Genomic DNA, 121896 nt, shown 5'->3' with positions numbered 1-121896 from the left:
GAAATGTAGTCCCATTTGACAGGTAAGAATAAGACTCTCACATAGTATAAAGTACCTGTGGTGATTTTAAAATATTGCTCCCAAATTCTTTGTCACGTCACCCATTGAGAGGCGGGGAGCTATGTCCCATTGCTTTGAATTTGCGTGACTTGCACCTGCTTGGATCAAGAGAGTATGGGAGAAGTGATACTCTATGATTTCCGAGGCTATGTCATAAATACCCCTGCAGTTTCCACAGGCGCTACATTCACCCTAGAGGAAGCCAGATGTCATATTGCAACTATTGTCTTTAAACTGCCAGCCGAAAAAGTCACGTGCAGGTGTCCGAGATGATGGCCCCAACTGCGCTCCCAGTCAACTACCAGCACTAACCACTAGAGGGAGGCATTTTGAGTATCCAGCCTAGCTGAGCCATCAGAAGAAAGACTGCAATAGTAGAAGAAACTCCCCGTGAAAACTATCCAACCTAAGCCTTTCCCAAATGTCTGATGCAGAAAATTTGAGCAAAATAAAAAGGTTGTTTTAAGCCACTAAGTTTTGTAGTAATAATGACTAGAATATCCAAGGGTCATGGAGATAAGGGACTTAATAATGGGACTCAGGCTAGAAACCAACTTTCCCTTCTCACTTAGGGTATTCCTGTGGCCCAGCATAATCTAATGAGAAGAGACTGGATCAAGACAGAGAATCATATTTACATAGTCATAGTTTATTCCTAACTTTGGCACTGTTGTTAAATTCTGTAGCATTCTTTGAGTACCACCAATTGCTCCTACATTGTGTCAGGGACTGTTAAACATAGGGTGACATTAAAAGAGGATACAATGGGTGGGGGAGAAGTTGTCAAATTCACCTCATTCCCATATTCCTGGAAAGATAAAATTGTAACTGCTGAAAAAATGACAGATGTTCACAAAGCATGGACAAACGTTTAGATAAGGAGTAATCCTTACATGATGTTTTAATCATGATACAGTATAACCATTCCCATTTTTTTTTTTTTATTAAGATAGGAAATGAAACCAAATAAAATCTGTGAAGCTGTCGGTCATCTTTGGGAAGGCCTCAAGGGAACAAGGGAGAGTCTTGAGCTCGGTATCCTTTCATCGTGGAAGCATTCATACCAGGGGAATTGACTAACGCTTTGCAGTGGGTTGAATGATGGCTTCCAATGAGATCTGTCCATGTCTTAGTCTTCAGAACCTGTGAATGTGACCTTACGAGGAAAAATGGATTTTACAGGTGTAATTAAGTTAGGAATATTGAGATGATATCATCCTGGATTATCCAGGGGGGTCCTAAATCAGATGGAAAATGTCCTCATAAACAATTTCAGAGAGAGTGAAACCTGCAGATACCTTGATTTCAGGCTTCTAGCCTCCAGAACTGTGAGATAATAAATACATTTCTGTTGGTTAAACCATCTCCAAAACTGGGGCAATGTTTTAGAGTAGCTCCAGGGATCTAATAAAGGCTCATTAAAAGAGAGTTGTAAGAGCCCTAGAAGAACAAGGCTGTCCTCTCAGGGTATCAACAGCGGCTATAGCACTACGGCCACATAAGTAGATGTGGGACAGTAGTCAGACTCATACCAGGAGTTTCTCAGCAAAAGTCAGACATTTCACAGGCTGTTTAATTCCAGAGACATTACTGATTCGGACATGCTGATCACATGCTGTTGTTGGTGAGTATGTGTCTGTCTCCTCAGCTGAATTGTGAATTTCTAAAGACCAAGGGCCTTCATTTCTTTCTTCAACAAAACTTAATTGAAAGACTGTGACGTTCTCCACTCTTTGCTAGGGCTGTGACAAGATGCTGAGTAACACACAGTTATTGCTTTCAAGACGCCAGCCGACCTTCGGTGATACACCACTTTGAGTTCAACTAATGTTTGATGGAGGAAATAAATACGGATAAAGCAGTTTGGAAGAATAGATAGCTTTGTACCGACAGATACCTGGGTTCAAGTTGTGTACACTTAGATAATTTCCTTAACTGAAAAATGGAAAAAAAAAAATATGTACCTTGTAGGGCTTCTAGGATGAGTAGCATATATACAAAATATAGGTCCTACATAAAATACATATTTCTCAATGCTTGTGATGTTGCTTATGAATGAGGAGCTAATGTTCCAGCAAAGCTTATCCCTTGCAACCTTGCATCAATATTTTAGTACATTTTCCATGTGTTTTTACTTCTTTCATTTTTCTCCAGCTTTCTAATGTAGGCAGGGCAGGGATGATTCTCACAGGGAACAAAAGAACAAGATACTGAATCCATAAAAGAAGAGGTGGCAGCAAACTGACGCAAGAACAGAAAATCAAACACCGCCTGTCCTCACTCATAGGCGGGTGTTGAACAATGAGAACACAGGGACACAGGGAGGGGAGCATCGCACACTGGGGTCTGCGGGGGGAACTAGGAGAAGGACGGCAGGGAGGTGGGGGTTGGGGAGGGATAACATGGGAGAAATGTCAAATACAGGTGATGGGGAGGAAGGCAGCAAACCACATTGCCATGTATGTACCTATGCAACAATGCTGCATGTTCTGCACATGGACCCCCAAACCTAAAACGCAATAAAATATATTTTTTAAAAAGAGTGGTAATGGAGCTAGAAACCCCCCCCGCCCCGATTTCCCATCTCACAGGGCCCTGTATGTCCCACCACAGCCATGCCGCTCACCCAACTGAGAAAGCCCCTCAAGGAAAAAGGGTGGTCTGCTCACAATTACGGTTTAAACATGGCTCATCTTCCTTAAGAGCAAATTTTACCCAAAGATTTGGGGAATGATATATCTTTAAAATACTGCAACAACACAGCTTCATTTTAAAGAAAGCAAAACCTGAATTATAATAATAAATACTTACCTGCATCGGTCTCTGTTCTAACCATTTAAAAATTCAGTATTTCATTTAACTCTTACAACTTTCCCAAGCAGATCTTATCAGTATCCTCATTCTACACATTAAGAAACCAAGAAATGAAAGCAGTTAAAAGCCCTGCACAAAGCTACAGTCAGTGGCAGAGCTGGGATTTGAGCCAAGGAGATCTGGCTCTAGAGGTTCCAATTTTTAACCACTTTGTTAGAAATATTTCGATAATTTATTACGAATATTTTATTTTATTTTTTTTTTTGAGACGGAGTTTTGCTCTTGTTACCCAGGCTGGAGTGCAATGGCGCGATCTCGGCTCACCGCAACCTCCGCCTCCTGGGCTCAGGCAATTCTCCTGCCTCAGCCTCCTAAGTACCTGGGATTACAGGCATGCGCCACCATGCCCAGCTAGTTTTTTGTATTTTTAGTAGAGACGGGGTTTCACCATGTTGACCAGGATGGTCTCGATCTCTCGACCTCGTGATCCACCTGCCTCGGCCTCCCAAAGTGCTGGGATTACAGGCTTGAGCCACTGCGCCCGGCCTATTACGAATATTTTAATGAACCTAGGGTACCAGGGTTACCGTTATTTTATTCTGTTGTCTATCATTGTGGGCGTAGGTAAGGGGAAGATGTTGAGGAGAATTTCAGAAGCACTGTGCTACACAGGCTGTTTACAGAAATGATTTTTAAGGATCAATGGTGTGTGTGTGTGTGTGTGTGTGTGTGTGTGTGTGTGTGTAGAGAGAATATGAGAGAGCAAGAGAGCAAGCATTTCACAGTGTGTGCAATTTTAGCTTAATTAGAATAGGAAGACTATTAACAAGTTATTTTTAAATGCACCAAAGATCAGGAGGTAAGTTAGAATTAAATTACACCGTGTGAGGCTGATTGGCAGCCCATGTAATGTGGGCAAGTTCACAATCTTGTCTTTATCAGCACAGTTTGCAGCGTAGGCCTGAAAGGCATGGCCCCAAACCCACAGAGTGTGGAGCTATAATTATTCAAGTAAAAAAAAAAAAAAGAAACTAATTGGAAATGTGATAAGCGATGGTTAGCTAGCCTATTTGAGGAGGAAAATGAACAAAATGAGCAGATGCCAACTCTTGTGGCTTCAGTGAAAAAGGATAGATACACTCGTTTAAATGAAAAGTTCCCTGTCACCTGAAGACAGAATTTGCCTTAGGACAGGACCATTAGCGTGTCATTCGCATAAAGAGCTTAAAATAAAAACAGCCACCACAAATAGGAACTCCTGGGCACAAATACAGGCTGCATTCAAAGGATGCTGACTGGTACAAGGGACTGAGTCCGTGCTGAGGGCACTTGGAGACTAATTGCCAGTTGGGAACGTTCCTGACCTTGCAGTAGCAAGAACTAAAATAACCCCAGCAAAACACAGCGTGGAAGAAGGGTGAGGGGTCAGAAGACCTTGGCTCCTGTTTTGGCTGAAGCTCTTGGGCTGGAGCCCAGAGTCCATGTGCATTTGAGGAACGACTATTCCTCCCTGGGCTCCCTCGTGGCTAACTCCCTCCTCTCCGGTGCTCACTGCATCTGCCTCCTCCTTATCCTGGACTGGTGAATCAGACCCTTGAGGTCTCCAGAGGCTCCACGTTGTTACCCCCTAACGCCAGCTTTATCTTGTGTTCCAGGTGGGAGTCTGAGCTCTGGAGTCCAACTGTTCCAGCTCAAATTCCCATGCCAACAATTGCGGCCCTCAGGAAGACCTTGCTCTCTGCCTCAGTTTCCTCCTCTGTAAGACAGGGGTAAGATACTTCACAGAATTGTTGAGGGCCTTCAAGCAGATAAAGAAGGTAAAAGAGAGAATAGTGCTTGGCCTTTACCAAGTGCTCAACCAATGTTAGCAATTAATAAGAATTTGCCCCCTTGGGTGGAGCTCCCTCATTTCAATCATTTGCATTCACACCTCCTGTAGTTGCCATGAATAAGTATCATCTACTTAATGTATTTTAAAAATCAATTCAAGTTTTTAATCTCGGCCATATTTCAAGCAACGTTATGTGTGAAAGCCCAGGCTTACTTACTGTGTTAATTTTTCTAATACATGTTAATGATCCACTCAAATAAAGGTGGATCTATTTTTATAAAGGTGGCACAATCTTAAATCATCTCAGATACAAGTACACATTTCACACATTAGGAAACACAGCCTACACACATTCACTCATCTGCCATTGTTCTCTGAGCAAGCGTCTAGACAACACTTATCATACGAATGCAGAGGAAGTCAGGCAATCCAAGCGGAAAAGTGTCCTTTCTGCCTCCACTGAGCAGAGACCCAGGGAGCGGTGGCAACAGTGAGCCAGCAGCAGGGCTTTTCTTCATGGGGTTGCCTTTTGGTCTTGCTTGGGCAGGTCGATCCCTCAGGAAACAGCAGGAAGTAAAGAACCAAGCATGTCAGGTTTTCCAAATTCCCGTTCCAAGACAACTTGGCCTTGCCTCTCCACTCTACCTGCTGAGACCTGAGCTCATTTGAGCTCTCTAACCATACGATTCCTCGTCTGTTAAATGGGCATAGTATGTACTTCACCAAGCTAGTGGTGGATCGGATCCAATGACATAGCGAGTACTCGGTGAGTGAGCGTTCTCAGAGTATCAGTGCTCATTCTCCTCTGATGTAAAGGTTCTCTAGGTTTTACCTAAAAACCTGCGTCTTTGCCTAAGCAGTCCTTGGCATACTAAACCAACTTAACATTGGCAAGCGTGTAGTGAAGGCTTCCCAAAAAGTTCAAGACCCATCTTCAAAAGCCTAGTGTGTCTTTTTACCACAATTGTATCTTGAATAGGATGAGGCTTGTAAAATCTCATTTCATACATGATGAAACCGAGGCATGGAGAGGTTAAGTAATTCTCGCAGATCACAAAGCCGCTCAATGGAGGAGCAAGTCACCTCTACAACTAGTCACGACTAAAATTGCTACTAGTAAAGACAAGACTGTAACTAAGGCCCAGAGGAGGACCACATCATCTAGCTCAGTGATTCTCCACTGAGAGGGACTTGGTCTTTCAGGGGACATTTGGCAAGATCTGGAGAAACTTCTGGTTGTCACAGCTGTGGGGTGGGTGCTACTGGCATCTAGTGGGTGGAGGCCGGGGATGCTCTCAACAGCCCACAGTCCACAGGACGGCTTCCCTCCTCCCAACACACAATCATCCAATGCAAAAATAAGTCAGCAGTGCTCAGGCTGAAATACCCTGGTGCAGGCATCATGACATTACCTATTTAGAGCCTAGCTGATAACTGAGAAAAGCCACAGAATCTCTCAGATTCCAAAACAGGCAGCATGAAGCTCAGGCAGAAAATCTCACGCACTTTGTCACGAGGAGTGACCTGGAGCCAATTTCCTAAGGCATATTCGTCTCACTATTCAGGTTAGTCGATTAAAAGCACCAAATGGATGTGGTATCTGGGAATATGACAAGAGTCAAGAAGAGAGCCAACAGCTTGCTGGCCTGAGAAATGGAGAAAACAGAAGCAGCATCGGCTGTGAAAATCCCTGCAAGAAACAAGCCACGTGGATAGAGGCAGTGCCTGAGGCTGTGGGGAGAGGTCTTCTGGGCATTCAGAGGGACATTATGCCATAATGTACGCATGGCGGGCAGGGCATGAGCAACAACCGCTTCATCTCAATTACTGAGCTTCTGTGACTCTTTTGTTTTGAGATGGAGTCTCACTCTGTCTCCCAGGCTGGAGTGCAGTGGTGCAATCTCTGCTGACTGCAACCTTCGGCTCCCAGGTTCAAGCAATTCCCCTGCCTCAGCCTCCCGAGTAGCCGGGACTACAGGTGTGTGCCACCATGCCCAGCGAATTTTTTTTTTTTTTTTTTTTTTAGTAGAGATGGGGTTTCACCATGTTAGACAGGATGGTCTCGATCTCTTGACCTCGTGATCTGCCCGCCTTGGCCTCCCAAAGTGCTGGGATTATAGGTATGAGCCAGCGTGCCCGGCCTTCTGTGTCTTTTTTTTTAAGGAGTGTGAAACTGTCGGTTGAGGAAGACAGAAAGTATGAAAAAGTTGGAGATGATTTATGTGGTGATGTTTTCTATTTAAGTTGCAAAATAACCCAATGAGGCAAATGGACTTCGCTACCAGGAATGGGAACAGGAGGCACGACGCTCACCTGAGTATTTTGCTTTATTCGCTCTAATAAACATTTTATTCATATAAAAGACAAACAATGCATAGAACGAAAATAAGTGCTTGAGAATTCTGATATAAAAAGAGTATACAGCATTCACATTCCTATTTTAATACATGAGTACAGCTGAAGTGTTCCATAAAAGAATAAAACTTTCTTTTTATGTATAGTAGTGAAAAAAGTCAGTATTTTTAGGAACTACAGAATGTTATTCCTTGGTCTTTTTTCTTGAATAAGAAAAAAAAACATAAATAAAACACGCCACAGTATCATCTGACACTACATTCCAGTTTATGCTGATGATAACCCAGAAGTGAGAATACTCTTGAATCCTGAATGTCTCATGAATGGGCCAGTATTCTAGAAACTCACCACTAGAGGTCAATGAGCAACAGCTATTGGGATGGTATCAGCATGCCCAACGGTGCAAGTGGAATTTCTAGGCACATCGATGCGACTGCAGCCACACTGGCTTTAACTCTCAGCCCACTCACACGGAGCAGGGTGCCCAGAGGTTCCGCCTAATTTCAAACTTTTGCATGTATCCTAAAATCTCAATAAAATGAGACCTTTCAACATCCAAACAGAGCTGATTTTCTCATTCCCGGTCCCTCTCTAATATTCCTATTTGTCTGAAAATAAGTAGCTTCAAAACAGTTTTAAAAAAAGAGATTACTTGCAGCATTGACACTTCTTTGTTGGTTAACAAGTTTCCTATGGAGTATTAAAGCTCACACTTGGTTCTGGTCCTTGCGGACACACATTTCCTAACTGCAAAATGGGACTTACGTGTCCCACATTCAAGTCCTCCGGCAATTTCTGCAAAGGTAGGGAAGGCTGGCGTGATGGAGAGAGAACGGGAACCATGAGAAAAGCTTCTTGGCGTGAAGGGCTCCTCTCTCCAATGCAGAGGGTAAAACTATTGCCATAGAAGCGAAAGAGACTTGGGCTAACTGGGACCCTTAGAGAAGTTCCCCTTTAGTCCAATAAAAGACCAACTTCAAATCTTACACCAGGCGAGGCAGTCAAAATCGTATCCAGCCAGAGAATAAATGCTAAGGGACCTTGGTTAGGTGCAGATTTACAAGGGACCTCGGTTAGGTGCAGATTTAATTCTTAGACTAGGGTCGGGGTAGGCACTGGGAAGAGCTAATGTTTACAGTGAGGAGTGAGGCAGTTTTGTAAGCATCTCCACACCTTCACCTTCTGTGAACGTGGACTGGAGAGAACTGAAAACCATCTGTCATCCTTACCCGGGGATCCAGATTTTTCTGCCAAATCTCCAAATATTTATGATACGGCTTCGCTTTTTGAAACGCTGAGCTGACCAAACAATACATATGTTGAGAGTGCCCAAGGTCTTAGTCCTGACAATGATAGTATTGTCCAGTTCAAAGCCTGTTCATTAGGCCAAACTGTGCTTGAACACTCAGGAGCCCAGAAAGATGGAACCCGCTGATTGGTGTTTCAATACAAAACTAGAGAATCAAGTCAAGTGTAATGAAAAAAGGAATGAAAAAGATGAAGCCTTGAGTGGGGATTTTCTCCTTTTTGGGAAAGGATAAAGGCTGGGAGCAGAGACTAGTAATGTTAAGTTTAGGAGGAAGATGAAAAAAAGACCTATTTTTCATTAGTAGATGGTGGGGCGACTGTATGGATGGAGAAATCTGTTCTGATTTTTCTGCAGCCCAGGAAGGTAAAAAGTGGGGCTCACAACCTTTAAGGTACTAAAAGATAGTGGAGTTTCTAAACTACATTGAGAGAGAGTTTCTAAAGGAGCCCCTCAGATGTGGTGCCTGGAGCTTAACTGAAAAGTCCAGGAGAAACAAAGGCACACAGGAACCCCAAACGGTGCCACTGTACTTAGTTCCATGGCCAGATGAGAACCCCTAGGCAGGGAATGATTATTTTGCAAACTCAAGTGCCATGTGGTCAAAGGTGGCTGTGAGACATGGAGCCACTGTCCTCGTGCAAAGTTCCCTGTTTTATAGAGAACCACTGCAGGTGTGATTGTCAAATGCTCATGCTGTCATGGGTCCCTTCCTTCTTTGCTTGGTTCTGGAGCTCTCCAATAAAACCAATTTCCTGGGAATATTTGATCTTTATCCTTGTCTCTTTCCAAGGTATGGCTATATATATATATAGATATAGAAATATATAGATAGATATATATATATAAAACATAGCTATTCATATTTATATACAGGCAATAATAAAGTGCAAATGTTATTGGCTATTGTAAAAATCAATCTCATTTCCTGAGGAAGTGCTAACACAGCTTATCCTATGACGACGTCAAAGGCATAGAATGCTCTATGTCACCCACTCCCTGCCGCTGTGGTTCGGCTTAGCCCCACAGCTCACAGGGAGGGGAGTGACCCCCTTGGTTTTCCAGGAAGCATCAGTTCAGGGGCAGCTTCCTGCTGCCTCTGTTCTTTGGTGAAAGGGGCAGCCCCTTTGGACTTGGTCCAGCCTGCCCCGGAAGAGCTATTTGGTAGTGTTTAGGGAGCCGTCTTCAGGAATCTTCTCCTCCGAGCAGCTCCTCCCCGAGAGCCTGTCCAGGTGCTCCAGCTCACTGAAGCGTTCCGCCACACACTGGGCTGTGAGGCGGGCCTCCGGGTCGTGGTCCCAGCACTCAGTCAACGTCTCACACACCATCTGGATGCCCTGTGGCGGGAAAGGGCACCATGAGTTGCTGGGCTCCGCGAGGGACAAGGTGGCCTGCTGACCCTGCTGCTATAGTGAGGGCAGGGTCCAAAAGTACCTGTGCATTTAACGTGTGCTGACGGAGCGCCGTCTGCTGGAGGCCAGCCAGTTCCACGTGGAAAGCGGGGGTTGTGCCGGTGGTGGCAGCCGTGATGGAAACCTGTCACACCTGTTGGCTCTGGTACTACCCGATCACAATAGGTCCTGACAGCACAGTGACCCTCTGCTGGGCGGGCTTCTGGGCTACACTAACACAACACCTGAAAATTCCCCATGTCGTAGCCCCTAATATCATTTTCACACCTTTCTATTTAGAGAAGTTTTAGGTTCACAGCAAAATTGCGTGGCAGGTGCAGAGTTTTCACAAAGGCCTTCCCCACACATCACAGCCTTCTCCACCTCGACATCACGCGTCTACGTGGTACATCTGCTATGACTGATGAACTGACACCGACACATCATTATCAATCAAACTCATAGTTTACATCAGGGCTCACTCTCGGTGTTGTATACTCCATGGATTTTGACAAATGTATAGTGACACGTATCTACCATTATAGTATCATACAGAATAGTTTATCTGACCCCGCCCCCAAGTCCCCTGCATTCCACTTATCTGTCCCGCCCTCCATTCCCCTAAACTCCTGGTAACCACTGACCGTCTACTGTCCCTGTAGTTTTTGCCTTTTCCAGAGTGTCATATAGCTGGGTCACACACACTGTTCTGTCAGAACAGGGCTGACTACCCCAGTCAGAGTTGTACGCAGGCCTCAGTGTGGTTTTATTTGGAAAGGCCACACATCTTGCGGAGTGATTCAGTAGCAGCGTCTACGAGCTCCCAAGGGATGACCTCCGGGATGCTCCATTCCTCTCCCACAACATGAGGTTGGACCCTCTGAAACAGCTGCCTTTGTGGGTCAGGTGTGCTTAACGCTATGCCATTTCATAGGGCTCACCCCAAGCCCCTCAAGGCCCCATCCAAGGAGCCCATCCAGGAGATCCTGTCCAGCAAGTGGCCACAGTTTTCTCTCACTGGCCTCATTTTTATTTTCCACTGCAAATATTTTTGCTATCATTTCCAATCCTTTTTGGAAATAAAGCAGGCGGGAGTTAAATAAATGCTGTGATAGGTGGAAACAGACTGTGCTCCCCCCAGTTACGAGATCAACATTGCCAATGGCGAGCCCTCACGCAGGTGGCTGGAGTGGGGTGGACAAATCATAAAACTACCTGGGAGAGCTGGCACTTTCTCTACTTGCCTTCTAATACCAACAACTCTCCAAACACACCTAGGAGCCTGTCTCTCCCTCCCCACCCCATGAGTTCATAATGTTAAATTAATTGCATAATTCACCTAATTGACAGCATTGACTGATGGCCCTGTTAAGAGTAGAGTGTTACTGTTGGTATACAAGTAACATTTTTTTTATTCTGGCACTGTACTTACAGGCAGTAAATTAAATTAAATATTAAGCATTAACTTGAAATCAATAGGGCAACAAACCTCATTATGAGAAAAAATGTATTATGCAAATTCTTTTCAGAATTTTATCATCATGAATAATGGCTTCATTACGAGGACTATACAGCAGAGGAGGCCACAGAGTTTGAAAGAAACGTTAACACTCCAGCACATTCTAATTTCAGAACGTCTGCAAAACATTCTTACAGTTTTAGAGTCGAAGAAGATTTGCCCAAACAGAGAAGCCCGTGACCCACCACAGCCTGGTTCACCCCCACCCCCTCCAAGGACTTTAGTAAGGTCTGTCTGCTGAAGTGGCTCTGGGCCAGGACTGGCAGAGACCAGGCTTCCTGCTCCATTTTTCTTCCCGATTGTGCCTGATTTGTTTCTGTTTCTTATCTGAATGTGCCTTGCCCTTAGGGAAACCTACAGCTTAGCCTCAGCCTTCATGGTTGAGGGATTTCATCCAAAAGAGGCAATAAGAGGTTTTAGTCAGTAGGAAGAACAGTTTTCTCAGCGAGCTGGGCCACACTGTTCTCTCTCATTCTCCACGAAGGGCTCTTTCCTGGGTGTGTCAGACACACGCCCACTTCCGTCTCGCTCACAAACCATCGTGTTCTTTTTTCTCTGACCACTGCCCTCATCCAAGTGCCCCCAAACAAACAATTTGGATCGGCCTCTTTCTAAGTCCAGAACGGCTGCCCTGCTATCGTCAGCCTTAGCTACCATTTCTAGACAAGAAAATACAAGAGGCCGTTAGGATGTTCCCAGCAGACAGGTTTCTCCTTCCTTCCCAAGCATTCTCCTCTCCTTTGCTTTCCTTAATTCCAGAGTGAGGAGTCGGTCTCTTCTTTCCCACGTGTGCTCTCTGAGGCCTCCAAAGTCTGGGAGCACAGGCTGCAGCCACCTGTCCGCAACCCTCTGCATGTCCCAGTCACTTCTCCGTCCAGCTGCCTGACAAACTCTGCCTGTTTTGCATCTGCTAAGTATTTCCTTATGGAGCTGAAGATTCCCAGAAGAAAACATTTGGAATCCAGAGGGAATGAAATGTAAACTCCTGACGTGAAGGCCCAGGAGTAAGCAAGTAGCAGAGGCTACGAACTAAATGTTTTAACCCAGAACCAAGGGGGCTTGGAGAAGGTGACAAATGCCCTCCAAATGCCTATTTGTGAGCTCTCAGAGTATATATCAGCTGGTTGGAACCTATAATAATGGGATCATCCACTTCATTGAAATTTTCTTTATAAACAAAATTTAACAGGATCATAGAACACAATGGGACCTGCCCTCAGATTTAAGCCCAATAGTCCAGAATTCTCTGTCACCTAAGAGACAACTTTGAATGAATCTTACTGATCTTTCTCGACAGTCACTCCTTACCTGGTGGTTGAGCCAGAAGCTGGGAATTTCTGGTCGCCCTCGATCTCTCAACACGTTGTCCTTCATGCTTTCGACACAGGGGTGCTCCCGCACCTTGGAACCAAATGGAGGCTCATAATCTTTTACTTCTGTGAAGAAAGCCAGCAAACACAGGGTCACTGAGAGTGGCGTGGGCAGCCAAGGACATGAGCATGGTGAGATGCCTAGCCAGGGAGCTTAAAGCGCAAAGTAACGAATACATCTGTGATAAGAGCAAATTTTAATAATAATGATTGAAATAAGAAGGAAGGAGTGGTTAGGGGGAAGAGCTAGAGAAGTATTCCACAAATGACTGTTGAGTACTTCAAGTGTGCTAGGTGTTATGCTAACAGCTGGGGACAGAGTGGACAACAAGATTGACAGGGTCACAGGCATTCTCTACCCAAAGGGTGAAACTGATTCTTGGGAAGTGGAAACATCTTACGTATTACAGTGGTTCGGGAGCCTCCAGAGGCCCAGAATATACAAAGAGATTTAAAATGGGGTATTAAGTTTCATGTAGGTATTGAGGCATAAAAAGAAATGAAACTCTGGCACATGCTATAACATGGATAAACCCTGAAGACATTATGCCAAGTGAAATAAGCCAGACATAAAAGGACAAATATTGTATGAATCTGCTTCTCTGCAGCACCTTGAACAGGTATATTCAGAGATAGCATAATGGTGATTATCCAGGGGCAACCGGGGAGGAAGGGGAAATGAGAAGGTATCCTTTAATGGGTAGAGAATTTCAGCTGGGCAAATGAAAATGCTACAGAAAAATGAATAACGGTGATGATTGCACAACACTGGGAATGTACTCAGTGCCAGTAAATTGAACACTTAAAGATGGTTAAGATGAATTTTATGTCTATTTTACTATAGGGAGAAATCATGGAGAGTAGTGATTAAAAAAAAATATCGTCTACAGGCCAGGTGCTGTGGCTCGTGTTTGTAATCCCAGCACTTTAGGATGCTGAAGGAGGATTGCTGGAGTCTAGGACTTTGAGACCAACCTGGACAACACAGTGAGATCCTGTATCTATAAAAAATAAAAAACAAGCAAAACAACAAAAAACTTGTCTACAAAGACTCCTTATTATATCACTGATTTTAAAAAAGAAAAAAATGCTGTTTTAGTGGGAAGACAGAGGGGACAGATTAACAATATCAACAAAATTTTTAAAAGATAATCTTCCTCTGATGGTATAGTCTATAAAGAAAAGGATGGAGGAGAAGGTAACCCTTCACCAAGGCTTCAGGTTTCAACTAAGGTCCATTTCTTTATAAAAACTTCCTTGAACGTCCTTAAGAGACAATCTTGGTTAGATGCTCTGGGCAGGGCCCTATTCTTGCATGTACCGTATTTTATTTAATGTATTCACCTGCTGATTTTTTTTCACCTAACTGGACTGTGAGCATTTGGATGCAAGTTGAGTCCCTTTCTCAGTCTTGTCTTCTTGGTGACAATTGCAAGGGTCTCCCATGCAACAGGCTGTCAACAAATGCTTTGTTGAGTGAGTGAATGAATGAATCTCAGATTCTCTCCAAAGTGGCAGTACATAAACTCTGGATGACTAAGACAACAAAACATCAATTTAAATGAGCAGACTAATATAGTTGTCAACAGAGCATAGGATAGTTAAAAAGACAGAAAACACCCCGGTACTAAAACCTATCTGGGCTGAGAGGAGAGAATGGTCTAGATTCAACACTTTTCTCCAAAGTAAGTAGCATTTTTAGCCTTTCACTTCAAAATAATCTTATTTAATGAGGAAAACTTTCAATAAATTTGCACTTCTAGGCTAAGAATTGAAGCAGCTTTCATGGCAAGATGACATTTTGAAAAGGGATGGCTTGTTTGTGTTCTTTGTTCTCTTTTATCCCCTTTTCCAGAACCCTACTTGCATAATTATCTTCCTCAGCCTCACCCAAATAGTAGAGCTGCAGGATATTTTCTCTTTTATCGTTTTAAATACAGGGGAATTTGGGATGAAGGCCTCCCATCACACTGAGACAAGCACACACCTCCCTCCTCTGTGTCACGCTTTTGCCTTCAAGTGTCCAAGCCCTTAATCCAGACGGCCCTTGGGTGAGATCGGAATTGTGATTTGCATAATATTTACACTCTTATTTTTTGCTTCTATTCCCCATCTTCTACCAGACTGTAAATGCCTAAGGCCCAAGGCAGTGGCTGAATTTTGTTTCTTTCAGTTATCTGCTCAGTGCCTGTAACTGTGCCTTACACGTAGTAAGAATTTAATAAATACGAGTTGGGTTGAATTCCAGCAAAAGAGAAATCGGATCTGGTTTCCAGTAAGTGTTTACTCTGACATACTTATTCTTTTCTATAAAATGAACAGACCGAACTGATCTATCTCCATGTTCCTCTCTAAATTTATCTTGTAATCCAGTCTAATCAAATATGATGCCCTCTTGATACCATACCTTGAGATGTGTGTAGTACAATATAATAGTAAAGGATAAATAAAACGTAAATTGTTCCTTAGATATGGTACAGTCCACAGATCTTCCATCTTCAATTGTTTTTGTTTCTGTAGCAATTTTAGTTGGTACCTGCCGAGGTCTCCTTTACCAAGCTAGGGCCAACAGCCTCCAGCTGCCACAGGTGTTGGCTCATCAGGGCTCACGCCTTCACCCTTTTCTGGGAGGTTGTCCTTGGCTGATGGGAGATGACTGTCCTGGAGATTCCTGGACATGACTGCCTTACTCTCACAGACGGCCTATGGCCAATGACAAACTGATGTTGAAGTTTAACAGACCAACTCTCTCGGCTCTTGGTGCAATTCACTCTCCAGAGCTTCCTGTGCAATCAGGCTGAGGTTAGACCTCTCTTGAACTACGAGTTTACTTAACTCCTTCCACGCCTCTTCCTGCTTCTCTTACTTGCTTCTCCTGAGAGCTTATCCTCAATAAATTATTGGACAAAAGTCTTTTGTGTCAGACTCGACTTCTAGAAAAGCTGGCCCAATATAACTTCCAAGGAAGTGCTTTCTCCTTTCTCCCCAAGGCTTTGTCTCAGTGAATCTGCACAATGTGACTGTGGCTGCAAAGTTACCCTGGGGAAGCCTTGATGTAGCCCCTTCTCGTGAAGGTGAAATTACCAAACCAGGAAGAACATTCTGAATCTCACACTGTATGACTGCTACTTTGATGAAACGCCTTTGCCTTTCCAGGAAGCTTTCATGCTTCTTCCTTTCTACCAAGCATTTCAGAGAGTTCTTTCTCCTCCGATCATCAACAACAATCCCTATACTCATGGTCAGAAGTGACAGGGGAGGACATGACTAACATCAGGGGAGGAAAATGCTGGGCTCAGAATAAACCCCAGCTGTCAATCTCATGGCTGACGGTCCTTGAGAACAAAGAAAAAGTCTTGACCTTGAGACTATAAACCCAGAGCCCATTCATTTCAAGTCCTAATCTTCCGAATCACATAAACTACAGAATTTATTTTAATTTTTGTATAAGCGCTCTGTGGATCAAAGCAAGTTTCCATGGGGAATGAGACGAGATGGCACTAGGCATATTTTTACTTAAAAGAAAAATTAATGAATGCTTTTTGAGAAAGGAAGACGAAGGTAATAATCCCTTCCCAGAGTAAAGAGACTTATAAATGGGTTACTTCCTAGTTTTCCTAAAATCTTGGGAAGTTGTAAGACTCCCTGATAGTCCCAAGGGATACAAGGCCTGCTTCCCATCTTAGACTTACGGGTAATTTCACAAGGAAGGGAGGTCATGGGTAGCCTGAAAGATGCTGGCAAAGGGACTGGCTCCTTGTGCCCCCTGAGAATTTATGGCTCTTCTGGCTCCTCCTAAGTTTAAAATAGACAAGTTTGGGGAAGCGGGATCATCATTGGACCGAAACGGCCATACTCCCATATTTTAATATTGGGGACCTGCAGTGTGTGCATGCTTTAAGCTGACCTTTCTTTAACTTCTGAAAAATGTCCTATTTATGTAATATAGATTTTCCAAAACAGCTAAACACATGATTGCTTTTCTTTTTCCTAACTATGAATCTGCAATTCTTCTTCACCCTTCTCTCTCATGTTGGACATCCTACTCCCACCCCCATTTTTTTCCTGATGCCCTGCGATGTGTATGGAGATGGTTTAATGTTCGGCAGTGTTTACACATGTGCCTCTCAGTTAACATCTTTGCTATTCAATTACAGTGACCAGGCAACGTTGCTTGTTTTTCCTTCTGTGGCCATGAAGGCAGTGCCATTCCCAGGGCTTCCATTAGGACTTGTAGGATGACCATGTAACATGGAGGCCATTCCCTCCTGGATGGCATTTCTCAATTGCTCCTCAGTTGTAAATATCCCTCAGAATGCCTCAGACATTTGCTTTGACTCAGCAGCAGCAGCAGAAGGTGGCTAGAGACACCTAGGTGAAACTCTGAACCCTGTGAGAGGAAGTTAGAAGGCAGAAAGCCTTCTGCCAGCCAGATGGATACCAATGGTCCTTCCTAGGATGAGACAAAACCCAGGCAGTCCTGGGGAACTGGGAAGAGCTGGCGACTGGCAACAAGTTGATGGCCTGAGACCTCTGACACTCCAACTTTTTGCCCAGGGTTTCAGGCAGCTGGAAACTGGGATGTTTAATCCACTTTGGCAAAATCACTGGGTCCAAACTTTGTACCTTATTTATTTTTCGTGATAATGCTTAAAATATTTTTATTTTGGAAAATGTATGCGATTAAATCTATGAAATTACTAAATAATTAGGTATAAAGAAATGCGACTCTCTTCCCAATTGCTAACCACTGTTTCTTTCATGAAAGTGGCTTAGGTTGAAGAGTGAGAATCAAAATCTTTCCCGTATTACTTATAAGCGAGCGCTTCTCAATCTATTTTTTTTTTTTTTTTTACAAGCCAAGGTGTTTCGCCATCCATTCACTGGGGATAAAGGCTTCGGTAAAATATAGTAGAAATGAATTACAAAAAAATGAATCCCACTTGAGTGTTGTCGCAACATCAAACTATTAAAGTTACTAAACACATCTTGCTTTCTGTCTTTATACTGCAAATTAGAAACAGAGAGTTTGAGGACCCAGCACCTTCCAAAGACCACACTTGGGGTAGCATTGCTCTCAATGCGTCATAAGGAACGTGAGATGCATTTTGACACAGGAAAAAGGACACAAGTTATCAAACATATTTTAAGGGTTTCAGATGAGTCAGACAAAGAATGTTGAAAAAGTCTTCAGAGACGTGACCCAACATCCTCGTTTTACAGTTGAGAAAACTGAGGCCCAAAGAGTACACTGGATTCCAGGAAGAGCATTTAGAATCGTACACTGTATTACTGTTACTCTGAAGAAATTTGCCTTTCCTTTTTAGGAAGCTTTCATGCTTGCTCATTTCTGCCAAGCATTTCAGAGATTTCTCCCCTAACCAGAGTACAGCTGGGGCAGTCCCTGGTAGGAATATGCTCTTCCCAAACATGACAAGTGTGTCCATTCCTGCCTTAATGGGGCCCTCCTCAGCATATAACCGTGAAAAGGGCACTTTATGGGATCTGTTGGAAGGTTATTAGTTGTCATTTCTAAACAAGCTATGCAAAAAAAAAAACAAAAAAAAAACAAACTACAAAGAGCAGCCCTCTCCTTAGCTGTTATTATTTACCCACATTAAGCCCAAACACTTGTCCTTTCTGGGTTTAGGGAAGTAGATGTGACTGGTGGTGAGGTAAGGATGAGAATCTCATTTTTACCACAGGCCTCAGATCAGGGCATAGGTGGCAACAGAATTAATCCAGTTCCTCTTTGCACAAGTGATGAAATGATACTCGACCTTGGGCCTCTTTTCCTGTGAAGAACTGCAGAGAAACTAAGTTCCGGAGTGCGTGGGCTGAGTCCAGAGAAAATGTTACACCTGGCTAACCTACAATAAGAAATACCTTTTTTAAAAAATTGGAATTGCTGCTAAGGAAAAGAGCAAAGGGCTGAGAGAGTAAGACTGAGTTTGGCACTTAAAAAGTGGTAGAGCTAACAATAGGCATCGTAGGTATTGTTGTGTTCGCCCTAACCCCTTCAAAACGTTGGTATGAGGACTTGGAAGAGAAATGTTGAGAGTTTGTGCCTCACTTCCTGTATCCACAAAATGAGAACAGTCACACGTGCCACCCGCCACCATTCAGTGTACCCTGCAGTGCCAGCTGCACCGCCACCTCCCAACCCCATTGCACTGGCTTTTCCAGTTAGGCTGGCACAACTCCAGGTGCAATAGGCGAGGAGGGCTGGGGAGCGAACCCTCCAGCAAAGACCGACGGGGGCTGGAAAGATAAACACCCAGCTACCTTTGAGTCAGGTGGCATGACACCGAGGTATGCGTTCTGCACGGCACGCAGGGTCACTCCAGTTGCCCATGGTGGTAACTCACTGGATAAGATATCCTTTACTGGCTTCCTTCCCTTTCCTGACTCATTTCCTCATTCTCTTACTGGCATTCCCTGCAATCTCTTCCCAAATAAACTACTGGCACTCAAATTCTTGTTCCAGGGTGGGAGGCACTCCACCCAAGACATATGCCTAGACAGCAGAATTAGTTCACCAAGCCAAGTCTTTGTCTCACCCTCAGACTGTTTCTGAGCAGGGCTGAACACTCAGGATCTCCCTGAGTGCCTCAAACGGCATCTTTTCTAAAAAACCTCTTTATTTCACTGCTTGAAAACGACTTTCTCTTCCTTCCACCTCGGTCCGGCCATCTCTCCCTGCAGTGTTTTCGTGATGGAAGCCACCCGCAACTGCCTGGCCCTCGCAGCTTCTTATAATTTGTCTCAAAGGGCTCTTGCGAGAAAACTCTGCCTGCCTCTTCCCGGTTCCGCAACACTCACAGTGCAGGTCTCTGGGACAGCAACGGTATCCCTCAGAAAGTCGGCATCTGGTGCACAGCTGTTGCTCTGACTGTAGTTTAACGTCACAGGGCAGCAAAGCTGTTGATGGTTTTCCCTCAAGTGGTACCCCCGAGTTTTCCTATCTGCTTTCCAAACCGTGCTCCCTTGAAATCCAGGAAAAGGAAGTGTTTCAATCCTGGTCGCTTTTCAGCCTTCTCTCCAATGCCTCCCAACTTTTTTTTCTCTTTTTCTTCCCCCCACCCCCTGCCCTTTCTTTTTGGTTCATTTGTCCTTTGTTTTTTCCATCTCACAAGGCTGCAGCAACTTGCCAACACGCTAAGGACCCCTTCTTGGAGTTGTGTTACTCCTCGTGAAATACTTGCTCAGCTGGCCGCTGTGTGTCAGCTTCTATTCAAAGGTCTAAATGACTAGGGATGTGGAAGTCACTGTGCTTGCAGGCCAGTGTGGCTGGGGATGACGTGAGTATTGTGCCTGCTGTGTTCGCCGAAGGGGGCCCTGAATGGACGGCCTTCACCCGCCTCCCACACAACACACAAACACTTGCATGAACACCAAACAGACCGAACGCCTGGGACAGAGATTTCTTTGTAAAAGAGAACCAGTCTCCAGTGCTTTCCATGCCGAGGAGCGATTTCATGAAGAAGGATTTTCTCCTTTTTCATAAAACAGTAACACACCAATCACCTCTTTCTGTCTTGTTCTTACTTCAAACGATCCTGAAAAGATTTATTTTCTTTTTTCTTTTGAATTCTTTCAGAGGATTAAAATGCCTGAAATGACAGACAACTTCTTTTGTTATCTATCCTCCAAGTCTATTTTTCTTTCTAAAATCATCCCATCCACCCCACCCACCTCCAACATTATATTACATATCTCTTGGTTCATTACCTGTCTCTAAATACTGGCTCTTCACTGGACTCCCTGTCCCTCAAGGAAAGATACTGCTTTTTAAACTGCTGTATCCCTGGCATTTTAAATAATGCCTGCGACACAACAGGTACTCAATAAATACTTTCTGAGTGAATGAATGAATAAATACATCTTTAGAGAAATCAAAATATTTTAAGGCATCAATACTGTGACATGCTACAGAAATTAACAACCTTTGGAGCCGTTAACAGGGATTCACCCAGAGAAGTGAGGCCATCACTGAATGTTCCTCAAATGTGTGATTGTCTCCTCAGCTACTGCTGGAAAGGCTTCATATCAACTGCCAGGACGCAGAGAGTAGCTCTGACTACCCTATCCATAACGAGCATAGGAATCATAGCTACTGTGTGTGTGTGTGTGTGTGTGTGTGTGTGTGTGTGTGTGTGTGTATTTTTTTTTTTTTTTTTTGAGATGGAGTCTTACTCTGTTGCCCACGCTGAAGTGCAGTAGCATGATCTCAGCTCACTGCAACCTCCATCTCCCAGGTTCAAGCAATTCTCTGCCTCAGCCTCCCGAGTAGCTGGGATTATAGGCACCCACCACCACTCCCGGTTAATTTTTGTATCTTTAGTAGAGATAAGGTTTCACCATCTTCGGTGGCTGGTCTTAAACTCCAGACCTCATGATCTGCCCGCCTTGGCCTCCCAAAGTGCTGGGAGTACAAGTGTGAGCCACTGCACCTGGCCACAGCTACTATTTTTTAAACACATTCTCCATTGATCATAGCTTACTATTTTTTAAACACATTCTCCAGAGCAGTATACTAGGAATGGTAAGGCCTGCAAGCTCCAGAGTCAGACAACATGACTTTGATTCCTGGCTCAACAACTTTCCCACTTCCTGAGGCCTCAGTTTGCTTATTGTAAAACGGGATTAAGGGGCCGGGCACGGTGGCTCACGCCTGTAATCCCAGCACTTTGGGAGGCCGAGGCGGGTGGACCACGAGGTCAAGAGATCGAGACCATCCTGGTCAACATGGTGAAACCCCGTCTCTACTAAAAATACAAAAAATTAGCTGGGCATGGTGGCGCGTGCCTGTAATCCCAGCTACTCAGGAGGCTGAGGCAGGAGAATTGCCTGAACCCAGGAGGCGGAGGTTGCGATGAGCCGAGATCGCGCCATTGCACTCCAGCCTGGGTAACAAGAGCGAAACTCCGTCTCAAAACAAACAAACAGACAAACAAAAAAACAAAAACGGGATTAATAACAGTCCATACCTCAAAGTGTTTTGGTAGATTAAATGAGTTAACGTCTGGAGCAAGTGTTCAAGAAGTGGTAGTTACTCCTGTATGGCTTCCTTCATCTGGACCGAATGTACTTTCAGTAAGAAGCCTTTCCGACCTCTCTCTTCACTTAACTGCAACACATCTCCTGAGCTCCCTGGTGGAATTTTGTGCTAACTGAAGCTGTACCACCTAAGTTTTGAAGAGCTCTACGATTATCTGTTTATCTTCACACAAGTGTGGCTTCTCCAGTGCAGTGCTGTTCTTTCTGCTTTCTCTCTGCTCCCTTGCTCAGAGGAGAGACTGGCTGATAAGAAGTAACTCAGAAGGATGCCCCAGTCTTCCTCTTCCTCCAAGAGCCGGCCTAGCTCTCACTCCCTGACCCCAACACTGCCCTCCCTGTAGCCAATCTGGGCGTTCAGTCCCTTGAGCTCGCTGCCTTCCCTTCCTAAGCATTTATCACAACTGAACCGCACTTGCCTGTTCAAAACAGTCTAGTTAAGTGTGCCAGTGCCAGTAAATACCGTGACCTGGAGGTGAGACCTACAGTACATTCGTGATGATGAACGGATGAACCCAGAATGAGAAGGGGGCGTGGAGGTGAGCTTGGAGCCTTCATCTCCACGTGAAGAGTCTGGGCTCAAACATAAGGAGTCGCTTAAAGGCAGGAGAGGTGGGATTTCACATTCTTCTGTGGAATCTTCTGTCCCTAACTCTTGGATCCTAGTTCATTCAGTTAGATCTTCTGCTGCTTAGAACGTTTTTCTTCAAGTAGTGAGTAGTCTAATGTTAATATCTAAGAAACTAAAACATAGTCACTTCTGCAACAGCTCATTAACAATTGGTAACAGAAAGGTCAATGTTCCATAGCTTAAAAAAGTCCTCAGTACAGGCCAGGCACGGTGGCTCACGCCTGTAATCTCAGCACTTTGGGAGGCCAAGGCGGGTGGATCACAAGGTCAAGAGATCAAGACCATCCTGGTCAACAAGGTGAAACCTCGTCTCTACTAAAAATACAAAAATTAGCTGGGCATGGTGGTGTGTGCCTGTAGTCCCAGCTACTCAGGAGGCTGAGGCAGAATTGCCTGAACCCAGGAGGCGGAGGCTGTGGTGAGCCGAGATCGCGCCATGCACTCCAGCCTGGGTAACAAGAGCAAAACTCCTTCTCAAAAAAAAAAAAAAAAAAAGTCCCTCAGTACAACCGGGGACTCTCTCAGTACAGGATGGGGTACTATATCCATATTAGCAGTGGCAGTCATCCTAAGAAATCCAAGCAGCCACATTTTCCCTCCTTCAGTGGGTGGATCACTACATTTGTCACGTAGATTAGCTGTTTTCACTGGAGACTTGGATTCCACCATCCTTCTGCACGCACTCGAGGTGCACCACACCTCTCACGTAGGCCTCTCTGTAGGTGCTTGGTCGCTGGCTCCATGGGTGAGATCATAAGCCTTCCATGTCACAGAAGTGGCCCCCATCCGTGATCCCATAAGCACACACAGACTCAGAGGCCACAGAGAGGACCCTGGAGATCTGGTTCCCTTTACTGTCCATCTACAATTCGTCATACAAAGGTAAGCATGTTGCACATTTCCTTTTTTGGAATGAGACTGCTGATTTAAAAAAAAAATGGTAATTATATATGTTGTACTGCGAACTGCAAAAATTCAAGCTTAGTAAAGACCTTTTACAGCCTTCCCTCTTCCTTATACCTTAAAATTAAAGTCTAACATCAAATAGAGGAATTCATTATTTATTTGATTTGTAAGGTAGGAAACATATCTCCATGTGTAAATTTTTTAAAAAGAAAGAAAGAAAGAAAAAACCCAAATGACTGTTTCCTGCAGACTACAAGCTTCTTGAGGTCAAGACCTGTCTTTCCATCTGTGTTTCTACAAAAGCTACAGTGGGGACGGCAGGAAGATACAGGCAGTTGGAGGGAATGTATCTGTCTTTAGGCTTCGTGCATTTTCTAAAGGACTTTTTAAATGTGAAAGGAAATCTCTGAAACTAAGATGAGGCTGAAAATCTTTGAGGTTTTTGAGACATACCAAAAATAAGCAAAGAGACAAACAAAAGCCACTAGTGCCTTTAAAAGCAGAAATCAAGGTGGGAGAAGGAGCCTACTACGTAAGTTCACACACTTAATCCAGTGAAGAGCTTCGTGTCAGGACGAGCATGAGGATGGGTAAATAACCCTGGTGTCTGCAGCCTGAGCGAAGATGGGAGAAACAGGACTGCAGGCTTCAGATCAAAGGAAATGAGAAGTGGGATGGCCTCTTTCTGGTTCCCTAGGGCTGTCTTTTCTTATCCTAAGGTTATGAAAGATTTTTTGAGACTAGCTGAACAAACCAGTTCCTTCCTTGGGAAAATTTGTTTATGCTGTATCTGTTTTTAGACCTCGTAAAAGTTGGTGAACTTCGTTCTTCCTCATTAGCTTAAATTCTTCCACACTCAGCAAATATGAACAGGAAAGGGTTTTTGTCAGTGATAACAATGAAAGCTGGGAGCTCACCTAGGGCCTTAATAAGCTGGCTGCACTGACAGAGGGAAAGACAGAGACACCATCTCTCGCTCATGTTTATAGAATAACAGGGTTGAAAGGATAGGAAACGATACTGAAATCCAGGTAAATTTATTCTGACAGTGACAACAGCATTGTCTCTGACACAACTCATACCCATCTAAAGATTCATTTTGGAACTGTCAAAGCTTTCAAGCAGAAAATTATTCTCAGTGGTTGAAACTTGGTTAAACAAATTTCACTGTGCAAGGAAAAACAAAGTTAACTTTTGGAAGCGTGCTGGGGAAGAAATCTCAGTTAGGAAACTAGAAAATATGTCAGCTAGACAGGAAGTGCCTTCCTCATGCCAGGGTCTCAGGAAAACATGTGAGGTTGAGCAGGGTGCAGGATGGGAGGGGGTGACCTGGACCCATGCTGGAGAATTGGCTACGCATATTCTGAACACGATGAAGAATCAGAGCCAGCAGTGGTACCAACTGAATCTGCCTTGGGCAAAATGTTGGGTAGTTTGCACCAGTGACTCAAGCTGTGGCAACTTAAGCAACAAAATAAATAATGACAATACTGGATACCCATATAATAAAACAAGTATCCAAAATCCCCTGCTGATATAAATACATAATTAGTAAACAAAGAACAGGGATGGTGACAGAGGAGACAGATCTTTCTTAAACTAGAATGCATATTAATAAATATAGAAGGAACAAGAAAAATAGAAAATCTTCATTAAGCAAACATTATAGTATTAATTGTTACAGGTAAGAATTAGTCAGACATCAACAAATTAGTGGGTAAATTATGAACAGGAAAATTCTAGTACCTTTACTAAACAGGTATAGTATCTTTAGAAACAGTTCAAAGGCATGTATTACTTACAAATGGACAAACAGTATTTTTTACAGAGGAGAAACCCAGCGGGTCCCACTTTAACCAAGGGACCACATTTAACATTAATAATCAGACACATACACATCTTGTTCCCCCAACATGTCACACTGAAGACAGGCACACTGTCATTTCTGGTATTTTAGCCCAAAATATGTAATCTCAATCTAATCATGAGAAAACATCAGTGAACCTAAAGTGAGAGACGGTCTAAATAACTGTTCTGAATTTTTCACATGTGTCAAGGTCATAAAAGGCAAAAATAGACAGGGCAACTGTCACCAGGTCAAGGAGACTTAAGGAGGCGTGCACGTTAGATCCGTGTGGGATCCCAGACTGGATCCTGTTTCAGAAAAGAACATTACTGAGGACTTGGAAGTACAAATAGGCATATGGATTAATTAAGAACACCGAACCCAGCTTTATCTGCTGTTTTTGATAGTCATACTATGGTTTAGGTTAGATATTAACACCAGACAAAGCTGAGTTAAGAGTATATGGAAACTCCACTATTTTTGCAACTATTCTCTAAGTCTAAAATTATCACAAAACAAAAAGTTAAAAATGAAATGGAGTTAGCTTGGCCTCATATATGGCAGCCAACCAGGACCAACTGGGTGCACAGATTACTCAGGTGAGACCTAAGACCCTGTCTCACCTGAGAAATAAAGGAGGACACGAATAGAAACATACAGTGGACAGGAGACATGAAAGGCAGTTCTAGTGCAATGAGAGCCTGCACTGGGCTGCTTTCATCGGACAAGCATGCCAGAATTCTATTGCTTTGCGTGTCATTCATCTGCCCTCCAAGGTACTGCGGAGAGAGTCAGAAAAGGGTATAGCAATGTAAGCCCCAACTGTTCTTGAAATCAGGGGACAATACTCCCTAGAACAATAGCCTCACCCTGACGCCCCAGATGTCTGTTGCCCATCCTATCTACAGACTCACGGTCAATAGTAGTAATAGCCTCTAACAATGAAAAGGACTCAGCATGCAACCTGCAGAGAAGACATAGCAGAGGGCATCTGGGAGGCTATGGCAGTGTGTTCAGGGAGAAATGATCCTAAAAGGAAAGATAAGTAGGTGGCTGAACTGGGGAGAAAAAGAGCAAGCCAGCTGGACGGCTTGGGCTTTGCAGGAGAAATCTAGGTCTCCCAATCAGGCCTGCAGGCTTGACGAGTGACAGGATGGCCTTCCTCAATAAACTCTTCACTAGAATTTTCAAAACCTAAACAAATATCTCAAACAACGATTTTTTTTTTTTTTTGCCCAACCAAAGAATGTCGTGTCCATAAAAGTAAATTTTTAATCAAATCCTTTTCCCAGACAGAATTCTGAAAAACCTTAAAACACAAAGAAAAAGAAATCAGATGCTTATCTGAATATTATCCATATGATCATTAGAGGTCATTCTTATACACATGTATTAGCATTCATCTCTTGCCAGATATTTAAATAATTGCGGAGAGATGTGTCAAGAGAAGAGAAATTATACAAAGCTTTATGAAAGGAGATACGAAGCTTTATGCTCCAACTATACCTTTATGCTCCAAATGTAGCTTTCAGCTTAAAAACCCAGGCTGTTTAGCCTAACCCCAAATAGTTCTGGAACAATTGTATAATACCAGATCTCAACTAGCTCTAATAACTGCTTTGTAACCCCTGGAATGATGCTTGAAGCAACACATGATCTTATTTTGAAGACAAGTTTACCACTACACAGTGATGCTGGTCCATACATACCTCCCACTGCATTGCAGCGAGATGTCATTTCCCAGAGCACCAGAGCCATGGAGTAGACATCGGTCTGCTTGAAGGACTCAACGTTCTCCAAATTCATCCTGGATTCTAGGACTTCTGGAGCCATGTATCTTGCAGTTCCCACCTACAGCAAAAGCAGACAGTGAGGCCCATCATTTAATTCCAGCTGCATTTTAATTTTCACAGTATAGCTGATGTTGGTCCCTGACACGTGCAGAGGATCTTTAAAAAAAAAATCACAGTGCTCTTTTAAATAGTGAGAAATGCACAGAAAGGTACAGATAGATGACTGTTTTTAAAAATAGATGTTCTCTCCCTGAAAACCCGCTAAAGACTATAAACAAAGCATGCCAAAATAAGGAAGTGCCAAACCCCAGACTGCCTTATCTAACCCCATGACTTATGTCATCATATTTTTCAATAACATCCTTACAGATAACCTGGGAGACAATATTTGTGGTATTTTAAATGTTTATTTTTGCTTTTCAAAATTAAATATTTTTTAATTCCTGAAGCCCCAAGACTTAGGGTAAAAATAATAATTGCTATCAGTTTTGATCACTTCAGGACTGAGTCTTAATCTTTGTTTATTCCACGGCACATTCCATTGTGCAAAGGATATAATATAATTGCATGATATCTCTACTAAATTAAATTGTATAAAAGTATTTCCACAGTAAAAGACCAAATCTGGATCACTTTATCATTTTGATGTGTGGGCTGTGTCGTTTTATTTTAACATTCAGGTCTGTGCTAATCTCTCTGACTGATAATATGCAAACATGAGATCCTTAAGAAAAAGGAAAAAAACGTGTTCCAGGGAATGGGTCACTTAAATATTTAGTATTGTAGTATGTATCGACTGACTAAACAACAATCAAGTCCTCCCTTCCCAAGGATCTAGGGAAGCCACGTGAGTTGATATCATGCCGAGGAATGCTTCTTATTGGCATGTATTAGAAAAAATTTTTCTTCTCAAGAGGTCAGGGCATGGCTCATTATCCTGGCACAGTAGTCTGTTCACGTTTTGACGCGTTTACCTCAACACTGTGTGCGCTGCCATGGACACAGGACTGACTGGGCAGTAACCGAACGCTTTAAAGAGGGTCCTCCCACCTGGCTCAAGAAGACAGTGTCGGCCGGGCGCAGGGGCTCACACCTGTAATCCCAGCGGCTCACGCCTGTAATCCCAGCACTTTGGGAGACCGAGGCGGGCGGATCACGAGGCCAAGAGATCAAGACTATCCTGGCCAGCATGGTGAAACCCCATCTCTACTAAAAATACAAAAATTAGCTGGGTGTGGTGGTGTGCGCCTGTAGTCCCAGCTACACGGGAGGCTGAGGCAGGAGAATTGCTTGAACCCGGGAGGCGGAGGTTGCAGTGAGCTGAGATTGTGCCACTGCACTCCAGCCTGGCGCCTGGATACAGAGCGAGACTCCGTCTCAAAAAAAAAAAAGACAGCACTGTTCTCCACGGACCCTGCTGTGTGAAAACGCTGGGCCCATCACTTATAAGGGGATGTTGTGGTGACTTCTCGTCACCTTCTGATAGTTTCTGAGCCAAAAACGTTTCCATTTTAATCTGTGAGAGTACTTCAGGAGCGCAAGTGCTCACTCAGTCAACAAGTACTTATTTTACTTTCACTGTTCAAGGCATTATGCTAGATATCTTGGGTGACCACGTGGATGTAGATTTGGACTTCAGGGAGCCTGCCTTCCATGATGCTATTCACACAGAGAAACCAACATACAGCTACAGCTAGTACAGCGTAGAAAGGACTGAGTATAGCCATACCAGAGGCAAAAAACAGAGGTAAAGTACTAACAGTGCTTGAAGCAAAGAGAAAACATTTGCTGGAAGAGAAATGAGGATGGATCCAGGAGGGAAAATGTGCTGAATTGGAAGGGATGTGAAGACGGGACGAGAAATGCTGTCCATCAGCAAAAATGCTCAGGCTGGAGAGAGAAGAGCAGGCTCAAGGCAGACTCCATACTTTGGCTAGATTCCTAGACCAGTGTCCAGAGTATAGGGCTGTTTGAGACAAGAGCCAGGAGACGGGGATCAAGAGGTAGGGTGAGGCCAGGTGCAAGGTACAGGAGGTTCAGCACTAGCTCTAACTTACCTGCCCGCTGTTAGCCAGGTCATCCACAGACAGAGCAGGGTCCAGTCGCAGGGAAAGCCCAAAGTCACAAAGGCAGCAGGTCAGGTCGTTCTTCACGAGGATATTGGAGCTCTTGAGGTCCCTGTGCACGATGGGCACCTTGGGCCTCCCGCACGGGGTGTGATCACTGTGGAGGTGAGCAATGCCCCGGGCGAGGGAGCTGCCCAGCTTGCTCAGGTCCTCCCAGCTGATGATATGCCGCGTCAGGTATTCCTGTAGGTTGCCCTTGGCGTGGAAGGCGGTGATCAGCCAGTACTGTTTCCCCAACTCCGTCTTCCGCTCCTCGGCCGTCAGGAACTGCAGGATGTTCTCATGCTTCAGGTTGACGTCTGAGAAGATGTCCTTCTCCGTCTTCCAGGAGGCATACTCCTCATAGGGAAAGATCTTGACTGCCACTGTCTCAAACTGCTCTGAAGTATTCTGCTTCAGCTTGGCCTTATAGACCTCAGCAAAGCGACCTTTCCCCACCAGCGTGTCCAGCTCAATGGGCAGCAGCTCCGTGTTGTGGTTGATGTTGTTGGCGCACGTGGAGCTGATGTCGGAGCGGTCATCTTCCAGGATGATGGCACAGTGCTCGCTGCTGAACTCCATGAGCTTCCGGGGCTTGGTGGTTTCCCAGGATGAACTCAGCTTCTGCTGCCGGTTCACGCGGTAGCAGTAGAAGATGATGATGACAGATACGGCGATTGCCAGTGGTGGCAGGAGGCTGACGCCTGTCACTTGAAATATGACTAGCAGCAAGTCAGGATTGCTGGTGTTATAGTCTGATGTGGAAACAAAACAAGGAGAGAAGGAGTTGGATGGAGTAGGTAAGTACCATCGGGAAGTGGGTTCATGCCCGCGCACCTACAGATTTTAATGTCTGCATAGTTTTTGTAGATACTATATTGTTAATTTTTATCTCAGAGATGTCAGTGCACACTCATTCCGTCTTCTCTGCCTCTGACCGTCTATTTGACATCTTCTACACTTCCTTCAAACTTCAGCTTATATGTCGCTCCTCAAGGGAGGCCTAGAAAAACTTGGAAAATTGTCTTATTTTATACATTTTCATAGCACCCTATACTTTTTCTAGGTAACCGTTCAGTACAACTTAAACTCAAATGAACTATGACTCCACCTCTTGGTTTCACATCTGTCTTTCCCTACTCTCGCCAACGCCCATGGATGCGGAACTCCACGCTGGCAGGAACCATGTCTTCTTCGCTACCATAAACTGCGCTCAGCACACAGTAGGTCTTCAATAGTGCCGAATAAAAAGACAAAGCATTCACTGAGCGTTATCTAAAACTCAAGGCATTGGGAATACGGAAAAAAAATGACATAGCTTCTGAATAAAAAGACAAAGCATTCACTGAGTGTTACCTAAACGCAGGGCATGGGAATCTGGAAAAACATGACACAGCTTCTGCCTTCGAAAAACTTTATCATACATCTGCATGTATGATAAAAACACAGGGAGTGCCACAGTTTCCACCATGGTCTTTGCTCGTTTTTAAGCTCCAACTTGTTCTGCTCTGATCAGCACTCAGGCGACCCTGAAACAACAGCTCTGGGCCTATGGGTGAAAAGGGGAGGAGTCCATGGAAAGGATCTCTTTGGACAGTGATGTTACGTCTACCCAACATTCCTCTTTTCAGTGTGTATGCAAATTATAGTCTCGTAAAATAATAGTAACAACGAAAACATTACCACAAAGGTAAGATGAGTTAAAAATGGAAATGCTGCAGTTTTATGACTTGGAATACTGATGCAGGCCCCCGTGGGATGACGAGGAGAGTCCTTAGCACCACATATCTAACTACAATAGCTTGTACATCAAACTTTGGTTCATGTGCTGGCCTTGTTGGCGCTGATGAAATAGTTTTCCCTCTTTGGAAGAAGGCCATGAACAGAAACAGACAGTGAGCAGGAGACAGCAAAAGGCAGCTCTAGTTCAATGAGAGCTTGTGCCGGGCTGCTCTCACTGGGCAAACACGCCAGAATTCTATTGCTTTATGTGTCATCCACCTGCCCTCCAAAGTACCCGTTAATGAGGAGGCCTCATGCTCAGATGCTAGAATCATTCATCAAATAGATCACTACTGAGTGTCTATGATGAGCATGGCACTGCCTCAAAGAGTACTCAGTAGAGGACTTAGGGCATATATACAAATGAGCAACATATGGCATCTGGGATAGGGCTAAATGTACGGTGCAATCTGTATACTAGAGGGATGTGGAAAAGCTTAGAGAAACGTGGAAGGCACAGTAGCAAAAAATGCCTTTGAGTTGGTCTCTGAAGAATGGAAGAAGTCAGTGATGAGTGGAAATAGTGCTATGTTAAGGAGAAAGAACGTATGATCTATCTGAGGAAGAGCAATTCTCCCATACTGGCCACTCTGCACCTGGGGAGTAGAAAGGAAAAAAAAAAAATGGGTGGGTGGTATGGAACTGAATTCCTTGTCAAAGAATGATGTTTTGATTATTCAATTGCCAGTTTTTACCTACTGTAGGTGTTTGAATAGAAAAAAACGAAAAACAAAAAAAGGTGATAAGAATATAGTCCAGGGGAAATGAGGCGTACTATATTCTCTCAAAGGGAACCCATTATCTAAATGGTATTGATAAAGGAGTTAAGAGGAAATTACTTGGGCAGATAATGAGGGCATGGGAATCCTCAGTAAGGCTTTTCTTTGTAATAAAAAGCAGCCCCAAATCATTTTCTAACAAACAGCAGCCTGTGAAGTCGAGCTGCAGACATAGGTAGGCAAGCTGGGAGCTTGCACTGGTGAATACCAGCAGGAACTAAGGACTAGACATGTTCAAGATGGCGACTCCATCTTCCCTTCTCTTTGTCAGCCATGTGTACGGTAAAGAGCAGATAAAACGGCACCGATCAACTGGAAGGCCCATTTGCATAATAAAATTAGAGTGGGGTGACCAGCCTTCCCCACATACTATGTAAACATCATACCTGATCGAACCAATCTGTGAGCCCTACAAATCACACACCACCTCCTCAAACCGGACCATAAAATCCAGCGCATTCACCACCAGCCCGTCCTTTCCACTTGCTAGAGACTCCTTTCTCTATAGAGTTGTTTCTCTTTCTCTTCTCTTCTGCCTGTTAAACCTACGCCCCTACATTCCTCATGTGTGTTCATGTCCTAAATTTTCCTGGCTCATGATGATGAAGCCCAGGTTATATACTCCAGACAACATAGCTCTTTCAGCATCTGATACTTTGATTTAACAAAACACAGTGAGAAATGATGCTAGTACACATCAATTTGTAAGGTTTAAGTCTAATATGATTACTTAAGTAGAAATGCCAACTTCCACTGAGTATATGTTCTAGATGAAAATCTTGGGTCTAATAACTAGAATAGTAAGCCCAAGATATCAGGATTCCAGCAAGAGAATTCCAAAAGAAAAAAAAAAAAAAATCATTTGTTTGGAAAGCCACATGAATGCATTTTAAAAATACAGGGAAAGCGAGAAAATTTGGTGATTGACCCTTAAAAACATAAATTCTTACTCTGGGAGGCTGGGACTGAGACTAAGAACAGGCAACAGTAGGGCAGGTACGGGGTAGGATAAAGCAATTGCAGAACGATTTGAATGCAAAAGACGCTCTTGTGGAGATGTATGGACTGCCCCTGTTGTCCAGCAAAGTATAAACTGGGAGAAGAAAATCAAGGGGGCAGACGAACTAATGTTCAAACAGCCAGTTGAGCAGGTGGCATTTCCACTTAGACTTACCACTTCCACAATGCTCCCTCCCTGAAACTCTGCCTCTATTATCTGAGGTATCCAATGAATGTGTTAGCTTGAAGTACCCACTTGTCTCCATTTCTGTGTCTGTAACTGCATGGAATGTCTTATAATCATAAATCCAGTTGATTATCTGATTGCTTCTCTCCCGACAAAGCAGGGTAGTGGCCATCTATTCTGATCACCAAGATATACCCAGCACCTGGGGCAGAATGGGGCAATTTATGGTATTCAACAAACATTTGTTTTAGGAGCTTAATGATGACTTATGTGAAATAATATTTCTTCAAGTTTTTATATTTTATAGCAGAGTTTGCCAAATGATGGCTCAAGAGCCCATGGCCTGCTTTTCTACAGTCCTATGACCTAAGAATAATTTTTCCCCCATTTTTAAAGAGTTGTTTAAAAAATAATAAAACTAAGAAGTTCATGCAACAGAGACCTTATCTGGCCCAGAAAGTCTAAACTATTCACTATCTGGCTCTTCAGAGAAAAACTTTGCTGACCCCTGTCCGAGAGGTGTCATTATTATAACCTCATTGGCAGAATCCGGAGACTTCACTTTGGCCAAATCTGAATATGTAATCAATTTTTTTTCACATATATGAAAATGAAATTTGAAAAAATTTAAATGTTAAGTACATAATGACTTAGATGTGTCCTTAATTCACTAAAACATCTAAATGAAATGTTGATTCGTCATGGACAATTTTATTTTATAATTCCTAACTATAAAAACAGTCTTGTTTGCTAATTTCAATTCCTTTTTAGCCTAAAGGAAGCATAAGAACAGAAATTCCCTTATGCGCAGCACCGACTGAAGAAGATTCTAGAAATCCCCAGTTCAATGTCAGAAACCAACGTTTTACTTTCTCCTAAAATTTCCTGTGATTTCTTTAGAAAACTTGCACTTAATAAATTGGGGGCGGGGGAGGAATTCTTGAATAACATCTATCAATCTTGAAACTTCAAAGAGGTGGTGAAAAACTCTAACAATAGCAACCAAGGCTGGAAGGAAGCTTCAGGGATGTGGCTTTATCTAAACAGGAGCCACCCACACCTTCTGGCTGTATTAACCCTTGGGCTGCTACTAGAAAAACCAACAGCCGTAGGTGTAGGTACAAGCCAGCATCTCTTTTACTGGGAGACCAACAGGAAATGTTTCTTTTCATCAGCCGCCAATTACAGAGAAACTCATAAACTGAACACTTACTAAGTTCCTGGCTGTGTGATAAGGATTTTATAGAATATTTAAATTTAATTGACAGGAAAACCCTATGAGGTAGAAACTGCTATTATTATAAACCCCATTTGACAGATAGGGAAGCTAAGTAATTTTCCAAGATGATAAATTTAGGCAACAGCAGAGCTGGTATTTAAAATGAGCACTGCCTGATTGGAGAGACTTCTGATCTCCAGCCCAGGCCTGACTTCTAAACTTCATATTGGTGAGAACCAACTAAGAATGACAATGACTTTAGGCTAGGTGTGATGGCTCACGCCTGTAATCCTAGCACTCTGGCAGAAGGATCACTTGAGCCCAGGAGTTTGAGACGGCCTGGGCATCATAGTGAGACTGTCTCTAGACAAACTAAAAAATAAAAATAAAAAAAATTAGGCAGGCACTGTGGTGCCTCCTGTAGTCCTAGCTATGAGGGAGGCTGAGGCAGGATTACTTAAGGTAGGAGTTCAAGGCTGCAGCATACTGTGACCCTGCCATTGCAGTACAGCCTGGGTAACAAACAGAGCAAGACCCAGTTTAAAAAAAAAAAAAAAAAAAGACTTTATATAGCCACCCAATTTGATAAAGTGTTTGTCTTTAGTGTAGCCTGGACCTAGTGATTTTATAACCATCCCCCAAGTGACATTGGTAATTCTTGTATAATGTGTCTAAAGGAGTAAATTTGGGGTTTAGAGATTATTTTCCTTTGTTCTGAACTAAGAACCACACTTTAGTAGTGTCTCTATAAATATGCATCTTTTCCCTGCCAGAAAACAAAGTTTCATGTGAAGGAGAACCTTAAAACCTTTATCTTTTCTCAGAACCTATTCTCAGGGCCTAGACCTTAGCAGGGCTCAAAACATAATTGTTGCACTATTGGGACCCTCCATACTCGATATAATTCTGAAGGGCATTAAAAACAAGGGTGGAATTTCTCCAAGGCCCATTAAAAAATGAGGGTACAATCGTAAACATTTTTAGCCTGGCCTCGATAGAGTTCAGTGGGTCTGTGAATTTGAATGGGCAAAAATTGCATCTTTTTTATTTTCTCTAACTTTTAATTGAAAATTATTATTTCCTAGTATTAGCTGGACCTATGATTTTGTTGCTGCAGATGTCTCAGCATGCAACTGACACTCATCACTTAGACATTTCAATTGTTTAGATCTGCTCTTGTTATTTAAAGCATTACTAAAGAAACACATATTACTGTAACACAAATTCATTTTTAAGATATGTGATCATTGTATTTCAGTGTAATTGGTTTTCTTTGAAATACTCTGTGCTCTATTTTATGCATTTAAAACACATCACTGTGAGAAGTCCATGGCACATACACACAAAAAGGAAAGTTCCCCTGGCAGAGTGAAGGCAGTTGGGCTCTAATCTCTTCTCCAGGACTTCCTAGAGCAGAGACTATGAAATTGATGGGTTTCTCTGGAAGGTGGTAACTAGAGCCAGTGGCAGATCTGCCCGGCTTGATTTGCTGTGCTGTACATGGACAACTCTGGATGCTGTCAGAGCTTCTGTGGAATGGGAAGGGAGCTCTGCAGCGGAGAATGAGGAGAAGCCCTCCTTCGAAATCTTCTAACAGCAAGAAAGATAACTCACAGACAATGTGCGCTGTTGGGTTAGGCACTGAGCAGTTTATTTTGTAAACATGATCCCACTTTATTTCTCCAACAACCCTATGTAGGAGGCAGATTCCCTTAACACCATTTCACAAAGGAGGATACTGAGTCTTGGTTGCATCTACGTTTTTGTCTGCTTGGTAAATACGTCTTCTTGCTCAGTAAAAGTTGTGCCTAGTAAGCACTCAATAAATGAATGCTGTCCTTTTAATGTTATAATTAACACAATGACTTGAGACGGGAAGTTCTTCCTTCCCCTCAGCTATCTCTCTTTAGCACAGTTTCCTTCTTTGAATCTCAGCCAGTTGCATCTACACTCTTGCTATAGGTGAACACGCTGGCATGTGAACATCCTTGTGGTTACAGCTTCACTGCCAACTTCACAAGTATCTCTCTTGGGATCTGATGCCCATTCGTGTACTAATACACCAGAGTATGTGAAAACTACCATCCATGTCCCTTTCTATTGCTTGGATAAATCAGTACCCCAGTAAATTTTGCCCTCAACTCCTTTATTGAGTGGAGGAATTGCCAGCCTACTTCAAATATTAAAGTAGGAGCCTATCTCCCGGATTCGGCTATGTTGATTTGTTTTTTATCAAGACACATTAACTGATCCACATAGGATTGTATTTACCAAGTTGGCCTTACTTGAATGTTTTTATTTTTTGATCCAAGTGACTTTTATTTAAAAGTGAATTTAGGGAGATTCAGTTCTAAGTTCCTTTTAGAAACTAATGGCGGCATAAATAAGGACTTAAAAGAGGCTGGGAGAATGTGTATGCGTGCACGCATGTGTGCATGTGTGTGCGCACAAGCATATTCAAGTGGTAAGACAAACTGTTTACTTTTCAATCACTCCACAGGAAAGTGTATCATAGGATTTCCCCTTGGGGTTTTCTGCCAGTTTGTTTTTTTTTTAATGGCATACTAACATTTATCTTTGGAAGACAGAAAAAAAAAAAAGAATTTGACATTTGTCTTTAAAAAAATATTTACGTATCAAGACTCTGACATTTGCAAATGGCTCCTTATCTACAACTAAGTCTGGCCTCTATCTGTGACCAGAGTGGTTGGATATTTTCAGAATTATTAAATGCATCTCTGGGTTCACTGTTAAGGAGACAGCTTGGTAGTGCAGAAAGAACCAAAGCTTTGAAGCCACTCAGATGATTTTTAAAAAGTAGGGGGCAGACATGGTGGCTCACACCTGTAATCCCAGTACTTTGTGAGGCTGAGGTGGGAGGATCACTTGAGCCCAGGAGTTTGAGACCAGCCTGGGCCATATAGTGAGACGCTGTGTGTATACAAATAAAAAAGCAGCTGGATGTGGTGGTATGGGCATGTAATCTGAGCTACTTAAGAGGCTGAGGCAGGAGGATCACTTGAGCCCAGGAGTTCAAGACCGCAGTGAGCTATGACGCCAGTCTATTTTAGCCTGGGCAACAGAATGAGACCCTGTCTCCAAAAGTTAGTTCTCTCTCCCTCTTTCCTTTCTCCTAAGAATATTTAAAATAATAAATATACTTAGCCCAAAAGCATGGGATAGCCTTCATAAATTATTATTCCAATTTCTCTCTTGTGAAAAAGAATTCATTCCAAAATAAAACACAGATATAGAAAAGTGCATAAAACAAGTGTCTGGCTTAGTGAATTATTGTAACACTCTTATAACCCCTGGTTGTCAGGTCAGAAAATATTTTTGCTAGCCACTACAGAAGTCTGTTCTGAGAAACATCAACTCTCTCTCTCTCTTTCTCTCTCTCTCTGTGTGTGTGTGTGTGTGTGTGTGTGTGTGTACACTCAGACATGGATACACTCAATATATACATCTAAATATATATACATTACAGTCCATATTTAAATTTCTTCAAAGTTACGGGTCTGATATTTGAATTCAGAATCCAGTCAAGGACAATACATTAAATTTGATTGAAAAACACAGATTTTTAAACTGTAGTGTGTGTGTGTGTGTGTGTGTGTGTGTGTGTGTGTGTATATACAGACATATAGATGTATATATGTGAGTGTATCTGTGTCTGAATGTCTGTACACACACACACATATACACACAGAAAGAGAGACAAAATTAATGTTTCTCAGAACAGACTTCTGGGGTGGCCAGTAAAAATATTTTCTGACCTGACCAGTGGTTACAAGAGTGTTGACCTTATAATAATTCACTAAGCCAGACACTTGTTTTATGCACTTTTTTATATCTGTGTTTTAAATCAATTTCTGAGAAATCAGAAAATAATTTTGCTGGCCACCCCAGAACTGTTCATGTTCCCCAACTCAATCAGAGATCCCTACTTTCCTCTAAAAAGTAGTCACTCTTCCTGACTTTTATAGTTATCATTTTCTTGAGGTTTTTTTTTTTTTTTTTTTTTTGAGATGGAGTTTCGCTCTCGTTGCTCAGGCTGGAGTGCAATGGCATGATCTTGGATCCCTGAAACCTCCGCCTCCTGGATTCAAACACTTCTCCTACCTCAGCCTCCAGAGTAACTGAGATTACAGGCATGAGACATAACGCCCGGCTAATTTTTTATTTTTAGTAGAGATGGGGCTTCTCTATTTTGGTCAGTCTGGTCTTGAACTCCTGACCTCAGGTGATCCGCCCGTCTCAGCTTCCCAAAGTGCTGGGATTACAGGTGCGCCCGGCCCTTGAGTGTTTTTAAAACTGTTTTTTTTTTTTTTTATCATCCAAGTATGCGTCTGTAGTCATCTTGCTACTAATATGACTGAATACAAATGGAAAACCCTGTTTTTTTGCAGAATTACTTTTCTTAAAAAACTTCCTACAATAAAAAAACACCGGTAGAATCTTTACAAAAATGTTGAATCTCAATTAATCAAACCATGAGACAAATCTAGAAAGTGCCTTTATAAAATAAATGGCCTGGCTTATTCAAATCAAAGTCCATGCCATGAAAACCAAAAAACACACTGTAGAGGCACAACAATCAAGTTTAATGTGTTGTCCTTGACTGGATTCTGAGTTTAAACAACAGACCCATAACTTTGAAGAAATTTGAATATGGACTGTAACGTATATTTAGATGTATATATGTGAGTATCTGTGTCTGAATGTCTGTATACACACACAGAGCGAGAGAGCGAGAGCGAGAGCGAGAGAGAGAGAGAGAGAGAGAGAGAGAGAAAGCTGAGCATTCACATATACGCTTCACATTGTAGAGTTCAAAGATGTCACCACCGTTTTCTGCATGTTAAAAATTTTGTTGGTGTGTTACAGAAAGAACAGCTTGGCACCCTGTTATTTTAAGTGTGCCCCCAGACCAGCAGCCAACAGCATCCCCTGGGAACTTACTGGAAATGCAGAGTGTTAGCTTTGTCCTCCACAAACTGAATCAGAATCTGCATTTAAAAGTTCTCTTGGTGATTCATTTACACATTCACGTTTCAGAGGTAAATTTTATTTTTGCTAAACAGTTTAGCAAAAATAAAGTTTCTTGGTACTCTGCCATAGAGATGCTTTCCTCCTACAAAAAATTTCTCAGTGGAATTGTTTGCAAAGTTCTTGTATAACTGTGTTCGGTACCAGCCAATGAGAAAATGGTCCATGAGAATTTGCTAGTCAATTAACTGGTGGAAGACTGTAGAATGAGATATGATTCTCCATCCATCATCCCAGTAAAAAGCACGCAATTTAGGCAAACAACAAAAAATCATTTTAATTAAACAACTGAAGGACAGCAAGCTCACTAGCAATGCAGGATGGAATTTAACTTCCAGCTATTGGTAGTATTGTTTCACATTCTGGATACACTTTCAGAGTATTTTCTCTTCAAATGATGGAAGAAGTCTTCTCTCCAATTTCCCACCTCTCCTATCCCAATGCACAGCCTTCTTTGTATTATTTCTTTTACCTCCCTCCCAGATGGAAAAGCCTTGCATGTATTCTAACCCAGTATGACAGTCTCTTCTAGAATACCCATGAGAGGTAGAGGTAAAATCTATACCTGAAAATGTTATGGTAGAAATACACCACTCCTTTGTTCTCATTCCATAATCAAATTCCAATATTTCTAGCTGCAGATATATTGAGATAAAATCTAAACATTGGGATATTTTTAAGTGATTTTTTTACATTAAGTCAAATGTAGCCTATGGGTACTGCTATATTGACCCTTCGACTGTTCTCTGAAGCCAAAGGCAACCAAATGCGTCCAGTTTCTATGGGATGAGAGCTCTTAAACTCCTGCTGGACATTAAATTCATATCCCCTAAATCATTTCATTTTCAGGTTGAACAGCCATGTTTTCTTCAGTTACTTTTCAAGAGATATATTTATGAGACTCTAAAGTCTGACATATTTATCAGACCCTAAAGTCAGCCTGTCCAGCGTACAGCACCCAATAAATGCCAGGACCCTTTTTCTAAGGGTAAAGTGATCTGGTCTCTGAAACCAAGCTTGCTATTTAAGAGTCTTCATCATGTGTTTTGCTAGACACAGATACAATACTTGGCATGTAATCTGTGTAGCAAAGATTACAGGAGACTCTCACCTTCTTTCCACTGAGTGAAGTTTAAGGCTCTTGATGGTTTGTTCTTTTGGTTTTGTTTTGATTCTTTCAGCCAGATCATCCTGATTTCAAAATGACCTTAACTCATCTCTAAGCCCTGGGGTCTTTATCACATGAGCAGATGCCCAGCCAGTGTTTTGATAAGTGCTCCTTTGCAAGTGATTGTTTGAACCTATGTGTCTGATTTTATGTCTACCTGTCCAGTTTTGGAAAACTGGTCATTTCAGGCAATTAAAACCCTGATTCAGCCTTTGCTCTGCTAGGCAACCCTTCCATTGTGCTCTCACCCTTCATGTTCCTCCTTAGGATATAGATTCCTACTACTTATCTTGCTCTGACTTTAAAAGGAGGGCAAGCAACATTAGGAGGGTACCTACAAGGTACCAGGCTTTGTCCGGGAAATGACGGCACATCTGTCCCTCCACAGACAGAGCTTCATACCTGATACATGTTCTTTGGAGCAAGATTTTGTTTTTCATTTCCCTTTCTGTGTTATTACAGTCTTCTGACTACTAAAAGCTGAGGTTTTGTTAGGATTCGCACACCTGCCCAGATTCTGTAATTCTTCTTCTGGCTGCCTGTCTGAATTATACCTTGTACTCTGTCTAGGGGTCCTCATGTTCTCAGGAAACCTGAAAGCAAGATACACTTTTTTTTTTTTTTTTTTTTTTTTTTTTTTTTTTTTTTGAGACGGAGTTTCGCTCTTGTTACCCAGGCTGGAGTGCAATGGCGCGATCTCGGCTCACTGCAACCTCCGCCTCCCGGGTTCAGGCAATTCTCCTGCCTCAGCCTCCTGAGTAGCTGGGATTACAGGCACGCGCCACCATGCCCAGCTAATTTTTTTGTATTTTTAGTAGAGACGGGGTTTCACCATGTTGACCAGGATGGTCTCGATCTCTTGACCTCGTGATCCACCCGCCTCGGCCTCCCAAAGTGCTGGGATTACAGGCTTGAGCCACCGCGCCCGGCAATACATTTCTTAAGTTATTTTAGGATCCTCTCCAACAGGGAGACCAGACCGCTTTGGAAAAGCACATTCATTATTCACAATACCTGTTAGGTCACTAAAATACATTCTCTCTCTCTCTCTCTCTCTCTCTCTCTCTCTCTCTCTCTCTCCAGCTTTCCATGTGAATCACAGGCTTCTGCAATTCCTTCCCACCTGAGTTTTTTCACCTCCTAGAACCACACATAGAGCCTTCCTGGTCCCTGCCTTGTCTCTGCCAAGGTGATGGCACCCAAACCTTGCCATCCAACCTTTTGGACACATTGAGGTTTAAAATGTGCTTTCCTTTAACGTATAATTAAATCAGTTGTAAACTCTCAGATGCCTATTCCCAATGAGGACCTTGACCTATTTCTAAAACAATTGTTTGTAAATTGTAGAAAACAAAATAATAGCCTCTCTTACAGAATCTTGTTATTCCTCCATGGATGGGCTAAAACAGGTGTTGGTTTTTCTTTTTCTCTAACCTTAGAATGCAGAATTTTGGCTCCTTCCTGTGGTGGCTGCCATTCTTTAATTGTTACTGTTCCTTTCCAGCTTACATGGGGAACATGATGAAAAATATAAAAAGATTTGGCAGAACAAACTGTCTTGAGTCCAGTGGTTTCCAGTGTTGACTGTATATTAAAATATCTTGAAGAATTAAAAAATAATTCCTGATACCAGGCCCCAGACCAATTAAGTCAGAAACTGCAGGAGTAAGACCCAGTTAATGAGGAGTTTTTAAAGCTCCTCAGGTGTTTCCAATGTGCGGCCAAAGCTGAGAATGACTACATCAGCCTGGTGGAAGAAATAGGTATTTTGAATAGGATGGGGCCTGGAAAATGGAAGACATGGAAAGAATTTTAATGACCGAATTTCAGCAGAATTGCTCTTGACAGTGGAACCAACCAAATCCTCTAATTAGACAACAAAAAGCATATATATGTATATTTTTATAAGTAGATAAGCAAATATACATTATTTCTTTAAAAGTTAACATGCATTTTTAAAAATAAGCATAATTTGTCACGGTAAAATGGGTATTTTACATAACAGGTAACATGCAGGAGCAATTTCGAATCAGAAAAGATGTTCCAAAGGCAAGTTCCCCAGATGTCCAAATGGTGGTGTATAAACCCTGTGGAGTTTATATGGGTGGAAAGAAAAGCCAGTTTCACCGTGGTTAGCTAACCTGAGCTTTTTTTTTCCCCCCGGTGGGACACTGAGACTTCGAAAGCAGCAAAAGGTCCCAGTGGACCCTTCTGGCCATTACTTGTACCATACAGTTTATAGAACACATGGAGGCCGTAGTGGGCGAGGCTGGGACTTCGGAGGAACCACCAGAACCTTGCTACAGCACCAGCAGCATGGGTCTGATTGCTTTCTGGGCCGCTCATATCCAGTAGATGGAATTTGAGACAGTCTGTGTGTCCATACTGGATTCCACTCTGCCATGATTCACATCACAATGAGGTTCTAGAGTACAAATATTCACAACCAGAAATCACATCTGGCTTCTGTGCATTTCTGTTTACTTTGCTACTAAGGAAAAAAAAAAATCTTGAAAAGTGAGTTGTTTCTGCCTTGTCACTTCAAATACATTCTAAGCTTCCTTCAACTGAGTCACAGTGTCCTTTAGCATGCAAAATCTTTATTATGTCCTTGGCCAGACACAGGGCCATATGGATGAATTCAAAGTGTGCTTTCTAACCACGGCTGGTTCACAACCAAAGGCTACTTCAGCTCTGAGTCATCACCTCAAATGACTGATTTCTCTTCCCCGGAATGAGACTAGCAACTTTAATCCATAATTTTCTTCCTCTTCTAACAACTCTTCTCTACCATATTTCCACACTTATTTTTTTGTCTGCATTTAGACCAGAAAGTAAATCTAGTTTGTTTCTTTTGAAACAAAAATGCACAACTGGAAAGCCAGCTATTTTGAAGTATGAGAGTACAGTTCCAAGGCAGCATACCTAAAATCCCCCAGAGCTACCAAAACACCATTTACGCGTTTCATCTCTTACACGCAAGAACTAAGCGTCTGCCCAAGAAGCCAGCTCCCTGATGTTGAAGCTGAACAAACACAAAATGAGATTTGGGAGAAAGAGGGCAACATCTCTAAGACTTCCCTTACTCAGAAAGCAACAGAAGTCAAGAAAATGCTCAAGGCCTGTGATCAATACACCGGGTGGGTTTGCCGGGTGGCGCAAAGCAACGACATTAAGGACACAATGGGTCCAGAGGGAACCAGCTGGCTGAGATGTTCTGTTAGCAAGTTAAACATAGACAGGAAACCGCGTGTCTGATACTGTAAAAAAAATCATTTGTCTTCCTGCCAGAGTTAGGCTTGCAAACCCAAAAGGCTGTTTTCACTTAAAAGAAATGCTATAACAATCAGAGAAGAAGGAATGAAACTTTGTGGCTACAAGAAGTCCTCTTCTCTGCCCTTCCCTCAACTTCTCAAGTTAGCGTGTATCACCACACCAACTGCTAAAGGATGCACAAAGCTTGAGAGTCACAACGTGTGCCACTCGGTGACAGCATACATCTTCTGGTCTGCTTCCCTATTTAACCACATAGATTGAACTTTGAGTCAGAAGTGGTTTCTCGAGTCCTGGTTTCAAAGCTAGCAAAATATAATAGATTTATTTACTTAGAGTCCTATCCCATTCCAAAAAAAAAAAAAAAAAAAAAAAAAAAAAAAAAAAAAACCACACAGTGAAAGAAGATAAAATCAAGATAGGTGCTAGAATTATGATAAATGTGAGAAAACAGGGTAAAAACTGGTAAGCAAGGTTGATATTAGTATACTAAATGTGTAGGTACATATTTGCTCGAAGCATGGTTCAGATTTGACTCTAAGCTTTGCTGCTAGTTAGCATTTGAGAGAGAAACACAAAAACCTTGAACATCTCTATCAAGGGTTGGCCTGAGACCTGTTTTTGTAAATGAAGTCGTACTGGAACACAGCCACGTCCAATCGCCTACACATTGTGGCTGCTACCACAGCAGAGCTGAGTAGCTGCAACAGACACTCTATCCCCTGCAAAGCTGAAAATATTTATTATCTTGCCCCTTATCAAAGAAGTCTGCTGACCCCTGCTCGGTATACTTCAAAGCATCCTTATGATAAGAAGCAAACAGGTCCTCATGAAGAAAACACCTTTCTAGAACAGAAAGCCAAAAGAAGTTTCTCCTGGCTTCCTCATAAAGATAATGATACAATGCAGTGAACCACATCCCCAGCATTCTTTACAGTAAACATATCACTTTGATTCACAGGACTCCTTATGATGGGTAGCACCTCAATATGACTCAGGTGGAGGAATTTTCAGGGAGTAGGAGAATATGTGATGTTGGTACAGAGCTCCTCACTCATCTGACTAAAGCCAAAGATAAGAAATTTGCATCTAGTGGAACAGTAATAACTATTTACAGTCAAAATTTACTAAGTGCTTGCTCTATGCCAGTTGCCATGCCAAGTTCTCTGCATAAATAAATACATTTATCCTCAAAATAATCCTGTTAAAGGGATTCATTATTTCTACTCCCATTTTTCAGAGGGGAAAACAGGTGAAGCAGTCCTCCCAAGAACAAAGAGCTTAGACATGGCTGAGCTGGGATCTGAACACACATGACCTCAGCAGGAAAGCCACGCTCTCAGTCCTGCCCTCAGTCGTCTTCCCAATAGATAAGCATCTTATTGGCCATCATCTATACACATCATTTCTCATACACATGGAAACAGCGTCAGCCTGAGGTTGTGTTTCTTGCCAAGAACATGCTAGGTGGGGGTCTGGGCTGCTGTTCAGCAAACAGAAAGGTAGCCTCTTATGTTAGGTGTGCAGCCTCCCATGGGTGTAAGACTGATAAAAAAAGCAAACATACCACCACCACGGGAATGTGGAAGGGTAAGGGTATTCCTTCAGGAAGAGACGGGATGAGCTGGTTCTTTTAGGATTCTCTTATGGACAAAAAAATGAGGAACCAACTATGGGATCTTGGAAAATTCCAGTTCCTCTCTGGAAACCCACTTTTTTGTCATTTAAATGAACAGTCTGGAAGAGACAATTCACGGGTTTCACTTCATCATAAAAATGTAATGATTCTATGAAACAAGACAGCACACCTGAAAGTGGTTAGCACAGGTGTGCGCATTCAGAGTAGGCTGCAATCCAAGGCAGCAATCATCACTATGGTTGTACTCTGAGTTCCCACATCCTAGGCCCCGGGCTTGCCGCCACCTTGCCTACATTTCAGTTGGAAAAGGGTAGGACACTGCTTTTGCAAACAAACGACTCAAAGTCCAGGGCTTAAGTCCAGTGCTATCTCTTTCCTATGTGGCCCCAGTGCCTTTCATTTTCTAGAATAAGCAGTTCAGGTCTAAGTTAGCAGGGAAAGCAGGATGGCCAAGATCCAGTCATTTGGGAGCTCAAGTGGTCTGGCAGCAATGCCTCCCTTCACCCTCCCTGGCTCACCGTCTCGCTTTCCATTTACCCAACTCCAGCAGATAATCTTAGCAAACAACCCAGGAATGCACTGCTTCAGGCCAACTCTTCATAGCACCACACTATTACTCTCCAGGGTTTTCCAGGGCTACCAAACATCTCCTCTGTCAATCTAATTCAAAACAATACCTTGTCAAATGCATCTTGAAAACATTCACAAATGTCTTCTTGCTTTGAGAAATAGCAGGGGACAGTCTCACAGATAAACTAATACAAATACAATAAACTGACATGAACATGATCATGGAAACAATAGAAATGCTTACTGAAAAGGTATCTGATTTTCTCTACATTAAGATCCATACCAGAACATTTGTGGAGTATATTTAAAAAATAAACTTTATTGCCAGGCACAACAGCTCACACTGGTAATCCCAGCACTTTGGGAGGCCAAAGTAGGTGGATCATCTGAGGTCAGGAATTTGAGACCAGCCTGGTCAACATGGTGAAACCCCATCTCTACTAAAAATACAAAAAATTAGCTGGGTGTGATAGCAGATGCCTGTAATCTCAGCTACTCGGGAGGCTGAGGCAGGAGATTCTCTTGAACCCAGGAGGTGGAGGTTGCGGTGAACCCAGATCGCAATACTCACTGCACTCCAGCCTGGGCAAGGCGAGACTCCCTTTCAAAAAATTTAAAAAACACAAATAAATAAAAATAAAAATAACCTTTATTGTCACTGCTGAAAAAGACCCATATGCCACTGGGGGCTTCTGTTATACAAGCTGACTGAGTAATGCTCATTTCCAAATGACCAGGTTTTAGATCAAATTTATTCCTCACGGGCCCATTAGCTCAGGGAGTTACTGGCATGAAGTCAACAAGACTTCCATTTCTGGTTCCATCCCGACCTGGTGAGTTCACAACAGTGCTTCTCACACTTCAATGTGCAAACAAATCACTGAGGGCCTTGTTACAGGCAGATGCTGATGCAATAGGCCCCAGAGGGCCTGACACTGTGCAGTTCTAATAAGCTCCCTGGTGATCCTGCTGCTGCTGGTCTAGACACTTTCAGTAGCAATGGTTTATACCATTCAGAAGAGGTATGTGCCTTGGCACAGAGCACTCTTTGATCAGGGAAGGAGTCAGAAAGGATGCACCTACTGCGTGCCAGCCACTGTGCTGGGCACTCCCGAGCATCACCTCCTTGAACCCCACAACAACAACCCACAGGTACCATTTATCAGCACTACTTGGCCAATAATGGCACAGTCATTCAAAGAGAAGGCCTTGTGGCCCAAAGCAAGCTTTCCATGGAAAAAATGAAGAGGGAATGAATCCCTTTGGCAAGTACAGAACTGCGATTACCCTAATCACTGATGTGAAAGGCACTTGTGAGTCGTTTCAGTTTTATTTAGCTGCTTCCTGCTGTGATTCTGAGTCAAAACAGGAACAACGCGCCTAATTTATAACATTATCCAACAATGTCAGGGATGTGGTTAGCTTTGATTAGAAATTCTAGACTCAGCATGCTCCCTTTGCCTCTGTGAAGGCACGTGGAGAGAAAAAGAAACTGGATGAAACAGGGACTAAAGCAGAGTGAGCCCCTCCAAAACCTTGTGGTGTGATATGTAGGTATCCAAATGCTCGACTTATGCACCAGAGTCAGCACTCAACTACAAAACCTCAGTGTTAGAACAGACCTAGGCTAAACAGGCCTGGTTTCCTGTATTCGGACCAGGACAAGTCCCCAACCCTCTATAAAAAGGCCAACTACTGCTAACAGCTAACAGACGGTGACATGCCAGGCAATGCTACAAGCACTTTACATGCATTAATCGACTCAATCCTCACAGCACCTCCCACCCGCTTTGTATTTCCATTTTACAGATGAAGAGACTGAAGCACGGAGATGTCAAGTCACTGACCCAACACAGCAGAGCTAATGAGCTGTAGAATAGGCCTTAAATCCAGGAGAACTGCCTCATTCTTGAGCATTACCACTAGACTGTTTCTGTCTTACCTAAACCAGCAGAAATGACCTCTTCGCTCGGTGTTCTGGAAATGAAGTGTCTTCCCTGCACTTGGAAACCGTTCATGAAATGAGTAAACCGAGTTGTTGTGTTTGATTCTTACAGGTTCAGCGAGAGCTCAATAACCACATCAAGTCTTTGCAAAGTGGGGATGTCATCCCAAGTAAGCAGGGTGGCTATTTGCTCAGGGTTCTTTCCTCTCTTACCTCCTGTGCTGGCTTCAGCTTGGTGCCCGTCATGTCTCGTCTGACTGACAGCTGTCACCAGGCCACCCATCATGACCAATCCCAACACCCTCTCTTCTAACAGGAATTTTATATGTTGGTTAGTACAGGAGTAGATTCTGATTTCCTTAGAATGCTACATGAAATGTTTTGGCATTCCAAAACTCTTGAGAGTCTGGGAAGGAAGCATGACTGTGAGAGAATAGTTGTGCAGGGCACACCCCAGCCCCATTCCAATTGCTTCTTGACTCCTGCCTGTCCTTGGTCACTGTAGGGAGGCAGGGGAACTGGCACTAGGTCCCATTGGGGGATTTCACGGTTAAGGCTAGGTACCCAATTCAAAGAAAAAAACAGCGAGGTTGCTTTAACTCTTTCATTCTAAAAACCATGCCCTCAGTCCTCTGAAGAATGGGCATCTATGAAAATGGTACCCAGTCTCTGATGTCAAGATATTACTATGCTCCTCTGCCTCTATAGACAACTAAGCCTAGTTTACAAAAAACAAAAATGAAAGGTTAAACGTCTGCACCATTTAGTGTAGGTGTTTGAATATGTCTAACATTTGAATTTTGTTCTCATGTTGCATATATTATCTGTTTAGAAATATAGAGAGAGATAAAGAGGAAGAAGAAAATAAAAGAGGGAGAAAGGAAAGAAAGAAGGAAAAAAGGAAAACCTTCACAGGTTTTAGCGCCTTACATATCCCAACGTAAATCCGAGCTTTGATACTCGCTAGCGGTCTGATCGTAGACAAAGTGTTAAACTTATCTAAGCCTGGTTTTCTCGTGCATAAACAGGGATGCTAACAGTGCCTACCCACATGGGGTGGCTATGAAATGAGGTCATGCTTGGAAAGGGCTGAGCTCCCTACACAGCAACGGTATGTTTTCTTGGAATATTAACTATCATTAATAGCAGCACTAGAAATAAAGGTCTATACTTAAAAAGAAAATCTGGCGGCCCAACCCTTTTCTCCTTACATATTAAGAAAAGGAAGACGTATGTAATTATCATCCCTTGTGCAGCTGCAGATCAGAAAACCAGCAGCAAGAAGAATGCTGTACCACTAAGAACACAGCCACAGTGCACTTCCTAGCTTTTGTGTTCACCACCTTGTTGGACTTAGAGTAGAGAAATAAACATCAAGAGTTTTCATTCCTGCCAGGTGTGGTGGCTCACGCCTGTAATCCCAGCACTTTGGGAGGCCGAGGCGGGTGGATCACCTGAGGTCAAGATTTGGAGACCAGCCTGACCAATATGGTGAAACCCCCTCTCTACTAAAAATACAAAAATTACCTGGGCATGGTGGCAGATGCCTATAATCCCAGTTACTCAGGAGGCTGAGGCAGGAGAATCGCTTGAACCCAGGAGGCAGAGATTGCAGTGAGCTGAGATTGTACCATTGCACTCCAGCCTGGGCGACAGGGCAAGACTCCAACTCAAAAAAGTTTTCATTCCTCAGTATAAAGAAGAGATGGTAACAATAAGAGGAGAAATGAACACAAAATGTGGCTCCTACTGTCTGCTGTTTTAGGTGGAAGAAATATCCCACCGCAGATAAGAGAGATACTTACACAGCAAACACCCCACCAGCCCACCTCCTAGAACATTTTAGAACACTCTGAAATCACCAAGACATTTGAGTCATCAGCTGTGAAAGGCTTCCTGAACTATACAGTGAGAAATCACCTTTATGTGTCTTATCTCACTTCATAAGAAAGTTTGAGAATAAATAGGAGGAAAAATACGATGGATGCCCATGATGATCACCCGACTTGAAACACTTTGAAAATGGAAGTCATTAGTATCTGAAAGGCTTATAGTAAAATAGAAAATGTATGAAATGTTTTTACAAAGAAATTCAATACTACAATATAGATCCAACTTGCAGGCCATTTATCAATTTTTGTCCTTTTGGATAAAATAAACTTGTCTACTGTAGACAAGCCAGTATACATAAGGAGAGAAAAGTTTCTTCAGTGCTAGTAAATGTGCCTGGGTATTCTAGTATTAAGAGATTAATTCCTTTGGCTCAGCCTAGGCTTTCTTTTCAAAGGTGAACTACCTGAAGAAAGCTGATGTAGTAAGTCAGAATATCAGGTATTACCATGTTTAGTATGATTTAATCATTTAGATTTCCCTCCTAACTCAAATCACATAAAGAAAATGAGGCCGGACACAGTGGCTTATGCCTGTAATCCCAGCACTTTGGGAGACCAAGGTGGGTGGATCACCTGAGGTCAGGAGTTTGAGACCAGCCTGACCAACATGGTGAAACCCCCTCTCTTCTAACAATAGAAAAATTAGCTGGGCATGGTGGCACATGCCTGTAATCCCAGCTACTCCGGAGGCTGAGGCAGGAGAATTGCTTAAACCTGGGAGGCAGAGGTTGCAGTGAGTCGAGACAGTGCCATGGCACTCCAGCCTGGTGACAGAGCAAGGCACCATCTCAAAATATATATATATAAATAAATAAAAGAAAGAAAGAAAGAAAATGAGAGAAATGGACCATTTGTAGGAAGGCGACATAGGAAGGAAGAGTGATCTGGAAAGTGTTACCCTGACAAGATGTACCTGCCTTCAGTTTACTGAGAAGTTGGCCTGTGGGAAGTGGGACAGGAAGAGGGAGAATGGCAGTAGGTGAAGAACACAGGAAGAGAATAAGCTGGATGTGCAGTGCTGCTGGGCACCAAACACGAAAACACCAGGACACATCCCTTCTCGGAGGTGGAACACACGTGGCAGCAGAGATACGGTGTCGAGCCAGCACGTGTGTTCCAAAAAGATTTTTAATTAAATCAGATCCATTGTTGACTGAAATAACCTTTCGCTTCCCTAAATTTACATTCCTAGAACCAAAAGAGTACTATTAATATTTATTTACACTATCACAATGGTAAAATTAAAAGATGTATCCATCCTCAGTGTTGGAGAAGGTACATGGAAATCCATAGGTTTACATCTTTTTTGGGAGGAGAGTAGTTTAGTAGTGCTTATTCAAATTTAAAGTGCACATATTTCTAAACCAGAGATTTCACTTCTAGCAATCTGTTTTGCAGAAACATTAGCACAAATGCATGAGATATTTTTACAAAGATATTCAATGTAGCATGAAGTGGAAAAACTGAAGATGCCAAAATAATCCATCAACAGGGTCATGATTAGATCCATCACGGAAGATAATATGAAATTCTAGACTAAAATTAAAAGAGATACAGTGTATTTATGTGTTGTATCTTGTTTAGAAGGAACTGTAAAAGTGGTTGGGTGTAAAAAGTGTTGCAACATAACATTTATAATATGATCAAACAGTTGGAGTGAAAGATGGATGAGTGGATGGGACAGATAAAAGGATGGACAGATGGATGAAAGGAGGGATGGAGAAAGGAAGAGAGGGAGTGCTTCGGAATGGGAGAATGAATGACAGAGACACGTGCGTGCATCCAGTCCATTGTCAATACAGGTGATCTGTTGCATTGGGAGTGAGGGGATGAGGGAAATGTACTTCCATCTTTAATTTTCACACACTGTTGGATTGTTTGAAATTTCTGATAAAGAACATATACTAATTTTGTAATTAAAAACCAACCACTGAATACTTCTCTTATTAAAAATTGAGGGAAGACTGTGTGCCTTCCTTTCAAGCTGAGTGAACGCTGAGATGAAGGCTAGTATCTAATCTACCCTTTTCCTGGCTCCAAGGGTAAACTCTGGCTTATTATTTCCTCTCTGTATTTCAATGTTTCTCTCAAATGGGATCAATGACAAGTACCCTACCTGGGACGATGTATAAGAAACGGCTTCGGTTATAAAGAAAGTCCTCCTCCAGGATTAAACAACCCCATCCAAATCTCTAGAATAACGGTCACCAAATTTTAGCCGCACAGAACTACTAAGAGGGCTTGTTAAAATACAGATAGTTGGGATTCACTGCCTGGGTTTCTGATTTAGCAGAGCCTGAGAATCTGCATTTATAACAGGTCCCCAGGTGATACTGATGCTGGCTGCTCAAGGGGCTGCACTTTGAGAACCACTGCCCTAGGTGAAAAAAACTATTTGTCAAAGACAAATAATAAGGTTTGCCCCAGTCAACTAGATTTGATGAGAACGAGAACAAACCCTGCTACTCCCTAAGCCCCTCTTCCCACCAGCGGAATGGGCTCGTAATCCACTGTGCGGAATCCACCACAGGAGGAACGTGCTCCGTGACACTTCAGACCAACAGTGCAAAAAACTGGCACAGATGTCAGGCACAGTCCCTTCAGAGAAGAAAACTCACCTTCTGAGAAGATGATGTTGTCATTGCACTCTTCAGAGCTACAGGAACACATGAAGAAAGTCTCGCCAGGCTTTTTTTTTTCCTTCATAATGCACTTTGGAGAAGCAGCATCTTCCAGAATAAAGTCATGGTAGGGGAGCCTGGGGTCATGGCAAACAGTCTCTAGTGTTATGTTCTCATCATTCTTTCTCCTAGAGTGCAGAGGTTCATTGGGGGTGAGGGAAGAGGGAGAGAGAGAAGGAGAATAAATGAATACTATGGCCTCCATACAGGAAGGCAATCTGGACTAGTTTTCCTTCACAAAGTTGTTGCTAACAAAGGCCCCTGGTTCCCATTCTCCAGCATTCGCAGGCTGTCCTACGGTCTCCTGTGCTTTTCTGCTTTTTTCTGTTTTTCCTTTGTTTATTCTCGGAACCCATTTGTGGTTATAAACATCACATGTAGCAGACAGTGTTCCATGGGGGCAGTCCTGCTAGAGAATTTTACACATTTAAGTCTGAATTAAATCATTAAAGGAGACGGCATGGGAAATTGAACATTCCTAGGTACTCAGGATAGTTTTAAATCTTCCATCCTGAATGTGACGCAAAGCTCACGTCACACCCTTAGTTTAATTGGCAAAATCTATCCTGTCTAGCTAAACTGTGTTCAAAGGGCCTGACTGGGGAGACAGTCACAGTTCCTCTTTTTTTGTTTGCTGGGCCTCAGAGCACTGTGTATGAAGGGCATACCCCTTGTCAACAGCTGGTTCTGCTGAGAAAAATGGGAAGAACCATCCCAGATAAAGAACTGTAGTCTTTCCCAAATTACAGAAAGGCACAATAAAAAAAAATAGGAAAGGATTTCAGGGTGTTCTTCATTTACAGCTCAATGAAATAGTTTATGCTGTCATTAACTATTTTTGCATTTAGTATCCCTTCATAGCATATATTTGAAGACTAATTCAGCCCAGGGTTCAGAGAATTTCTCACACAGAATTTTCCTTGAGCCCTAGAAAGTGCTCAATTAGCTCTCAGTATAGATTAGATTTTAAAACAACATGGTTAATGCCCACTATTATAATTGAAAAGCCCAAAGAACACTTTGGCTCTCTTGCAAAAGGGCATCACCTCTCTATCCACTTCCCTCTGCTCCCTCGTGAACATACTATCTTGGATGACTGTCCAACAAGGTTAGTCTGACATCCTCCTTTTCACCTCTGTCCTTTTCAGATGCAAAATCCCTACTGTCTTAAATTGCATTCTCTCTGTCTAGAGCTGGAGCGGAAGGAAGGGCTAATTAGGTCCAGTCAGTTTTGCTAGCATAATTTTCTATGAAGATTTTGAGTGCACACATGAGCCAATGCATGCCTGTGCTCGCCCATTTTCCCCTAATCCTCCCTGCCCCATGCACAGAAGCTCACTGCTCACAACAAGGAAAGTGGAAGGCAGGCTGGAAGCGAGCAGAGTTTGCACCTGTAAAAGACATGGGGCCATCCCCACAAGAGAAAGAGCAACTCTGACCAATACCACGTTCTTAGTGCTTAAGTCAAGAACACTAAAGGACAATATGTTGACAAAGGGATACGGGCAAGGGTATGAGTGAGGACAGCCCAGGCAGGAATGGTACCGATGTTGACATCCATGCAGCCCACAGTGGACTCCAGTGGAGGTACGTGTCTCTGCTTGTGAAAGGGCTCAAGGGTTCTTAAACTAGAGCTCCAGAAGGCACAAGAGGAGCAAGGCTTTGCTAAGTTGGTCCCTGCTGTGACAGGAAGAGTGCCAAGCAGAACACTTAGCTGAGGGTGGCTTTCAGGACACCAAATGAATCTAAATGAAAGTCGACATGATCAAACAACAAGTGATGGACATTTAGAAATCTACCCATCCTTGACCCCAAAGCTACTGCACAGTCTTCCAATCAGCTGCAGTCAGGGAACAAGAGCACCTTCCTCCCCGCTTCCACAGTGTGTGTGTGTGTGTGTGTGTGTGTGTGTGTGTGTGTGTGTGTGTGTGTGTGTATGTGTGTGTGTTGTTTTTGGTAATAAAATGAAGGCATGCTGTGCCCAGGGAAAGGCATGGTCCCTCTTCCTTGTGACGACTATAGAGGCCAAAGAAGGAACTGTGAGCCATGAAAGAAAGCTGCTCCGTAATTATGGGGCAGCTCTTTCAGAGCCTCTGGTTTTCCACCTTTTAGCTGCTTAGAGAACTAAACTCACAGAGGGAAAACAACTGTAATGCCCGAGACCTGGTAAAGTCCCTAAGTGCCTTCTTCACTCACTCCTGTAACAGAGCTTCCTGCCAGGCACAGCTAACTTTTCAAAGCCGTTCTGAATACAGCTGAGCACAGGAAAGGTAAATACAAGCAAGTAAATACAGACTTCATTTTTTGTCCTGCGACATTTGCTCTGAGACATTGAAGAGGTTGTCAATTTCCACTGAAAGAATAACCAATATGATAAAATTTACGTTGGTTCTAAACTATTCCTATAGCCTTGGAAGGAGCTGAAGCATTTTACATGGAATGGGCACACAACTGACCTTGGTCAAATGAATGAATGAATGAAAACAACACTAAAACTGATTTTAAAAAACACTGAAATCTATAATCATAGTAGAGCCTTTCGGTTTGCACATTTGGCTATTTTTATAACAGCCTCCTGTCTTAGTTTAGGTTTCCTGGAAACAGACCTTGAGGCTGTGAGAGTTCTGTGCAGGTTTTTGGAGATGCATCTGTAAGGGACTACAGGCAGCAGGCAGTACTGCACAGAAGGAAAAGGCTAAACTATAATGCAGCTTGCAGCAAAGGCCTCGGAGAATGCCTTGGAAGCTCTGAAAGTGAGATGGTCCCTCAAAGATGTCCCATAGTAAAGCAAAATAACCACGAATTTGTTTCTCTGCATCAACTCGCCATGGGATGCTGGCTACCCATGAAAAGTGTTCAGCATGAATGAAGCAGCTCCCATCACTGGAGGGGAAACTCAGCAGCGATCCTTCGACAGCCAGCCCTCCCAGGGAGAGTGCCTTGGTCATGAAGGAGGGTCAAGGGGGGCATTGCAGCGCCCCCTACACTTCCCCTTCTCATTATCAATACCGCTACATCACAGGAGAATTTTCTTTGGCCAAGACAGGTCAAAATAATGTTCACTGTATTTACCCTTTATAGCTGGGACACAGAAAAGGCAGGAAGGCCTCCTTTCTTCGAAGTACTCACATTTTTTGAGGCTAGCAGAGCCTCTATTCTAGAGAGACTTGATTCACACTTAATGATTTGGGCTTTTATTACTGGTAACAAAACAAAAATATTAAATAAAAGAGCCTTTTAGGTAGCAGAAGTAAGTGCTCACACCACCGTATGTATGTAAGAAACCACGGAAGGAAGTGTTGAGGCCATCGAAGTCTGGTGTCTCAATCTCTCCTGCACTCTATCTGACACATGGTCGTCCAGCCTCTCCAGATCTTCACTTGGTGCTTACAGAAAAGGAAGCCCGTTCTGCTGTTTGGAAACCATGATTGTGAAAATCTCTAAACTTATGCTGAGCACAAGTCTGTCCTCTTGTAAATGTTACGGATCCTCCCAATACCCCTCAGAGTCATGCAGAACAACTTTATTAAACTTTCTACCTGAGAGCCCTTCCATTTCGTCAGCAGAACCTACGACCTCTCTCCACTGCACTAACCATGTCTACCTGCCCAGGCCATGCCTCAGACAGCAAGATTTCTAGGCCTCTAACCACAATGGTCTCTCTCCTCTGAAGACACTCTTTGTCCAGATCCCTTCTTTGAAAGTGTTACCTAGAAGTGGACATGGATATGTACCACATCATATTAGCAAGTATGTCTTAACAGGTATTTGCTGTTAACATTCCTTCAGTTCTTAAGAAACCAGTTCATCCCCTGGTAGGTACAGAAATCTTCAATGTTTCCAAATCTATCATCAAGGCTGGCTTTGCATGATCTGGGGGTGTCAAATGACTAATTCCTCAAAAACGGGGAGAGATACTTGGGTTTATATTCTTGTTTGCTAACTAGCCAGGAGCCATGAAAGTTACTTTTTTTTTTAAATGGCCAATAAATTCCAAATATCAGAATAAGTCTTCAAAATGTCATATCTCATTAATAAATTAATGCACTTTTGTAAAATTACAACTCTTCTAAAGATTAAAGTTGTTTATTTCTTGTTCATGCTCACAATCTATAACCATGAATTAACCAAATGATTCATGAGTATTCACTGTGTATGCATAAGAACTATCTGAGATGTGTGTATGAGTTAGAGGGAATAAGAGAAAGTGAGAGAGAGAGAGAGAGAGAGAGAGAGAGAGAGAGAGAGAGAGGAGAAAATGCGATCAAATAGAAATATATAGTTCTGACCAGGCCCAGTGGCTCATGCCTGTAATCCCAGCACTTTGGGAGGCAGGGGCAAGCAGATCACCTGAGGTCAGGAGTTCGAGATCAACCTGGCCAACACGGTGAAACCCCAACTCTACAAAAATACAAAAATTAGCCAGGTGTAGTAGCAGGCACCTGTAATCCCAGCTACTCAAGAGGCCGAGGCAGCAGAATCGCTTGAACCCAGGAGGTGGAGGCTGCGGTAAGCCAAGATTGCCCCACTGCACTCCAGCCTGGGTAACAGAGCAAGACTCCATCTCAAAAAAAAAAAGAAAGAAAGATGCCATTTTGAGCCAAGAGAAAGAAGTGATATCTATCCCAATGGTTATATGAATGATATAACCAGGATTTCTGACTAAAAAAAAAGGTTGTTTTTCTGGTTCTCCGAGTAGATTCCCCATTTCTGGCAGGTGGTTTTCTTTTCCAACAGCCAACCTTTCACCACCTCTTCTTCCAGACCTGAGATTGACTCCGGAGAACAAAGCTCCTGCTATCACTATGGGGTACTGAGGAGGTGTCAGTTAAATGGCTACTAAGTGACAAATCCCTCTTCTTGATACAAGGAAGAATTTCCAGATGTATGATATTAAAGATCATTTTATATACCATAACATACCCACATAAACGCACACATCCATGCAGAGAACAGCCCTGGAAACTACATTTAATAATCGAAAGAGAGATGTTATAAAGGAAAGGGGGATGGAACAGATGTTTATACTTAGGGGACAGAGATGCACTGACTCTGTGTACTGTAAGAACATATTATGTAAAAACGGGGAAAGAAAGAATAACTTCTTAAAAGGCTCTCTTACCATACAGCCACACAGACTTCCTGTGGCTTCTCGCAGATGGAGGTGATACTGCAATTGCTCATGCACGACTTCTGGTTGTCACAGGTGGAGAATCTCACATCACAAAATTTACACAGTTGTGGAAGCTTGACTGCACCATTGTTGTCGGTGACCATCATGTCGTTGTTAACTGAGGGAAGAGAAAGAGACATTAAACGATCATGCAACTGCTAGGCACCCTGCCAATGAATTCCTGAAGATGTTATGCAATTTTCAGTGAACGTGATGTCATGAGAATGAATCTGAAGAAAGGCAAAATACTTCAAGTCAGATTAGAACTCCCTCATGTATGCAATTTGCCATCAAATCCATTGTACGGTGGTGAGGGGTGGTGAGGGGTGGGGATGGTCAAGTAGCCAGTTGCTTTTGTCAATGATTGTCATAAGGCCCGCTTTCTACAGAAATCTTATCATTCAATAAAGAAACCTAGATGGCCCCACTGCAGAGTACAGAGTGCTAGGCCCACAAATAAAAGTACCCTTACGGAAATTATAGTTGAGCTGGGTGAATAAGACAGGAAACAGACCAAGTCAGGGTGACCCAAAATAGAGGGCAGCACAGAGGATGTGGGAGCCAGGCGAGTGTCACCACCCAGCTGGGCAGGGAGGATACAACCTCACAGAGTCATGAAGTGCAACGCAGAAGAAGGCACAAGACTTTGCAGCCATTTTCCTGACCTATTCCTGAGAGCGCTGTAAGGGTCTTCTTTTCAGGGGACTAGTTCTACTGACTTCTCTCTGTGTTTGAGGAAAATCAGTTGATTAACCAGCACTTACTGAGTGCCTCCTGGACACAGTCCCAAGCATTGGTGAGGCATTGGAGTTACGATCAGTCCACCTAAGGATCTGCCTCCCGTCCCTCTCTGATCTCATCCCTTACCACCACCATCACGAGCCTCTTGCCCCATTCTGGGAGGAAGCCATGTTCATAGCCTCCTCAGGCCTTCCACCTGCTCTTCCCTTTGTTGAGATTCCTGTCACTTTTCTGGTCTCTGATTAAATGCTACCTCTGCATCCTACAGCAACCTGCAAGTAACTACCATAGGACTCTGTTTTACTGTCTGTACAAACTATCTGCATCGCATACTTGCTAATAATCCAACTCATTTACCGACGATGTCTCCAGTGCCAAAAAGAGAGCCTGTCACACAGAAGACATACAAAAATGTTTATTGGATAAATGAGTGAACACAGGATGAACACAAGCTGTTCATGGTTGGCCCTTGATGTGAAGTAGGACAGGATATAGAGCTTCTTCACTCAGATTAGACAGGAGTGTGATTATAAATGTGACATTCATTCACATTCATTCAATAAAATAGGGAAGACAGGCTATTTTTTGCAAAATACATGCTGCATGCTAAGGGCAATTTTTAAAAAGGTATAACACCCCATTCCCCATCTTATTCCTCAATGAGATGGTGACGGTGTTAACTAAAGACTTTAGTTTGGACAGTCAGTGAAGTATGACAAGGCTACCAGGCACTCAACCAACAAACAGGAATAAGACTTATAGGCTGGACTAAGAAGGATTAAGCACTTAGACTGCACGGGGAGCTGGAGGAGTTGCTGGGCCACAGAACACCGTGAGGTACTTTTCCAAGGCACAACCCTTAGAGAGGCATAAGCAAAGCCTGGTGTTCCCTACGCTCTTGCCTAGAGAGGGGCACTTTCAATGACCTTCCATAGTCATTCTCTGTCCTGTGAATTTTCGGTTTCTGTCGTGGATACTTTGCCCTGCAACTGTCTTTGTAGCTTGGGCATAGCACCTGTTTCCTGGGTCTCTAAAAATATAAACACATATAAATGTAAGATTTGCTTTCTTGTGGTAACAGTAAATATAGAAGAAAAAAATAAAGCCATTCATCCCTCTCGGGCCTCAAGTTCATTTCAGGAAGTATATTTTTAGGTAACAAGCTATTTTGAAATTCTCAGTGTCTCCCAGACCAAGAGCTCTATGCTTAGCTAAAAATACAGGCAGAAATGCTCGCTGAACTGTGTGTTAAATTTGGGAGAAACACAACAATGAATATGTATTTTCTTCTAAAATGGTTATATTTGGATCAATTTTTGAAATAACCAATTTAACCCTTTTGGTTTCCCTACCATTGTTAAAGCAAAAAAAAAAAAAAAAAAAGAAAGTGAAATCATGTTTTGTTTATTTCATACATATGTATTTTTTGTATAGAATATACTTGGGACAAGCAACTATTTGCTGATTAGGAAGGTTTGTTGTTTATAAATATAAAATCGAATTTCCATGACTTGAAATTCAGCCTTCCAACATTTTAGAATTTTAGCTAAGATTGGCAGTTATCAACTTTGAGGGCATGTTGAAATCAATCGCCTGGGGAAATTTAAAAAATAGTGAAGGGGTCCCACTCCCAGATAGTCTGATTTAATTTACTGGAAGGTAACTGAGGCATCAGGATTTTTAGAAGCTGCCCAGATGATTCTAAATGTGCAACCAAGTTTGAGAACCCTGACCTATAATTAGCTGAAAAAAAAAACAAAAAAATAAGCAAAAACCAAAACAGCAACCCTTTCTCCCACCACTGCAAACACATATACAACTTATGCTGAGGGGACAGCACCTGGATGAAGCTGGAAAAAGTTCCCTTGTGAAAAACATGCATCTAAGGAGAGGTGATTAGCTCTTTCACACCTCAGATAGAGAGAATTTCTTTTCTGTGCCGGCCACTCCTTTTCTAGCAAGAGCTTGGAAATGTGAGAAAAGTGACAGGAGTGAGCAGTGATAAGACAGAAATGAAAACAGACGAGATGGGGGCCGGAGCAGATGTGTTGACAAGTGCAAGTGGTTTAGGTCTGATGCTTGCAGAACACAATCAACAGGGAAGAGAAAAAAGGACCATCAAAAGAAAGAGAGAGAAAGGGAGAGAAAGGAAAGAAGGATGGAAGGAGACAGAGAGGAAGGAAGGAAGGAAGGGAGCAAAGAAGGAAGGATGTGGGGGGGGGAGAGGGAGAGAGAGGGAGAGAGAGGGGGAGAGAGAGAGAGAGAGAGAGAGAGAGAGAGAGAGAGAGAGAGAAGGACCACTAATTTGCACAGCTCCAGGTGTGCCACTGTAATGGGGCCCCTAGAGAGACACAGTACATGTCACTTTATGGGTAGACCCAACAAGAGAAAGCCTCTCCACTGAATTTTGAAGAAAAGCCAAAAACAAGCAACTGTCCTGCAATACAGGCATAGGCACATGGGGAAGGGGCAGCGTACAGTAAGAATTTACACATGCTGAGCACCCACTGTGTATGAAGAAAAGTTGCCAAAGATACAGCGTATCACTTCACAAGGATCCAGCCAGGGATGCTGCCTTTTTCTCCTTGCTACGGCAGAAGCTACCAAAAGCCACCACTGCTACAACTTAACCAGAATTTTTTTGCAAAGCCTGTGTGCAGGACAGGTTCACCACCAGCCAGCGACTCTCTATTAGTTGACCCTAGGAGGCTCCCAAGCTTAACAATCCCAGCCAGCCCTTGAGGTCATATACATTCCAACCTTTGTTTTAAACCAGTATTCCTTACCTCTATGTGATGGAGGCCCTCAGGTCCTTCCATGCATACCACATGTACTGGTAGAACAGGTAGTTAACTTCAGAGGGCAAAGCTACTCTTAACCTTTGCTGGGGTCACCTAAGTTAGATACAAGCCTTATGAATGCACTTTGGAGTAGGGGAAGAGAAACAAGCACATTTGTAGATCATCTGAGAGGGTCCGCAGATTCTCTGAGGCCCATAGCTCCAGTTAAAGCACCTCAAGCCAACCCCAGAATCCCCAAGTGTCACTAATTCCATGCTAAGCAGCATACTGCTAGTCAGAGTGGGATGGGAGCCAGTGGGAGGGGAGGGTCCTGGTCATTTGCTGTATGGGACATTGCATCTGTGCAGTCCAATCCACAGGAAAAGATGTTATCAGTCACGACCTCACATATCAAACATCTCCTTGTGTTTAATACGTAATTTTTAAAAAGCCAAAGGAATGGGAAGGAAAGTAAATGCATACATATGCATAGCTAGGAACAAAGATTCTCCTCTAAACAATGATACAAAACCCACCTGATTGACCCTACAGCAAACCCTAAACTAACTTCACAATTACTGTTAATCCAGATTGTTAAATTAGCCGAAGTCTGTTTAGTTAAGATATTCTCATATTAAGGCAGTGTATATTCAGCCTTCTGTACCTGTGGGTTCTGCATCTGTGGTTACAACCAATTGCGGATGGAATTTTTTTTTTTTTTTAAAGATAGTTGCGGCTGTACTGAATGTGACTTTTTTTCTTGTCATCATTCCCTAAACAGTACGGTATAACAACTGTTTACATAGAACTTACATTGTATTAGGTACAAGTTATCTAGAGATGATTTAAAGGATATAGGAGGATGTGTGTAGGTTACATGTAAATATTACAGAATTTTACATAACAGAGTTAAACATCTGTAGACGTGGGTGTCCTTGAGAAGTCCTGGAACCAATCCCCAACGGACACTGAGACATAATTGTACTTCAGTTCCTGCAGACTCTCTGTGAGCAACCAACCATCTTTAGAGAATTTTCTACCCCTCACAGGCAAATTAGTTATTCATAAAGTTCTCCAAAAAGAGGTTCCAATAAGACTGTGTCTCACCTAGAAAGTCATCCACTAAAGGAAGTGAACATGGGTAGCGTGTGTCGGCATATGACAGTATCACATGGTCCATAATATTTCACTTCTCTTCAAATAAGCCCATGAATAATATCAAAACCTTCACTCTGGGTCATACCATCTTCCCCATTTTATCTCACATTTTCCCCAAACTCACTGTCTACAGACAGAGGTTCCAGGTCTTAAGAATATGAATTGACTGCTTAGCTGTGTCTATTTTCGGAACAGTACTATTGTCTTTGAGGGTCAGATGAGCAGCCTAATAAGATTTAGACTCATTTCAGATAAATATTAGGAATTCTGAATATGACCTTAGTTCTAATATTTGAAATGGTGTTTAGTATTAGTTGAACCATTAGGTAAAATCTCAATGTTTAACAAACAATCCAAAACATTTTGTCAGAAATGTATTCGTGTGTCACTGAATTCATGCATCTGTGTATCACTGAATTCGTGTTTCTAACTACTGTTGTTTTTCTGGAATGTTTGTACAGGAAACTTAGAAATTTATTTGTTCTACAAATACCTGTGGATGTCTTGCTTAGTGTTAGGTATTCATAGTAAGGCCACTGAAATTGAGACAATTAAATGTATCATCTCAAAGAATAATCCATAGCAACTGGTGAATAGAATTTACTGTTTTAGAGCACTGCTTCTCAAATATTAATACACACAAATCCTTTGGGAATATTTTTAACCTGCAGGTGTAGCGTAGTGGTATTGCGGGGGCTGGCAAGTCTAAAATTTACAGGGCAGACTGGCAGCCTGGAAACTCAGGCAGAAAGCAGTGCTGCTGTTTTGAGTTAGTATTTCTTCTTCAGGAAACCTCACTTTTTGCTCTTAAGGCTGTTCAATTGATTGGATAAAGCCCACTCACATTATAGAGAGTAACTTCTTTTACTTCAAAAGTCAAATGATTTTAGCTGTTAATCACATCTACAACAAACGCTTCACAGCCAACATCGAGATTAGTAGGCACCAGAACCTAGCCACGTACACACAAAACTGACCTCACAGATAGGAAGGGAGCTGTGCCCCGGTGATGCCCTCCTTCCAGCCCACCATGTGCTGAGTGGGAAGGCCGTGGAGAACCCAGTTTTTGATCATCGTTTCCCTTTCTCCACTCCTTTGGCAGTTAAGTGAAATTAAGTACCTATTATTCAACTTTTTACAGGCATTTCTTATCTGCCAGTTCTTTCCATATGCTTTTCTCTTGAGTCTGACCTCTTAAAGGACTGCAAGCTCAGAGGCCCTGATCACCATATGGGACCAGAATTGAAAGCCTTGTTCTCTGAAAGAAGGTTTTTAATTGCCTCCAGCATTTCCAAATCAGATACTGAGGCAGCCATCTGGCAGACAGCGCCATAGCCTGTGATGCTGGTAACAGCAGCTCTGACCCTTGAGACAAGGTAGGACAAGGCTATTGGCCGGTCACACACTTTCTCCCACCCAGAACAAAGAAGCAAGTCAAGCAATCTGGGAGGATTCCCTGTATAATTCTTCAGGAAAGAAAGACATTCACAAGCCAATCAGATACCTTGGCCAATTACTACAACCAGCCAACCATCTAACCAACCAAAGAAACAAAAACACTCTGTGATTAAGCCAAAGATAGGAACATTTTAGGAATATTTCCTTTCTCTGAAAATCTATTGCACACTACCAATGGAACTTCTAATACAGTACCTTCGTTTTAGTTTTTAAAAATGTATTTGAACCCTAATGCTTTATGTAATTATAAGCACCTTGAGAGAAGAGAAGTGCAGGGCTTTCCTTCAAGTGGCAGTCCACATGTTCTCTGGGCTGCCAGGGTCAATACTGGAGAAATCATCATTTGGCTAACAGGGAGACCATGATGTGTGCAGGAAGAAAACAGAGGCAGGCGACCTGAAGGCATCAATTCTCCTTCTTATGCAAATATTTTTGTAGTAATAATATTTTAAAAACTTTAAGGATGACATAATTAGTACTCTAAAATATCTGTGAAATGGCAAGGGCTTACAATTCTTGCTTTTAAATAGTAAGTACTCACAAGTGCCAGAACTGATGCAATTTAAAATCATTATCAATGCTTACTGGAAACAAATAACATATCACATAAGTTCTCTACATTGTGTTTTAAAAAATGCTGCTTTAAATATTACCTCCTGACCCTGCCACCAGAGAATAAGCTCTAAAAGTGAAGGATGTCACCTCATTGCTAATAAGAGAAATGCAAATTAAAAATGCATACCATATTTCACCTAACTCATATTGAAAAAGATCCATAAGTCAGATAACACAGTAAGCTGGGCAAAGTATGGGGAAACAAGCATTCTCATAATGATGGGGTGTAAACTGGTGTAACATCTCAGAAGTACATGTTATTGATATCTATCAACACTGCAAATGCAAATGACCTTTTGCCTGGCACTTTCACTTCTAAAACTTTATGATATTCATTGATGAATTCACTGCAGCGTTGTTTGTAAAAACAAATAGGTTGCTGTTTTTTTTTTAAAATCATTCATCAAGAGAAGACTAGCAAAATAAATTAGACACATCCAAACAAGGAATACAAAGCAATGATTGGGGGCAGCTCCCTGTGGCTATCTTTGTTAAGTGTTGAAGCCCAGCCTATAGCACTCAAAAAAAAAAAAGCAAGGTAGAGACCAATGTTTGGAGCTGCTTGGGCTGGGTGTCTTGCATTGCCTTTAGAGATCTGTTCTCCACCCTTGGTCACCAGACTCTCTGCCCCAGGAGGCTCATCTTTATGGACTACATCAATCAGCTGTCTTGCCCTCTGTCTCCATTAAGTTTGGCCAATGGGGAGACCCAGCAATACATAAACGAAGCAATGAGGAGCACATTTAGGGTACTTGTGCTCCGACTTCCTCTCTGTAGAATTTTTTTCCAGCTGGCTGAGTCCCTTACTTGGAGATCACAGGTTCCCTTGAGGAGGTCACTTCCAAGATTTACTTCTTCCCTCTCCTTGTGCCTTTAGACCTAGCAAGTCAACACAGCAATTACTAATCCCAAGTATCTGCACAGTGGTTTCCTCCCTTTTGGAGTGGTTTCCCTTGACTCTGTCCACGCCTTTGTAAGTACTTCCTTTATTAAACTCTCCTTAAATCTCCCTAATTTGAGGGTGCCACCTGTTCACAACTGGAACCCTGGCTGACACACCATTTCTGTTTTGTGATTGCTTATTAAAGAACACACACACACCACACACACACACGTGCACACACTCATGCATGCTTATACATGTAGACTACCTCTGGGAGTAGATGCAAGAACATGAAAATCAAATATTATTTGACCCTGTAAAAGGAAAACAAATGGTCAGAAAACTGAGGTTGAGAAGCAACTTTTTATTTCATACCCTCTGTCATTTTTGAATTTTCTATTATTTTTCTGTACTTAAAAAAATTGTTTTCGTTATAAATAAGTAAACTCAAGGCAGATTCTGTCATAGCAGATGCGTGCAGCTTTCATTCAAGTGACAGTCCCACATGGCCTCTGGGCACCAGGATCAGAAGTGGAGAAACCACACCTAACAGGGAGACCACTACCTGGGCAGAAAATAAAGATAAGCTCAAAAGCATCCATTTCCCTATTCATGCACATGTTTTTGTAATACAAATATTGCTTTTAAAACTCTTCAAGAATGACATAATACTCTAAAATCTCTTTGAAAGAGCAAATAATTCTAGTAAAGAAACCTAGTGAGAAAAAAATATATATATATATACACACACACACATATATATATATATATTCACAGTGAAATTGCCTACCATCAGGCCAACAATTAAGGATATCAAATGTCTGGGATACACTCAACACAATGAAGAGATCTAAAACAAACACCAGGTTGGTCCCTGCCCTCCTGTGGCTTATATTCTAGTGTGAGAGGCAAAATTAACAACTGCAACCTCCCGTGAATCATGAATAGTTACTTGCCTTTAAATGCAAACATGAGGTCAGAAATGGAGAGACAGCTGATACAGGAAGTGTGTGTGTGTGTGTGTGTGTGTGTGTGTGTGTGTGTGTGTTATGTGTTTATGTGTATGATTTCCCCCTATTTGGACTTGTTCAGCCGAGGGAATTTAGCTTTGTAGGTTTGAGTTTCACTAGCATTTTGGCTCATGAATTTAGTCGTTTGCTATGATTGCTTCAAGAAAACTGCATAAACATAAATTTGTATTTACCAAACAATTAAATTAAGGGATTAAGGAATTCTTACTTGTTTCAAAGGAATTCATCCAATGAGGTACATTAAACTGAAATCTTGGCTGTATCTTTAAACTCAAAATTTTTAAAATGTAATCTACAAGGAAGATTTTTTTAAAGTCTTCTACAGAATGAAACAAGCTTTAGCTGAATGGAAAAATAATTGGCTTTCTCCAGTGACAAACATAAAATAACTGAGCTGGAATTTCAGTTGCATCCTTTCCTATTTAACACTTCCCAGCCCCAATGACTCCAAATAAATCCTAAAAACACATACTTGGTTTTCTTGCTTATGTGTATCATCAAGGAATGAAGTACAATTTGAGTCCCCCCAATACTTGCTGAATTTTTATTTATTTTTTCTGTTGTGTGTTTGTTTTTAGTAGCAGGGGATCTGTCTGAGATACCAGCCACATAACAGGAAACAAACCTAAACATTTTAAATGACTCTTGCAGGTGGAAATATCTACATCGTTGCCAAAGGCAGTATTTTAGACCACTTGTGCCATATTCAAAGAACTAAAAAGATTTTAGCTTTCTCAATCACGCATGCTCTTTCCTCTCTAATTCGACTCACGTGAATAAAATACATTTCTGAAAGCTGGGGAGAAGCCAGAAGTTTATAGCAAATACTGACTTCGATACATGGCATTGTTAAGTTTCTCATTGATAAAGCTCACTTTCACCGCGGATTTCTCTGGCAAAGACTGACCGTAGGGACTATGACATGAGCCGAAAACCAGAATGCAGGATTTGGGGCTGAGGAAAAGAGGAAACCAGTTGAAAAAATGAAGCTGCACAAATGCAAACGGTCTATTAGATCAAATGAAAGAGCAGAATGCAGCACTATTTCAGGAACTGTCAAAATAATAACTTTATGCCTCGGCTGAGAGGTGCTTTAAAGCTGGCACTTTACCTAAAGTGATAGCAACTGAGAAAACAATTCTCCCTCAGCCGACAGGACTTGGTGTGCTCTAGCAACAGGAAAATAATGTATTACTGAAAATAAAAGATAATTAAATAACTCTCTGGGTGACATTCAGAACAGCACTGGTAAATGGCACAGTCGGAGAGAGGTAAGATAATGACACACAATTTACGGAGTTTTATAATATTCCAAGTCAAATAATGTGATTTGCTACGAGCAAAATTAGTGAACATAAATAAAAACGTGCTGCTCTGTGAGAGCCCTCGTCTTTTAACCCTTGAAGAAAGGAAGGACAGGCTAAGCCATGATCCTTTCCTCAAGATGTTTAAGTCCTTCTAGGGAATTTTTTAAAATGCACAAAATGATTTTCTTCAAAAAAGCTTTGGAAATAAGAAAGGTCTAAATAAAGATGTGTTTTTTAATTAAGTTATTCATTTGGGATTTAAACAATTATTTATCTTGACGTACTGAGGAAGCTTAATGGAAAATGAAGAAACTAATACAAAATCTCGTAAGAACAGACTTTTAAAAGGTAGTGACTATTAGAGAATCAGAAAAATCAGTCCCTAAAATGAGCCATTTGCCTCAATGAAGCATGGAATTTTGTCCGAATATCAATTTCCTGTGAGAGCAGAATTTTCACTGATTTCTCTGTGGAGGCTTTTGTGCTATTTTTTCTAACTATGCTGCAGGATTCTTGTGCATGCCTGGTACCCAAAAGGCTTTTCAATTACGGTTTTATTAAATATGTGAAAATATTGCCCAAAACAGATGATTTCCACATTTTCTCTGGGAAGGGGCCAGAGCACTACCATATTTGGGAAAGGCATCCCTTTAAAAGGTGCTATAACGAGGTCCAAGGTACTTGGTTCCTACCAGCCAGATAACCTGGGCACAGACTGAGAAGCTAAAGCAGAAATTGTTCCAGTGGGTACAAGAGCTGGATACAGAACACAGATGTGTTCCATTTGGCCTGAACTCTTTCTAAAACACAAACCAAGTTTTCAAATCTGGAGATTTCGCATGCAAAGCTGGTTTTTTAATTCCACTTAAAAAAATAAAAAAGACAACAGTGGGTCTACTTCATCCCATGATAACAGTCAGCTGGCTGTGAGCTGTGACGCTTCTCTTAAGAAGATGTCTGTGTCCTCAAATTTGCCTCCTCCCGGACATTCCGTCATGTCACCTACTCCCTGCCTGGCCCCTGTGGCCACCTGACTTTTTACAGTGAATGATTCTTTCATCTGCCCCTTCGATTCTCTCTTCTAACATTAGGGTTTAACTAGAATGTAAAAAGTCACGATTTAACACTCTAATATGGATATTTTTAATATGCATTTAATTCTCTAATGTGGATAATCACATTTCAGTTCAAGGAAAGAGGCCATCTACTTTAGAAATCAGATCTATGTGAAAATGATTATTATTACCATTACCACAATTTATTGAATGCAGACCAAATGCTTAGTCCAGAACTAAGTACTGTGATGAGTTTTTCATTTACTTAACACAACCACCATATAATTGTATCATTACCATTTTATAGATGGAGAAATTAAGGGTCAAAGAGATGAAATAACTTATCAAAGGTCAATGAGAGAAAGCCGTAAGAGACAGTGCCAGTGGTGACACATACGCCCTCGTCCTTCCTGACAGTCAACAATGAAATAGGTATTCCATCAAAAAATTCAAGAGTAGAACTTTACACATGTTCCGGTACAAGGCAAATACATGGGTGTGGCCACTAGGAGTTGAAGAAAGTATACAGGGGGCAGAGAAGCAGTAAGTTTCTTAGACAAGAGCTTTGGTTGTTTGCAATTACTTCACTTATTTTAGGAGACATATATAGTAATGTCACCTTGGTGAAGCCAAAGAGTTTTAAGGTAAAAATCTAAGTGTGAGTTCAAGCTCCTACATGTATTAGCTTTGGGCCACTTAATATATTGAAATCTCCATTTCCTGATTTATGAAATGGCATCATACAGGGTCATGATGAAGAGCAAACATGTTTGAAGCACATGTGAAAATCCTCTAGACAGTAAAAAACACAAAACAAACGTTCCCTTGCTAGAATGGTAACATTCCATTCAGTGTTCTCTTCACACCGAAGAAAACTGCGGGAAAGAAATGACAAGTATGAATTTGGTAAATCTATTCCTACTCATCACTAGAATGTAGCAGTTTGGTAACTTCTAAAAAACCTTTTGGGAAATATGAATGAATAGACAAATTGAAATACAGTAACTTTTTGTCACCACTGCACCCTGAAGCTTTCAAAGATACAACGGAATCAATCACTGTTACAATAAAGTTGCCAAGAGTGTTTTTAGGATCTTTAAAAAGCCCATCTAGAACCAAATCATCTGGTTTTGAAATATTGTTCATAACTAGCATAAGTCTGGCAAATAGGCAGTAACTTGAGAATCGAGTTCAATTTTCAAATCCTCTGCTGACTCCTGCACATTCATCAGGTGACAGCTGATCTAATTTGGCTTTGAGAGACTTAGTGTGTTATTTCATAACATGTTAATAAAATTAGAAAGTTTGACACGCAGAGATGGGAAGGCAATGATGTGCCTTAAGATTGTGGAATTCTAAAATGTTGAAATATAATTATGTTTGGCTTATTTTTCAAGGAAATAAAACTAGTATACTTTGATTCACAGCTGATGAAAGATTTACAGAAGAATATGAGAAACAATAATTGTATTAGATTTTTAAATATCTAGCTTAAAAGTATTCTAGCCATCCAGATACATGGAAAGCAATATTCCTTAATCTTCTCTCCTGGAGCTCATTGGCCCATGTAAAAGTTAATTATAAAACATTGCTGTACAACTTCTACTGGAGGAGAATTCACCACGCTGGGAGTGGGAGCAGGTTGCAGCAGAGAAGGGCCTGAACTGACCATGAGCTGTCGTTGTGTTCAAGAGCAATTACCCAACGCCGTGCCTGTTGGCTAACCAGTCGAACAAGTGGGTTGGCCATGATGAACTTAAAGGCCCCTTTCATTTTGAAAAATGACACCCAAAGGACAAAAAGGCACATTCAGATTCACTTTGGTTTCTAAGATAACACTAAACATTTTGAAACCGCCCCCTTCGTGTTTTTCAAGCAGAGGAAGTGAAAAAAAAAAAAAAAAAAAAAGAAAAAGAAATAGGTTTCAAGTATTGTTAAAGCTTCTAGAAAGGACAACAAAGGGCAGGAAATTTGAAACAAAATCTGAGAATCTGCCCTTAAACTGGGCAATTTTGCTGGTTTTCTCACAGTGCAGTTAGATGAAAAAGTGTAAGGTTGATCTTTGCCGTTCCTCTGCATTACTCATTGCTGTCATGACCTTGATGTTATTTGCAGCAAACAGCATAAAGGTCTCCTTGTGGTAAGTAGCTGCAACTCTCACAATGCTACCCTCCTGTGAGTAAAATATCTACTCCCAGCTGGAGGCAGTGGCTCATGCCTGTAAACCCAGCACTTTGGGAGGCCGAGGCAGGCAGATCATGAGGTCAAGACATGGAGACCATCCTGGTCAACATGGTGAAATCCCATCTCTACTAAACATACAAAAATTAGCTGGGCATGGTAGCCCACACCAGAAGTCACAGCTACTTGGGAGGCTGAGGCAGAAGAACTGCTTGAACCTCAGAGGTGGAGACTGCAGTGAGCTAAGATTCGTGCCACTGCACTCCAGCCTGGCCACAGAACAAGACTCCATCTCAAAACAAAAAACAATAAAAAAAATCTACTCCCTTCCAAGTCCTACTACCAAACCCACTAAGGTTGGTGACTTAGCCTGTTTGGCTGCCATAATACAATATGTGAGACTCGGTAATTTATAAAGGACAGAAACCATATTTCTCATAGTTCCAGAGGCTGACAAGTCCAAAATTAAGGCATTGGCAAGTTTGATGTCTGGTGAGAGCCCCCTTTCCTGCTTCCAAGATGGCAGCTTGTTGCTGTGTCCTCTAGAGAGGATCAGCACTGTTTCATCACATGGCAGAGAATGGAAGGGCAAAAGGACCCAGGCTGGTTACTTCCAGCCCTCTTACGTGCGACCAATCCACTCCTGACTTAATCACTTCCCCCAATCTCCACCTCTTAAGACCACCACAATGGGGATTAAGTTTCAACACAAATTTTGGAGGGGAGACATCAGCCATGATAGTCGGTGAGAAAAAAGGACAGTATTTACATGATGACAGTTGTCAATGGGCTACAGAAAAGTCAAGATAGATGCCAGTAGTGATTTTAAGATGCAAAATGAGAACCATGCACACAGTCTCCTAGGTGCAGTCTTCCAACGTAGTTCTGGAACACAGCTGGCTCCTTCCATCCATGGGGAATGACCATATTTGTGTGCTGAAATAACATTGAGTTCTAGAGATAAGAGTGGAATAAGTGACCTAAACTTTGAAATGTTTTGAATTACCTTTGGCTAGTCAAACTATAATGCTTTCTATTTCTTAAGACAACTCTTTATGAAAGTTCTAGTATGTACCTAACTTTGGTACCTTAAATTTGCCCTACACTGAATCTTATCTAGTAAACCTTTCTCATTCTGATGTAAGAACCCAGATGTATAAAACCCTACAGCCTAACACGGTGAAACCATGTCTCTACTAAAAATACAAAGATTAGCCAGGTGTAGTGGTGAGCGCCTGTAATCCCAGCTACTTGGGAGGTGAGACAAGAGACTCACTTGAACCCGGAAGTTGGAGGCTGCAGTGAGCTGAGATCACACCATTGCACTCCAGCCTGGGTGACAAAGTGAGACTTTGTCTGAAAAAAAAAAAAAAAAATTCCTGTGGCCAGAAGTGACCGAGAAGTACATTTTGACTATGTTTCATAGTCTTTTATCCATTTTAGTATAATCTTTTTACCAACACCAGTGGAGTTGCGAACTGACTCAATTTCCTGTAATGTCCAGTATAAAAATGTATGTCTACAAATGTAGGGTCATGATGAAGGGCAAACATGCCTGAAGCACATGTGAAAGTCTTCTAGACAGTAAAAACACCACACAAGCGTTCACTTGTTAGAAAGGTAACATGCCATGCAATGCAAAATGCATGGAGAAGCAAAAATGAGAGACTGGGGGGAGGAGGGGAGGAAATGACAAGCACAGTCTGTTTTTAGGACACTGTACTTGCTGTTCCCTTCAACTAGAATGAGCTTAACCCAGATATCTGCTTCTTCAGCCCCTGAGTTCATTCTAATCACTGCTCAAATATCACTTTATCAAAGATGCCATTCTCAGACCCTTGCACCGTACTATCTGCTGACACACTGATAGAATCCTGTTTGTTAGCTTGTGCACATGGACTTTGTTTAATTCGTTCTGCACTCCCCAAACCTCAAGCATTGGCTGGCACACAGTAGTTGGTACTCCATAAACACTCACTGAGAGCTTTCCTATCCCTAAGTCCTCCGAAGCCAAGTTTCGTACCTCATCCTGAAGTTCCAGGGGAAAGCTTCGTATTTGTCGAAAATGAATGCATGTTTGCAGTTGCTGGATAAAGAATAAGGATATGGTCACAGAGAAAACAGGACTAGAGGAAAAAGAAAAAAGGACATGCTGACGCCAGGTATGGAGGGTATAAACAGTCGGTGAAGAGTTTTAAAGAGAAAAGGCTCAAGGCTCAGCCTGTCTAAATTAGCAACAAAAGGAAGTCAGTTTTGAAGTCAAAGAGAGTTTTTCTTTCCCCCTGGGAGGAGCTGCTTCATGAAAGTGGAGGGCCAGAGCCAAGAGAACGCTTCTAAGACACACCATGTAAAAGTCAAGGGCATAATCTGGAGCTGCACAATAGCCATGAGAACATGTAGATTTATAAATTTAAATTAACTAAAGTTAAATGAAATAAAATATTCACTTCCAAGTCATAGGAACCATTTTCAAGGGCTTAACAGCCACATCTGGCCAGGAAGAGAGACAGGATACTTTCATCACTGCAGAAAGTACTGCAGGACAACACCAATCTAAAGAAATTCAAAAGGACCTGAGTTCCTCAACTTCCAAGGAGACCTGAGAATGAAGGCCCAGAGGGACCGAGAAGGACAAGCAGAGCAGAGCTAGAAAAGTAATCGCACTGGAAAGGGCTGTGACTGCTGGCCTGGACGCCTTGTGTAATTAAAGCTCTATCCCAACTTCTTAAGGAATGTATCTAGTATTAAATGGTTGGCTGTCTGTAGTGTCACTGCTGAGGTAGGGAGAGAAGACAATTAGGGACAAGGAGTAGTATTCCACGGAAAATCCCGTTAGCTATGAGTGGCAGCAGCAAAAGGTCTCAGAAGTGAGAGAAATGGACCCAACTAGGTTTGCAACAAGCTGAAACCTATAAAGGCTCAAGTCAGCTGGCACAACCTCTCAAAATGCAAATCCCTGAGCCTAAGATAAAAGTGAGGCTCCTCTGACTCCTAACGTATCAAGTAACTCTTATTAAGCCCTATTTCAATGACTGAAACCTAATGCAGAGCCCAGGCGCACAGATTAAGTTTCCAGTCAAAGCCCACACAAGCCTATATAAAGGAAATTAACATTTTTTTTTAAAAAAAAAAAAAAAAAGAAAAAAACTGGCTTTTTTTTTCCAAAGCTTTTTTTTTGGGGGGGGGGAGGGGAGCGTTTAAGTCACGGCATGCCAAATAAAGGTGAGTTTCTAGGAGAATACAGCACAGAGGTGACCAAGGTGGGCGGAATATATTCACAGGGGAAAATCCAAATGCCCTCAGGGAACCCACTTTCGCAGGGTTCTTCTGATAAAAACTGAAACCAATTAAAAGCAAACCTTCAGGATAAGTTTTCTCCTAGGAGATTTCTATGCTTTAACTTCCCTCTCCCCAGAACTTCCAGGAGAACTTTGAACTGTTTATAATCTCTATCACTCCATGCTCATAGACTTTAAGCCTATTTTTCTCCCACAAGACAGGACTGTTTTTACAATCCTTTTAAGATTAACTAAAAACACAGATGATTAAAAAAAGGCCTGGCTGGATCCCCCCACAATGAAGTATTATAATTATAGTACACTACTAAGGAGGATTTCCACAAACATTAGACTGCCAGGTTTCCAGGACAAACAGCCTATAATTCGAAAGCACAGGAATGGAGAGGTACAAGTAATTTAATCTATCCCACTATGATTATAGGTGCTAAGAAATTAACTCAATGTACCTCTTTGGGACGTGAGAAGAATGGGAACTTTAATGATGCCCTGTAACTGTCCTATCCATGATGATAGCTAGCAGCCGCCTGTGGCTATTTAAATTCAAGTTAACTGAAATAAAAAGTATATGCATATTTGAAATTAAGTTCCTTATCTGTCCTGCCACATTTCAAGCCAAATGTAGCTAATGGTTATGACACTGGACAGCCCAGGTATATTTTCATCTTTGCAGAAAGTTCTACTGAACTGCGCATCTAAGACCATCTTAGAGAGTGACTGCATCATTTTTCCCAATTTCATAACAGGGATTATGAAGTAACAGTCTCTAAAATACAGGGTTTTTAGGCTACCGGCTACCTTCCACACTCAGGTGAATTCTTTGTAGTGGTTTACACATAACAACCAATTGTCTTCACCTTCCAGTTTCAAACATATTACAATGGCATTAGATGTAATAAAACGCATACCACTGAGACTCAGCTCAATTGAAACTTGAGTTTCTTCAGAATTCCAAAGGATGGTGCATATTTCTGTGAAATCTGAAGTAGGGACTTGTCAGGAAAATATCTATGAGGCCTAGGAAAAAGAAGGCATTTTCTAGCTGGATGTGGTGGCTCACGCCTGTAATCCCAGCAGTTTGGGAGGCCGAGGTAGGCCAATCATAATGTCAGGAGATTGAGACCATCCTGGCTCACATGGTAAAACCCTATGTCTACTAAAAATACAAAAAATTAGTCAGGTGTGGTGGCACGCACCTGCAGTTTCAGCTACTCAGGAGGCTGAGGCAGGAGAACTGCTTGAATCCAGGAGGCGGAGGTTGCAGTGAGCTGAGATTGCACCACTGCCCTCCAGCCTGGGCAACAGAGCAAGACTCCAACTCAAAAAAGAAAAAAAAAAAAAAAGAAGGCATTTTCTGAAATTAATAAACGTATTTCCTTGTTTTTTGTCACACCTTGTTCCAGAGATGTCCCTAGGCTACTGTGTGTGGAATGAGGTCTGGACACAACCTAACAATAAATTGAGGGATACTGAAAGTCCCGATACTCTAAGAACTTCGTCACACATCTTTAGAGGCTCAATGAGGGAACTATTGTTTTTTAAACAAATACAACGTGTTGATGACGCAACGTTAGACCCACTGTGGGATCAGAAATAAGAAGGTCCAGGTGCTGCCTTGATGCACGAACTCTTCTGCCTTCACCTAACTGCAGAGCCATATGGGAAAACAAGAAAGGGATTACACCCCTTCCCATCACAAACTCCTGGCCTTCCAGTGGTTTTATTACATCATTCCCCTACTTACAATTTGCCAGTGACTCAGAGAATTTAGCGAAAACTGGCACTTAAGGCTCCCATAATCTGATTACCTTTCTGCTGAACAAAACTTCTTTTATCAGAAACCCTTTGACCTGATAACTGCTGGCTTTCCTACCACCAAAATTTCTACCCCACTACCCGATCTAGCAGGTAGATTTCAAGGTCAAGAAGAGCATCCCCAAGGCAGCCTACCCGGCTCCTGGAAAGAGTTCAGTGCCTTCACTGTTGGCTGTGAGGTTTACATGAAGGAGGGAAGAGACTCCAAGAATGATGTCTGAAAGGGTGCCTGGTGTCTGACGCTGCCCCTCAGGAGGGGTCCAAGGTGGCTCAAATATTGCCTGCTTTGGCCACAGCTGATGGAGCTGAAGAACTGCCTCTATGTGGTTGGTAGACACACAACCCAGGCAGGCACTTGCCAGCTTCCCTTGTTGCCTTGAACAAAGTGGAGTAGCACGGCCCTGGGGCTAACAAGTGAACGATGGTGCCTGCCTTTAATCACACCCAGCCTTTCAGACCCAGGTCAAGTGTTTTCTCTTTTGGAAAGTCATCCACACCTGCCACCACCAGCCTCACCACCAGTGCTCTGCCTCTATTTTTAACCATCTTTATTGTGAGGTATCCTTTTAAACGGGCCTCTATTGACTCTGTTCTGCAGGTAAGTTTCCCAAACCTTCTAAAACCTTGCTCCTATTGGTTATACTGGATTTAAAGTCAATAGAAGGGAGTTTTGAACCCAGCAAATGGCATTTCTTTGCACTGGGAAATCAAGTACTTTGACCTCTTGGGTTAAATTCTTCATTTGTAACCTCACTTGTTTAGGCTAGATTCGTGTTTCTCTCCATGGTTCCACGTCAGAATCACCTGGGGATCTTTTAAAACAATGATGATGCCAAAGTCCTAACCCAGGGCAATGAGTCAGAATTTCTAGGTGCTTGGCTCAGGCACTGGAATTCTTCTAAAACATCTCAGGTGATCCTAACGTGCAGCCAGGGTTAGAAAAACAAACTGAGTTCAGGAAGGGACTTATCCTGCATGGATTGGAGAACTCAATGGGAAAAAATGTAGTAGTTAGAGATGGGGCATGCAGTACCGGACAGGGGCAGTCAGGCCCATCGGGGATGCTTCTCATCTCTGCCTTGAGCTGCAACTAGAAAAACTGCAAACTGCATTACAACCAGAACCTTATTCTCTATGTGTGCATGCATGTACAATCAAGCCCAACCCAAATAATTTCACATATGACTCAAACTCTAACACCATTTGGAGATGAGGCAGGAATCATGAACATAACTGGCTGCAGGGCATTTAATTGTGATTGTATAAATTCTTCCTGAAAAATAATTTGAGATTAATTTTTAAGGGTATAAGCTCCTATCTTTTTAAAGGGTAGAAATCCTTTGCCAATTCCCAAGGGGACAGTAAGCTTAAAGGAAGACATGTCTGAAAGATCTGAGAAGCAGGTTTCCTGAGAAAGCAATTTCTACAGGTTTGACCCTACAAGGCAACATGAGTAGTGAGTTCAAGGAAACAAACGTGAGAAAGCATATCTCCCCTTAGATAATCTAGCAAAGGAGTTAAGACGGCAAACAGTTCCTTAGATCAGAATTAACAGTTATGGATAGCCTTCCCTTCAGAAAATCGCAAAGCTAAACAGACATTACACAAACAATATATCCCTGCAACTTAATTTCTCTTCCCAGGATCTGCGATATTTTTCTTTTCTATTCCATTAAACAAATATACATTGAATATCACCTACACACCAGACCTGAAGAAAAGCTATTTTTAATATGCTCAAAATTTAAGTCTTTTCTTGATACAATAACATCTGCCTTAACAAGAATCAGTATGAAAAATGACAATTTTTAAAGGATTATATAAAAGATATTATTCCAGAAGATTTGCTACGGAATCCCTTTTAAAAAGGATGTTCAGAAAAAGGTAACACTGAAATTTACTACAGTTGAAGAAAATCACGCCAATTATAAATCCATGAACTCAGTCATTGTTTAACGAAGCTCCTCTTTGCCAGAAAATCCCCACAGAGAACAAAGCATCACAAGAATCCACACAGTCCCAACCAAGCCCACTGGGAAAATCACCCTGAAGAACACTGGTGGAAAAGAGAAAGACATTCATACCACGATATGAGAGCTAATTTAATGTGCTCTTTAAAAAAATTAAATAAAACAACATGACCCAATTTTTCTTTCATGGTGTGGGGAAAAATAACATTCATATAAAGCTATAAAGCTAGTAGTAGAAAAGCATAAGTATAGCTTAGCTTTCTAAGATGGCAAGCCAAACACACTTTCCGCTAATCAAAGTAATTCTTTTTTTAATTTTTTTTTTCTTTGAGATGGAGTCTTGCTCTGTCACCCAGGCTAGAGTGCAATGGTGCCATCTTGGCTCACTGCAACCTCTGCCTCCGGAGTTCAAGAGATTATCTTGTCTCAGCCTCCTGAGTAGCTGAGATTACAGACGCCTGCCATCATGCCGGGCTAATTTTTGTATTTCTTAGTAAAGACGGGGTTTCACCATGTTGGTCAGGCTGGTCTCGAACTCCTGACCTCTGGTGACCCACTCGCCTCAGCCTCCCAAAGTGCTGAGATTACAGACATGAGCCACCACGCCCAGTCTCTTCTCTGTATCTTTATTCAGACATTCATGTTTAAGAAGTTCTGAGAAAGGAAGCCAAAGATAATAATACCGGACCTCCATGTCTATATGATGAAGAAGTACACTTCCTATGTAAAGATGCCCAGATCTCCGATTAGATGAGGCACCTTCAAGTTCTAGTGAAGAGCAAAACTACAGGACTGAACTGGCATAGCCTTTTACGGCAGCATTTGTCTATTGACAATGGTGACATAACTTCCAAGAGGACAGACCACACAGTGGACAAAAGAGAAGCGGTCCCCATAATGAAAGGGGAAAAGTAAAATGACTCATTACATAGTCTGAACTCTCTCATGACTGGTGGACAAAACCCTCAAAGAGGAAATTCTCTAGTCTTAAATAGGGCTTTTAGTGTTGAGGCAAGCAAAGTCCGCTGCTGACTACCCTGCCACCAACGACCCCTTTGACAATTTAGCTATGAAAATTCAAGGAGACTATAGATTTTTATCTTAGATTTACTTACAAATTAAGCAATGAGGGAGCACAATGACTAAAAATAGAAACATGAAAAGATGAATTAATGATACTTTACTATGTGTCAGTGGATGGGCAGTCCTATTACAGCCTGGGCGGATGATTTCATCTTTCGGGGGCTCCATTTTCACATCTGTAAAACAGGATAATTATATCCCTCTCAGAGAGTTGTTTTTAAGGTTACAGATGGCATGCAAGTGAAATTGTTTGGAAAATAATGAAGCTCTCCATTACTGTGAGATTATTAAAAGATTGTTATAACTAGACATGCTCAATATGTTTTCCTGAAAGTTATCAGACGAGACATTTTTCCCTCTGGTGCTCTTTCACCTGTATGTCTCAATCATAGCAAAATTATTCAAATCACTTCTCTTTTCTGCTTTCCTGGTACTAATTTTCTATCTGCCTGCAGAAGTAGACAAATGACTGTTTTCGTGACTTTTTTTTTCTTTTAATAATATTTAACAGCTATTTTAACAATGAAAGACATTTTATATATTCCCAAAAGGTATGCACCAAAAAGGGTGTGGGCAGAAATGTGGACAAAGTAAGGACCTTTCATGGCATCTCGGTCACCTCCAATAAAAGACACAGAAGCCCATAGCAAACTGAGGTCTAAGTGGCTGCTTTCAACCAACACAATCTGCTGAGTCTCATCACCTCATTTTCTTGTAACTTCAGGACACATCCATTTAGAGAGCACAAGAGCCAAGTTCGCCTCCCTGGTCATCTTAAGCAACATGGGAAGATAATTTAAGAAAAGTGACACCCTATCGATCACTTTCCCAAGCTTTTCAGGGACTCACTCCAAAGACCTTCTTGATGATAGATTTTATTAAAGTGCCGATCACAATCAAAACAGTACATTGTATCAGAGGTCACGCATTGTTTTGCACTTCCTTTCCCAAAACTTATTAAAGATATACGTCTGAAGGACGATATAAAGAAGAACAAAATTGGTTTTGGCGGGCAGAAAATGACTTACACAGATATCTAATACTTAGTCAAGTTGCTTTTATATGAAATAAGTTCTACCTTGGGAGTCACAAAGCCAATAGACTTGGCTCATAGGTGGCTAACTACAGCGACAGCAGGTATTTAGTAAGTTAACATATTCTCTCCTGCCCCCTGAAGACACCTCAGGCATCTCATTAATAAACTGGTAACGGGATACTCAGAGTTTGTGAAAATGCTTTGTAAAGTGCTGAATAAATTTAAGTAATTAGCTAATTATCACAAACATTCTCACCAACATCATCATAAAAATCTTGACAGATAAGTGCTTTCAGTAGTTTTGAAACCTACAGTGACATGCTAAATTAAAAGCATTATATTTCAACCATTTCCAGTAAGTGCTACAGAATACTAAGACTTAAGAATATTAAAATTACAGGCTCATGCCTGTAATTCCAGTACTTTGAGAGGCTGAGGTGGGCAGATTGCCTGAGGTCAGAAGTTTGAGAGCAGCCTGGCCAATATGGCGAAACCCTGTCTCTACCAAAAAAATACAGAAATTAGCCAGGCGTGGTGTTGGGCGCCTGTAATCCCAGCTACTCAGGAGGCTGAGGCAAGAGAATTGCTTGAACTCAAGAGGCAGAAGTTGCAGGGATCTGAGATCATGTCATTACACTCCAGCCTGGATGACAAAAGCAAAACCCTGTCTCAAAAAAAAAAAAAAAATTAAAATTCTTATTTCATCTCCTTTTCCTCTATAGACAGAGAAGGTAGGGCATTGCCAGTCCAAATCTATGTCACATTATTATGTCAGCTGTAGCTCCAGAATTCCCATAGAGGAGGGGCTACATGCGTGATAATCTGGCTGGAAGGGAGGCAGGAGACATATCTGGAAGCTCTGCTTGCATTAGAGAACACTACTTGTGGTACCTACACTGCAGGTTTATTCCGGATGGATGGAGACTATGGCAGAGAAAAAGGCCGAAGGCTACCTTCAAGACCTTCCTTGGAAACCTGCTTTTATTAAGTACCCATGTAAGACAGGCTTCATATTTAAGTCTCCTTAGTGTGTGTCATTTTAACAGGGCTTTCTAGAAAGTACAACCGGGGGTCACCTTTGCAACATGGGATTATTTACCCTCAGGTAGGTGGAAGAGTATCCTCAAGCACTCTCCATTGCACCAAGACCCCTTCAGCCATCCCTATTCCAGCAATCCCAAGGACTGAGATAATCTAAGATTCATAAGGAGGAAAGACAGGCGTGGCAAAAAATTGTCCTGTATCAGATGGTGTGATTTACTTTATGACTTTGTCTGGCCTCTGTAGTCATAATGCACTGAGCCTTCTGCAAAGGATTCACACATGAGAAGATAAATGAATCAAAGGTGGAGCTGGTGATGGAGAGAAAATCAAGCTTAACACCCACACTCCACAGCTCCCCAAAATTCACAGAAACTAAAGACTGCAGAAACAGCAAGTCTCCACTGTAAAGAGCAATTTGCACAAAGCAGATCACATGAGATTTTCCACAAGCCTATGGTTCTGTCAAACAATGCCACAGGTGGCTTGAAGCCACTGACATTCACACTTGGTGGTGAGGTAAGCCATCTAGAAGAAACAAAAAGGTAGCACTCCTAGCCTTGGATCTAGAAGCAAGTTTCCTCGGCCTTTAAAAGCAATGAATTCCAAACAGCAACAAACACAACACATAAACAAACAAAATTAGTGAGAATGTGTGTGAAGAGCTATGGCAAAATCACACAGACGTTTCTCCCTCAAAGCGTTTTCATTCTAATAAGAGTTTAAAACACACAGAGATAGCGCAAGCAGGTAGCTTGGCAAGCAAGGTCATATGAATGAGGATGCAAGACTTGTTAGAGAGGCTATGGGGAGAAGAAAGAATCGCAGTGGGATGGATAATCAAGGAAGACCCAACAGAAGAAGTAACATTTAGACCAGGCATTATTTCAAAGGGCGGAGCTGTTGTGGGACATAGGTAGAGAATGGTAAAACTCAGGGAAAGTGGTGGAGAATGGTCACAAGCTAGAAAATGTGTAAGCAAAAAGAATGTGTGATGCAGCTGGGTTCAAGTGGAACCAGGGCATGAGGGATACCAAGGGTGGAACAGAAGATGGGTAGGAGGTATGGCTTCACCTGCATGTGCAGTTATCAAACCGGTCCTGTGTCTCATCTGCACAAGGCATTCTCTTAGAAGCCAAGGGACACTGAGGCAGCCCCCATGCTCAAAGAGGAAGGGAAGGCCCCGTGATGATCTAGGATTCATAGAATCCATGGAAGGCTTTCTAACAGCTGCCAGCTATTCAGAATGCTGTCCAGGAGGAGATTTAACTGATGGCAATGCCTGTGTTATTGACAGAGAGGGGACAAAACATGTCCATAAGCAGAAACCAATTAGGTGATTTTTACAGATGACAAATAGGAGTTCAGCTTTCTGTTACCGTAGCATAACTCAAGGGCAAACATAAAAGCGAATGGTTATGGTTTTGTGTAACTTTTCTGATGAATAACTTGAGATTTGATGCAACAGGAAGCAACATGAGATATGAGTAGCAATGGAAAGTTTTATGGTCTTTTTTTTTTTTTCTTGCCAAGTATAGTTCGGATGTCAAACGCAAAACAAAAAATGGCAGAAAATGAAATTATCTGGAAACATTAGAAACTGCCTGTAAGGACTGGTTATTGTGGCCACTGTGTTACTTAAGAGCATTAGTAACTGACAGAGACCCATAATTCTGGAAGGCAAAAGTAACCAAGGCACAAAAAGCTGCCTTATGGTGTCCAAATAAAGAAGCAAATCATTGAAAAAGCCTACAGTGGCACTCTCAGCACAGTCTAAAACAAATGTTGAGCGATTCAAGAAAGAATTAGTGAGTCTTTCCTCAGCCTCAGACAAATAAGTTCTTCAAGACAAAAGAGAAGGATTAAAAAATGTTGAAGAGTAAAACCACTTCCTGAAAACCTGTCATCGAATCACTAATTTAGTGAGTACCTACTTTGTATGGAGCAGAGTGCTACATATTTTAAGAAATGCTGAGGTCTAATAGCTCCAGAATGAATTAAGGCCTACAAATGTCAGGCAATCTGTGAATAAATGCCTAATGAGGTAAACATGATTCATGCAGTGAGTTCAGCATAGAAATGGGTCCTTGGGTTCTACAGTTCACCATGGTCAAGGGAAGGACGATCAGTGGACAAAAGACTCATGAAGGATGACTGGGGAAACAGACTGGTTAAAAACTGCCTCATTTGGCTGACTTGCCACCAGTGCCTTCTGTCTTCTGCTAGCTTTTACATGTTATAATAGTTACCATACAGTTAAAACAGCTTAGGAGGAGTCAAAAGACTCTCATAAAAATAAGTACAACTCTTCCTTGAATTCTTCTCTTCTTTACTGACAGAAACAAGCCTGATGTGATCCACTAAAACCATTGCAGATCATTTGGTTATTCTTTGGAACATGATTTAACGCTATTACAGCAGTGTTTCTCAAACTGCAATGTGTACAGGAATCACCTGGGGACCTTGTCAAAGTGTATTCTGTTGCAGGAGGTCCAGGGAGGGACCCACAATTCTCATTTCCAATAAATCATCAGTAATGCTGATGCTGCTGGTCCCTGGATCTCCTAGGAGCAGCAAGGTATTAGACCATCTTCAGATGCTGTTATCAGAAGATGTTAGGAAACCATCATTTTCAGGGTCAGAATGCTGGAGCTCAAGATTTGGGCCTCAATGCATATACTAACTCATGAAATGTAACAGGAAGGAATGAGGCTCCTGAAGCAGTAAGAAAGTAGAATGAACAAAGGCCTAAGAGAACTGAAATTTATTCTAACAATATAAATTACAAAAATAAAAGCAGGAGTACCCAAAGGGATTGAGATTATTAGATTTTACAACAATGCAATTTAAGGAACTGCAAAATAATGAATATAAAATATGTTGCTATTAGATTTTTTTCACATACTTGAAGGACAAATTGTATCTTTCTTTCTTTTCTTTTCTTTCTTTCCCCCTCCCCCCAGTACTATGAACTTTAGAGAATGGGATGAAAATCCAACATGTAGTAACAGGTAGTCACTCACAGCAAAAGTTGAACGATTCCTAGTCTATGCTAACCAATGTCTAAACACTACAGAAGTGCCACTACGGGGTCCAGCAGCTACTCCCCTGCCTAAAACAGCAGTCTGAAAACTGCCAATCTGTTGCAAATTCTGTCTTTTCTGAGAATATTTTAAGAAAAGTGGTGGAGAAATATTTGAAGGGCAGCAGAACACTAATTATATCTATACCCATGCTATAATGGATAGTTTCCCTTTTTTTCTCAAACGATATAAAAGTTCCTTTAGGCTTACTTCTCCTAGGCACAGCAGAGCATTTCATAATTTTCTACCTTAGGAAAAACTTTCACAGACACAGTTACCAATTCAGAGGAGGGGAAGAATGAAAACACCGTAATTAACCAAAGAGAAATAATATTACCACTGAAACCAAGTTAAGCCTTTTCTTTAGCAAGGAGTGAGCTCTAGCTGAAGTAAACATGCCATTTAGTCAGGATGTATGCTCAGACACCTGTAGTAGGAAATTCTCAAAATAGCTATGGTTTTTTTCTTTTCTTTTTTTAATAGCAGTCATCTCCAACAAACGCCAGTGGAAGTGTGTGGTATTTCTCAGTTCTGACCTGTTAGGACTTTTGTTAGTTTTCTATTTTGATTAGCTAAAGATTAAGTAAAGATTTTCAAACTCAACTTCAATGATTTATTCTACTAACAAAATAGTAGAGGGATAAAAGTGAATAAAATGTTTCAAGGCCAGACACGGTGGTTCACGCTCGTAATCCCAGCACTTTGGGAGGCCGAGGCCAGCAGATCACGACATCAGGAGTTCGAGACCAGCCTGACCAACATGGTGAAACCCCATCTCTTTAAAAGAAAGAAAGAAAAGAAAATAAAGAAAAAAATGTTTTAGAAGAGAAAATACTGGAACTCTTATCTAGTCCAATTCTTGTCAATGTATAGAAGGAAAAGGAAACCCAGCAGGAAGAAAGACAGCCTGGTCACCCAGACACCTCGATTCCTGGTACAACCTTAAGTCTTTACCAGCTGTCTCCTGCGTAGAGTCTTTCTAGTCTCAAACTAAGGGTCAGAGCTAGGTTATCTTTCATCCAAGATGAAGGTCTGTGATAATTACATCTTTGCAACTTCTTTTCTAGTTGGCAAGGGGCTCTAAAGTAGGAAAATGATGAGGGGTTTAGCTAGATCTGGAGGAAAAATATTTTGGTTTTGTAAAATAACAATGCAGATTTCAGTCTCTGTGATCAGGGGAAGGAGGAGGGGGCATCTTTTAACATTTATTTTCTAAACCAACCAACAAATCCTACCATTAGTCAAAGACTCCGGTCTTTGGAATCTGAAGCTTGCAAATTTCAGGGGCACTCTTTAAAAAGAATCCAAAATTAAGAATAAAGTTAGTATTTATTTAAAATTAAAATGGTATACAGGACAGGTGCAGTGGCTTATGCCTGTGATCCTAACACTTTGGGAGGCAGAGGTGGAAGGATTCCTTTGAGCCCCAGAGGTAAAGACCAGCCTGGGTGTATAGTAAGATATCATCTCTACAAAAAATAATTTAAAAAAGTAAGTTAGCTGGGCATGGTGGGGCATGCCTTTAGTTTCAGCTACTCTAGAGGATTACTTGAGCCTAGGAATCCAAAGCTATAGTGAGTTATGATCAGGCAACTGCTTTCCAGACTGAGTGACAGAGTGAGATCTCATCTCTGGAAAAAAAATATTAAAAAAAAAATAGTATCATACAAACAACAAATTTTTAAAAGCTGTAAAAACTACAAATATGAAGGGTTTTAAAAACAAATATTTTTATTAACTGACTGACATCCCTCTGCAGTACTTTTCCTATATTTTTTGGTTGCACACTCTTAGATCATCTCTTCCAATAACATTTTTAAATATTCTCTATTGAGAGAATAGAAAAATAATTCAGTCTTCCCTTTAGAACTGTAGATCAGAATTTGTAATTTATTCTTGAATAATTTGGAAACGTTCCTCTTAGCCTCATAAGTCATTGAAGGTAATGTCATATAAACTTTTTGGATTGACTCTAAATTTGGAAAACTTTTATCAGGTTAATTTTAGAGGTGAGCTGTAAGATTCGGTGCACTGCAAGATTTCGTAAATAATGTTTAACCTGATGACACTTGTTAAGCACATTGCCAGGACCTCTCCTAGAACCAGGAGAAAGTCCTATACCAGGCTATAGGTAGCCTTGAAGATTAAGTTCAAGCACTTCATAGCAAATCCACCTGAGCCTAGCACATATACCCCCAACATATCTGATGCATCTATGAACTCTCCCAGTTCTTTCAAATAAATCGCCTGTTTTACTCAGAACTCCCTGATGGCATAATTGTTCCATGATTCAGCCAAGACTGTATCACTTGAGGTATATACTTCATTTTCCCATTGAGGTCACAAGACAGGCATGACGCTTGACTACCTGGTGTATGAACCAAGTGTTATTTTATTACACTAAGGAAATTTAATGGGATAATACAGGAAGAATGCTAAAATACTAGAAAAATATTGGATATTATTATTTCTCTTAACTCCTAGTCTTCCAGTATCCATGCTATAATGGGCAAGTAGTTTATGTCAATTAAGGCAGACTAGTCTCAGTACAGTAGAACAATTAGGAGTCTAGATCCCCAAAGAGACCGTCTTGGTTCCAATCCCAGACTACTCATTTGCTAACTAGGTGGATGTAGGCAAGTTTATCAACTCTGGAAGATTTATAATAAGCATAATACAACCTACCTTGTAGACTTGTTTTGAGGGTTAATACATTTGAAGTACTCAGCATGAGTCAGGCAGTAGCAAGATCTCACTAAGTGGTAGGTACTATGATTATTGGGAAATTAGTCCATGAAGTCTATTGAATAAAGCTACAGGGGGCATAAGGCCAATTCCATTTCCCTATGAAGAAAAGTTTGCAGAGTTTGGACATGACAGGTAGTCATCCGCAAAGCAGCAATGTTACCACCCCGCACAGGAAATGAAGACTTTGTAATGATTTATATTTTTAAAAAGAGCCGCTACATCATATACTAAAAATATGTACCCAACCCGTATCTTCTTTCAAAGGCCTTCACATTAGTTCAGCCAAATCCCTAGTTCTTTAAAATGAAGCAATGACAATCTTATATCTTCTAAAGCATTGGGAAGACTTTTTCCTTATTTTCTATAAAGAGGCTTGAGAAGAAGCAAGACTCTTTTTTATTTGAACCATGGATAGTTCAAATAAAATATTTACAATAGGAGGAAAAAACATTCAGATAAACTTCGCCTTGCTCTGGTGGTCTCAATACATAAAGAAATGCAACTAAGACACTAGGAAATCTTTAAAAAAAAAAAAAAAAAAGATCAGTGAAACAGCAGCTAGATCAAGTCAAATGGATAGAGCTAAAGTTCCCTTCAGGACAACACTAACTAAGAAAAACTACATTTTCCAAAGGAAATACAGCACTGTCTACAAAGTAACCGTTATCTTTTTCTTTAATGTTCAATGCTGACTATTCCAGGGAAAAAAAGATACAATTATCCAAACTCATTTCTACCTAACATCTCTGCAAAGGAATGTTGCGGCTGCAGACCCACAGCCAACCTGGGAAGGCCCAAGGCAAGTGAGAAAATAGAGGCCCGCTTACCATAAGTCAAAACATTTCAAGTTACAAATCAAGCTAGCAAACTGCTCAATAAAATAGGTTTTATCCTTCTGCCCTGACTGACAAATATATCTTTTCAATGTCTTGGAAGACCAGGTCCAACTTTAGAACTCCTACGATATTCATAGTCCTTCCTCAGAAATGGGTGGTTTGAAGAGAGACATTATCTTGCACCCTGATAGTCAATCTGCCTTCCACTCCACTGCCTGCTCCATCAAGAGGGACCTTGTGATATGTGTGTATGTGACAACCAAGTGCTCACTCTCTCTCACACACACACACACACACACACACACACACACACAGCTATCCCTTGATCCACCCACAGGCAGACTGCTCAACCAGTAGCAGTGGAGGCCTTCAGGAAGATAGCTCCAAGGATCCATGCAAACTGCAGATACCAGTTGAGGGGCTTCTAGGCAGGGGATTGGGGTTCCCAGGTAACCAAATAATAGTCTAAAAATAAAAAGAGAGTAAGATTGGAAGGCCCCAAAGTCACCTCATCCCATAGGCATGGCTCTGACCAGAGAAGAATGACAGCAGAGTGCCATCTAAAGCCCCGGACAGAGGCCTTGGGTTTATAGAACAGGCCTGTATTTTAGTTGTAGAGCTGAAAGAACTGGAGGACAATATTCCATCAGAAAAGACAGAGAGAAAAAAGAAAAGAGCTGCATGTCTTGACCTTTCCCAGATAGAATCTCCCCAGTCATAGGTACGGGCCCTGAAGCTAAATCCCTTCTAAAATGATAGCTTCAAACCTCCAAACAAAACACAGATGCTAGGGAACCCTTAAGAGTCTAAGCAGGAGGCCATAAGTAGACTAAACGGACCGCATCCAAGAGGACAGTTGCTTCTTGTTGGGCGCTAAGACCTAAAAAGTTGACTGTGGCGAGTAAAAGGCAGAAGTAATCCTAATGTCACGGGTAAGGAAGAGGATCTTAACCTACTACAAGTTTTCAAACTGTCCCCTTCAAAAGTCAAACTGTCCCTTTCTCCCTGTTATGTTGATACTGCTCTTCTTGCCCTCATCAGCAGTTGTACACATGTGATTGTACACAAATGATTTTCCTACATGCTTAGAATTCAGCGTTTACAATAAACATCTTTGCAAATGGGATATGTCCAACTGCTATAAGTGGCTAAACCACAGGACCCCTGCCATGGGTCCTGCCACTAAGGCACCATTATCAAGCTGCGGGGTGTGGCATTTCCTTACGCAAAGAAACTCTGCCTTATCTTGATTTTCTGTGGTACAAAGACAGTCAGGAAGGAGGCAGATGATGCAAGCAAAGCAAATCAATGACATCAGGAGCACTGAACTGATGGCATGAGATGGTAAGCTTCCCCGCTCTCAAATCTGATATCCATTCACCCTTCTTCAGCCTCCCTCCTAACACATACACACAAAGAGACGACAGAAAAGAACCCAGCAGCACGCAAGCAGGAGAGGCTTGGGCCACACACACATATACCCAAGCAAATCTCCAGAGAGAGCTTGAGCAGGATCCATCTTTCCATTTTAAAAAGGAAGATAATAAAACTTATCTTGGAGATTTCTTCCTAGGATTAAATTAGATAAGGAATGTGAAGTGGCTGGCTGATGGTAGGTTCTCAAACGTTCTTTCTCTTGCTCTTCCTTCTCCCTGACTTCTCCCTGAGACGAGCCAATCTGCTGGTACAGCATTCCAAACCCTTTTGGCATGCCGAGCAAAGAAGTCTAAGAGTCATTATCTTGCCTCAGTCACAAGCATCAAGTATCTGCGGAGCAAAATGTTACCAGGAAAGTAGAGAGTGCAAAATATGCCGTGGGTATTCCTGCTGCAAATGCGTATCTGTTCTACTGAAAATTGCAAACTAAATCTGCTGAAGCTGTAGGTAAGGACCTGGAGGGTGGACGCTAACAAGGTACCAGAGTTATGTTTTCACATGGAACTTGGCCAAATAACGCCATGGCTGTAGCCAGAAAGTATGTTTTCCCTGCACCCTATTCAAAACTGTTTTGGTGGTTTGCAACAGACCTAAATAATATGCACGCTACTCTAGAGTAGGCACTGGTGGCTAGAGGACCACACTTCCCTTCAACCCATCTCTGCTTCACCCTTGTAAACCAAAACATAAAACCCGACGAAGAAAGAAACTTAAAAACTGAATTCAGATTGCAGCACTTCATTAGCAATAAAATTCTCTCTCCGACATCCCTCTAGAAACAAATACAATAAAAACAAAAGAGGAATCAGTAGCTACCGGATAATTTCTCTGGTGAATTTATCTAATGTTCTGCAGTGGCTTTCAAGGTCCTACACTAGTTCAAAATTTATGGCTAAAAGAATTGCATGAAAACTTCTAGCGGCTTTCCGTCATGTTTTTCAGAAGTTGAAACATCTTTTTCCATATTTCATCAGAATACAAGAACCAATTCCATAGTTCAAAAACAGCCAAATCGCTTACTGTGATCAGAGCTAACAATATTCTAACTGAAAGTAAAAACACCTAATAAACAGTGACTGCTTAGTTCAATGCTCGACCTCAGTTGCACTCGATACAGTAGGATGAAGCGGAGGCTCAGCTCAGCATTTCCTGGGCGCTAAATGATGTGTCAGGCACTGCTGGAGACCCTGGAGATAGAGAACTGAATAAGACTGAGAGGATGAAAGGTTTAATGGGCAAGAGAGTTCCGCAAAGATATGACTTCAGTTTGATATCGTTACCAGCTAAGTGAGAGGTCTGTATCTCATAGGAGATATTTACCTCAAACTGGGGCATTCAAAGCAGGTACCCTCAAGAAGATGACACTTGAACTAAGTCTTAAAAGATGAGTGAAAATTAGCCAGGTAGCAGGAGTTCCAGACATCCTGAACAAAGGCACAGCTGCCTAAATCGCTCACACTGTGTCTATGTGCAGTGACACAAACAGACTGGGAAAGTGTGGGCTGTGGTGGTATGTCAGGCAGCAGACTTCAATCGGAACCTTGGTAAGCCCAATTCAGGAGTTAATAATAATAAGAGTAGTAACAAAAGCTGATATTTATTGAGCACTTACTATGTTGCAGGCACCATGTTAAACATTTTAAAACAATCTTTTATTTAGTTCTCACCATAACTCCATAATCCTCTTTTACAAATGAGAGCAGGGACAACTAGCAGGTAAAGTAACTGCAACAGGCTGCACAGCCAGGAAACGGGAAGTGGGTTTGGAACCTGGACGGCCTGATTCCAAAGTTTATACCCTTCACTCTTCTACCACCAGGACTATCCTCAAAGAGAACCACTAAATGAACGCATCGGATCCATCATGCTGGCTACAGAATAGAGAATGCAATTAAAGGCAGCTCAACTCAGGCTCAAAATAAGGCAGGGACAGGAAAGTGAAAATAAATTGATTCAAAAATATATTCAGGGGGACCAAGAAGGAAACATTCAACATGTACATCCTCTTAGTGTATACGGCAACAATAAAAAGCAGGCTTTTGAAAATGAGGTGTAGAAAATAAAACACCAATATTTGATAATGCTCCCAAGGATAAAAGGTTTAAAACATGTATCCTTTTCTTTGCTCATAACATGCTTCCAGCTGCTAAATTCAATGAAGGCCAAGACCAGGTCTGTCTTTTTCACCATCAGATGATGTCCCAGGTCTGAGCGTCCTGCCTGGCAAGAGATAATCAATAAACACGATTGAGAAGGCAGAAGAAAAAGTTGCCACTTTTGGCAATGATATTGATGAGATGCCGTATTGATCCAGAGTTAAAAACTAACCTTACAGAAAAAATTAAAAAGTCATACTCATACTTGAGTAGAAAACATGTAGCAGTTATGTTAACTACACAGACAACAGTCATCCAGTCATCGGTAGGAGCTGCTACATTGAAAAGAAGGCAATGAGTTCAAAACGTGATTAGTATTCTGTATACACCATAACTCATGAAAAATAAGATGCTGTTAAAGGAAGTGGCCTAAAGGTGAAAATGTGTTTTATGACGGGGAAAAAAAAGCACAAGAAGACCAAAGATCAGCTTTGAGGCCTAATGATGTCTAGTCTCTTCCCCTGACAAAATAGCATGTTATTAAAGTGATTTGAAGAACCTGTATTTCTATGACACTTTTACAAATTCTCTGTCCTCAGTAAGAATCTACTTTTAGGAAGCTGAAAAATAAAAGTCATATTTTTCAGACCTGAAGAGTTACTGTACACTTTACAGTTTTCCCCATAAGAGTAATTTCTCAGTTTTGATCATTTAGGAAGAGTGAATGCAAACAAAGTCAAAAACGAATATAAAAAAAAATTTTATGATATATTTCTTAGTGAAATTTGTTCTTATATTTAAATCCTCTGCATACTTGTCAAGTTACTAAACAGAAGACACATTTTGTTGGATTTTATAGGTGACATAAAAGGAGGTTGTTGTTTTATAAACAGTCTCATTCCCTCACATCTTATCTTGCATTAAAATATTTTGAAAAATGTTTTCAGTTTACCAATTGTTAGAAAAAATCTGAAACTATTTCCTTACATGAAAAATTAAAATGTAAGTAGAATTAGGTTTCTTGTCTTCAATATATGTCTTTAACCTTCAGCCAACTTTGAAAGTTTACTTCGAATCAAATGAATACAAATTTAAAATGTTTCATTAATTCAACCATTTTGAAACTTCAATTCTATAAAAATACGAAATCTGTTGGCCTTGCAAAACTGTGTAAAACCCCAAATAAAAAGCCACCACACTTTTAAGCTAATTGTTTAAAAGTGTGAATATAGATGAAATGAAACTGACTCATGACTACTGGGTCTGGAATTTGCAAATCATAAATCTTATCCTTGTAAACAGAACCTAACTAACAACATCAGGGCCTGCTAATTTCCTTCTTTTATAAACTGGAACAAACGTTTTAATGATTTTTAACATTCACAGAAAATTAAGGGTGCCATTTTAAATATTTATTAGCAAAATATCATTCAGGTTTTAAGAGTCTAGAGGAAAATGAAAGACAGTTGAACATTCTGGTACTAAAATGTAGGAAAAATGCCAAGAACAAAACACTCAGATTTTATTAAAACCAGACGATTCAAATTTGTGTTAAGACTTTTTGCTTGCAATAGTGCTTCTTCATAATTTGATTAAAAACTTCCATCTCCATGTCACCTTTAATGTAAGCAATAATTTTTAAAAAGTTCTCAATCTACTTCATGTACTCTGAAATTTACAACAGACCGTGATGTGCATTTTTCTCTAGACAAACCTAAAGATGAATCTGCCCCTGGGTAGATAAAATGAGTACCTCAGGGTGATGTGGACTGTCAGCTCCTCTGTATTTCACCTAAAGTCTACATGGTTCATCTCCAAGTCACCAGAAGTGCCAGGGGGAAAGGCGGGGAGGGGCACGACACATAATATGTTAAACATGAAGATGATGTAAAGTTACTCAGATTCAACCTTGCCATTTTCCAGATGAGGAAACTAAGGCCTAGAAAAAGTTCTACGACTTGCCTGAATACGCGGTTACAAGGACCAGCTGCAGATACTGTTAACTGGCTCAGAGCTACAAAAAGTCTACCTTTTGGCCCCGCGCTGTGGCTCACGCCTGTAATCGCAGCACCTTGGGACGCAGAGGCGGGTGGATCACGAGGTCAAGAGATCGAGACCATCCTGGCCAACATGGTGAAACCCCATCTCTACTAAAAATACACACATTCGCTGGGCATGCTGGTGGGTGCCTGTAATCCCAGCTACTCAGGAGGCTGAGGGAGGAGAATCGGTTGAACCTCTGAGGCAGAAGTTGCCGTGAACCGAGATGGTGCCCCTGCCCTCCAGCCTGGCGACTCCGTCTTTAAAAAAAAAAAAAAAAAGTCTAACTTTTGAAGTCTCAGGAGTTTTACACTTTTCATAACAAATCATTAAGAACACCCTTTCCTGCATATAAATATATTATAAATACATACATATATATATATATATATGTTTTTTGTGTTTATTTTTCTTCAAAACCTTCAGAGACAGCGGTCAGGTGGGTAGCCTAGTTGGGATTTTTAACCCTTCGGTTTCCAACAAACGATGGCTGCAGAGAACCATCAATTCCCTGAAGCCAGGACTGTCTCGTTCCAGGCAAAATCTCCAGTCCCTAGCGCCCAGTAGGCATTTAGCGAAGGATTCCCGGTTTCCCCTGAGCGTCTCCACTCCCTACCCATCCGTGATGCCAAGGCGTCAGTGGAGCCAGCTAACTTTCCTTTGGAAATCGCTTATTTTCTTGAAATTTGTATCCAATAACTCCGGGCCAAGAAGCGGGCCTGAGGGCATGCGTGGCCGTGTCCAGGCGCTCAGGACTGAGGAGCTGGCCTGTGGAAGGGGTGGCAGGGAAGCAGCGGGGTGGGCGCGCGGCATCGCCACGGGCGGAGGGGCCCAGGTGTGCTTTGGCAGCTCAGGCTGCCGCCCCGCGCCGCGGCTCCCGGCCGCCTTCAGATAACCAACTTCTCAAACTTCCCTTTCCGGGGGTGGGGGCTCGCCTCGAACGCGGCCCGCACAGCGCCTTTCCTGCTCGCACAAAGGGGACCGAACGTGCCCCGCGCCCCTGGCAGCCCAACTTTCCTTCTCTTTTTTCAAGAAAAACTCACACATCCCCGCGGCTACGCGAGTCGGGCTGTGCGGGTGCCGCGGCGGACACTTTCCCGGTTTCCGCCCGGGCGCCGGGTGGCCGGGCCCGACTGTCAAGCGCCGCGGAGGGGCGGGGAGCTCAGGAAGACCCCCGGCGCCCCGCGGGGCCCGGGCTGGGGGGCCACTCACCCGACTTCGGAACTTGCGGTGGGATCGTGCTGGCGATGCGCGTCCACAGGACGATGTGCAGCGGCCACAGGCCCCTGAGCAGCCCCCGACCCATGGCAGACCCCGCCGCTCGTCATAGACCGAGCCCCGAGCGCGGCGGGCGGCGCCTTCCCGGACCCCTGGCTGCGCCTCCGCGCCGCGCCCTCCGTGGACCCCGCGCCGGGCCGGCCGCGCAGAGTTGCGGGCCAGATGCGGCGCCCGCTCTCCAGCCAGGAGGCGCGGGGAGGCCCCCGGCGGCCGAGGAGAGCAGCGCGGGAGGCCGGCGCCCGTCCCGAGCGGGTGCACGCGCGGGGGTGTCGTCGCTCCGTGCGCGCGAGTGACTCACTCAACTTCAACTCCGCGCTGCGGGGGAAACAGGAAACTCCTCGCCAACAGCTGGGCAGGACCTCGCTCCGCCGGCAGCCTTCTGCGCTCCTCCGCGCCCGGCCCCGGCGCTCTCGCGGCTGCCAATCATGCGTCCTAGCCCAGCCCCTGCGAGCGCTTGGGCGACTCCCCGCTGCCCCTCCCCGCCCTCCCGCCCCACTCGGGAGCTCCTCGCTCCAAGGATTTACTCCGGAGTGACTAAGTGCACGTAGTTCACAAAGTAACACCAGAAAACGTCCACGTTTTCCCTGGTCCATCAGAACATCGGCCGCCTGCCCTCAGCTGTCTGCAGCCTGCCCTGCCCCTAGGTGTTGAGAGATGCGTTTTCAAATGACACGTTGAGATCCAGGAGTGAATACTCAAATCTAGTGACTCGGGAGCACATCTCTTTCCCGAATAAAATAGTAACGGTAAGTATGACTTCATTAAACTTTTGCTTCAGTTGTGTCTCTTGTGTGCATACACTGTCACGGTGTAAAAATTTTTCTTACTGTAGGTCAAAGTCTAGAGGTTTTTCTCATTTGAATGTATATACTGATCACCTGGGAATCTTGTTAAAAGAAAACGCAGATTCTAATTCAGTAGGTCTGGGAGGCAGGTTGAAATTCTGCTTTTCTAACGAGCACCTGGATAGAGCCTCCCATTTTGCACCCACCGTGTCTTCCTGAGGCTGAGTAACTAAATGATCACCTATCACCAAGCGATAATGTTGGGAAATGTCATTTTCAGAATGTATAGAGTATAGCAGAAACTGTAAAATTAAAAGTGGCTTGGGAGTTACCTGAATGCTTGCGCTTTTATTCTCTTAATACAGATCAAGAAAGAGAATACTTAGCCTCTCATGTCCAAAAGGAGTAACATGGGAGCGGGACAGTATAAACTTTCCAATCTCCTTTCTTCCCAGGGCAACCAGATTTGCCCAAGACATTCCTCTGTGTACTTGTTTTATAGTTTAAATATTAATAGAACCCCCTTTCTCTTTCAGATACGTCCTGACTAGATAATAAACTATGTGATCAACGTACTTCCAGCTCTCAAAGATATGGTTCTGTACGGCCCTCTGCTCCAATCTTCCAGCAATTCATTCAATGAATTCCTTTACCTAATAGGAATATTGCAGAGGCCAGGGTTTGTGCCACGGTCTCCAGGGAATAAAGGTAAATAGCCCTCCCCCAAAGCCAACTCCCAAATCTTCCCTGTGATTCTAAGAGTTCATTTGCTTCATCCTGGAATTTGAACTCTTGTTCCACCTAACCCCCAAGCTGCCTCTGCTTGTTTTGACACTTCCCAGCTCTCATGTTGAAGATGCAGAAAGGACACTGAAATCAGGAGGGCTAGGCATCTTCTTTCCCACCAATTAATAGCCTTGCCAAGGCTGGTGTGACTTTGGCAATGGAGGAAGATTGAGTTCCAGATCTTCTCCCTATTGCCTCTTCTGCCACGAGCCCATGTCACGGCCATCCCTTGCGTAGGAGTCTCCCACCAGTCACCCTCAGCCACAGCCATTCTGGGCTCTTTCACTCAGTTTCTCAAACCAGAGCTGAATACAAAACTGGTTATACCAACCCTCTGATTAAAATCATTTAATGGCTTCCCACTGCTCTTGAGATAAAGAGAAGATAAAAACCAGATACTTGAATGTGCCTTCAAGCCTCCACCTCTCCTCTAAACGTTCCTTTGGCTTCTCCTTGCTTGCTGAAAGCCTTCTCCAAATTCCATGAATGTTCCCCTGTATCCCTCCTACTCTTTATACGCAGAGCCTTCCCCAGTATGGACTTCCTTCCTCTGTCCTTTTTTTCTTCACCCAGCCAACTCCTGGTCTTCGTAGATTGAATCGTAACTTCTTTGATGGGCAAACTTTCCCTGACCTCCATGAGTAGACTTTTTATTATAGGTTCTCATGGCACCGTATGCCTTTCTTTTAAAGCACTTACTACAGCTGTCCCTTGATAATTATTTGTGTCATTCTTTAGTTTCTATTCTTACCCTCCACTCAACTCCAAATTTCTTGAGGGCAGGTATGGCATATCTTTCCCTCCACTTACTGTTGTGTTCCTAAAGCATCTAACATGTAATCGATGTTTGATAAATATATGTTGGATGAATAAATGAATCAAGCAATACAGATTTAGAAGAAAATTTAGAAGGAAATTGATTGTTCTAGTTAACTTCATAACTCTGGAGAAGACATTGTTACCTAATAGTTTGAGATATAAACAGACTACATTTTAGCCGAGAATGATGTCACCATTACTTCCTTTTCTTAAGAATGGAGAAGTATGTGGGTTTCTTTCTTTTTTGTTGTTGTTTTTTCTTACATTTGCCCAAGTTCCCCTGGATTGCATGCATGTACTTTCTTTCTCCTCAAAACGCAATGTGGCAAATAAATGTCCAACAGGTTCCAAAGGCTTCCTTTTCCATAATTTTCACAAAGACAGATGCTTTACGTTGTTGGAGGCTAGGTATTTGAATCCATGGTAGAATGTTTAGCTGGTGTCCTTTGTCATCATACATCATTAACGTTGATTTTGATTTTGTTTGCCCTTAACATTTCTGATTTAATCTTTAATCTCCTGTGAAATTGAGAAGAATCAGAATTCAGCATTGCCAAGTGCAAACTAGTCTTTTGAAAATCATCATACTAAAAATAATAGAGATGTAAACTCATGTATATTACAATTTGATAATTTTAAAAATTCATCAGGCTGGGTGCGGTGGCCCACACCTGCAATCCCAGTACCTTGGGAGGCCAAGACGGGAGGATCACTTGAGCCCAGGAGTTTGAGACCAGCCTGGGCAACATAGTGAGACTTCATCTTTACTAAAAATAAATTTAAAAATTAGCCAGGCATGTTAGCATGTATCTGTAGGGCCAGCTACTCAGGAGGTTGAGGTGGGAGGATCGCTTGAGCCCAGGAGATCAAGGCCACAGTGAGCTAGGATTGTGAGACCCTGCCTCAAAAAAAAGAAAAGAAAAGAAAAGAAAAGAAAATTGCCATGATGACGTTCCTTTTGAAATTCTTATTGAAAAGAATGTCTGATACCCCCAATCAAGACAGTGTTTTCCCATATAAGGCTTTAGTCGTCCCCAAACTTTTTACACAGGGGGCCAGTTCACTGTCCCTCAGACCGCTGGAGGGCTGCCACATACTGTGCTCCTCTCACTGACCACCAATGAAAGAGGTGCCCCTTCCTGAAGTGCGCGCGGGGCCGGGGTGCGGGGTGGGGCGGGTGGTGGCGGATAAATGGCCTCAGGGGTCTGCATGCGACCCACGGGCTGGGCCATAGTTTGGGGACGCCTGCTTTAGTGTAATATTGCGTGCATTCATATCAGCAGTTAATGTATACATGTAAAAAACCGGGCCATTTGCAAATGAGAACATAAGAATAATAGCCTGATTCAGGGTTTAAAAAACAAGGAAGATAATTTTTAAGCCCTTAGAGAGTTGAAAAACAGTAAATATCAATTTGAACAGAAATTTTAAAAGCTGACAATCTTTATTTTACCAGTTTTACAAACTCTGCACGTGCACGCACACACACGCACACAGTTGAACTGAATCAAAGTGTGGTTTATTTAAACTTTGGATCTCTCAGTTGTGATGAGGGAAGAACCTCCTGCTTCCCTGAGCTTTTTGTCATGTGGCTGTTGAGGTTACTGTCAGCTAGAGCAGTTAACAGGGAGATTCCTCTCCTTATAAATTAACTAATCTCATTCTCAGCTTTTATCTCTTGACCAATTTTCCTTTAATTGTGAAGCAGACCAGTAAGCACTGAGACTGTAGTTAGTTTGTGAGGGTCATACACCTTTTGTGGGTCATCCAGGATGCTAGCTCCTCCAGGAAGGAAGTATTTTGTGAGGCTTCACCTACTATGCTCACTCCTTTCCCAGGGATAACCCAGGGAGCATTTAGTTTATTCAGCCATTTTTTTAAATGTTTACCCCATTCTAACATGGAGTGCATTATTGTTATTTATTTATTTATTGGAATGCTTCCATACCAATTGTAAAGTTTTTGAAAGCACAAAATATTCCTTTTTCAACATAGAACCACACTCAGTGCTCTACAGATAATAGTCAGTGTGTGTTTCTTATCTTCAACAGAGAGAAAAATAGTATCAGTTTTCCTAATCTATTCTATTGTTTGCAGTCCTTCACAGATATTAATAGAACTTGCAATTATGTCACATGTGTACAGAAAGCGTTAATAGTATGTTTTAAAAAAATAGCTTTTTGAAAATTACAAGCGTAATGTATGTTAATTGTGGGTAGGAAATATAGATTTTTTTTTTTAAGGCAGAAGTTAAAAGGATTCTTAACCCTATTATCCAAAGATAATCCTTGCTAAATTTTGGAGCATGTCATTGCAGTACTATTCTAATCTTTCCCTTTACAAATGAAGAATTTGAGGATTAAAGGGATTAAGTATTTGGCAAAGGTCTCATAGCTAGGGCAAGAACAGAGCCCAGATTTGAACTTAGTCCTGTCTAGCTCCAGACTTGTTCCATTCTCCAGAACAAGTTGATCAGATGGTTCATCTTCGCCACCTGACCAGTGAAGGATTTCAGGAAATGCCACCCCAGAATATGCTGCTTTGGTATACTGAGTATTTTCAGTGGAAGGCACTTAAAGAATGGCAAATGCAGAGAGGACGAGAGACATGTGGAACCAATGTGAACCAACCTCCTGATTGAATCTAAGCCCGACCTCCATCAGGCAATCTCAAGCCTACCTCTAGCCCATTCACAGGAGTTTGAGTAAGAATAAGTCAATGCTGTTTAAATCACTAAATCTGGGTTGGTTTGCTATCCAGAAGTTTTGAGACAATAGCTAAGAGATATAAGGGATGTAAAGGGTAAGGCATCATAGAAAAGCAAGGTTAAAAAATTTCCAGGTGGTAAAACTACAAAGCTTCTTGCAGATAAGAACTGCCATGAGGTTTGTTATGGGGGGCTGAAGATAAGGGAGGCAGTGGGACTGCAATTTAGACTTTTACGGTTGTCTGCAAGTTAAATTATACATACAATTAAAGAGTATGACCAACATCCTTCCTCGTTTACTTGAAGTCCACTTTCTCTCCCATCTTGCCATTCGTTCACTAATTTTGTTTAGGATTTGGAAACAGCTTCTCTTAAGGAAAAGGCCCATCCTTGTCTGAGGGTGAGTGTATGATTCAGTTCTGGTCAGTGAGCTGCAAGAAGAAATCTGATGGGGGCTCATGGGAAATTTCTTTTTCTACCTGTTCAAAAAGAAGTGCCTAAGGAAAAGGACTCTGCCCCTTACCTTCACCTATTTCCTACCTTTGAACATAATTGGAAGAGGGTAAAACAGTCTGAGATGCTCCAATCACCTGTCAACAATGAGAAGAAGGCCAAAGGTATCAGCGTAGAACCACTGAATCAATACCAGCAACTACCTCAATGCAGACATGATTTGAGTATGGTAGATAGGCTGTAAAGATGGCCACCATCTCCTCTCTGTTTCACTGTACTCACACATTGTTCTGCACAATAAGAGGTGTAATGGAGTCTATTTTCCCTTTCCTTGAATCTGTGCTGGCTTTGTACTTGCTTTCACCAGTAGAATATAGTGGAAGTGATACTGACCATTAGTACCCATTCTGGGACTGGCCTCAAAAAGAGACTTCCTCTCTCAGAAACCAGTTTTGCCAGATGCAGTGGAGTGCACCTGTAGTCCCAGCCATTAGGGAGACTGGGGAGTCCCAGCTATTAGGGGGCTATTAAGCAGGAGGATTGCTTGAGCCCAGGAATTCGGGTCGAGCCTCAGCAACATGGTAAGACCCTGTATCTAAAAAAATAAAAAATAAAAAATAAAATAAAATAAAAGAATAAACAAAATACAATTTAAAAAAATGTAATCAGTTATCACATAAGAAATTTGAATACCCAGAATCCATCATGCCTCGTGGAAGCCCAAGCTAGCCATTTCAGAGGCCACGTGGAGAAATGGCCACCTACCCACCATTGTAGCCGTCCTACCTGAGGCACCAGAAATGTGAGTGAAGGAGCCATCTTGCATTTTTCTAGCTCCAGCAAATACCAGCGAGAAGAGAACGAGCAAGATGATCCCCACTTTGCAGAACTATGAGAAATAACTGATATTGCATAAACTGTTAGTTCCAGCCCAAATTATTTCTAATACAGAGAAATCCACTGATGAAATTGAAAGAGGAAAACATTTCAGTTACCATAAGCTGTTAACCTGTGTACCAAATACATAGGTGCATCAACTATGAATTGAGAATTGCATGGTTTCTTTTAGTTATCTTGTGAATTGCACAATTATGCGTATTTCTATATTGTATATGTTTAAAGTGATTCCATGTTACAAACACATAAATGTAAAACATTTTATGATTTTTATTTTAGCATTTATTTATTTTTACACACTAATAAGGAATCTCAACACCCAAGAGTGGCCCGGCATAACTTTTGGGATGTGAGAGGCCCTGTTTTTCATTTCAGAATGGGGATAAGAAAAATACATTAAAGGAGATTTTGATCATGGAAGGGAGATGGTAATGGATAATCAGATAAGATTTTTAAGTCAATGATTAGAAAGTCTGGAAAATGTATCCAAGGACATAAGACTGTCAGGAAAACAAGTGTGAAATAACCAAAGTATAAACCAAAGTCGTGACCGTGAGACTAGTGGGAATTCAATAGATTAAAAATGTAATACAGAGTCTGGTAGGAATGCCTACCTGAGTTGACATGGAGTGACACAGAAATTCTAGCAGGAGACAGCTCTCAAAGCAACCTACACTTGACATAATAATTATAGACAACGTGTGTTGTCCGGCACATGTATCTCTACATGCCATCCGCCATTCAGAGTGTTCGTATGAATAAATGACTTTAGTTTTCAAAACAATCCTCTGAGGTAGATAGTGTCATACATAATCAGTTTATAGGTGGGGAAACAACCAGAGAGAGGTTCAGAGATGGCAGAGTCAGAATTCTGGCTGAACACGACTGGCTGCAGAGCCCAGGCTCTAAGATACTCTGTCATCTGCTGCCATGACACCGGCCACCTCTCAGTCTCCCCAGCTAGGCTGTGATTTCCTGAGTCAGGGACCATGTCTTTAGCATCTTTAGCTTCTTATGCCTGATCCGTATGTTTTGTTCAATGATTACCAGTGAATAAGAGGATGCTTCAGTGCCTAAATTCTTATCATTTGTAATATTTGAGAACTGGGACTTTGAAAGTTGTGAATTTCAGAAATAAAATCTGCATTGGCCCCGCAATACCTGACCGCAAAATGAGGGTCATAATACTCATCATAGAATGTAAACACTTGCATGAAATGTCTTAAAATGATGAAACATGCTTTGTAAAATTGAAAATGGCACAAGCAGATGAAGACAGATTTCATTTCCAGAGAGAGAATTTACATCCTTGATAGTTACGTTAGTAAATTTCATCATGGTAAAACATTCATCTTAACTTCTTAATTTTTAAAAAAGGAATATTACAACAAACAGTTTCAATCTTTCTAACTCAATATGTGCTTCCTTAAAAATACTGGATGACACTCCCATTTGGACATTACATTCCAAGTGCTACAGTCATTCAGTTTAATAGTTACTAAACAAACTATGTCACAAACCTTGGAAGTCAGACACTTCATCAAACATAATTAATTCCTCTAATTACAACAAATTGTTTTAATTATTCATTTCTCAAACGTACAAAGCCACTTGCCAATATAGGATAATTGACTTAAAAATATTTACCTTAAGGTGGATTTATTTAGTTGCTATCAGAAAAAAGATTATAATAACAGTTTTAAGAGTTATATTTAATGGGTATATCCTTCAAATTCATGATACTATACATCTTAAAACATATACAATGAGTGAATATTAATTATATTCAACAAATACTTCAGATTTGCTGGAAATTTTGTACCGTAATCAAAAATAAATATTTCAAGGATGTGGTAGCATTTGGAAAAATCTTCTCAAAAGTCTGCACCCCTGGAAAGCTTCTGCAATCGCTTCAGCCAATCCTTTTCTTCTTTTAACTTCAGAAACTTTGTTAATTCGCATAATGGAGGTCAGAAATAACTTTTCATTGTTTACATGATTTGTGCTCAAAATATATAGACTGGTTTACAGGATTGTACAGGCACGCCTCCTGTGGCATGAATAGGGCATACAATCTTATATCCTTTGGAGTAATCTAGGCCTAAGCTTCCAGTCCTGTCTTATGCCATTTTTGTAATAGTCTGACATTTGATCTCAGACTAACCGTATCCTACTGCTCAAGATTTTTCACATTCTTCTAAAGTGGTGATTTCCTGCAAAATACTGTCACAGCATGCTGAAGGATCAAGAGCAAAGTCTTCACTTAGTTTACAGAAGAGGTCCATGCGGGCTTGCCAATAAAAATTTGTGCATGTAGAAAATTCAATCTGAGATTTATTTTTATTGTTAAACGTTACCTGGGTATCAAGGATGTGGGGAGACCTTGAGTTCGTACCCATTTCTAACTCCTCCCATCTAGGAAAGCTAACTAAATATTTATCAATGACAGATTGACTCTGGTCAATTCACAACAGCTCTCGAAATGCAGAAACTTTAGATTAATGGCTAAGAAAGATCGCAAATACTATTTGGTAACAAAACACTTATGCTTTTGTGTATCAGAGGTTAGGAATGCACAGGGTGATAGGTGCTCTTGCATAATCATTTGTGCAAGTCTCAAGAGGTTTTTAATTATTAACCCACAGAATCAGTTGAACACCCTGTGCCACTTTTTCCTTCAGGCATTTCAGAGGGTTGCCTCCTTCCTGAATCTGACAATGGACTCATTTGTTATTGCTTAGAATTGCCATGGCAAATGCCTGTCTCCAACTTATAATAAAACTGAGTCATCTGTTCCTCACTTAGTCATTCCTCACCTAAAGACTATCAGAATGCTGCCAGTTATTTAGATTGCAGAGAAAATAGTTCAGAGAGGTTGCCTTTGATATTTATCATCATCATTTTGCCTCCACATGTAAAACCCTTAAAAGACAGTTAAAACATTGAACTATGTTTGTAACACTTAATGTTTTATTTGACTAATTGTATAGATAACTTTTACGACACTCTACTTGTTTTTCCTCAGCCATCTGCTCCAATAAAACAGATTTTTTCTTTATATTTTTTCTTTATGGGGAGCACCCATGTTCCCTAGGACATTTTTCTCTTAAGTAAAGAAAACTAGATCACAATTTTACCATAGAATTGTTATGTGTTTTCATATCAATCCTTTACATAAATATCTTACAAAAGGTAATGATTCTGTATATAAAATTCTGCTGCTGGATGAAGTATACAATCTCTGGCTAGACCTAGAAAATAATATTAGTATAGCGTTTTCCCATTCACAAAGAGGCTCTGCGTATGTGATCTTACTACACATAAAAACTATATGATGTGAAAAAAAATCAACCATGTGATGTGAAAATTATTAATATATAATTATTATTGTTTATGTTATCAAGATTTTACAGATGAAGACATTGACATTCAAAGACATTAGTGACTTGTCCAAGGCCACCTAGCTAGTAAATGCCAAAATACAAATTGATTGTCTGACTGTTCTTTCCTCTATTCCTCATGGCTTTCTTAACCTTTCTTCTCTGTTGTCCTGTATGTCAAATTCTATGCTCGTCTTTTTTCCCTCTGTCCCCAGCTCAGGGTACACGGGTGTGCTTTAAGTCCATTTGCAAAATCATTTGCCTCCTATCCAGAAATGTCAATATCCAAGCAATATCATTTGCTTCCTATCCAGAAAGGGTCCAAAAGTGCTCTGGAGCCAGAGTGCCCTGAGTGTATTGCTCCAGCTTCTCTGACTTGGTGATCGTCAGTCAGCAGAGGATATCTACACGTACAGAGGAGCCCAGTAGAGCTGCCTGGTCAGGCGAATCATCCCTGAGCAGGGTGGCAATGGGGATGGCGTCTTGTAGTGTAATCACTGCTCTCGGCACGCTGTGATGCCCCTGTGGGTGTTCTCTATTCATTCAAAGCCTCAGAGTCTCTTGGTTCTGAGAGCCACACTTGAACCAGGAAATTGCCTTTCAGAATATGATTCTCTGCTCTGTTCTTATAAATGTGGCTTCTCTCTTTCCTACATACAGGCCTACAACGTGCTTTTTTTTTTTTTTTTTTTTCCCAAAACAGGAGATCCTAACCTCAGATTCATGGAATTAACTCAAATGAAGTGCAGATTATTAGATGCATCTACATAAGTATTTTTTCAAACTAGAAAATTTTAGCTTTTATCCTATTCTCAAAGGGGCCTGGGGTCAAAAAAAATTTGCTAATAATATTTAGAGTGAGTGATAGATCTGGAAACCAAACTCAGACCATCGCACTCTAGAGTGCTTATTATTGACTTCTTTCTTGATTTTTCACTTTCTAAGTGGGTGACCCTGAGCAATTTACTCAACGTTCCTGAGTCCAGTTTATTTTTGATAGTCATGCCAGACTTTCATGTCCATGAAGATGGCATAGGAACATTTTTCCCATTGCTGTTGGTAAGTACAATAAAAACCCCAGACATTATGTATTAGGCAAATGGAAGAAGACTATAAAAGGAGGAAAGATAAAGATAAGCCGGTTTGGGATGCCTGGACCTAGGGAAAGCACATGGCAGTAATTGTCCTGGGCTTCCTGTTGGCTTCACATATCTCAGACATGAAGCTGAAGAAGCCAGAAACCTATAAACACCAGAGGCAAGAGTAAATAAAATTTAAGCGCCAACAAAAGCTGCTTCTCTCTAGGCAAAACATGAGGGGAAAAGGCAGCCTTTATCAAGACAGAAACGTTTTATAGAATAAGTTCTCCAACAAAATACCACATGAAATACTGTGGCCTCACACCCGTCTGTATCAGTAAAAGATGTATGAAGAGCCTAGGTTTCTACCCTTGTGAGCCTGTAATGAGGACCCCTAACACTTCTACCAGGGTAGCATCAAAGAAGGCCAAGTTAGAAGGAAAGATTTTCATCCCTACTGGCTAGGAATGACATCCCCTCTCTGCTTCCCTCTGTTTTCATGGTGCCAGTGGAGACCACATGAGCAGCTTGGACCACATCCAGCAGTAACGAGGTATCTCTATCCTTCCTCGCTGTGGTGGTATCAGAAGAGACCTATTGGAAATTCAGGACTCTCACTATTGCCTAGAGTAATGAAGCCACTGCCACATCACTGGAGACCACATGGGGAGCTGGAACTCCAACCTGTACCCAGAAATAGTGGGATGCTTCTCTCCTCTCTGCCTCTACCACACAGGTGTCATTGGATGTCAAAGGGGGAACCCAGAACTCTTCTGGCAGTAACAAGGTGGTAACTATGAGCAGTAAAGAAGTGCTGCCTCCCATCTCACTGAAGCAGTGTCAAAATTATTAAAACAAATGGTTTGTAATAAATCATAAATCGTGTTAACATGATGCAAAAATGTCCAGGTTTCAACAGAATATGATTCATCATACCATGAACCGGGAACATCTCAAACTTAATGAAAAAAGATGGTCAATAAATTTCAACACTAAGAAACAGAAATGTTAAAATTATCTGCTAAAAATGTTAAAGCACCTATGAGAAAAATGTTTGAACATGCAATTAGGACTGATGCCAGGAACAAAATTACAACCTCAACCAAGAAATAGAAAATCTCAGCAAAGAAATAGAAAGTATAAAAAAAAATAAACCCATGGACATTTAGAATGAAAAATAAAACTGAAATAAGGATATCATTTGATGGAATAAAAAACACATTGGAGAGGAATGAGGAAAGAATTGATGAACTGGAAGACCGAACAATAGACATTGTTCAATCTGAGCAAAAAAAGAGACATAGGCAGGAAAAATAAAAAGGGCAGATCCTTAGGGGTCTGTGAGACTGTAACAATTTATCTAGTACTTATGACACCAGAGTCTTGAAAGGAGAGAAGGAGAGAGGAACTGCAAACATGCTTGAAGAAATGATGGATGAAAACTCCCCACTTTTGGAAAAGACGTAAACGTATAGATTCAAGAGGCTGAACAAAGCCTAAATAATAAGGCTAAGTAAATTGATGTCAGGATATATGATAATTAAAATTTTGAAAGCCTACCACCAAAAAAAAAAAAAAAAAAAATGTTGAAGCAGCCAGAGTAAAACGTCTTACTTATAGATGAAAAATAAGGCTGATAGCAGATTTATCTTCCAAAACTATGAAGGTAAAAAGGAAGTGGCATAATATATTCAGGCCCTGAAAGAAAAAAAATTTAAACCCAGAATTTTATATTTAATAAAAATATCCTATAGGAGAAAAAAGGAAATCAAGTCATTCACTGATGAAGTACAATTAAGAGAATGTGTTGCCTGAAGACCTATTCTTAAAAATGTTTTTTAAACAGAAAGAATGATAAAAGAGACTTGGAAATCAGAAAGGGAAAAAGTACAATACAAAGAGTAAACATGTGAGTGAACACAATAAATTTTCCTTCTTTAGAGTTTTCTAAATAATGTAACACTGTCTGATGTGGCTCTAAATGTATATAGAGGAAATATTTAAGACAATTATTGCAATGAAGGGTTAAAAACGAAAAGACAGGTGATAGTTCTATATGTCATTCAAATTGATAAAATAGTGGCACCAGTAAGACTGCAGTGAGTTATGTATATATCCAGTAAAACCACAAGTAAGCAGTATAAAGAAATGCACTCAAAATGCTATAGGCCAGGAAAAATATAATTTTTGGAAAAAATGTTTGAGTGAAGGAGAAAAATGTAAACGGAGTACTAAGAACCAGAAGAAACAGGAAAACAGAAGTAGACTTAAGTATTATTCCAGAAAAATGAAGATCTGTGTTCCCCCTCCACACACACAAAATGGACAAGAATGTTTATAGCAGATAAATTCCAATAGCCTCAAACTGGAAATAACACAAATGTTGTTCAACCAGTGAATGATTAAACAAACTGTGATACATCTATGCCATGGGAGTAGTCCTCAGCAATAAGAGAAAATCAATTACTGATACATGCAGCCTGATACCAGCAGCCTGGATAAATATCCAGAGAGATATGTCAACAAAATAAAGCTGATTGCAAAAACTTTCATGCTATATGCTTCTATTTATAGTACTCTTGAAATTACAATAACATAAAAATGGAGAACAGATTAGTCGTTGTCAAGAGTTAAGGAAGGAGCAAGGCAGTAGGAAGCAGGTGTGATTACGAAGAGGCAACATGAGGAAGCTTATGGTGACAGGCGTGTTCTATATCTTGACTCTATGGATATCATTCTCTCGGTTGTGATATGGCACTGCATATTTTGCAATGTTATCACTGAGGGAAAACTCAGTTGGGGTGCATGGAATCTCTCTTCATTATTTCTTATAACTATATGTGAATCTAAAAATATCTCAAAACAAAAGTTTAATTTAAAAATTGCATCTGTCAATGTTTTCTTGAAAATCAAACGTGATCGTATCTATGAAAACTCTTTATAATTTGTAAAGCATGGATGCATATTAAGTTTTATATATATATATGTACATGTATATAATAAAAGTTTTATATATAGGTGTGTATATAACATTAAGCGTTTTTGTTTTTTTGTTTTTTTTTTTGAGACGAAGTTTCACTCTTGTTACCCAGGCTGGAGTGCAATGGCACGGTCTCGGCTCACCGTAACCTCCGCCTCCTGGGTTCAGGCAATTCTCCTGCCTCAGCCTCCCGAGTAGCTGGGATTACAGGCACGCGCCACCATGCCCAGCTAATTTTTTGTATTTTTAGTAGAGACAGGGTTTCGCCATGTTGACCAGGATGGTCTCGATCTCTTGACCTCATGATCCACCCGCCTCGGCCTCCCAAAGTGCTGGGATTACAGGCTTGAGCCACTGCGCCTGGCCAACATTAAGCTTTTTAAATAAGTATTTGAATATGATATTTCGTCGATCAATCGCTCTCAATGCATTTTCAAGCATTTGTTTGTCAGGTTCTCCAACGTCTATGGAAAGAGAAATAATTAATGAGGATATAGGCCATATTCTAATTATAATGAGAGGTAGATAAAAACCCTCCTGGGTTAACACATGTAATGTGGCCTTTGTGTTTGAGGATGTTGCTGCCAACAAGGTAATTAACTATCGATGACATGGCAGTGAATGGATTCCAAAACTGGCCTCAAAAGTGAGGGCTGGAGATCACTGGCCAGCTATCGCAAAAATTCCATAAGAGATGGCTTATCAATGATTCAACTTAGTGCCAAGGACACAGTAGGTATCCAACAAATATTTGTTGACTGAATGAATGACATACACTAAATAAGTGGTAACAATTTGTACTACAATTAAAACTGCACTAGAATGTCCTGCAGACACCTCTGATTTATCATGTTCCTCCCGGGACTGGCACCTCTGCCTCCGCAATCAAACCAGACACTTCTCTGGCATTGATTTCTTAACAAATGACATGAACATCTACCAACACTAGTTTCATCATGCCAGAAAGCTTGAGGTCTTTCTAGACTCCTCTTCTATACCCAATGATGTCAAACTGGAAATTGAGTACTTAGCATCTCCTTCATTGTCTACCTTCCCCACCCTCACTAATTCTGGCTTCCTTCTTTTGTCATTTCTCAGCTGGGAAATTTCACACTGCCTCTGTCTTCAATGGTCAGAATGACTCATCTTGTGGAAAGCTTCCCTGATCAGACAAAATATTTTTAAGACAACATTAATAACCACTGATGGAGCTCTTGCATTGCTATACACTGTGCTAAGATCCTTCCACACCCTAACTGTGAGGGTGGTTTTAGGAGGACGTATTTTGGTTACCTTCCCAAGTGAATCTAATTGTAGTGCAAACTGCTACCACTTATTTAGGGTATGTCATTCATTTAGTCAACAAATATTTGTTGTATACCTACTGTGTGCTTGGGACTAATAGTGGGTAGATGGGAGACGTGGATTCTGACAGAATTTTGTCGCTCTTAACAAGAGATGCATACCTTCCTTTTTTTTTTCTTTTCAAAAATATACTTTATTGCTTAGCACAGTTATAGATTTATAGAAAAATGAAAAGACAGTACAAAGAGTTGCCATATACCCACTCCCACCCACTGTCCCCTATAATTAACATCTTAACTTTCTCTTTGAGGACTGTTGACATGGCTCTATGAAGAGACGGTTGCATCCCCTGTAGCCATCTGGCAAACATGAAGGTAACACTGAAGGCAAACACAGATAGCACAAGGAATGTGTTTACGGCCTCACAACTACAGTAGTATAGCAGAGCTTGAGTTCAAGCTTGATGTAATTCCAAGATTATGTTTTGATTATGCAATTCTTATTATACAATATTGCATTTATTGATCGTTTCACTATCTCCTCACCTAGACTGTAATTTCCTTATAGGTAAAATTTACACAGCCCGGTGTGTGATTTCTTCCAGTATAAGAACCATATATTTTCATATGACTGGACATAATATTAGGGCAAGTAAAGAGTATGCTTTAGAAATACTGCTTATTTCCTTAGCAGGAAGCACTCTGATGGTCTCTCCTGGTCTCTCATCTAAAGATTTGTTTCACTCTTTACTCCAAATAACAGACATAAGGTTCGTATGAGATTGACTACACCCCTAACTCTAGCAGTCACAATTGTCCCAAGTCAATCAAGATAATTCCATCTTTTTTTTCTGACATCTTTAGCTTGAAAGTTATAATATGATGAAGAATGATGCAATCATGTGATTTTTAAATTGATGGTTGTGGTAAAAGCAATCTCCTCCACCGAAGAAGGCCTGGAGCCCTAGAAGTCACTGGCAGCTTTCTTCTTAACATTCTGACATGAGGAAAGCCAGTTAAAGGATGAAGAAAATACACAGAGGAAGTAAAGCTAAGAGAATTCCAGGAAGATGAGACCTGATGACATTGTGGACGTTTGGATCAAACTTAAAACCTGCCCTAATTCTGAACTTTTCAACCTCATGAGTCAATACTTTCCTTATAGTAATCTATCTGAATAGGGCTTTCTATAACATGCATATGAAGGCTCCTTACTGATACAATCTTAATTACTTTTTAAATTAAAATATATTTTATATAAAATGTCACACTGCAAATAATGTAAATATAGACTCCAGTCTGCATTATCTAGCAATAATAATAGCACTGGTTACATATGTTCCTTTTTAGTTACATCCTTAAAGCATTACAATTATACATCTAATATTATATTGCTTGCTACAAAACATTTAATAATTTTAGGAAGTGGTCCAATGTGAATATTAAAGAAAAAAGAAAATTTTGTCTCTGTATAATTAATTTGCTTTTAGTTATCAAATCAGGATTTGAGTATAAATACAAATCCTTTATATTAAAAAGAAACAAGACCAATGTTTCATTGCAGCTAAGGCTAGAACTCTGAAATCATGACAATCCTTGTGTAAACTTAAATCATATAGCCCTTGGAGCTCAGTTTCCTCAAATGAAGTATTTTGTGAAATGATCTATGTGTGTATTTTACATATATATATATATACACTTATGATTATGAGATTTAAGTTTTCTTTATCAAGACACAAGTCTGAGCTTTTAAGATTTTTGACCTTACATTTGTTGAATGAATAAATATGCCACAGATTTTTGGTAAGATTTCATAAGGAGTTCAAAAAGGGCTCAAAGTCAATCTGTTACATGGAGAATCTGCTTTTGGAAAAATTTATTTATTGAAGGTGAAAAAGTGGAGATGCAACTTAAATATTCTGATTCAAAAATTGAAACCATATGCCTTATATCGTTAACAGGCAAGGAATAGAGAGAAAAGTGCAAAAACTCATTCTTTGACATGATGTTGAAAGTGAGTTCAATAGCCATGAGACTGCTGTTGAAGTCAGTGTCACAATGCTTTGAAACGAATGGACTCTTCTATTTGCCCGTATAAAAATTTGCCTTGATTCTTGAGTTTCACAACCTTTTACAATCAAAACTTAACCGCCAGGCAATAATATGACTACTTGGTCTTGTTCATAAGTTGTAGTTTAATGATTTGAATGTGGCCTCTCTACATTTATCTGCTTTTATCTCTCTCACTCTTCCGCTGGACTTTGCCCTTTTGATAAAGAATTAATGTTTGAACAAGTCTTCAAAAGGAATGGTGGAGCAAAAGAGAGGAAGGGGAGTGGCAGGAAGAAAGAATAGTGTGTTGACCAAGGCTGATGATGAGGTTTATTCTTTCAAGAAAGCTCTAGTGTGCCTCTGAAGGAACCTAAGCAAAGGAGAGCTCCTTGGCTTTCAGGTTCTATTATTACCTTAGTGGAGCTTGGTGCAGTTCTAAAAGGCATTTTTCTTCCTCCCTAAACTTTTTCCTATCCCCCTGTGACCTGGTTTACTCACTCTTTGCTGTATCCAGTCCTTACCACCAATCATGGGTGCTCCATGCTTTCTCACAGGCCAGGGATCTCCAAAAATGTTTGGTTGTATGCCTTTATCAGTTTAAAAAATGTGAAAATACAAACTTTTTTCCCTTATATAAAATAAGACCTTTAGGGCCAATATGGTGGCTCCATGGTGTCGTAAGCTCCTTGTACCTTTCTGTCCCCATATTTCTCATGTGGCTTCTCCTTTCAAAGTGATAAGATGGCAACCGGAGCCCTGATCATCATACCTGGGCCCAAGAAGGGAAAAAAGGAAGGATCCTGTTTCTGTGTTCTCCCCTTTTTAAGGGGACTGCTCAGAGGTTCATCCAATAACTTCTATTTGTTTAGAATCTAATCACTTGACCATAACACAGCTGTAAAGAAGACTGGGGAATATAATCTTTTAGCTGAAGATTATCCAACTGTCACAGAAGAAGAGAATGCTGTTTCTGCCATTTGGCTTCAGAATCTTGTTTTTTTCTATTAATTGTCAAAGCAGTCACAATGCGTTGCTAAAATATCTTAAGAATATGTGATTTCCTCTATGCACATCGTTCCTTTTAACAATCTCCAAAATGTATTTCTTCAACGCGTTGGTATAGCACAAAGGAAATTTAATGAATGATCTTAGCTGAGATGAGTTAACACATCTGTATTTTTATTCAGCTTGTAGATCATCTTCCTATGCTGTGCGATTTGCTCTTCTATGAATTTCCGAGTAAGTTTACTGACAAATGCTTTTTAATTTGTTGCCACCTTGTACCTTGATGTTATTTCAGCCATTTTTACTATGCCACAAAAAGACACATTTATATGTATTGCATGTCATTTTGTAAAGTATTCAACTGAACATACTATGATTTAATCTTCACTAGATTTCCTGGATGTTTGGCTTTTAGTTGCCTAGTTAATCATGATGTCTTCATGCTAATAATACCTATAAATACAAGCCACTTCTCTTTAGGAAATTACAGTATCTTGATGCAGACCTGAACTTCATGTTTTTGACATGACACAGACTTGTGCCTTAAACTATTCATGTCAGTGCTGTTTAACAGCCATTTGATGTAAACTACGGTTGTAATTTAAAAATTTCTAGCGGCCACATTAAAGAATATAAAAAGAAGCGTAAGATTAATTTTAATAATATCTAACCTAATACATAAAAAACATTAAAATTTCAAAAGAAAAATCACTAAAAAATTATTAGAGACATTTTAATTTTCTTTTACTGTCTTTGATTTTCATTTATAGTTTGTATTTACAATTCATGTTAATTCAGACAAGTCACATTTGAAGTACTGAGTAGCTACCTGGGACGAATGGCAATCGTATCGGTCAGCACAGGCCCAGATCTTACCACATCTATCTGCACCCTAAAGGTGGGGACATGGGTCTTGTGACTCGAGATCAGTCCTTAAAATTCCATATCCCAAATAACCCCTTTAGGGATTAAGTTGTTTCTTCATTGTAGTGTGTGATAGTGGCCATGATATTTGGTCATTTGAGTCAACTCCTCCTGCTTCATTTCTCTCAGTCACCTTACAGTTTCATTAGTGGATATGACTTGGCTTGACTTCCTAGAATTCCTAAGGTGTACACACAAATACTACCTCAGAGAAACACATATTGTGCCTACCTTCAGTAATATTTATCTCAGAAACACCCTTGCCCTTCACTGAGTGCAAGATTCCTTCTGTCCTACACTAAAAGTCAAATCCTGTCCTTGATACCTAGCTCATGCTATGTACCTTTTCTGACTCAGGGTTCCCAGTCAAAGAGCATTCACTTCTATGTCATTCCTTAGGAAACTTCAGGCTGCAAGTCACAGAAAAACCTTATACGTACTGTCTTCAAACACAAGAAATTGTCCGAATGCACACAACTGGCAGAACACAGACAGGGCAGGTGTCATGCCTGGCTGAATAATGCTTTCAGGCACTGCCTTAATTAAGTTGGGATTCCCAAGAAGAAGAATCTAAGACAGGTACTCGGGTCTATGTAGTTTGTGGGGGAAAAGCCCTCTGAAGAAAGGGAGTGTGGAAAATAGGTTGGGGCAGAGAAAGGAGTGAAGCAAAGATGTGGTATCAACTGGAATTGGCTTCTGCCTAATTCCGCAGGGAACTCGGGGCATGAATTGCACCACAAAGCCAGTCCCACCTTGAAACAGGAAGGTGGTCTTCTGTACTCCCATGGCAGTCAGACGTTTGCTGAGGGTTATTTCAGGGATGAATGAGGTGCGTAACTTCCAGCAGAGGGGAGTCGAGCTTCTCACCTAAAGGGAGCAATTCTTAGGCGGAAGGAACAGCTATTAGCAGTGGCATGCTTTAGTTGGTTAGGGGATCAGGGTAAGGCATGCGCAGCATCTAAGATGGCTGCATTTTTCTGATTGTCTTGGACCTGTCCTTCTCTGTGTATGGATTTTATCTTCAGCATTTCTCCTCTCACCTGGAAAACCTGCTTTTCTTATGCAGCTCCTGAGGGAGTCAGAGTGTTAAATCTCCTATGAGTCCACCAGGCGCAGTGGCTCACTCCTCTAATCCCAGCACTTTGGGAGGCCAAGGCAGGCAGATCACATGAGGCCAGGAGTTAGAGACCAGCCTGGCCAACCTGGCGAAACCCCATCTTTACTAAAAATACAAACATTAACTGAGTGTAGTGGCACCCACCTGCAATCCCAGCTACTCAGGAGGCTGAGGTAGGAGAATCCCCTGAACCCAGGAGGTGAAGGTTGCAAGGTTGCAGTGAGCTGAGATCCTCCACTGCACTCAGCCTGGGTGACTTCGTCTCAAAAAAAAAAAAAAAAAAAAAGAGCGATAAAGAAAATTCCCGTGAGTCTCTCAAAAGAGTTAGGAAAACCTTCTAAGAAGCCCCAAAAAACTTTCTCTTGCTTCTTAGCCAAAATGTGGTCATATGATCATTCCTGAAACTTTCTTTCATAAGGAGGATGGGATTAAGTGTTTACCCATCAGTTTTACACCTTGATATAAGATCAGTTCCCACTGAGGGAGAAGTGGAATAGACGTTCAGTGTCACCCTCAAGGCACACAATTCATAGCGAGAGGAAGTCTGAGAAACTAATTTGTGTTGACATATAAATAACTGTTAATGGTTTCTAGGAAGGTTGTCTGTCAGGACTTTTTATCTCCTATAATATAAAAAGGGGAGGATTTAGCCAAAGAATATTTTCACAGAACATATTGTCACATATTACAAATGTGAGTTGTTACCTCTATTTTTCTATCAACGTAGTAAAAAGAAATGTAAATAAAAAGAACTTGCATTATATATAAGTATACACACACACTAAGAACAAGTTTTATAGTTGATGAGATGAAATTGTCAATGATTACCAGATCTTCCTCATATAAGACACTATATGCTTACATATCTGCATGTATTTTTATTTGCCATTCACTCTACAAAGTGAAGCAGATTGCATCGTGAATTAGAAATCCTGGTCTGTTTTGGGTTTGTTGTCGTTGTTGTTTTTGTTTTTGATGGTGGTATTTTTGAAGACAGGATCTCATTCTGTTGCCTAGGCTGGATTAGAATAGCACAATCATAGCTCACTGTGACTCCTGGGCTCAAGCAAACCTCCCACCTCAGCCCCCTATGTAGCTCGGACTACAGGTGTGTGCTACCAGACCTGGCTAAGTTTTTAAAAATGTTTTCTCACTATGTTGCCCAGAGCAGTCTCAAACTGCTGGCCTCAAACACTCCTCCTGCCTTGGCCTCCCGAAGCGCTGGACTCACAGGCAAGAGCCAACACACCCAGCCACAGAAATCCTGGGTTTTGTCCTCAATGGCACCACTTATTAGCTGTCATGATTCTAGTAAACTAATTTAACTTCCTTGAATTTTATTTTGTTTATTTCCAAAATAAAGAAAAAGATTTATCTGGCCAGAGAGGAGCATTGTGATATAGAGGTAATGAATGTAAAAGTACCTTATAAAGCGTAGGCTCACATCTTTTATGATTTATTTATCACAGTATTATTACAACAGAGAATTGATTTATGGCAATATGATCTATAACATTTCTGGAACTCCAACAATATTCCAGGTATTGGGACTGATGCTTTCAAATATAGGATGCATGTGCCTCTTGAATCTCAGGACTAGAACATGCACTGACCCATAGAGCGTAGTAAAAAGGATACTATGTGATTTTCCAGGCTAGGTTATTATGGACTGTTCAGCTTCCACCTTGTTTGCTGAAACACTCACTGTTGGCATTTGAGCTCTTTATAAGAAGTCTGACCACCCTGACGTCCACAGGATGAAGAGGCCTGGAGGCGAAATCACAAGGCGAAGCCCTGAGACTACATTGAGAGAGATGCCAGTGGGCTTTAGCTATGAGTCCTTCTGGCCCAGGCATCAGATCTGATGGTGAAGAAGTCTCCAGATAATTCTAGCCTCCAGCCATTCAAGTTCGGAGTCTTCCAAACGGAGGTTCCAGACATTGTGGGGTATGGTCAAGCCATGTTGGCTATACCATCTGAACTCCTAACACAAAAAATTCATGAGTATAATAACATACTCATTGTTATACCAAGTTCTGGAGTGGTTTGTTATGCCATAATAAATGATTGAAACAGTTTATCAGTAAGCTGTTTTGATTAGTAAACCGTAAAAGTCTGCATCATCTCTGTCAACTGAAGGATGACGAGGTTCATGCATTTGGAAGGGAGAGCCTAATTTCTCATAAAGGGTTGCAGTCTGCAGGCTGGCCATCCTACAGGGAAGCATCACTTCTGGCAGAAGATGAGAGCAGGCACTTTGAGGGAGGGGTAAAGGGAACAGGAATTTATGCTGAGCAGTGGCTGAATTGACATAGTCAATGGACTATAGGAGAAGTCATGAATATTTTATGAAAGGAGAAACAAGGGCATGCACAACTGAGCTTCATGCCTCTTCATGGGTTGCATGTTTAAAAAATGGCAGCCTTAGCATGATCCGCAGGCAGGGATGTGGGGGTGGGGGTGTTGGGTTGGCCCTCTGACATCAAAAGGTGAAGCGGAGGACGCGAAAACCATCGCTGTCCATCCTCTGTGAGCCAGCCAAACCAGTCTGGAGATGGTGGTCAGTTTTTAGGAAGGGATGCATTGTGAAACCAGTGAGCTGTCATGTTGCAACCACAGAGAGGGACAGGGAGTCCAGTTGCAGCCCGAGATGACTAGCTAAAGGCAATACAGAAATGAATCCTTTATTGTGAGTTTTCCAGAATTTGTTTCTGCTTACTTCTTAGGAAAGAATTCTGGTTAAAGTTTAACAAGGAAGGGGCATACTGAGGCATATCCAACCTCTGGTCCTGCCACGGCCAGGAACCCAGTTTTGAAGGTTTCTCTGGAGTTACCTTGGTCAAGAGGGAGTCTGTTCAGTGGGTTGGGGGGTGGGGGATCTTATTTTTATTTCTCAACTCAATTTTTATAGATAGAAACCGAGAGTGAGAGAGCTTAAGTAACTTTTAGTCTTACAATTGATAGTGGTAGATCTGGGATAATAACTCAGGTCTGCCTTAAGGAAGAATCTATGTTCTTCTAACCACAGTGGGACTGACCTCTGGGGGACATGCTTGGTCAGCCTGCTGAGTCCACAGGACGAAGAGGCAGAAGGAGAAACATGTTTTTGCTTTTGGTGTGTGTTTGTCTCCAGGATGTCTGCTGGATGATCATTCAAGGAGCCCTCTAAATTTGTTATTATCTGCTTCAGACATCTTAATTAAATGCTTTAGAGGTCTCTACCATACAATCAAAACTCTAAGCACTCTTCTCCCTATGGAAAAAAAAAGTAAACTAAAATTCCTGTCCACTGCTAAGATTCCAGCTATTGATTTCTGCTCTTGTATTTAACTGACTTTCTCTGAGAGTGCGAGTCCTCCAACAAGAGAAGAATAAATAGAAGCAAGTCAGTGCCACCTGAGTGAAAGACGAGGAGGAGGTTCGAACACCCTGATAGGAGTCTCAGTTGATGGTTAAATAGGAGAAGGGTTAAGAGACCTGAAGTTAAAACTTGTTTGAACTTGGAAAACCCTTTTGTGAAACTCCACTAGAAGGCCTTTTATTTCACAGTGAACCTTGCCCCACAAATACTTTCACAGTAAGAATAAGAAAAAAATTGAAGAGAGAAAAAATAAGAAAGCAAAAGGAGGTCGAACATTGAAACATTTCATTAACTTTTTAAGCAGAAAAAGAATTTTCTCCTTCAAGTTTATTAAATAAAGGGACAGGTCCAGAGAGCCCATTCGATATATTTGAGGAGGCAGATAACTTACGGAGGCAGCACCTGGAGAAGCCTCGATTCTGTCTCTTGCTCTTACACCGATTCTGTCTCTTGCTCTTACACTATATCATCCATATTTGTTTTTTATCCCATGCAGTGCTATTAGTAATATCTGTTTAGCATAAAATCTGGCCACTTTGGGTGCAGTGGCTCACACCTGTAATCTCAGCACTTTGGGAGGCCGAGGCAGGTGGACCACGAGGTCAGGAGTTCAAGACTAGCTTGGCCAAGATGGTGAAACCCTCTCTCTACTAAAAATACAAATATTAGCTGGGCATGGTGGCAGGCGCCTGTAATTCCACCTACTTGGGAGGCTGAGGCAGAGAATTGCTTGAACCTGGGAGGCAGAGGTTGCAGTGAGCCAAGATCGCGCCAAGGCACTCCAGCCTGGGTGACAGAGCAATACTCCTTCTCAAAACAAACAAACAAACAAAAAACATCTGGCCACTTGTTCTTTGAGGCTATATTTAGAATAAGAGTGGCCAAAAGATTATTAGAGAAAGTGAGAAGTGGAGAAAGAGGGAGTCCAGTCTGTTCTGAAAGGTGAGACTTATGTACCATGTATCATTTTAGCAGCTATAACTGTGGAGTACCTAATAATCTATGCAGGGCTTCCATTAGGTGATTTACATATTTAATTTTCACAAAAATTTTCCAAGGCTGGTCTTATCTCTATATGAATCATTGATATAATTGCTTCATATAAAGAGGTTATATTACCTTGGAAGTGGCAAAGATGAATACCAGTTCATCTCACCCCAAAGCCCATGTTTATTCCACTCTGCCAGAATTTCTCATGGTATATACAAGGTGATTTTAGATAGTAGTAGTGTAGACATGATATATTTCAATATTTATGCACTTATTTTAAGGTACATTAAAAAAATGTAATAGGCACATAATTCGTGGATATTCTTTCTTACAACAGGGATAAGGTATGTATCTAAGATTTTTATTTTAAATAGGAATAGCTAGAGAAAAAATATTTACTAAATAATCATAAAAATAAATAAATAATGAAGTGGTATGCAGTGATTGATGTTTGGGAAACTAGACTATTCTGGGCTCTCATTTCATTGATTGGCTATTTGACAATTTTGAAATAATTTATTCAGATTTACTGATAAATACAAGTTTTGATTTTACAGTGATATCAATGATATTAGATTAGAATATGCTTTTTAAAAGTACCATTCCTTTTAAATGTATCTATTTAATTTCATAGGCATATAAATTGATGCATTTATGTTCACAGATCAGAGCACTATTCTTTTATGCATGCATTTATTCTTCTATTCAATAAAATTTATTGAGAACCTGAAACGTTGTAGAAATTAATTAATGCACATTCCACATTTCATAGGGGCTCATGTCTCCTAGGAATGTCAGTCATCTGTTTATTCATGACATAGTTGTTTGTGGACAAAGTGCAACAGTATCAACCAAGGAGAGAATTATTGTCTTCCTCTCTGGGAATGGGATCTCTGGGAAGACATCACAGTGCAAAGAATTTTAATGTGGATAATAAGCAGGCACTAAATTCAGTCCAGATGCAGGACAGTTGAAAATCTGCTACCTACATCTGATAAATCATGAGAATGTAGTTTGGGGTGAAGGTAATGCTTTGCATTATGAAAGATCTAGCATAATTGATACCCAGAGCTGATCTTATCTTACTTAACACCACACTTCTTATAAGATAAAATTATTTTCAATATTCACCCTAAAGTAAAAGAAATAACAATAAAACTGACCAGAAAGGAAATACAATGTAATCGATTAATATTTTTAATTACTTTAACAATTCTTTGAACAAACGGGAATATGTATACCTTCATACTGGTCACTTACACTAAGGAATAATTACATTAGTTTGATTTGAGGCTTAGTTTTTGTCATTGTTGATGACTTCATCAAAATCAATCATCTTCACCATACTCCTGAAAACAAAATAGTCTAGCTAGAGTTTTTAACCCATTTCATTCATAGTTGATCAAATAATACTTTTGATTACTTTTTATTTCAGAAAATGTATTTAACATGAAGCAACATATACAAAATAGTTAGGTAAAGCCTTAAACACAAGGGTACATTTGGCAGAGATTATAACAATTCCATTTTATAATAAATTTCAGAAAATGCAACTATCCATAACTTTGTTTCTTTTTTGATAGTGTAATTGATTCTAAAGCCTCTAAATGTTTCTGTTCTTGAAGAATTGTAAACAGAAATTAAAACATCATACAATGATATATTAAAGTCACCTAAATTTTGTTTCTTGTCTGTGCAATCACTGTGGTATCATTGTTTATTTCGACGCTACTGCTTAAACACAGGAATATGTAGTGCAGTAGGAGTCAGAAAGAACTTTAGCCTGAAGCAAGCTCAAAGGATTTCAAACCTTTATGACTTCCTCTCAAAGTGAATTTATATAGCTGAGTCTAGGTGTTCTGGGTCAAGCTATCTAACTGAGGAGTCTCTCGATTTTCATGTAGAATATAAAATTTATTAATGTAGAAATTATAAAAGATGCTAATTTGCATCTTTTATATTTGCTTTTATTTTGCTAACTTACATATTGTGATGGTTTGAATGTGTTTCCCCCAAAATTATGTGTTGGAAACTTAATCCCCAATGCAACAGTGTTAGGAGGTAGAGCCTAGTAAGAAGCCATCAGGCCATGACGGTGGAGTGAATGGATTAAAACCTGTTTTATTACAAGAGTGCATTCATTGTAAAAGGGAGAATTTGGCCCCCTCTTACTCTGTCTCTCACCCTCTCTTTGCCCTTCTGCCATGGAATGACATAGCAAGAAGGTCCTTGCAAGATACTGGCCCCTTGATCTTGGATTTCTCAGCCTACAGACCCGTAAGCCAATACATTTTTGTTCTTTATGCATGACCCAGTCTGTGGTATTCTATTATAGCATCACAAAATGGACAAAGGAAACTGGTAGTAGTGAAGTGTAGTGTTGCCATAAAAAATGCCTGAAAATGTAGAAGGCTCTTTGGAATTGGTGGTAATGGGCAGAGATTGAAAGAACTTGGAGAAACAGGCAAGAAAAAGGCTGTCTTGCCATAAACAGAGCAGTAAGATGATACTGATGAGGTTTCAGAAGAGAACTGTAGTAAAAATATGAAACGTTTTAGACTTACTTTAGGATTTAAATGATTCTCAATCTGGCCCTGTTGTAGAACATGAAAGAACTTTTTCAGAAGAGGAAAACAAGGGTGTAGCCAAGAGTCCATTTGATAATGAGATTAGTATAGACAGAATGAAGTCAGAGGCTAGCCATGGGACACTGGAAGAATGACCCTGAAGGCACTTTGGGAGATTAATGGTGCTGGCTCTTCTGCCTCTTACACCACAGGTATCAAGTTGAATTTCCAATATAATAGTGTTGAAATGTGAGTGCTAATAAGCAGTGATGAGGCCATAAGAGGAAAGTAAGAAGATTAATACCATTATGGCCAAAGTGGGTTCATTATTGTGGTAATGGGTTTGTTATAAAAAGAAGAGATTGGTACCCTTTTACTCCCT

At 41.4% G+C, this 121896-nt stretch overlaps 1 protein-coding gene and 2 long non-coding RNA genes across 10 annotated transcripts; 1 reads left to right on the top strand and 2 right to left on the bottom strand.

Moving 5' to 3' along the window:
* Positions 1-7025: 7025 nt before the first annotated feature.
* On the bottom strand, positions 7026-94680 carry TGFBR2 (transforming growth factor beta receptor 2). 4 transcript variants are annotated; one of them, XM_074405775.1, is made up of 9 exons: positions 94243-94679; positions 78815-78889; positions 57290-57458; positions 52105-52295; positions 40219-40324; positions 28937-29741; positions 26796-26937; positions 12585-12712; positions 7026-9703 (listed from the first exon to the last, which is right to left on the bottom strand). In XM_074405775.1, exons 1-9 carry the CDS (start codon positions 94334-94336, stop codon positions 9524-9526), a joined length of 1890 nt encoding a protein of 629 aa, XP_074261876.1. In that variant the 5' UTR covers positions 94337-94679; the 3' UTR covers positions 7026-9523. The 4 variants fall into 4 exon arrangements, with proteins under 4 accessions (XP_074261876.1, XP_074261877.1, XP_003936114.1 ...); XM_074405776.1 differs by lacking the exon at positions 78815-78889 and having other exon boundaries at positions 94243-94680; XM_003936065.4 differs by lacking the exon at positions 40219-40324 and having other exon boundaries at positions 28937-29739; positions 94243-94672.
* On the bottom strand, positions 14929-22853 carry LOC141585634 (uncharacterized). Its single transcript, XR_012519225.1, has 2 exons — positions 20174-22853; positions 14929-19632 (listed from the first exon to the last, which is right to left on the bottom strand). It is a non-coding gene; the product is annotated as an uncharacterized LOC141585634 (long non-coding RNA).
* A 122-nt stretch (positions 94681-94802) lies between the features above and the next one.
* Positions 94803-116701, top strand: LOC104652656 (uncharacterized). Of its 5 annotated transcripts, XR_012519224.1 has the most exons (4): positions 94803-95054; positions 95630-95801; positions 112738-112789; positions 116353-116701. It is a non-coding gene; the product is annotated as an uncharacterized LOC104652656 (long non-coding RNA). The 5 variants fall into 5 exon arrangements; XR_012519222.1 differs by lacking the exon at positions 112738-112789; XR_012519223.1 differs by lacking the exons at positions 112738-112789; positions 116353-116701 and adding an exon at positions 110363-112726.
* Positions 116702-121896: the final 5195 nt, after the last annotated feature.

This window comes from Saimiri boliviensis, chromosome 9, assembly GCF_048565385.1.
Source record: "Saimiri boliviensis isolate mSaiBol1 chromosome 9, mSaiBol1.pri, whole genome shotgun sequence".
NCBI lineage: Eukaryota > Metazoa > Chordata > Mammalia > Primates > Cebidae > Saimiri > Saimiri boliviensis.
The sequence above is the reverse complement of the archived record's forward strand: the minus strand, read 5'-3'. Positions and strand labels throughout refer to the sequence as shown.

Bases quoted from the DNA above. Each gene is read 5' to 3' on its own strand.
- TGFBR2 (XM_074405775.1), bottom strand. From the start codon at position 94,336: ATGGGTCGGGGGCTGCTCAGGGGCCTGTGGCCGCTGCACATCGTCCTG. The intron at 52,296-57,289 runs GTAAGAGAGCCT...TCTGCACTCTAG, and splicing joins GAAGTCTGTGTGGCTGTATG to GAGAAAGAATGATGAGAACA. The intron at 29,742-40,218 runs AGATGAGTTAAG...TGTTTCCACATC, and splicing joins ATAAAGACCCCAGGGCTTAG to AGACTATAACACCAGCAATC.